This window comes from Lampetra planeri, chromosome 24 (assembly GCF_965212315.1).
Source record: "Lampetra planeri chromosome 24, kcLamPlan1.2.h2, whole genome shotgun sequence".
Taxonomy (NCBI): domain Eukaryota; kingdom Metazoa; phylum Chordata; class Hyperoartia; order Petromyzontiformes; family Petromyzontidae; genus Lampetra; species Lampetra planeri.
The window spans coordinates 3,839,999-3,984,177 of record NC_136130.1 but is presented as its reverse complement, the minus strand read 5'-3'; the positions used below and the strand labels follow the sequence as shown (position 1 = coordinate 3,984,177).

At 49.2% G+C, this 144,179-nt stretch overlaps 2 protein-coding genes across 3 annotated transcripts; both read right to left on the bottom strand.

The window, feature by feature from the left end:
• Window positions 1-20,386: 20,386 nt before the first annotated feature.
• LOC144726662 (metalloprotease TIKI1-like) lies at window positions 20,387-61,748 on the bottom strand. 2 transcript variants are annotated; one of them, XM_078605420.1, is made up of 8 exons: window positions 61,302-61,748; window positions 51,052-51,318; window positions 48,658-48,993; window positions 40,278-40,418; window positions 38,321-38,507; window positions 35,653-35,743; window positions 25,254-25,451; window positions 20,387-24,844 (listed from the first exon to the last, which is right to left on the bottom strand). In XM_078605420.1, exons 1-8 carry the CDS (start codon window positions 61,392-61,394, stop codon window positions 24,616-24,618), a joined length of 1,542 nt encoding a protein of 513 aa, XP_078461546.1. In that variant the 5' UTR covers window positions 61,395-61,748; the 3' UTR covers window positions 20,387-24,615. The 2 variants fall into 2 exon arrangements, with proteins under 2 accessions (XP_078461546.1, XP_078461547.1); XM_078605421.1 differs by having other exon boundaries at window positions 51,052-51,315.
• Window positions 61,749-79,375: 17,627 nt separating this feature from the next.
• Window positions 79,376-126,613, bottom strand: LOC144726661 (excitatory amino acid transporter 3-like). The gene is made up of 12 exons (XM_078605419.1): window positions 126,096-126,613; window positions 118,051-118,191; window positions 110,435-110,527; window positions 108,927-109,041; window positions 107,578-107,620; window positions 106,396-106,512; window positions 103,410-103,600; window positions 101,106-101,213; window positions 100,010-100,132; window positions 94,404-94,598; window positions 92,805-92,939; window positions 79,376-90,905 (listed from the first exon to the last, which is right to left on the bottom strand). The coding sequence occupies exons 1-12, from the start codon at window positions 126,172-126,174 to the stop codon at window positions 90,536-90,538; spliced, it is 1,710 nt and encodes a 569-aa protein (XP_078461545.1). The 5' UTR covers window positions 126,175-126,613; the 3' UTR covers window positions 79,376-90,535.
• Between the last annotated feature and the right edge of the window lie 17,566 nt (window positions 126,614-144,179).

Genomic DNA, 144,179 nt, shown 5'->3' with positions numbered 1-144,179 from the left:
CCAACCGGCGAAGATGCTCCACTAGGGGGGTCCACGTTTCGCAAGCGTAGAGAAGGGAGGGAATGACCGTGGCCGAGAAGACCTGAAGCTTCGTGCGGAGCGACAGACCAGGTAGCTTCCACACAGCGTTACGCAACCGATGAAAAGATATTGCCGCTCGACTGATTCGGAGTGAGACCTCTGCTGATAAACTGGAGCCGGTCATAAGCACACTGCCCAGGTATGGGAAACTCTCCACTCTCTCCACAACTGCCCCATCACCAATTGGGAGTTGTGGGGGTGGAGTGTCCGATGGTACAAAATACCCAGGCAGGTGCTTAGTTTTGGTGGGGCTGATGGTAAGGCCCCACCTCTTAGTGGCACGCTCCAGTCTCAGCAGCAGCGTCTCCAACTCCTCTTCTGAATGAGCAGCTATTACCAAATCATCGGCATACATAACGTGGTTGACCAATAGGGAGCCATCCCTTGATCGCACCCGGGCGTCGATCAGCCTCCCATTATATACACACACACACGCACATACACACACGCACACATACACACACGCACACACACACACGTGTGCACACAATGAGTGTAATGAATGTGCACGGTGATTAGCCTCAGCGCGAAGGAAACCAATTAGGGGTTTGGACGACAATCCACCCGCCGCTCCACGATTCCCAATTCTCACGAATCAAGGTCACGATTCGAATGACCGGATCCGCGGATCTATCGGGCGACGGCTCAATCCGCACTCAATTGCAGGCCGCCTGTCGCGGCTGTGACGTGAAGAAGAGCCAATGCCCGAAACGTCGCCTTTTTAAAACAGTGCCATTAATACATGTGAACTTGCAAGAGGAATTTATTCTAGTCCGTAATATTTTTTACTTTTTTTGGGTTAGATCGCGTGAATATAAATGTGTCGTTAAACCACACCACCCGACATAGCCAATTAGTAAGGTTTGTCACGGTAACAAAACGTGGCAATTAGTTACTACTTCAGCACACACATTTACACTATGCGATTTAACTCCCCAGAAACTCCGTTTATTACGGATAATATTGGTCGCGAAAGCCGACGTGTTAAACTAATGTATCCTTGGTTTGTGTAATATGTAACTGTTGCTGCTATTTTGTAGCTATATTATTATTATTTGTGTGATTGAGTTTGCGTGTGACCGTTTCATGTATCTGCCGTTGTGACCGCCAATTTAATTTTCCACCGTTACCGAACTCAGCTTGGGACCGCAATGCGTGGCGAGAGAGCGTCACAGCTGATCGGGTTCTACCAGCTGACATTATACCACTGGTTCCACTGGTTCCCATGGTGCCACTGGCTCCGCTGGTTCCGCTGATCCACTAGTTCCACTGGTTTCACAGTGTCTCCAACAGCCTAAGCCGCTTTTGGAAGAATGTTTTTTTATCGTAGCATAAAAGCGTCCAAATCAATAGCTGGATGAGGGCGCGACACACACACCACGCACAACAAACCACACACACCACACACACACAACACGCATACACACACAACACGCACACACACACCCAATACACACAACACACACATGACACGCACACCACACACACGACACACACCATACACACACACACACAACACGCACACCACACACACCACACACACACCAATACACACACACACGACACACACCACACAACGCACTTAGCACGCATACCACACAACACACACCACACACACACAGACCACACACACAGATCACACTCACACACAGACCACACACACACATACCACACACACACACCGCACACACACACCCAATACACACAACACACACGACACACACACCACACAATGCACTTAGCACGCATACCACACAACACACACCACACACACACACCCAATACACACAACACACACGACACACACACACACCACACACACACACCACACACACACACCACATACCACACAACACACACACAACACACGCGCGCGCGCGTGGAACAGGCACGGGCGTGCGGACGGCGGCGCAGGCCGCGGGTAAATATTTGTCTCGACGATCCAATCGCCGGTAAATATGTCGAAGGAAGGCAGGGGTCGATCCGTTTAATTCGCCCGGCAATTTACGTGTAATTGCCGAGGACGAGGCCCGCCACGGGGTGGGTGGGGACCGACAGACGGGGAGTGATGGGACTGCGACGCCGGTGCTCGAGCAAAGCCGGGGAGATTTAGTCAGCGGACGGACACGTAAGGGCAGGGCAATGGTAAGTGGGGACAGAAGGGGTGATGGTGGTGATGGTGATGGGTTTGGTGGTGGTGCCGGTGGCAGTGATGGGTGACGGAGGTCAAAGATCGATGGGGAACGGCGGCGCGTCGCTGGCACCAGCGACGATTATCTGAACCGGTTATGGGCCTCCCCTAGGTCGACTCAGCCTCAAATAAGTACCTGGTGCTGTGTGTGCTCCTAGGTAACCTCCCCCCCACCCCCTTGTGTGCCGTACCGGCCTTCAGAGGTGCTCGCTAACAGCACTTGCCCCAACAGTCTGTTCAGGCTGTATGGGGATCTTTGTCTTTTTGGAGGTTAAAGCATGGGGAGGCGGCCGGGCGTGGTGCTGGCCACCCACCCCCTCGTGTACCGTGTTCGCCAACAGCACTTGCCCCAACAGTCTCTGAATGCTATACGGGTGACCTTTGCCTTTTGGAGGTTAAAGCCATCGAAGTTTGGCGGATGGAATATTTGGCCGTGCGAACTCACGTCGTATTTTACAACGTGACAATGATCGCAAGTAGAATTTGTCCACAACGACGCAATTGCATTTCACATTTCCATTGTTGTTGTGCTTTGCTGTAAATCCAGTACGAATAAATATCACTCAAAAGTGTTCCAGCTGCAAGTTCACTCAACATAAACCTGCCACGAGACGTTCGAATCTTTACCACTGATAACGCTCATCATCGCCTACGCGACGTTACTTGTAATGCAAAGTATTCAATGAGATACGGAGATGATGATGATGATGACGTCGTCGTATATGAAACAAACAAACCAAACCGTACATCATTTCACAAACAACAAATACATTACCCAGTCAGCATAATTTTAAAAGCACATCGAATTAATTATTAGCCGTGCTTCATGATAATAATAATAATACAAAGATACAAATCACTCAACAACACGGTGGCGAGACGTAATCTCCCTCGGCCGGTATGCAGGAAGTCGTGGGTTCGATCCCAACACTGACGCCGGCTGCATATTCGTAGTTTGCGGTGTCTCTCTACCCGACGTCGCGTGGATTTTTCTCCGGGTCCTCTCGGTTTCCCCCTCCACATTTACAATCAATATGCGTTGTGTTTGGCTGCTACACATTTCTACGTGATAAGCCACTTCGCTGAGCTGTCATTTGTGGCCAGGTCGCTTCCGAAAAATAGCTGCAGAGCTCGGTGGGCCTTACCTGGTAAAATAAAAAATAAAGTTTATTTTATATGCCACAGCTTTCCCTCGGGATGAGCACGACTGGCTACGTACGGTGCGAAAGAAGTTCAAAATTCGACATACCTCTGCCACCGTTTCAACACCAAATCGACACCGTCGTTCCCCGAACGTGACTTTGTGGAGCGTGCTTTGGCAAGGGCCCGGTGTAGTGTCAATGTCACGTCACCCCGTCCAGAGGACGAGGACTCCACTCACTGCTGGCTATAACCCGGTGTTCTTCACCAATTTTCAGAGGGCGGGGGTCGGAGTGGGGTGGCACTGTCGCCGATAAGACATCATCATTGTGTGAGGGCCGCCACACGTTTGAAACCATTGAGGGTTTGACATCAGCACGACGACGATGATGGTGATGATGGTGATGTGGGTGGTGTTGTCACTCTTCGTGTATTGTCGGGGGCCGCACTAAATTGGCCACCAGGGCCGCCCAGTGGCCGCGGGCCTTGCAATGAAGGACGCTGGTCTAGACGATCTGGTGATGCTGCTGCTGCTGCCTTGACAACGAACAACAACAAACCCACCCACACATTCGTGAATAGCAACACAGTGACCTTAACAGACAGGGGGGGAATATGAGACGTTTCGAGCAACGATCCTTCTTCATAGCACATTACAGGAATACGAGGTGCACAAGTCACACGCATTTGAATAGCACCTACGAAAGCCGGCACCGTAAACAAGTGGGTGGGTGGCCAGCACCACGCCCGACCGCCTTCGTCTCCCTAGTAGCGATGTTTACACATCGCACCAGGTACCCATTTGAGGCTGACTCGACCTAGGGGAGGCCCAGGACCTGTTCAGATGATCGTCACCGGTGGTGGCCATGAGCGGGAATGGAACTCGGATGGCCGGGTTCGCAGCGCGCTGATTGCTACATATTGCAGCTGTGCATTATTACATCTAGATTGAAAACTGATTTGTTTAAAACTTGTTTTGTGTTTGGTTTGTTGTCCTTCAACCGCATCTCCGATTAGCACGGTTTGCCCACGTACGGTGCGAAAGAAGTTCAACATACATACACCAAACATACACACACCGCCACACATACAAACAGCAGGGAAAAGCCGCACACACGGACGCACAACACACCACACCTCGCAAGGAATCAATCGTATAAAGACGTACAACTACCACTCGCAACAGTTGCCTTAAACTCAGATCGTTACCGACGGCCTCAATCGCCCCCGAAATAAAACCCAACGTCTCAAAACCACAACAACACCACCACCATCAACGATGACGCGTCTCCTCGTCCACCTTGCATGTACGTTGAACTTCTTTCACACCGTACGTTGCCGACCACGCTCATCGGAGGTGACGAGCACCACCGTGCAACGGCAGTAAACAGCCAAAATAATCTCTCACACACAAAGAGAGAGAGAACACAGCACACACATAGAACACACAGAGAATACAACACATACATACAGAGAAAACAACACACACACAGAGCACACAACACACATAGAACACACAAAACACACAAAACACAACACATACAGAGAGAAAACACAACACACACACAGAGAACACACAACACACATAGAACACACAGATAACACAACACACAAAGAGAACACAACACACAGAAAACACAACACCCGAGCGCAGTGTTCTTCAATCATTTTTAGAGGGGCGCCACTTTCGCTGATAAGACATCCTCAGTGTGAGGGCCACCACACAGTTGACACCGCTGGGGTTTTGACAGCAGCACGACGACGATGACGCGGGTGTTTTCACTCGTTGCGTATTGTCGGGCGGCACGCTCGTCAGGAGGCCGCACTGAAGGCCACGTCAGGGGCCGCCAGTGGCCCACGGGGCCTTGCAATGAAGAACACTGCCCTCCTGAGTTGGGCGCCATTACCAAACTATAAAACTCACGAGTTTGGTGCCATTCCTCTTACCTGTGACAGGTGACTCGCTTCCCCGGAATCCCGAGAGCCGTGATCGTTTGAAGCTGAGCTGTGTTGCCCTTCAAAAAGACCTCCTTACCTCCGTGGGCTTCACTCGGGAAACATGCTTCTTCTCGTCGAACGCGTGCCCCCTCCGCCATTTTATTCAGCGCGAGCGCCATGTTTTGCTGACGTCATCTCACACCGCTGCCCTTTGCGTTTGCAGGCCTTGAGACGATCATATTGGAAATTTGTCACCACATTGCAGTATAAATCCATTGGTTTAATAGACGGGTGCCCCGGTGATTGCTCAGGCGATAGATTATGGCTGTCAAAGAGACATTGAGGCGGCAACTTAAAACATGATGGGGATTATTGGGCAACGCTGCTGCTGCTACTGCTGCTGCTGGCACTGCACAACAATGGGGCTCAACACATTCGTCAATATCACGTGTGGCCGTTAAAAAAGTAAAACAAATATACGTAAATAGTCGACGTTTGAGACGATGACTCTTTTTGATGCGATATGAAGACAAGACAGGCCATTGCCCGAAAAAGGCAATGTTATTGACGAAAGTGGTGAATTTGTTTCATAAATATAAGATTGAAGGTTCTAATGCGGGTTTCAGTCGAATGTGATTAAAATTGGATTTTCAGGTACAGAGAGTTGATGGAGTCAGGCCTGGTGACCAATCATTGCACCAACTCAAATTATTCAGAAGCAGTTCTCCCCCCCCCCCCCCCACGACTAACTTTAGTCCAGCTGATCCACAGCTGATCCACGGCAAAACATGCAACGCTGCTGGGCCAATGCCGCCTCAACGTTCGGATGTGGCTGGAAACGTTAACCCAACGTTGATCCAACGTTCGATGTTTACTGGTGGGACGTGGGGGTAGGAGGGCTTTAAAAGATGCATTTCGTGAACGTCATCAGACGTCTAAGTACAACCGTCACGTGACAATCTGGTAAGTCCGCATCGAACTCGCGGGCAGTGCGTTGATGGAATTTGCAGCCACGGCGCCCCCGATGCATCTCGAGATGTCTCTCCCGACATCCTTGAAGCATTGTCCAGGTGATTTGCCTCGAGTCGATGTATTTGTTTGTTCTGCTGCTGCATCGGTTGAGCCTACGACAACATTACCCGGATTGCACTCGATCTGTACGATTCGCGAGAATTGGGAATCGTGGAGCGGCGGGTGGATTGTCGTCCAAACCCCTAGTTGGTTCTTCATCGCGCTGAGGCTAATCACCGTGCGCATGAATTACACTCATTGTGCGCGTGTGTGTGTGTGTGTGTGTTTACAGCACTTGCCCCAAACAAGGTCTGTCAAGGCTATACGGGGCGGGATCTTTATCTTTGATAATTGGTTTTTTTACCCTGTTATCTGGCAAAGAAACTGACACCTTTTTTACAAGGAGTCATGTTTGCATAGACCACAATACCTGTAGTCGTAATCAAACAAAAAACATAACTCTGATAATGTATGCACTCTCCTTGATGTTGATTGGTCCACACCCGAGACAGCTTTCCCTAGAGCCTAGTCTCACATGGGCGCACAACTCAAAAACAAGAGGTCTCGGGTCCACGTCATGGACCTGTATCGACACAATAGACGAAGTTTAGGAGGTACATGTGTTGAACTGCTTTCGCACCGCACGTAGCCAACTGCGCTATATGGGAGATGCAGGTTTTTCAGGGCACTGTGATTATATCAGAATCGCACTGCGCTCGTCATATCTCAGAAGCTAAGCCTCGATATTGTCAGGATAGTTATTGTCTGGTCATCATCCAACGTTGGCGCGACGTCAGCCCAACGTCGCATGTGTACTGGGTGGTAATCACCATGCACAGACAGGTTGCTATAGGGGGGTTTCAGGGCATATGTGGCGTGCGGTCACGCACTATCCATTGTTCTGCACTGTTACGCTTGCACGCGTGTGCTCCGGATAATGAATCACTCCGCACTGACCGAGCGGCGTGGTGAAGTATGGCCAATCATCTCTCGCGACCCACCTGGCGTGAATCATCCAGCAGTGGACCGTGCATGTACATGTGGCGTCGACTGCTGACGATGAGTAACGCGTGCAGGAGGGTCACGTCATCCTCGTTGAGAGACAAATAGAGAGAGAGACAGCGAGAGAGACACACAGAGACAGATACAAAGAGAGATACAAAGACAGAGAGAGAGAGACACAGAGGCCTGTCCCTAAAACGTTGAACGAGAGAGACAGAGGCACGGTTCCCTGTCGCCGTGTCCTCATATCGTACACACACACATATTTATATATTTTAGGAGTGTCAAATCACTCGTTTCGCACGAGACCCTGCCTTAGACACCCGAGATAACCCTTGGAGGTGAACTCTACCTGCAGTCCTGCAATGCGTCCATTACGGCTATTCCGTGCAATATTATCTTACTGATGAGAGCTGCTTTGATGTTGCCGTCAAATTATCTGGGTATTGTATGCGCAGTAAAAAAAAAATACGCAGCGTACGTGTGTATGTGTGTACGTGTGCGCGAGTGTGAAATCTGTTCCTTTCAATTATATGGCACACGTGGTGGTGTGGTGGTGGTGTCGGATTCTGTCTTAATTGGACCCCTCACCCCCACCACGTGCTGAGAATGCAACTCGTGCATTTTCAGTTCAAAGGCAAACAGCTCCGCACAAACAGATACTCGAACAAGGGATCGGTCCAATCGAGGATCCTTTTGGGGAAACATCTCCCTCCACGTGTTTCGTGTCCATTATAGAGGAGTTGTTCTGGGTGGTTCGATCGCGTAAATGTATAAATGTGTCGTGAAAACCCGCCACCACCCGACACAGCCAACTAGTAAGGGTCGTCACGTAAACAGAACGTGGCCAATCCGTCACTAGTACAGCACTAGTGTATAGTGTAGTGTATAGTAGTGCAGTGTATAGTGTAGTGTATAGTAGTGTAGTGTATAGTGTAGTGTATAGTAGTGTATTGTATAGTAGTGTATAGTGTAGTGTATAGTGTAGTGTATAGTAGTGTATAGTGTATTGTATAGTGTATTGTATAATAGTGTATAGTGTAGTGTATAGTGTAGTGTATAGTGTAGTGTATAGTAGTGTAGTTAATAGTGTATTGTATAGTAGTGTATAGTGTAGTGTATTGTAGTGTATAGTAGTGTAGTGTATAGTGTATTGTATAGTAGTGTAGTGTATAGTGTATTGTATAGTAGTGTAATGTATAATAGTGTATAGTGTAGTGTATAGTGTAATATACTAGTACAGCACTAACCGGTGTGTTGGAGAGCCAAGCCACAACATTTACAAACTGAGTACGACGTTTCGCCAGTAATTACAACCAGCTTCATCAGGCGACAGTCGGATTTGTGTTTCGTATCGCTGGTGGACTGTGGAGTATGCACGTGCCTAGTCGCCCAGAGCCAGAGCAGCGAGGTGCATACTGGATGTGGTGTGCCGACTGCTGGATGTTTTCCGCGCCACCAACCCCGGACATTGAGCTATGTCGGTGGTTATGAAATCATATCAATTTACATTGAAGAACGTCTTTGATTAATCCAGGAATTATTCACCGATGTTAACTGCATCGCCTGGTATGAAGGAGGTTCGTGGGTTCTATCGCGACCCTGATGTCTGCTGCTGCTGTATATTTGAAGTCTCTATCTCCGTGGTCGCGTGGATTTTCCTCCAGGTCCTCCGGTTTTTCCCTCCACAGTGTTTGGCTGCTCTAAACTTGCACATGGTGAGCCACTTCGTTGAGCTGTCATTTGTGATGGGCCAGGCCGCTTCTGAGAAATAGCTGCGTATCTCAGTGGGCCTTTACCGAGTCAAATACAAAAGTGGTTGTTGAGTTTAAATGCACTCATTTCAGGAGGCACCTGCTACCTTGCAATGTTTGACCACTTCCTTCGTCAGAAGGGTTTTAACTGATAGGTATAGGGTGAAACATATTTCCATTTAAACTAAATATAATTTTTCGTTTTATTTGTTGTTTATAATTGACATTTTTATATATAGTGTCTTTAAAATAGATATCATTTACAGTAAGATAACACAATTCTCAAAAAAAAATTCGGTAAAATTACAGAAACTTTACTGGCAAATTTCTGCCAGAAAAGTCACTGTTCATTTACAAATCTATTTTTTTTTACAGTCAAGTGATATATTTCTTTTTTACTGAATACAGCTGTGTTTTAACGGATAAACTACTGTAAAAAAACACGGATGGTATTATGTGAAAATACATTAATTTCTGTAAATGTATGTTAATATCTCTGTAATAAATGCGATTTCATCTTCCGTATAATTACGGTAAAATTTCCTGGCAACGTTCTGCCAGCAACGTTACTGTAAATTTACGGATTTATTTTTTACAGTGTAGTAAACAAACGTTGGCTCAACGTTGGTCCAACGTTCAATGTTTACTGGGTTTGCTTTGCGTGGACAGAATCCAGAATGCCCGGAGAAAACTCGCCTCGCATTCGAGGAAGTAACGCTCCAAGATCCGCACGGAGGCACTCACAAAGCCCGCTTGCTGCTTCTGCCAGAAAGGGTAAACCCTATTTTTTTATTCTCTTAGGTTTTTTCGGTAAAGTCACGTCGGTAAAAAATAATAATAGAAATAAAATAATAATACATCAATTCGATCACATGCTTCAAGCTTCAAATCTAGAACTATTTTTTTTGTCATACTTTGACACTGGCAAAAGGTCCCATTTTGTAGCTGTTCACCCCGAGCTATAAATATTGGCACTGGCTTTGTACTGTCTGACAGTGGCACGGTATTTGTACTGTCTGACAGTGGCATTGTTGTTGTACTGTCTGACAGTAGCACTATATTTGTACTGTCTGACAGTAGCACTGTACTTGTACTGTTCGCCTTTTGGCGTCTGACACTGGTGAGACAAGGCCCTAAAGAAGGCTGCCCTCTCGTGTAGGACGATCCCTTTCAAAGACAATGCCCAAATATCATCAGAGCGTGTTTGTTCGTATGGTCACCACAATTACTCGCGGTCAATGCGAACTTAATTCCTCGCACGAGGTTTCTATTTTCGTGTTTGAACATCTGAACACCTCCTATTTTATTGCCAGAAACGGTCAAACCCATTTTTGTTGTTCTTGCCGCCACCTACCAACCCGACGACCTTCCGCAAGTCTCGAAGTGATCCACCTACTCCTTGCCCACGCTCCCCAAAAAAGTGCCGCATCACAGGCGTTTGTTTTTTGCGCTCAGATCAGTCATCTCGGTCGTTCCTGGTCGTCGTTCACCATCGCGGTCTCGGGAGACCACGGATGTCTCCATGCCTGAGCTCAGCACCCGCTGTGGCTGTGAAGTTCCAATCCGTGAGCGGCCGCAGTGTTTGGCACAGGTGCAGGCCGGCCAGGACCTTGTCGGTGTTGTTGTGGTGGTGTCCTGACGCTACTGCGCTGTTGGAGGCAGTCGCCCGCCAGCAACAACGGGAGGGCACAGGAGCGAAGCTCACAACAACGAGGGGAGCACCGGGCGGATAAAACGCAGTAAGTTGGCACAGCAGGGGGGGGGGTACAGCTGGTGCATCTACCAGGCATCTTAGTCAGCCAACTCATAGCACCTGCTGGATCTGTTCCGTGACCTCCTCCTGCCAGCGAGCCTTCGACGCTTCACGTGGCCTCAAAGTGCACCTGGCCTGGCACAGGCGCTGTGGCGACGTCACCGCCCCTTCGTGGCGAATGGCGGGGGTATTGGTTTATCGGTGTCCATGTGTTCCTGCCTCTTCGCTCTGTTTGCTTCTCGTTGGTGAGCTGCCAGTGAAGGGCGGTCCTGGGGAGCTTCTTCCCAGGTGTCGCTGGCGATGGCGAAGGACTTGCGGTCTTGCTTGGAGACATCTTCTAGATTTCGTGACTGCAAGGATTTATACTCTTAGGTTTCTTCGGTGAAGCCACGTAGGTAAAAAATAAATAATAAATAACAAAATTCATATGAATAAAATAATAAATCACGACGTCTCGGAGGCAACACAAGTCTCCGTCATCAGGTGGGACTGTCACAGCTAGATTTAGTGTATCAAGTGAGGCAAAATTCCAAGAGGCAGGCTCTTAAATACAAGTAGGGGGGGAGGGGCTTATCTGAATGTGGTAGCCAGGGGATGGAACGGGGGGGGGGGCTAAAAGAGAACAATGGTGCACATCGACTCGGGGTTGTGGCCGGTGTTAGCTGATAATTAACATAAAAGTAAGCAGCGCTGGTAAACGCTGGGGATGTCAACACTCGGTAAAGTAGACTAGTGCCTGTCCAATAAGATGGTACAAGTATGTGTAGTTAAATCTTTTTCACATGGTTAATGACATATTTACAATGATTACTCAGTTTGTACCCATCATCACGGTTGAAGTGATGTCTGTGTTTGTATATCTGGATGGCTTCGTGTTCAAACCTTTGATGGTAGCCAGAAGGTTTGCAGAGCACCTTGGTCTCGGAAAAGCTTGGAGACATCTTCGCAGCGTAGCTGTGTGCGGCCAATTGGTCTCTTTCCAGAAGGATAATTATTTTACGTAATGTCGATCATCATCATCATCCCTCCAAGGTACATTTTGTGGGAAGTCAAGTTGCAATTTTTTTGTCGGGACTGGCCCCCTTTTATCGTCCCCCAGCATAGCAATGTGGAATTTCCACCAACGGCTCAGGGCAGCCAACAACGTAATGCACACACCAGCATGTTCAATGTGGACTGCGTGTGCTTTTATATTGCCTGTACATGTGTGCGTGGGTGCTCATGGTATTATTGCTATTTACGTGCAAGGGCTTGCCATTGCTTCCTTCCTTCTGCCAGATCCCTGTTGTGAACTGTGTGGCTGTCTCCCCCCACCCAGCCACCCACTATTGGGTGCGGGATGGCAGCAGCGACGGGGGACCTTCATGCAGCAGTAGATTGACCATGGCCGACAGCGATGACGATCCGGACAAAACGAACCCAAGCGCTTTGTTTCGAATCAGCTTCTGCGTGGCCACCCCCAACTCTGCATCCCTCCGCTCTCGTCCGTAGACCTCCATCGCTCGATCTCAACCAGCTCAAGCTGTAAGCCACGTGACTTACGTGTGGCCGCAGCAACTCTGACACCGCCCCCCCCCCCTGCTCTCAGCGCCGCCCCCTCTGAAAAGAGACGCCGCTCCGCGCGGCTCACTGCTGCTCGCTGCTTCCTTCTGTCGTCTCCGTATCTTCCCCCTCCCCCCCTCTCATGTTTGTATGTTGAACTTCTTTCGCACCGTATGTAGCCAACCGTGCTAATCTGAGGTGCGGGAGAAAGACGACAAATTAAACACAAAAAAACAGTTCTGAAGTAATGAATTCTCAATCTAGACGATGTAAAAGTGCATAGCCCCAATACGCTTCATGGTATTTGGAGGAAGAGCGTTCCACACTGCGGCAGAAGCGCATCTTGAAAGAGCGCGGTGCGGTGACCGCCGTGTTTGTCCGATGGCCAGCCACAAGCCGCTGCTGTGAGGACGGCTGCAGTTCACGTGGCGGTGGTTTATGCTCCTTAACGAGAAAACCACCCCCATCATCCCCGGCCATTGCTTCTCCCACCCCCCCAGCCCTCCCTACTTCCTGCACCGGCCCTTCTCCTTCCGTCTTCCCGCTGCTCATCTTGAGCCGTGCCCTGCTCTCTCTTTTTTTTTTACGATCAGAGGAAACAAGAAGATGCTCGGTGTAGTCGGCACTTTGCTTCGTTTATCATTTTGTTTTTTTCAATGCTTTGCTTTATGTGCCCCCCCACCCCCTTTTTTTAAATGAAATATTGCACAAAAGACTTCACGCTCTGCTCTCCTCCTTCTTACCCCTTCCCTCTCTCTCTTTACCCCCTCTCTCTACCCCCCCCCCTTTCTCTCTACCCCCTCTCTCCCTACTTTATGTCTATGTCCCCCTGTTTTCTATGTAATATTTGAAAAAAAAAATACTACGACTAGTGTTGCATCTGCACCCAGCCCTTCTCGCAGTCCAACGGCCTCCGACGGGTAGCTCATATCAGCATGCAGAGCTCCCCGTCTTCTGCCACCGAGCACACGGCCTCCTCCAGCGCGCACTGCTCCTTGAAGGCCGGCACGGCGTGGGTCAGCCGCGCATGGCGGAACTCCAGCCCACACACCCTGGCTCCGACCAGAGTGCGGGCTTTCTCTCTCCGTCTTGACTGCCCTCACCGTTGTGTGTGCCGCGGGTTAAAATGTGTTGTCTGTGCAACTTGAACCCAAGTCACATTCACGCTAACGCTGTAACAATTCACGATAGTTACACATCGGATTCCACTATAATTTCTTCTTGCAACGGACCGATACAATCAATTGCGATTAGTTTAATGACGACACAACTGTTCGGCATGAGCAATCGTTACGGATCGATTACATTTGTTGTGACGCTTTGACGACGTCTTCTTGCCAATTGGATGTACTGGTACCGACACGTGAATATGGAATTTCATGAACTGGCTGGGGGCCGGCAACGGAGATGCGTCTGCCTGCCGAGTCTCCGAGATGTTTTCGGGTTGTACCGCGTGTCGTTCATTGTCCGACGTTTCGCTCCACGTGCCGGGAGATTCTGTATTCCGTTCCCGAAGAAGCTCCAGAAAAACATAAAATCACCATTTAGCTTCGTCAAAATCAATCAATAATGACACATCCCGTCGGCCAAGACGGCCTTCTGGGAGTGGTTTTCTTCTGCACAGCAACTGTGGTTTAGCAAAAGCCAACATCCTGAACCGGTTTCGACATTCCGTGTATCATCAGCGGTCAGGTTTGCCTCCACCAAATGCTGGTGAGCTGCAAGATGTCTGTGGGCATTGACCTCCCTCTCTCTTCACTGAGACATAGACCCAGACAACGCGTGTATGGCTGGCACAGATGGGGCACCACGGCGGCGAGACGTCAACTACCTCGCCCGGTATACAAGGAGGTCGTGGGTTCGATTCCGACCCTGACGCCTCTTGTACATTTGGAGTTTGCGTCTCTCTCTTTCTCTGTCTACCCGTGGTCGTGTGGATTTTTCTCCGGGTCCTGCAGTTTAATCCCTTCACATTTAGAATCAACATCACGTGTTTAGAGTGTTCGGCTGCTATACATGTCCACGTGATAAGCCACTTCGTTGAAATATAATTTGTGGCCGGGTTGCTTCTGAAAAAATAAGCTATACAGCTTGGTGGGCTTCACCTGGTTTAATGACCCAAAAAAAAAGATTGCAATGTGCTGCTGCATTCGTGCTTAGAGTGCCACCTGGCGACACAGACCGCAACTTGCTCCAAACTTTCCTCTGGAAGTCCACACGTATCTCCTCGCCCCTCTCCCCTGTTTGCCTATCGTGGAAATTCCACATTCCTATGTCGGCATCCAGTCTATCCCTAGAACAATAACAAAGCAAGCGTTGTGTATTCCCAGTCCGCGTGGTGTTCAGTTTACTGATGGTGATTCAATTGCTGATGATGGTGACGATGATACTATTGATGATGCAACTGATGTAGCTTACTGCTTTGATACCGCTTCTGGTTATTAAGTTGATTAAACTGCTGCTGATGATGATATCGATGAAACTGCTGCTCCTGATGATGACGATGATGAAGTTGCTGTTGCTAACGATACTATCTCTGCCGATCGTCATGAAAAGTTGATGATGATACTGCAGCTGCTGCTGTTGTTGATGATGATGTTACTGCTGTTGTTGCTAATGCTGCCGCTAAATCGTTGATGCAACCACTGCTGATGCGCTGCTGTTTGCCGCTGCTGCTGATGATGATGCATCATCTTAAACAACCCACTGTAGACGGAAAGACACATTCACAAACACTCGGTCGCAAAGAAAGCCCCATTTCGATGTGTGACACTGACGTTTAACTTTCCTTTTATGGAGCTAACAAGTAACCTGCCCCTCAATTGGAGTCTAACTTTATCTTACAAGGGCAATAATACAAGAACGTAACCAACCCACACACACACACACGCGCGCGCAGATGGAAAGCATTAAAACAAACGTTACTGGCACGTTGACTTTGCCTTCAAACAGAGGGGTTATTGGCAAGGCACGGCTCAAAGATCACGCCGTATTTTAGAGAATGCCAGCAGCAATAACGGGTCTAAGACAACTTCAAACAAACGAATCTTACGACAGGGAAGTATCCTAAACATTTGCCTGACAGTTCGCTAATTTCCGCAGATTTTATTGGATTGTTTGTGTGGGTTTTTTTTTGGAGGAGAGGTGGTGGTGGCGGGTGGTGGGTGGGAGTTTAAAAACCACCCAGAACGTGGTCTACGTGCAGTCACCACAGACGTGTGAGAAGCTCACCTCTCACATGTTCAAGGCGCTCTTTTAGTGGTTCTGCCTTTGCGATCAACTATTTTTATTTCTTTCTGAACGTGCGCGTGTGTGCGTCCGTGCGTCTGCGTCGTTAAAAAATATATACAGCGCCTCCAATGTAAAACATCAGATACATGTCTTCTTGGTTCTTTTAGTAGTCACGTAGAAGGGAAATAATAAAATAATAAAATACAATTCTTACGACGTTTCGGCCACAACGCAAGCAGCCGTCCTCAGGTGAAGAACAGGTCTGAGGACGGCTGCTTGCGTTGTGGCCAAAACGTCGTGAGAATTGTATTTTATTATGTTTTATTTCTATTATTATTTTATTTCCCTTCCACGTGACTTTACCGAAAGAACCAAGAAGATGAATCCCTGCAGTCACGAAAGCTTTAAATCGAAATAAAACATCAGATACATGCATAAAGTAAGACAAAGATCCCCCGTATAGACATCAACGGACCGTTCGGGCAAGTGTTGTTTGCGAGCACCTATGAAGGAGGGCACGGCACACGAGGGGGTGGCGTGGGTGACCGGAACCACGCTCGGCCGCCTTTGTCTCACCGATGTTTAACTACACTTCGCACCAAGTACTAATTTCAGGCTGAGTCGACCTAAAGGAGGCCCAGGACCGGTTCAAAATATCTGCCACTGGTATTGGTCGTGAGCGGGCGTAGAGCTCGGGGTGGGTTTGTAACGCAGGGCAGCGCCACCGCTCGCCACACGAGAGTTGCACAAAGACAAAGACTCCCCGTATAGCCTAAGCAGACTGTTGGGGCAAGTGCTGTTAGCGAGCACCTATGAAGGCCGGAACGGCACACGAGGGGGTGGGTGGCCAACACCACGCTCGTCCGCCTTTGTCTCCCCGGTGGCGATGTTTACACACCGTTTTACTCGTTTAAGTCTGAGTCGACCTAGAGGAGGCCCAGGTCTGGTTCAGATAATCGTCCCTGGTGTTGGACCGTGATCAGGAATCGAGCTCGAGTCTCCATGTTCTTACCGCAGCGCGCTAACCGCTACGCTACCGCTCCACAAACATCCACACACCACACTCACACAACGATGCATCTGTTACAAATGCGATGCACTCCCATAGTCAAGACATTCAAGGGGTGTGTTGATGGATCACACAGAGATGCGGCGTGCCTGAGGCGTCCGCCTGCAGGGCTAACGTGGCAGTTTGTAGGAGGCAGTACAGCAAGTAGGATATTTTGAATTCGATTCAAATGAAGTTTCTGCACTGACAACATTGGCCAATTCTTTATTTCGATTTGTTTTTGTCCTTGAAAAAAACACGCAAGCACTTCATCATCCGCCATGCTCAATCCGCTGCTGGACGAAAGTCTCCCCACGACGGGAACATCCCTCGCGGTCCCAAAAAAAACCGATCCGTATTGCTCCGGCACAACATCCACATTTCTAACGCTCCATCTCCGCGATGGACGTCTCTCTCTCTCTCTCTCTGTCTCTCTCGGGCGCGTCCCTCGTTGCTCCCAATAGGTAGCGGCTTGCGTATAATGAAACAAAACCAAAACATATTCACAGGGGTTCATATTCTTAGGTTTTTTTCGGTAAAGTCACGTAGGTAAAAAATTAAAATTAATAAAAGTAAAATTAAATAAAAATTAAATACAAATCACGACGTTTCGGAGGCAACACAAGCTTCCGTCTTCAGGTGGATCCGTCACAGCCCAACAGCTGTATCAAGTAAATGAGAGATTACATTATATATACGGAGTGGTATCTCTTGTAATATCTCATTTACTTGATACAGCTGTCGGACTGTGACGGTTCCACCTGAAGACGGAAGCTTGTGTTGCCTCCGAAACGTCGTGATTGTTATTTAATTTTAATTCTATTTTACTTTTATTAATTTTAATTTTTTACCTACGTGACTTTACCGAAAAAACCTAAGAATATGAATCCTTGCAGTCACGAAAGCTTCAAATCTAGAATATTCACAGGGGATCGCAGAACTTGGTGGTGGTGGTGGGGGGGTAGATTTGACGCATGTTCACTGCCAGGCCGCTTTGTCTGCTGTGCCTCTTCGCGCCTCGCGAGCCGTTCTCTCTGCTCGAGAGGGTCGTTGTTGTTATTATAATGCCTCTATAACATCCTTGTTACCGGACTTGGCCATCGTCAACGTCAAGTAAAAACATCCTCACTCACGGGTTCGGGAGGGCTGGAAATGGGACCGTACCAATTGAGTCTCATTGCCAGGGGGTGTTGTTGGGAGGGCTGACACGAGCATTGACCAATCAACAGGACTTTTGCCTGTTTCAGCAGCGCGGCGCTCATCTTTAATTAACAAGGCAACGCCATCTATTCATTCGCGTACGAATATTCGCGGAACTTTGACACAAATGCGTGCGTGGTTTTGTTTCCTTCATCACGTGTGTGAGTTCCAGAGCGCGACGGACATACGCGTGCATACTATGTGGACGTACGGACACAAACCCCCCCCCCGCCGCTCTAACACTTGTCCATGGTTCCTTCCAGCACCTACCGATGAGCACGTTGGGCTTCGCACGGCGGCGAAATAAGTAAATCATACATACAGGGGGCGCCACGGTGGCGAGATGTTAACTCCCTCGCCTGGTGTGCAGGAGGTCGTGGGTTCAATCCCGAACCTGACACCTGCTGCTGTATATTTGGAGTTTGCGTATCTCTCTCCCAGTGGTCCTTTGGATTGTTCCCCTGCTCCTCCATTTTCACCTCCTCATATCGAATCAACATCACGCGTTTATAGTGTTTGGCTGCTACAAACTTCCACGTGGCATTTCGTCGTGATTTCTCACTTCACAACAGAGTGGGCGTGAGGGCTGCTGCCAGCTTCCCACTCGTCACGACTCATGAAGCCCTTCGGCGGCATATCCTCACTGCAGTGGACTCACGACCGATGTTCAATATTTTTTTATTTTCTTCTTGGTTCTTTTGGTAAAGTCACGTAGAAGGGAAATAATAAAATAATAAAAATAAAACATAATAACATACAATTCTCACGACGTTTCGGCCACAACGCAAGCAGCCGTCCTCAGGTGAAGAACATGTCTGTCGGAAAGACAGCGTCTGAATGACGCGTCTGAATGACGCTGTCTTTCCGACAGACCTGTTCTTCACCTGAGGACGGCTGCTTGCGTTGTGGCCGAAACGTCGTGAGAATTGTATTTTATTATGTTTTGTTTTCATTATTTTATTATTTTCCTTCTACGTGACTTTACAGAAAGAACCAAGAAGATGACTTCCTGCAGTCACGAAAGCTTTAAATCGAAAAATATTTTTGTATTTTTGTTCGTTCAGCATCTCTGTAATTGTCGTTATTGACTACAGATCTAAACTAGCTTAAGACTCACGGAAATCACGTGACTTCTATGTGTGGCCAACCCCACTCTAAATCCATCCTCCCTCCCATCTGCCCCTTGTGAAAACACACGCTGCTCCGTGTAGCAAGTAGCAGTGTCGAGGGCCTCTGCCACCCGATTCTCGGTGGCGAGATGTTTACTACTTTGTCTGGTATTCAGGAGGTCGTGGGTACGATCCCGACCCTGATGCCTGTACATGTGGAGTCTGCGTGCCACTCTCCTCGTAGTCACGTTGATTTTTCTCCGGGTCCTCCGTTTTTTTCCCTCCGCATTGAGAATCGACATCAAATTATGGTACCACTTTGTGCGGAAGGTTACGGTGGTTGTTGACATTTCGAAATATTGGCCACCGCCGTTAAAGTGTTGAAAGGGCGCCGCGGTGGCGAGATGTTAACTACCTCGCCTGGTATGCAGGAGGTTGTTCATGTGATCCCGACCCTGATGCCTGTATATTTTGAGATTGCGTGTTCTCCCCGTGGTCGCGTGGATCTTTCTCCGGGTACTCCGGTTTATCCATCCACATTTAGAAAACACGCGTTTAGAGTATTTGGCTGCTATACATTTCCACGTGATAAGCCACTTCGTTGAGATATAATTTGTGGCCAGGTCGCTTCTGAAAAAAAGCGATACAGCTCAGTGGGCCTTACCTGTTGGAAAAAAAGTTAATTTTTATCGTTCAGTTTACTCAACTTTTCTGGCCCCTGTCCTCCCGTTCCTCCATCCCATTTCCATCTTCTACCTCCTATTTATTATTTCTCTTCTCTCTTCCCTCTCCACAAATTCCTTTTTTTTTGTTTCCATCCATTACATCATTGACTCCCATTCCCGCGGTGTGCTGCAGTTGAAAAGTCGCTGATTCTGAAATAGTTCAGAACCTACTTGTTCTACTGCCACATACCGACCGCCTATCAGTCGGACAAGCTGTGAGTCTCGCTATGCGGCTCTTTGCCGCTCGCAATCCACCAACTCTAACCCCAAAAGCAGCTGGATCGAACATTTATCTTTTATTTTACCCGGTAAGGAAGGCCCACTGAGCTATGTAGCTCCTTTTCAGAAGCGACCTGGCCACGAATGATAACTCAGCGAAGTGGCTTATCACGTGGAAATTTACAGCAGCCAAATACTATAAACGCGTGTCGATTATAAATGTGGAGGGAAAACCCGGAGGACCCGGAGTGAAATTCACGCTACCACGGGGAGAGGGACACACAAACTACAAATGTACAGCAGCAGGCGTCAGGGTCGGGATCGAACCCACGACCTCCTGTATACCGGGCGAAGTAGTTAACATCTCCTAGCCACCGTGGATCACAGGCGAGAGCCAGCCACCACGCCCGCCAGAAATGAAGTGAGAAACATTTGCAGAATATTGTTTTAAAATATATATTATTATAATGTACATGTACAGAGGGATGCTTCCACGGAGGTGAAGTGGTTAGCGCCACTGGACTCGCAATCTGGAGGTCGCCGGTTCGATCTCCCCGCGTGACAGTTGGAACAATGGGGCTAGTTTCTTACATCACAATAGGCCAAGTTTCTTAACAATGGGAAAAGTTTCTTCCATCACAATAGGCCAAGTTTCGTAACAATGGGTTCTTAACAATGGGTTCTTAACAATGGGTCAAGTTTCTTACATCACAATAGGCCAAGTTTCGTAACAATGGAGCAAGTTTCTTAACAATGAGAAAAGTTTCTTACATCACAAAGGCCACGTTTCTTAACAATGGGTTCTTAACAATGGGTCAAGTTTCTTACATCACAATAGGCCAAGTTTCTTAACAATGGGGCTAGTTTCTTAAATCCCCCTGCCTCCCAGCTCTGTCCACCCAGCAGTATCGATGGCTTCACCACAGTGCGCTGATCGCGGTGGGCTAAAGTGTGGGTACTCTCACCTCTCTCCAACACATGTGGAGCAGCGTGGAGGAGTAGGCCACAAACCCTTTCTACGAGCTCCCTCTAGTGGAGGCCAGAGGTCGCAACCGGGTACCCGATACCCGTACCCTACCCGATACCCAGCTACCCGTACCCGTTTTGCGACCCTGGTGCGGCCGGGTACGAGTACGGGTGGGCCGTGAGTCACTGGTGAGTAACCGTTGGTCACTCATTTCCCAACGTCTTGTCTCTTCTCACAATTCAAGTTCCTAGAATCAACCCACCCGCGCCTGCAACATGGCTTCATCCCAGAGGTCGCAATCGGGTACCCGATACCCGTACCTTACCCGTACCCGGCCGGGTACGGGTAGGGTACGGGTACGGCCGGGTACGGGTACCCGTTTGCGACCCTGGTGCGGCCGGGTACGGGTAAGGAATCAAAACCCGTTTGCGACCTCTGGTGGAGGCCCTAACGCCAGCAATCGCGTGAGTAACCAATTGCAGGGCTACAATTCTACCCTTTTTTTCATTCCCCCTTCATATGTCCAACCAGTTTTGTGAATCCACTGGTAGATGAGTGACTCGCCACTCTGTGATTGGCACGGGGTCTCTGCTGCAACTGCCCTCTGCTGTTCACAACGTGACACTTGCCGTAAGCCCTTCGATCAAACTCCAGGCACGTGCCCAGTGGTCACCCATCCAAGCGTTGTCCAGGCTCAACCCGCAACATCCGATAGGATCGGGCCCATTCGTCTGGACGATTCGGGTCATCGGCATCACCACCGTCATTTCCCCCCGATGTGTTTCCGGGCTTGTTTGGTACGATGTCCGACGTTTCGTTCCCACGTGGCTGGAGCTTCTTCAGAAACGGTGTATCGCAATCGCTTCGTACAAACACCAACGCAGTCGTAGCCTGACGAGAAGGTGGAAAGTTCTTGAGGCTGTTTTTGAACCCCAGCAGCTGGGTTCCATAATATAGGTTTTTGGGTCAGATCGCGTTATTTATAAATGTGTCGTAGTCCTCGGCCAAACAGTAAAACATGTGTCACGTGACACATGTTTTACTGTTTGGCCGTGTCGGGTGGTGGAGGGTTACGACACATCTATAAATAACGCGATCTGACGCAAAAACCTATATTATGAATAATATTGTTCGCGAAAGCCTACGTGTTAAATTGAGCTGGGTTCCAGTCGACGGAGAAGTCCCGTCCCCCCCACCGTGGACGGAGCGAAACGTCGAACACCTCCGCCCGAACAACACAAACCAGAGCCGCGCGGTAATAGCACCGTTGACAACAACAGCGAGCGGCGAGCAGCAAACGTACGACTCTGTGAAACTCCCACAACCGCTCCTCTTTCCGACTGCCCCCCCCCTGCCTCGAACGCTCACGCGAGTGCGTTCGTCGGTCGGCCAATGGACCGTCCGGTGGTGCCGCCGATGAGCCAGTCACGAGCGACGAGAATCGGAAAATTTGTTTCCACCCGGAGGAATCCGATGAGCTATGAAGCGATACTCTTCGGATTTTTTTTGTAAAGTCACGTAGGAAAAAAAAAAATTAATACAAATTAATAAAAAATATAAATAATGATACTGTATCACTTGATACAGTAAATTTAGCTGTGACGGCCCCACCTGATGACGGAGACTTGTGTTGCCTCCGAAACGTCGTGACTTATCATTTTATTTATATTATTATTTATATTATTTGTATTTTCTTATTTACTTATTTTTACCTACGTGACTTTACCGAAAAAACCTAAGAGTATGAATCCTTGCAGTCACGAAAGCTTCAAATCTAGCTATGAAGCTATTTCGTCTCACAGATGTCGGGTAGGGGCGCGGGGGGATCACGACGTTGCGACAGCAACAAATACAAACAAAACACCGAGAGGAGTGCAAAGTAGAGGAAAGGTAAACACATCACTTACAATGATACAAATACAACTAACCTGTTTTCATATTACCAGGTAAAGCCCACCGAGCTATTAACTTATTGTTCATGAGCGGCCTGGCCACAAACGAAAGCTCCGCAAAGTGTCTGATCATCACGTGGACATTTATAAGAAGAGGTTTTACCATTTCTGGCAATAAAACAGGTGTGGTAAGACGTTCAAACATCAAACAGAATCCCTTTTCAAACAATACTGTCAGCATTAGCCAAACGTACTTGTGGTGAACATGCAAACAAAAACATCCTCTGATTAAATGATGCATCGTCTTTCAAACTGATTGGTCCACACCAGAGACAGCTTTCATTTTGAGCCAAGTCTCAAAGTATTCGACCGGAGAACACTAAAAGACGAACAGCACAAAGACAATGCTCTATCAGGGCATGTATAGCTAGCTCTGTGTGAGCAGCTACAATTTGCGACATGTCTTGCCAGTAGCAAAATATAACAATAGGTTTTACCCTATTGTTATATCACAATAGGTTTTACCCTATTGTTATATTTGCAGACAGGATCCCTTGAAAATTGATTCTGTTTGGTTTTTAAACATCTTAACGCCGGTTGTATTGGCAGAAAGAGTAAAACCTATTGTTGTGTTAAGTTCCCATATTGTAGCTGCTCACCCCAAGATATAAATGTCCTGATATTCAGTGGCGGAGCAATTGGGGGGGGGGGGCACATGATCCCCCAATGATCCGATCGAAATCCCTCATTTTGATCGGATCTTTGGAGTTTATTAGTAATACATCGGCATTTTGCGACCCCCACTCCCACTGTGTAACATATTATTACATGCCAGGAACTCTATGAGATGATAGGACAATAGTCTGAGTCCATACTTGCCAATAAGTAACGGCAAAGCAGTTATAAGTGACTCAGAATTGTGCGCAGTTGCGTATCCAGTACACGACTTCCCTGAAGGCATTCACCTTCAGCGAGCGCGATGCCGATCACACAACGCGGTTCGAATTCGACCCTCGATCGATGGCTGCGCCATCGCCGCACACGCGTCGAATAAAAAGCAAGGGACAAGTCATTACAGACTAACAACTCCTCTATCATTTTTCATTGCTGGAGGGGTTGCCCCCCCTACCTGAAAATCCCGGCCCCACCACTGCTGATATTACATTGTCTTTGTGCTGTTCGCCTTTTAGCGTTCTGGTCAAACATTTTGAGACTAGGCTCAAAAGAAAACTGTTTCTGTTGTGGACCAATCAGTTTCAAAGGCAATGCCAAACACTATCAGAGCATGTTTTTGTTTGCATCTTCACCACAGGTACGTGTGGTTAATCCCGACAGGATTCTTTGAAAAATGATTCTGTTTGGCGTTTTAACATCTCAACACCTATAATCCTTGGTTCTTTCGGTAAAGTCACGTAGATAGAAAATGAATAGACCACGACGTTTCGATCGCAACACAAGCAACCGTCATCAGGTGAGACAAACACAGCAGGAGAACTGCTGACGTAAGAGAAAGAGCTGCTGCTGCTGCTGCCACAAGAGGTTAGAGAGGATTTTGGTGGGCCCAACCCAAGGGTAAGTGGGCGGGGCTAGAGAAGGAATTTGTGAGAGATCAGCATGTCAATGTGAGACGGCTCCAGCAACTGGGGGTTGTGCCAATGAGAAGATCAGCGTGTCACTGTCAGAGAGCCGGGCAAAGGGACAAAAAACCAGCAAGAGATACACCCGTGGTATTGCCAGAAGGGCGTTACACCTATTGTACTTTCATACGTGGGCATTTACAGTGGGGGGGGGGGCAATGTAATCTAAATCATCTCAATGGAGCAACCACAGCAGCAGCGCCGGCCACAGCAGCCGCGGAGGCCCTCGGCTCAGACCCGACGATGTTGTCGGCATCGTCGTCGTCATCGTCGCGGTAGAGGGCAAGGAGATCTTCCTCCTCGTCGGCGGTGGCGGCTGCGTTGATTGATCCTCCTCCTTCACCTCCTCCGCCGTGGCGTTCGCCGCCCGTCGCTGGGCAGCCGATGGCGTCGTGGCGCCGTCGCTAAACGGGACGAGTCGTGGGTGTGGAGTGGCAGGGGGGGGGGGGGTGTGACGACGACATCACGCAGCGCTTCCCGGCACCGTGCCGGGCGGTTGTCCTGACGGCTTTGGGCTGCTCGCGGTCGAACAAAGACGGTCACCGCGTCGCGCGCAAGTGCAGACGGGTTTCTGCGGCCGTCTGGAACGCTCTTCCGATAATAGGAAGCCGCTGCAGCTGTGCACTTTTAAATAATCTAGTTTTAAAACGAAGTTCTTTAGAAGATTCAAAACGAAGTTCTTTAGAACTCGATTCACCTTTTCTTTAGAGCTTAGTTTTGTTGTTAAGTTTGCTGTGCTTCCCCGGCACCTCCGATTAGCACGGTTGGCTATGTGTGGCTAGAAAAAAGCTCAACGTACATCTAAATACGTACCTGCCCTGGAGTTTCACCCACAGGTCGCTGAACTGCCTGTGCTTGCTGGAGGCCCGTTCTCCGGCTCTGACGTCAGCCCAGTTAGCGAGCGCCTCTCCCATGTGGCGCTGGCTGGACATTGGGTCCGTGGTCCTGGGCTGCGTTTTCCTGGGATCTCCGGCTCCGTCGGGGACTGGAGTCACCAGAGTGAAGTTGAGACTGCGTGACGGACGGACGCACGGAGGGAGCGAGATTTATAGAGGCAGACAAACACACGCAGAGAGTTGAGCGGGCAGGTAGAGAAGAACACAGACAGAGAGGCAGACTGGCAGTGTAATTAACATCAGATTCAGAATATTTATTGAGACTGTAGAGAAATCCGATGAGCTATGAAGCTGTTTTGCACAGATGTCCAGTAGGGGGAGCGGCCCGGCGAGTTGCATCAACATACAATACAAAAAAAACGATGCAAGATGAAGAAAGGGGAAAGGTGAATCAAGTCGCTATAAATTAAATACATATAAATAAAGTCTGGAAGTACAAATTCCACAAGTACATAGATTCCTGATGATTTGTCAACACCAAGTGCAAGCTTGGGCAAGGCTGCAAAACAACAACAACAGCAACAATCCCAGACCGCCCTACACAGGGAGACAGGCATACAGGGAGATCAGGGGGCCACGGTGGCGAGATGTTAACTACCTCGCCTGGCATACAGGAGGTCGTGAGTTTGATCCCGGCCCTGACGCCTGCTGCTGTATATTTGGGGTTTGCGTGTTTATCTCCCCTTGGTCGCGTGGATTTTTCTCCGGATCCTCCAGTTTTTTCCTCCATATTTAGAAGCAGCACGCGTTTAGAGCATGTGCTGCTATACATTTCCAAGTGATGATAAGCCACTTAGTTTAGCTATCATTTGTGGCCAGGTCGCTTCTGTAAAAGAGCTACGTAGCTCAATGGGCCTTACCTGATCAAAGACATATATATAGAAATTAAAATTAAAAAAAGTTAATAACACATTGATTAGACACAGGCGCGAAGACATACACGTGATTGCTTCACAAGTGACGACATCACATTTATCCCGCTATTTAAGACTGAAACAGGAGAAGTTCTCCACAACTCTGGCTGTCCGCCTGATGAAGCTGGTTGCATTACTGGCAAAACGTCGTATTCAAATTGTAAATGTCGTGGGTTTACTCTCCAACACACCGGTGTGCTGTACTAGTGACGAATTGGCCACGTTCTGTTTACGTGACAAACCTTACTAATTGGCTGTGTCGGGTGGCGGCGGGTTTAACGACACATTTCTATTTACGCGATCTTACCCAAAAACACCTCCTTCATGGATAATATTGGTCGCGAAAGGCTTACGTGTTAAATATACTGACAGCTAGGCAATGACCCAGGAAGGAAATCAAGTGGACATAACCATAGCCAGATAGACAAGCAGACACACAAATACAAGGTGCCAGATACGCATGGGCACACAGAGGTATCCAAAATCAAGGCCCTCTTGAAAATTCGCCTCGAGACTACAGTGTGCGTCTAATACACTAAACGTCACGGTTTATTTTCAATCAAATAAAAAAAACACACAACCATATACCATGACCGGAAAATAAAACAGTACATTTGGAGAGCGAGGCATCAACTGAGATATCCGACAGAGGTGTTGAGAGTTGATATCGCACCCCGGCACACTGCATGTCAGCCGTCTATAGATATAAACAATTCATCGTCTTTAGATATAAACAATTCATCGTCTTTAGATATAAACAATTCATCGCTTTCCCACCAGAGGGCATCACACCGCAGCTATTTCACGATTCAGAAGCGATTCCGTGCTTTCCCCATGACGATACATTCGGGAGCACGATGCCAGATGTGGAGGTCTGCTGCTGCTGCTGTTGTTGGCCACGATGAGAGGGCTTCACCAGAGAGCGAGAGAGAAGAGTTCGTGTCCGCTGTTCCTCCTCCTTCGTTGAAGGAGCAAAGACCAACAGTGGGTTTGACTCCACGGCTCCATAGTTTTGGCTGCATGACCACAATCGCACTGCCTGTGACTTGAACGAAGAAAATGAAACACATCGAAAGGACGCCACCCGCTTTTAATCATCACATCAAATGTGATTAAATCTGGCGGTCAACATAATTTATTTTCCGCTTTAGAGTGCAAATAAAAGTGTGCGCGTTGAAAATATTGTTTTTCACCAATGTTTTGTTTTAAGCCCACGGGGTTCGTGACGACCGCGTTGAGTTTGTTTCGTGACCCGTGCTCGTGCACCACTACCAACGTAACGAAACTAAACTGTGGAAAATAAAATCGGGTTTTTACCCTTTCAGCCAATAAAGCAGGTGTTGAGATGTTCAAACGCCAAATAGACAGTGCACGTATCGACACGTGCTCTGTCTTTGTCTGCATTGTCTTTGTACTGTCCGCGTTTTGGCGTTCTCTGGTCTGATACGTTGAGACTAGGCGCTATAAAGAAGGCTGTACCTGGTGTAGGCCAATCAGTTTCAAAGACAATGCATTTATTACCAGAGCATGTTTGTTTGCATGTTCACCACAAGTATGGGTGGTGAATGCGGACTTTATTCCTTGCAAAAGGCATCAATTTGGTGTGTGAACATTTCAACACCTGTTTAATTGCGCTGAAAGGGTAAAATGTATTCTTATTTTTCATACTTTGATACTGGCAAAAAAACAACGGTCCCATGATGAAACGAAACTATTTTGTTATGTTACCAGGTAAGGCTCACTGAGCTGTTTCGCTCTTTTTCAGAAGCCACCTGGTCACACATGACAGCTCTACAAAGTGGCTTATCACGTGGGAATTGATAGCAGTCAAATACGCGTGATGTTCATTCTAAATGTGGAGGGAGAAACCCGAGGACCCGGACAAAAATCCACGAGACCACGGGGGAGAGAGCGAGAACACGCTAACTCCAAATATACACCGGGCGTCAGGGTCGGGATCGAACCCATGACCTCACGTATAGCGGGCGAGGTAGTCAACATCTCGCCGCCGTAACAGCAGCAAATGGTGTGTTCGGAGTACACAAAAAAGGTCGCGTCTACAGCCGCGGGCGCCGTTGTACAAAAGCCGTTTGAGAGCCACTTTGCTAGGCAACGGCAGCTCAGCACTCGACCGGCCTGCGTTCAGCAATGGGACCCATCATTCCAATTTGGGACAAGTCTATTTGCAGAGGATCTCACTGGGGTAGGGTGGTGGAGTGGGCGTTGAGTTTCTGAGAGAAGAGTGTGTCCGTGTGTGTTGCGGGGAGCGGTGGTGCAGCGGTTAGCGCTCTGCGCGAAGAAACCCGGCGACCGGAGTTCGATTCCCGCTCACGGCCAACGCCAGTTACGATTATTTGAAACGGTCCTGGGCCTCCCCTAGGTCGACTCAGCCTCAAATGAGTACCTGGTGCGATGTGTAAACATCGCCACTGGGGAGACAAAAGGCGGCCGGGCGTGGTGTTGGCCACCCACCCCCTTCGTGTGCCGTGCCGGCCTGCATAGGTGCTCGCTAACAGCACTTGTCCCAACAGTCTGTTAAGGCTACACGGGGGATCTTTGTATTTTGTCTTTGTGTGTGTGCGTGCATTTGACAGCGGTTGCACGGTGGGAGCGGGCGAGTTACGAACTCGGCCACCCGAGTTTCATTCCCAGCTGTGGCTCACATCATTTTTCGCGGTGGTTAACGCCCGGGGCTATGATTATCCAGTGGATGTACGTACGTGTGTTGAGCTTCTTTTGCACCGTACGTAGCCAGCCGTGCTGATCGGAGGTGCGTGAGAAAGACAACAAACTAAACACTAAAAAAGCAGTTCTAACGAAATGACTTTCAATGTAGACTTAGAAGCGCATAGCTGAGTCTGAGTAGGAACTCAGTGTGAGTAGGAACTCAATCAGGAACTCAGTCAGAGTAGGAATTTGCGAGCGGGGGGATAGGAAGGTGGCTGCTGTGGGGGGGGGGGGGCAGAAGTGGGGGTGCAGAAAGCACACATCCACGGATGGATTGGGTGGGGGATGGGGTTGGGTGAAAGGTCGTGAAGATACTGCCTTTGTTGTTTCAGGGTTTAATAACGGCAGAGTGGTGACCACATTCATCAGCTGTCAAACGCTCCAGCCCAATGCCTTCGCGCCAGTTCGAGTGGTGGTGGTGGTAGTGGTGATGGTGGGAGTGGTGGTGGTGGTGGTGGGATTGGTGGTGGTGGGAGTGGTGGTGCTGGTGGTGGTGGGATTGGTGATGGTGGGAGTGGTGGTGGTGGTGGGATTGGTGATGGTGGGAGTGGTGGTGGTGGTGGTGGTGGTGGGATTGGTGGTGGTGGGAGTGGTGGTGCTGGTGGTGGTGGTGGTAGTGGTGGTGGGATTGGTAGTGGTGGTGGTGGTAGTGGTGGTGGTAGTGGTGGTGGTAGTGGTGGTGGTGGTTAGTGGTTGTGGTAGTGGGTGTAGTAGTGGTGGTGGTGGTAGTAGTGGTGATGGTAGTGGTAGTAGTGGTGGTAGTGGTGGTGGTAGTGGTAGTAGTGGTGCTGGTGCTGGTGGTGACGTGGAGAGCCGTGGCGCAGCGGTTAACGCGCTACACTGCGATCCCTGCCACCCGAGTTCGATTCCCGCTCGCTGCCAACACCTGCAATGAATTAATTACATTATTTGAACCGGTCCTGGGCCTCCCCTAAATGGACTCAGCCTCAAACGAGTAGCTGGTGTGGTGTGTAAACATCGCCACTCGGGAGACAAAGGCGGTCGGGCGTGGTAGCTGGCCACCCACCCACCCACCCGCTTGCCGTGCCGACCCTCATAGGCGCTGCTCGCTAACAGCACTGGCCCCCCGCGAGTTTGGCAGAAGCGACGGGGACGCAGCGCGACGTGGCGAGGAGGAGGTCCTCCCGCCCAGCAGCGGGGCGAGCGAGCACTCCCAGAGCTGCGCCACGCAGCTCGCCCCCATCACGGATTCAACAACTACAATTTACAAACCCAACTCGACTCAACGCCGAGATAGATCACCAACGACCTCCGCACCCCCCCCCCCCCCCCCAGTAACGTCGTGACTTTACCCCCCCCCTCCTACCAACCTTTCAAAAGGGGACACCCCCCCCCAGCCCCGCAGTGTAAAGTAAATTAAAACATCCCGCGCACGTTTTTTTTTTTCATTTCTCGCCGCGAAGCGCTCATTGTGCCGCTGCTCTGCAGCCCCCCCCCCTCCTCCAGAGCCCCCCCCCACAACCCCCCCTCCCCCACAGCTCCCCCCCACCGCCCCCCTCCCCCACAGCCCCCCCTCCCCCACAGCCCCCCCACCGCCCCCCTCCCCCACAGCGCCCCCTCCCCCACAGCCCTCCCCCACCGCCCCCCTCCCCCACAGCCCCCCCTCCCCCACAGCCCCCTCCACCACCTCCCTCCCCAACAAAGGGGGTAGAGAGAAAGGGACGCTGTTTTTGATTGCCGCCTGTGAAATCAAAACAAATCGCGGTTCCGACACCCCCCCCCCACCACCACCACGACCACCGAAAAAAAGAAGAAAACGGGAAGCGAAAGATCACCCAGCGAGCTCGTTTACAGGAGGCGGCACGTGCCGCGAGTTCGCGTCCCGGCATCGCGGAGGCAGCAGCGATGGGTTGGTGGACCACGCACGCGCACACGCACACGCAACACAGATGTTGTCAAAACTCCCAACCCGTGGCGCGTGGAAGAGGTGCCGCCACATACCCCCCCCCCCCCCCGCCTGGCTTGCCACAGGATAAAGGCAGCACGGCGAGTGTGGACTAATCTCCCGCCCCTGTTTTCATCCGTACGGGGATATAGCGTTGCTCCCTCGCCTGCGTGGGTTTTCTTAGGACGCTCCGGGTTCCTCCCACTCATAGGATAAATATGAGCACTCATTGGCGCCAAATCATCTTAAAATTAAAACTCAGTACGGCAGGACGCTCCTGGAAACGATTCTCAGGCCTCAGTGTGGCATTTCTGGAAAATAACACTATGTAACACAATTGTTGCTCCTGGAAAGTAAGTGTTATTTTGTAATTGATTATGCCTAAAAAGTATAGAAAATGGCTATTGTTCCACACAAATTTTGTTTTTGTGACCAGGACAGTGATAGTTTGAAATTGACATATTTTCAATGAGAAAACGGGTGAATTTGTGTCTTTTCGTTTACATAAAGTCAGAACAAAACAACATATGAATCAAGATTAAACTGAACTTCCATGGTAAACTGGATTTGCACGGTGAACTGGACTTCCATGGTGAACTGGACTTCCATAGTCAGAGGTCGGAAACCAAAATAATAAAAAGGGCCAATTATCTATTTTTTCAACGGTTTGACTTAACTTGATTCCTCTGTTTGTCGTGGTCAAATATTGTAATAAAAATTTCGTCCACTTCCCGATGCCCAATCAATTCCACATTTTGCACACGTACTCAGATCTGGTAACAATGCATGCCTGTATTAAAATCCGTATCAATTAATTGCCTCCTTTCAAGCAATTACATTGTTTTCATAGACGGCATATTAATTATATATTTTTGTGTAGCTGAAAAACGCCGGGGTCCCTCAACTGTGGAATCGACTCGCACAAAAAGCAGGCACCGCGTGTGTCTCTTTTAATCAAGATGTCGTCCTCTTCCCGTTGTCCAATCGAGTTATTTACTTTTTAGTGCACTTTAAAATAAAACCGTTGTTTGAAAAAAAAACTTTTTTAAAGGAGTTTTTAAACCGCAGTCCCTGCAGAGCCGCACGTGGCTCCAGAGCCGCAGGTCGCCGACCCCCGCTCTGGCAACTGTGATGCAGCGGCACGCGGAGGGGGCACGGGCGTCACCTTCTCCTCGCCACTGCGGTCAACTTTCGCTATGAAGGGAAGCCCGTGTCACTAGCCCGGTGTTCAGCCTCGGTGCCTAATGCTTGCCCAGAGCTGCCAAGGGCTACCAATGCCTCCCGAGTCAAGCCCCCCCCCCCCCCCCCAGCTAACAACGCCCACATCACCTGCACACTCCCGAGTTTCTCCGCTCTAAATGAAGTACGTGCGTTGAACTTCTTTCGCACCGTACGTAGCCCAACCGTGCTAACCGCCGGTGCGGGGGGTTGTGGGGGGAATGGTGATGCGCGGTTGTCCCGCAACCGTCTCCACCGCTGTCCGTGGTGCTAGCGAGTCGCGTGAGTGAAGAACAACAACGGACACGAGGTCGGTGACAGAATTCACGCCACGCTGCCAGACCCGCGTTCTCAGCCCAACAACTCACGCTGAGATTTCTCCTTCCAGCCACACGCACAAGCCTCCAAGCGCAGTCCGCTTGCCCCAGTCCGCAAAGCAAATGCATTGCACGGAGTTTCCCTAATTGTCAGCCTGCCGGTAGTATTTTAACACGCGGTGGGCTTTGGCGACCGATATTATTAATAACGAAGGTGTTCTTTGGGTTCGATCGCGTGCATATGAATGCGTCGTGAAACCCGCCACTACCATACACAGGCAGTTGGTAAGGTTTGTCGCATAAACAAAACGCGCCAATTCGTTACCAGTTCAGCCCACCGGTGTGTTGGAGAGTGAACCCACAACATTTACAATTTGAATACGACGTTTCACTCGTAATTACATCCAGCTTCATCGGGCGATAATCCCATATCGCGTAATTGCCAGCGAAACGTGACAGTACTCACATTGCAAATGTGTGTGACCGGGGTGTGTTGGAGCAGTCACCAATTGGCACGTTCAGTTTGCGTCACAAATCTAACTAATTGGCTGTGTCGGCTGGTGGCGGATTTCACGACACATTTATAGTTACGCGATCTAACCCTCCCAATAAAGCATTTATGATCAGTAAGAGTTTGATCGCTACGGCACTTTCCTGCTCTCGATATATATATTTTTTTAATTAATCTTATTCGGGGAAACCTTTTTTGCAAACACCTTCAACCGGCATGCTCAGTTCACGTATTCCTCTCCATGACTCCAGACTCTTCCCTAGCAGTCCCCCCACCAACCCCTCTTCACGCAACGCGTAAGATGATGGCCTCTTCCCCGCCCTGCTGCAACCGCTCCCCGTTCCCGCTGCAGCTGCGTTGATCTTACGCAACCGCGCCAGCATCTGTCCGCCACCTTCTCTACCCCCTCCCCCCCCCCCCCCGGCATTTTGGCAGCGACGTCGCCCCACGCCTGCACGCGCCTTGTACCCAGTCGCAGCTGTTTCACGGCTGCGTCGATCTCTGCCCATGAACGTTACGTCTCTCTCCACCCCCGCGGTGTGTTCACCACCTGTTGCGCATTGCCTGCCCCCCGCTGTGTGTGCAAGGCACGTCTATTCACGGTCGCCCTCCGATGAAATCTAAAATATGAAAAGACAGCGTTGCTTTACTTGTTATTTATGTATATACTACTTCCCCTTTTCTTGTGATATTCGTTGCGCGCGGATGCACTTTATTTCGCGCGCGGTTGCAATTTACTTTGCCCTGGAAGAGAATCGGAATGATTATTTATACTGCAGGAGGAATCCGATGAGCTATAAAACCTCTTGTTCACAGATGTCCAACAGGCGCACGGGGTCAGAACGGTACAACAACAAACAATACAGAAACAAAGTACAGGAAAGATAAACAAATCACTTAAAAATATACATACAAATAGAAGTAAACTATTTTTTGTATCTTACCAGGCAAAGCCTACCGGGCTATTAGCTTATTTTCAGAAGTCACCTGGCCTCAAATGATAGCTCGATCAAGTGGCTTGTCGCATGGATATTGATAGCAGCCAAGTAAAATATGATCGGCGTTAGCCCCTGCGGTCGTGACGCGTTTCTTTTCACATCCCCCGTGTTCTACGCTGCTCCGTTCCCGTCCGACTGTAACGCTCACCGATGTCCACCGTAATCGAGAGGCGACATTGCCACGTCAAATAGAAGGCCCATCCTCTTTGGTTCTTTCGGTAAAGTCACGTCGGTAGGGGGTAGTGATAGGGGTAGTGATAGGGGTATTGATAGGGGTTGGGGTAGTGATAGGAGTAGTGATAGGGGTAGAGTAGTCAAAGGGGTAGTGATAGGGGTAGTGATAGGGGTAGTGATAGGGGTAGAGTAGTGATAGAGATTGGGCTAGGCCTGGTCCTAGTTGGAGGTGGGGGCAGGGAGTAGCAGTAGAAGCATGATGGGCTACGGGAAGAGACTTGGGTTGTTTTAAGGGAGGAGCACGATTCATTACATTTTTCTACCCACGTGACTTTACCGAAAGAACCAAAGAGTATGGATGCCTGCAGTCACGAAAGCTTAAAATCAAGATTGAAGGTCCATCGATCGATTTGATTGCGCGGCCCCGGTGCCTCTGTACCGCAGTCCCAGTCGCAGTCATGTTTACATCTTTCCCCCGCAGCGGAAAGCCGCCGTGCTTGATGACTCAGGAGCTGCTGCCCCCTCGCCTCCCAGAATCTGCTGTTGCTGCTGCTGCACCGTTGGTGGCCGCACGCTTTGTCCACGACTGGTGAGTTTGTTAAACTGATTTTTGCGTCGTTTGTTGGCTGCATATGGTGCGAAAGAAGTTCAACATACATGACATACACTACGCCCCATCACCACCTCCTGGAACCTCCCCCCCAACAGGCAAATCCATCCCACCCTTCGCTCTTTCACTCAGCTTCAAGCCTCTCCTACACACGTTTTAATTCCGTGGCGTCGATCCTCCTTCATCGCTTCTTTTCGCTCCTTCATTCTCATTTCCTCCTTCGTTTCCCGGCGGTCCGAAACATCTTCGACAGCATACGCATTGTCAAACATACGTATGTTGTTGTTTTGCATGTTTAACTTCTTTCACACTGTACGTAGCCAACCGTGTGGGCGGAAGAACACCAAACTGGACACAACCTTTGTGCATCCGATTCGTCTTTCCGCTGCAAGGTTCATCAGAGCCTCTTCCCTCCCCCAGTGTCTCTTTTTCTTCCGAGCGCCGATAATCGATTCCCCTCCCTCCATCCAATAGCCGCGTCAACTCTTAGAGTTTACAACTTCGATAAGTGCTGCTTGTTTGTCGCCGGCCACTTAACCCCTTTCCCGTTTCGAGACAACTGCAAGTTGCAGGGTGGAGGGGGGGGGTCCCGTTCACCGCTGAATCTCGGGACGCGCGCGAGCGAGTTCAGCGTTAATTTTATTTAGCGAGGCATAGCACCGCTGTTGTTGCTAAAGATATTGTCACTCGCCACAGAGAACCGTAGCGACACGACCGCACTCTGCAATAGCTGGAGCCAAACTGTGCCACGCGCCCTCCCGCATGGCCTTGTGGGAGCCTCGGTACAGATAAGGTCATTTTATTTCTTCTTCCGAAGAAAACTGATGACATATACGCTCGGGAAAGGGTTAACCTTTTGGGCCTTTAGGCCTGCGCTGGGCAACTGTGTTTTGGACCTTCACTGGGCCAACGGGGCCACTGCGTGCAAAACGCGCGCTCACCTGTCGATGTTTCCATCGGGGGGCACGTGATGGATGCGGAGCCCCTGGTGCCGTAGACCGTCGATCACCGAGCCGTTGCCCAGAAAGTGTCCTGCGTGCCAACACGCCGTCGCCATCGCATCAGCACGTGGGCATCGCGTCGTCGACAGCGGACGCGTCCCTTCTTTCGGTGGAAATATTCGGCCCGGATAATCCCTCGATATGGAACAGCTCGTTGGCTAGAGTGCCCAGGGATCGGCAATGGAATGACTTACAAATGTATCATCATTATCATCGTTACCATCGTTATCATCCAACAGCATCAGCAGCAGTATCATCAGCATCGCTGAAATGTACGACGATCATCATCATCGTTTTGGGGCGGCAGTGCGGCCCGGCGGTAGCGCGTTCGCTGCTTGTCGCGTCAAGAGGTTCGCGGTTTGAATCCAGCGTCTCTCCCTGATTAATACTGCGGGCGAATATTAACCGTGAACGATCCCGTGACGCCATCCGCAAGAGCAGGCCGCTGATACCTGATGCACTGATGTCGTGCAAGCCCCGGGAATGACACCCCGGTTGCCTTTCCCGTGGTTACGCACCACGTGATAGGGTGTCGACGTCGGGGGGGGGGGGGGGGGGGTCAAAATGGGAGGGAGGGGTAAGGGAGGCCGGGACGGAAGTCCCCGAGACGGACAACGAAAGGGGCACGGCTCTCAAGATGAGCAGCGGTGAGCAAGGAGGAGGAGGAGTGCGAGGTGGGAGGAGGAGGAGGAGAAGGGGTAGAATGAATTACCGGGCCAAGATGTCGTGGATCTTGAATCAGTGCCTCACTTGATGCAGCTAATCCGGCTGTGACGGTCCCACCTGATGACGGAGACTTGTGTTGCCTCCGAAACGTCGTGATTTTTTGTTTTATTTTATTTTCATTAATTTTGATGTTTTACGTACGTGACTTTACCGAAAAAACCTAAGAATATGTCGTGGATGATGAGAGGGTGGTGATGATGATGATGAGAGGGTGGTGATGATGATGATGAGAGGGTGGTGATGATGATGATGAGAGGGTGGTGATGATGATGATGAGAGGGTGGTGATGATGATGATGATGAGAGGGAAGAGGGGAGGAAGGAGCAAACAGAAGAAGTGAGCTGCACGGAGCGGCGTCCGTTTTCAAAGGGGGAGGGGAGAGGGGAGGGATTCAGAGTTGGGGTGGCCACACAGAAGTCACGTGGTTTACGGCAGGCTCGAGCTGATTTACACGTGTATATGTACAGCCCTTGTGTTAATCCACTGCTGGATGACGGCTTCTCCAAGCAGAGCTGCTAGTGGGGGTTGTTTGACCATACTTCAGTGCGTGGTGGGGTGAAGGTGGGAAGCAGAGATCTGGACGCAAAGAACTTCGGAGCAACAATGGATTTTGCTGCACTGACTTCCTCTGCCCACCACGTTGCCCAGCGGTCCTATAGCCCAATGGTCCAATAGCCCAGCGGTCCTATAGCCCCGCAATCCTATTGCCCCGTGGTCCTATAACCCAGTTGTCCTGTAGTCTTGCGGCCCGATAGCTTTGCGGTCCTGTAGTCCTGCAGACAGAGTACGTGCGTGTATGGGCTTCGGTGCATGCGTGTGACTTAATGTGGGTGCGTGTTTTGATGTGGAGATGCGTGTGCGTATTTTTAGGTTTTTTCGGTAAAGTCACGTAGGTAAAAAATTAAAATTAATAAAAGTTAAATAAAAAATAAAATAAAAATCACGACGTTTCGGAGGCAACACAAGCTTTTTTTTTATTTTACTTTTATTAATTTTGTGTTGCCTAAGAATATGAATCCTTGCAGTCACGAAAGCTTCAAATCTAGAATGCGTGTGCGTGTGTCTGTGACCTGAGTGTGCGTGTATATATTTGGGTGTCTGTACGTATGAGGGTGTATTTGGGTGTGTGGGGAGCGGTGGTGTAGCGGTGAGCTCACCACACCACGAACCCGGCCACCCGAGTTCCATTCCCGGTCACGGCCAACACCAGTGACGATTATCTGAACCGGTCATGGGCCTCCCCTAGGTCGACTCAGCCACAAATGAGTAGCTCGTGTGGTGTGTAAACTTCGCCACTAGGGAGACAAAGGCGGTCGGGCGTGGTGCTGGCCCTCGTGTGCCGTCCCAACCCTCATAGGTGCTCGCTAACAGCACTTGCCCCAACAGTGTGTTAAGGCTACACGTGGGATCTTTGTCATTGTATGTGGGCTGTATGCTGGATGTGTGAATGGGAGTGAGAGTGTGTAGGTGTGTGTGTGTGTATCTGGTGTCTGTATGTGTGCTGTATGCTGGGTGTGAGAGTGTGTAGGTGTGTGTGTATCTGGTGTCTGTATGTGGGCTGTATGCTGGGTGTGAGAGTGTGTAGGTGTGTGTGTATCTGGTGTCTATTTGTGGGCTGTTTGCTTCATACTCAGATTGTAAATCTTGTGGATTTGCTCTCCAACACACCGGTGTTGCTGTACTAGTGACGAATTGGCCACGTTCTGTTTACGTGACAACCCATACTAGTTGGCTGTGTCGGGTGGTGGCGGGTTGAACGACACATTTATATATTCACGCGATCTATATTGCTTTGTCTTTGTGTGTATCTGGCGTCTGTGTGTGGCGCTGTATGCTGGGTGTGTGTGTGTGCGCGTGACACACACACGCGCGTATCCAGCACCTGCTCCGAACGCGAAAAAGAAGCTCCTGTCGGGATGGCGGACGAGCAGCGAGTGGACGCGCCGGGCCATGCGCGCGTTCCGCTTGTCGACGAGCTCCCTGCGGAAATACTTCTCCAGCTCCCACATGAGGGCCTGCCCGGCCATGCCCTCCGTGCCGACGGCCTTCTGCCAGCCTTGCCCGGGCCCCTGGGAATGTTTAAAGCGCGCCGGTCGACGTTGCACGTGGTGTGTGTGTGCGCGTCACGCACGCGCGCGTGTGTATGCGCGTATGTGTGTGTGCGCGTGCGGTGAACCTGCCGACCCGAGTCCGATTCGCGCTCGTGGCCTGGGCCCTGGGCCTCCCCTAGGTCGACTTAGCCTTAACATAGTACGTGGTGTGGTGTGAAAAAAACGTCGCCACTGGAGAGACAAAGGCGGCCGGGCGTGGTGCTGGCCACTCACCCCCTCGTGTGCCGTGCCGGCTTTCATAGGTGCTCGCTAATAGCACTTTCCCTAACGGTCTGATAAGGCTATACGGGGGATCTTTGTCTTTGCGGTCTGTGCAAGGAGCCGAGGATACATGTGCGTCTCCTTAAGCCAACACCTGCGTCAGCTTGAGAAACTAATGCTGGCGGATCCGTCCTGTGTTTAACCAGGCCCAGACTCTGTTGTGAAGCCCAAACGTAATCCACACAACAGAGTCCCACCAGTGAGCTCCGTCGGCAGGCGAGGGAGGATGCGTCGGCTGGATCGTGTAGCCCGCGTTTCCCCGCGACCGCATTCCCGAAACAGCTTCCTTCTTGGCCTCACGGCGAGGGCTAAACAGGTGTCAGCGCTGGCTGCGAGAATCGATGGGTCACCGTGGTGTAGGAGGCCTGAGAGCCGAGTGGACACGGAGATGAATGGTACCTGCGGCGTATAAGGATCAGCTTCTTTTGAGGTAGTTGGGGGTGCATGCTTTTAAGATCGCAGCTTTGTTTTTAAGAGCTTAAAATGCTCAAATCCTTATCCTATCATTACCTCGCCGACACATCCTTGCCTGCCAGAGGAACCCGCTGACGCAGCTATGTTCGAATGTTTTCTTCAAGGAACTATGAGCTCCTCGCACAGTACAGTCCGGTTAAGCCCAGGATGGACCGTACCGGAGGTGGGGCATGGCCTGAATAATTGGAGCCAACGGAGATGTTTGCATCGGGGGCCCGTGGCTTTGCAAGCGTCGGCAAGAGGGAGGTAACCGTGGTGGTTCTTTAAGATGCCAGGGGGCTTCGTGTGGAGCGGCAAGCAAGGCACCTTGAGCACGGCGCTTCCGCAGACGATGATATAGCCGGCCAAGCGGTTAAACCAGAGCTGATCATGAGCCCTTACCGCCCCGGTCGAGAAAATCCTACATCCGCTGCACATTATTAATTGACAGCTACGAGGGTGGATGTTTTTGGTGACATTACACACCCAGTGGCATGTATAATGCAGCCGTGGGGACCGGTGGTAAGGTCTCAGCCTCTCTGCGACGAAGGAGTTAGAGCAAGGACCTCTAACTCCTTTGTAAGATCAGCAGCAGTCGACAGAGTATGAACGCACGTGGTGACGTTGAGCAGCACAGAGCCATGTCTGGTTTCCGCCTAGAAAACCAAATTTAGCGTCCTGTTGTATCTACACGAGCACGCGTGAAAGCCGGCATGGCACACGAGGTCGGGGCAGAGTGGCTATCAACCCAGTGCTGCTGTTTACACACCAGGTACACGTTTGAGACCGTGTCAACCCAGGGAAGGCCCACGACCAGTTCGAATATTCATCGCCGACGTTGGCCGTGAGCGGGAATCGAACTCGGCTGGCCGGGTTCCTTCGCGCAGCTCAGCTGACCGCTGCACCGCCGCTGCCCCGCGAAGACTCGACAAAAGGCAACGACCTCCCGTGCAGCCTTCATCAGAGTGTCGGGACGAGTGCGGTTCAGCGAGGCGCGCGCGCGCTGCAGCTCACCTCCGGCCTCAGGATGAGCGACGCGAGATCCCCGCAGTTGTACTGCAGGATGAGCTCCTCGGTGGGCGTCGAGCGCTCGGGGGCAGTGCCGGCGCGGAGGCGCTCGAGGCGCGTCAGCGTCTCCTCCAGCGCCGCCACCACCTGCGGTGACAGCGCGAAGGGACGGCAGCTTTCGGGTGCAGGTGGTGCAACTGTACCCTGGGCCCCATGGGGCCCCATGGGGCACGTGGGGTTTGCAAGAGGCAGACTGCAGACGTGGGGCGGGCGGGGCTGGTGGACGGGGGGTGGGACCCATTTAATTAGTGCGCCAAGGTGGCGAGATGTTAATTAGCTCGCCTGATATACAGCAGGTCGTGGGCTCGAACCCGACCCTGACGCCTGCTGCTGTATATTTGGAGTTTGTATGTCTCTCTCCCCGTGTGACGCGTGGATTTTTCTCCGGATCCTTTAGTTTTCCCCTCCACATTCAGTATTTGGCTGCTGCTATACATTTCCACGTGACGATAAGCCACTTGGTTGAGCTATGATTTGTGTGAGCCAGGTCGCTTCTGAAAAAGAGCCATATAGCTCAGAAGGCCTTACCTGGTGAAATGAAAAAAAAAGTTTTCACATTTGTTTTTATTCCTAGCACCAGGGCCCTTCACTCTACGCCACTGGTATGCAACCAACTGCACCGTGGTCTGGGTGCTCAGGTGTCAGACTGTGCAGAGAGGAGGTGGGGGGGGGGGTAGGTTGGGGCACCTATATAATTCCTTGCACGGGGGGGGGGGGGGTGCAATGCCATGGGGACACGGAGGCTCGCGCGCACGCAGGGCAGTGGCAGCCCACCGGGCCTCGTTTCACGGCGACTCCGAAGCTGATAGCGCCGGGCAACAGCGGGTGACTTCGTTTCGCTCAGAATGAGTCGACTGCTGTGTAAGGGAAGAATGGCGAGACGTCTCCCAGAGAGCAGATGGCTACAACTTGCAACGGGAGATCCAGTGACCTCCTCCGCCCCCTCCCCCCCCCCACCCGTATTTTTTCGCTGAATCTAGGGGCCCCATTGAGCTTCCTGGAAGCCAAAGATGTTTGCTTTATTCTGCTCACGCCCAGTGCCGTCCCTGACTTGGGGACAAGGAAACGGATTTGGCGTTGTAAATTAAAGCAGTGGATGGTGACCAAAACATGATGATGATGACTAAACTATACATTTTTATTTTATTTTATCAGGTAAGGCCCACTGACATGTATAGCTCTTTTTCAGAAGCCACCTGGTCACACATGGCAGCTCTACGAAGTGGCTTATCACGTGGAAATTGATAGCAGTCAAATACGCGTGATGTTCATTCTCAATGTGGAGGGAGAAACCGGAGGACCCGGAGAAAATCCACGCGACCACGGGGAGAGAGACACGCAAACTTCAAATATACAGCAGGCGTCAGGGTCGGAATCGAACCCACGGCCTGAATACCAGGCGAGGTAGTTAACATCTTGCCACGGTGGCGAGATGTTAACTAATAACGATGACAATAGGTACATGGGCCACATACTACTACACACATGGGGATTTTAGGATACGTGGACACGGGAAGACGGAAATCCCGGGGACATGAGGATAGAGAGATCTGACAATACGGGCACGTGGAGATGATACGGGGACATGAGTACACCAGGCACACAGTGGCTTGTGAAGGAGGCGCAGATGTCCCCACTGGACATCTGTGAAAAAGAGCTTCATAGCTCATCGAATTCCTCCAGTATATGAATCAAACTATTCTGATTGCGGGGTATGGGTGATGGTTAAGAGTAGGACACGTACCCTCCAGAGCGTCCAGTGGCGTGAGCAGTTGCAGGTCTGCGCCTTTACCTAATTTATTAAAGGTAACAATTGCAACCCCCCCCCCCCCCACACGCCCCGCCACTGGAAGTTAAAGCTGGGTGCAACTACATAGGGACAGCGGACGTTACACACAAAGTTGCTCGCCACAAATGAACCTCAATCCCTCACTGATCTCGTCAAGGAACATGAACCACCATCACGCGAACTCCGTGCATCCTCGCAGCGACAGCGGTGGCTTCTGGCTTCTGGCCGTCGAACAAAGACGGTGGTCACCGCATCGCGTGGCGCTTTCAGAAGCGATTCTGCGGCCGTCTGGAGCGCTCTTGTTAGGAAGCCACCGATGTTAGGAAGCCACTGGAGCTATGCACTTCTAAATCATCTCGATTGAAAACTAATTTCTTTAGAACATCTTTTTGCGTTTAGTTTGTTGTCTTCCCCCCGCACCTCTGATTCGCGCGGTCGCCTACGTACGGTGCGAAATAAGTTCAACACGCACACATACAGGGGCATAGGCAAAGAGACGTCATGAGACTCGACCTTATAAAACCACACGTTTGCTATTATTGACAATAACAAATTGCAGGCCTTTGCCAATCCACTGCTGGATAAAGACCTCATCAAGATGTGTCGGTCACGGGGGTTGTTAGACCATACTTCACCACGTTTGTCAATAGCAGGGGAGCGCCCAGGACCGGATCCGGATATCACTCTTCGCTGGTGTGAACCGAGACCGGGAATCAAACTCAGATGGCCGTGTTCACAAGGCACTGGGGTAACCACGATGCCACCCGTTGCGCACCCAAATTCCTTACCAATATTTGCAACTCATAACAAAGACAAATGTCCCCCGAATAGCCTCAACGTACTGTTGGGGCAAGTGCTGTTAGCGAGTAGCAGCACCTTTGAAGGCCGACACGGCACACGAGGGCGTGGGTGGTCAGAATCAAACCCCGGCCGCCTCTGTCTCCCCGATGTTTACACACCGCACCCGAGTGCCAGGAGATCACCAACGCAACACGAGGGGCCACCACTCAGTCATCTGCTATACAGGTAGCTAGGCAACCTACTTGCTGTGCAGCCATCTACAATGTAGCCACCTCGAAGGCCTAAAAGTTGAGAGTTTCACTCGCTCAATAATCTCTGCAGTGATCCACGAGCCCCGGATCACTGTTATGGCAAGATGCTCGATGAGAATGTGACATGCATCCTGTGAAAGCTTGTGTGTGCAAGCTTTCAACGCAGCTTTAAATGACCACCAGGTACTGCTCATTTAAGGCTGAGTCGACCTCGGGGAGGCCCTGGGCCGTTTCAGATAACCTTCACTGGTGTTGGGCCCCTGAGCGGGAACTAAACTCGAGTGTCCGGGTTCGTAGCGCAGCGCGCTAACCGCTGCGCCACCGCTCCCCACACAACAACTCAGACACCGACCCCGTTACAAGCACGTCTGGGTTCAATTCCTCGTATGCGGAAACTCAAAACATGTTATCGCCGTTGTTAGTTTAAGCACCCGCGTCCACTCGACGGAACAAATTGTCCAGCACATGTCACGCGCGCACGAAAAAAAAGGTGCCTTTAATCATCCGGCACGGCGCGCGGAGGGGAAGGGCCCCTCTCGCGTCCGCCGTGATCGGCGCCACGTGGCGCGCGCACGGCGCGGCGCACGCGCGCGCACGAGTAACACGTGGGGGGGGGGGGCAGGGGGGGCCCACGCAGGAATGCGATGGGTCTCTGTGATCCTCGCGCGCGCGCGCACCGCCCCGCGCGTCTGGCTCGCGTTACCCAAGCCACTGCCGCTTTACCATCATGTCCACAATTTCAGTTGGGGGGGTGGGGGGGGTGTTCGATCGCGTAAATATAAATGCGTCGTCGGTAAAGCCGCCACCAACACCACCCGACACAGCCAACTTGCAAGGCTTGTCACGCAAACAGAAGATGCCGATTCGATAGTAGTACAGCAACACCGGTGTGTTGGAGAGCAAATCCACAACATTTACAATCCGAGTACGAGGTTTCGCCACTAATCACAACCAGCTTCATCAGGCGACAGCCAGAATTGCGGAGAAATCCTCCCGCTCCGTTCCTTACATAGAGGGATAAACGTGATGTCGCTCACCTGTGAGATCCTCACGTGCGAAGGCCATAGCGGGCGGGGGGGGGGGGGGTAATGATGCATTTCAATTACAATGGGTATCTATTTCGATTTAAAGCTTTCGTGACTGCAGGGATTCATCTTCTTGGTTCTTTCGGTAAAGTCACGTAGAAGGGAAATAATAAAATAATAAAAATAAAACATCATAAAATAATTCTCACGACGTTTCGGCCACAACGCAAGCAGCCGTCCTCAGGTGAAGAACAGGTCTGTCGGAAAGACAGAGTCTGAATCTCTGACTCTGTCTTTCCGACAGACCTGTTCTTCACCTGAGGACGGCTGCTTGCGTTGTGGCCGAAACGTCGTGAGAATTATTTTATTATGTTTTATTTTTATTATTTTATTATTTCCCTTCTACGTGACTTTACCGAAAGAACCAAGAAAATGGGTATCCAGTTTAACACGTAGTAGGCTTTCACGACACATTTATATATTTACGCGATCCAACCTAAAACACCTCTATTATGGATGATATTGGTCGCGAAAGCCTACGTGTTAAACATTATACATATTACCGGAATGTAAACACATGTTTTTAAACTCAGCTATTTAACGGTTTTTTTTTAGGTTGGGGACGACATTTAGATCTTACGGTTAGTAGGGTAGTTTCATCAGAGTAGGTTTACGTTAACTTGGTTTAAAAATAAAATCTCACGAAACATGAATTAATGTCCGAAACAAAAGGTATCATAAAACATTGTTATTATTGTCCCGACAAAAGTGCGTTCGCATCGCAGCCACCGCGGACGATCTCCCGGAGGACCGACGTGGACCACTGCTGGACCAGGGACCGCGACAGCTGCCACTTTCCATTGCGGTGGTGGAGCCAGATCATCGCAGTAGTGGAATGGCTGCATCACTGCATGCTGCTGCTGTGGTGATTTTGTCCGTACGTTGAACTTATTTCGCACCGTACGCAGCCAACAGCGCTAATTCAGAGGTGTAGGGGAAGGACAACAAACCACATACACAAATTAATTCTAAAGAAATTAGTTTTAAATCTAGATTTTAAATTGCAAAGCTCCGGTAGCTTTTTAATATCGAAAGAACGTTCCAGACGGCCGCAGAAGGCGCATCTAAAAGCGCGCGATGCAGTGACCGCCTCTGTCCGATGGCAAGTCAGAAGCCGCCGTGAGGAAGACCGGACTTCGCGTGGTGGTTGATGCTCGCTGCCAAGATCAGCGAGGTATCGTGGTTCATGCCGCCTTCGTGCTTGTGAATCGCGCATTGGGTCGTCACGTGGTTCCACGGGGCTGTCCCGCGTGACCGCAATTGCCCGCTGACCGGTGGAGGTTCCCGTCTCCCATCTGTGCATCGTCAGCTGTCGGCATCTGCTGCTACTTGCCACGGTTCGTGTGCGGATGCGGTTTGAGGGTTGTGGCCCACAATCAATTGCGAGATGAAGGTTCGCATTTGAAAAGTAAAATACTTATTTGGGAAGCAATCGTCGCTCATTCCTCTGAACACTGAGCAGGACCCTCCTGAAAACAGTTGATACTCGGCAAGGCTTTCGTGGGTAAACAAGCATCATAATGCTCATACGATCGACTGCTCAATCCATTACTGGATAAAGACCTCCCCGAGCCACCGCTCACGATCATGCAGTGTAATAATCCGTGTAGCGCCTGCACGCAAATTGATGTCATTGTTGCACCTCATAGTGGCTAAACATCCTACGCAGGATCATCCTAAAGATGCGTCTTGAGACTCATCTACGAGCTAAGTACATGTATATTGTAATTAAGATTACAATTTCTGCACGCACAAAAATATGTCTGTTTAGCCGTACAGACTGTCGGGGCAAATGCTGTTCGCGAGCACCTATTAGGGCGGCATGGCACACCTGGGGGTGGTGGGGCCAGCGCTACTCCCAGCCGTCTTTGTCTTCCGAGTGCTAATTTTCACATTCCCACAGTTTGAGACAACCTCGGCGAGTCATGGAAAGGTACAAACGCGACTTGGCGTTAAAGTGTAACCATGGCCCAGAATCAAACTCAGACAAATGGCATTGTAGCACAGGGTGCAAACAACAGCGCCCACCATTCCCTCCGTACACACGCACGGGAAACATTCAGTGGGCACCACTTCCTGTGATCCTATTGAACATTTGAATCCTCACCGAACCTCGAGATTGTTATTTGACAGATGGGTCCCGCGCACGAAGCTGCCGATATTTCGACCGAACACATTTTTTTTTAACGGGCGCTTTGCTTGCCGGGGCAAATATAGAATACCCGGAAAGAACCCTTAACTCAAGTACAAAGTGAGACACCGCGTACAAGGCACAGGGGGAGGGAATGAGGTGAGCGGGGCACGGGAGATGAGAGAGAGAGAGGAGGAGAGAGCGGCGAGGAGGAAGACACGTGTGCGCCGCCACCCCCCACCCCCAAAAATTCAAAGCACATGCCAAGCCACAAATGCCCTCTGCCTCCCAATTGGCATGGCTTCCGAGCGGGCTGCGACCACTTAGGGCGAGGCTGCTTGTGATTTGTGTTTGTGTTTGGTCAACGTGCGTCGCTGCGCGCCCGTGTCGCGACAAGCGGACAACAATCTCACAGCTCGATTGGAAACGCGCCCTCAATCCCACCCCCACTACTCCCCCTGACCGGGCCCACGGGGGCCAGACACGGTCCGGCACTTGGCTTCACCCTCAACGCGGTCACACGAGGCCAACCGCCACTTTGAAACGGCTCGCAAACGACGTGTCACAACACCCTTAGTAGAGGTCGCGCATGAATACATAAATGTGTCGTTAAACCCGCCAACACCCGACACAGCCAATTAGTAAGGTTTGTCACGTTAACAGAACGTAGCCAATTCGTTACGAGTACAGCACTAGTGTATAGTGTAGTGTATAGTTGTGTAGTGTATAGTAGCGTAGTGTATAGTGTAGTATACTAGTACAGCACACCGGTGTGTTGGAGAGCAAATCCACAACATTTACAATCTGAGCACGACGTTTCGCCCGTAATTACAACTAGCTTCATCAGGTTTAATGACGCATTTATATTTACACCATCTAACCCCCCCCCAAAAATCCTATATTATGGATTATATCGGTGGCGAAAGGCCACGTGTTACAATGTTACAACACTGTAAGTTCGCTGATCGCGGTTGAGATGAGCATCAACCATCACGCAAACGCCGGCCATCCTCACAGCAGAGGCCCTTTCTACACGCTTTCATTTAACTCACTCTGTCTGATGTTGTTGTTTGTTGTTGTTGTTGTTGTGTTTGTTGTATCCTCAAATCTTGTAACTCAATTTTAACCCACTTCCCAATGTGGCATCGACTGCAAACTTAGTATATTTATGTCATACTGATGACAATACTATATTCTATCATAAAAATATATTTTTAGACATTATTTTTTATATGTTATGTTTCGGCTTGGGTCTAATTGTCCACGGTCAACTGACGTTGGCTGTAATTGGCCACGGTCCCTTACGTCATGGCAAGCTTCGGAGCCACTTCCTGGAGTCGTGGAGTTCTTCCATTACTAGTACATTTCATAAAAGCGTGTTTAAAAAAAGTTTTTCAAACATTACTCATTTTCTAACCACCGAGCAAAGATGGCGGTCACCGCATCGCGCGTCGCTTTCAGACGCGCTTCTGCGGCCGTCTGGAACGCTCTCTTCCTTTCGGGATTAGGAAGCTACTGGTAGCTGCGCACTTTTAAATCGTCATCTAGATTGACAAAACCCATTCCTTTAGAACTTCTTTTTGTCGTTTAGTTTGTTGTCCTTCGCCCCACAGCAACGATTAGCGTGGTTTGCTACGTACGGCGCCAAGAAAAGTTAAACGTACGTAGGTTGACGATAAAGAGTTTTTTTTTTAAGCTTTCGTGACTGCAGGGATCCATACTCTTTGGTTCTTTCGGTAAAGTCACGTAGGTAGAAAATAAAATAAAACAACCCAAGTCTTTTCCCATAGTCCATCATGCTTCTACTGCTATTCCCTGCCCCCACCTCCAGCTACGACCAGGCCTAGCCCAATCCCTATCACTACTTTACTCCTATCACTACCACTATCACTACCCCTATCACAACTCCAACCCTTATCATTATCCCAACACCAATCACCACCCCTATCCAAACCCCTTCCTCCTAACCTCTCCTGCCAGTCCTCCAAAGTGTCACCCTAACTACACCGCCACCACCACTTTTCACAACAACAACCCCACTCTCGATTTCAACCGCTGCCGTCTCACGTGCAATTCATTTTTATTGATTTTGCCCACGTGACATTACGATTGTTGTTTGTCCCCTCCCGCCCGCGATCGGGGCTAGCGTCGATTTATTAAAACGATTATCATAATTTTCATTCACACGTGTTTATATATATATTTTAAAAAAAACAACCTCCCCCATTAAAGCTGGGGGCTTTCCCCCAAGCCCCGGCCGCGTCTTCACCTGCGTGCCGTTGATGGCGTTGAGCGGAGCGCACTGCTCGTGGACGCGCTCCACGGCGCCGCTCCTCTTGCGCTGCCGCCGCGCGAGTCGCGCCAGGTGCGCGTCCAGGGAGGGCACCCGGCGGCCGCGCACGTCGCCCTCCGTGAGCGACGCCGCCAGCAGCAGCAGCCACACGGGACGCTTGCGCTCCCAGTCGCCCGCCAGAGCACGGAACAGCAGCTCGGCCGACGCGGCGCCGCTCGGGATGCCGCCGCCTGAGTCGTCGAACCGAGACGCCGGTGCCGGCTTGGAGCCCAGCCACACGGGCATCATGCCGCGCACGTACTCCAGGTGATGCTGCGCGCGTCGGGAGGGACGAGAGAGCGATCCACGGTGGTGGTGGTGGCGATGAGGAGGGTGGGGAAGAGGTGTAACAGGAGGAGGGAGGGTTTAGGGTATCCGTTGAGCAATTCGCGCGCAGCGCTTCATTCCCACGAATGAACGTCAAGATTGAAAGCCGATTTCTTTAGAACTGCTTTGTGTGTTTAATGTGGTGTCCTTCCCCCACACCGCCGATGATATCGGTTGGCTACGTACGGTACGGAAGAAGTTCAGCATACATACAAGATGCAGCTCACCATCTTCACGATCCTTCACAGACTCATCACTGCCTATCTCTCCCCTCTCATCTCACTCCACTTCTCTCCACACACTCTCCTGCCTCTCCCCTCTCAGCTCACTCTACTCCCCTCCACGAACTCTCCAACCTCTCTCCTCTCATCTCACTCTATTCCCCTCCACGCACTCTCTAAATCTTCTCACTCATCTCACTCTACTCCCCTCCACGCACTCTCCTACATCTTCCCACTCATCTCACTCTACTCCCCTCCACGCACTCTCCTACATCTCCCCACTCATCTCACTCTACTGCCCTCCACGCACTCTCCTGCCTCTCCTCTCTCATCTCACTCTACTCCCCTCCACGCTCTCTCCTACCTCTCCCCTATCATCTCACTCTACTCCCCTCCATGCACTCTCCTACCTCTCCCCTATCATCCCACTCTACTCTCCTCCACGCACTCTCCTGCCTCTCCCTTCTCATCTCACTCTTCTGCCTTCAACGCCTCTCCCCTCTCATCTATATAATTGTATTATGCTGGATCAACAATTAATAACAAAAAATATAGACACACAACTTTGGAAGATCCCGAAACGAGTTAATGTTTCCGTTGACACAAAACCTGACATCACAGAAGGCGATGTCAATCCCACGCCATCACTACTGTCATTCTGACTGCACGTGGCGTTTGTGTGACATCGCTATCGTTAGCTCGAATGCATTTGAAGCCAGTACAGCGTGCCAAACGATCTGCAAAATCTAAAATAAAAAAACATATCCAAAACTGTCCATAAAAACCCAAATCTACAAAATCGATTATTTAGTTTTAAAACGAAGCAATTTTTTTTCCTTCAGAAGCGACCTGGTCACAGATGATAGCTAAAAGAAGTGGCTTATCGCGTGGAAAATTATTGCAGCCAAATACTCTAAACGCGTGATGTTAATTCGAAATGTGGAAGGAAAAACCGGGAGGAGCCGGAGAAAATTTGACGCGACCACGGGGAGAGAGAACACAAATTATCCAAATATACATGCGTCAGGGTCAAACCCACGACCTCCAGTATGCCAGGCGAGGTAGTTAACATCTCGCCACCGTGGCACCCATATATATAGCTTATAGAGGAAACGTGAGGCTCGTTATTTTTCAGAAGCGACCTGGTCACATCGGATAGCTCAGCGAAAGGGCTTATCACGTGGGAATGTATAGCAGCCAAATACTTTGAACACGTGATGTTAATTCTAAATATAGAGGGAAAAGCCGGAGGACCCGGAGAAAAATCCACGCGACCAGGGGGAGAGAGAGAATATACAAACTCTTAGGTTTTTTCGGTAAAGTCACGTAGGTAAAAAATAAAATTTAAATTAATAAAAGTAAAAGAAAAATCACGACGTTTCGGAGGCAACACAAGCTTCCGTCTTCAAGACTTACTTTACTTGATACAGCAATCGTGCTGTGACGGTTCCACCTGAAGACGGAAGCTTGTGTTGCCTCCGAAACGTCGTCATTTTAATTCTACTTTTATTAATTTTTATTTTATTTTTTACCTACGTGACTTTACCGAAAAAACCTAAGAGTACGAATCCTTGCAGTCACGAAAGCTTCAAATCTAGAATCCAAATGTACAGTCGCAAAGAAGCTCGGGATCGAATCCACGACCTCCTGTATACTGGGCGATGTTGTTAACATCTCAAATCCACAACTCAAAACAACGGAAACAACTTGCGGCTGGGGTGGGTGGGTGGTGGTGGTGGGTGGGGGAGGAGGGACCGCCGTGCCCCCCCCCCTCCCCCCGTACCTTGAGCCGCGAGTAGAGTGCCACGGGCAGCGCCTCGCCCGGCAGCGTCTCGCCGTGCGGCAGCCTCTGGCAGGCCGAGAGCGCCTCCATGGTCCGCGGCTCCGACACGTCGAGCTCGAAGTAGACGCTGTGCGACAGCGCGAACGCGCGCTTCGCGTTGCCCGGCACGAAGGGCCACACGCGCTCGTAGGGGACGTGCACGGTGCCGAAGAGGAAGGCCGGCGGGGAGCGCTCCACGCGCCACAGGAACGAGTTGAGGTCGCCCTGCTGCGCGGTGCGGTGGGGGGACGATGGGACGGACGCGGCGCGGCTATTAACAGTTGTGTTGTTGGTTAGACATCGACTGACATGAACTTATTTTTTGGTTCTTTCGGTAAAGTCACGTAGAAGGGAAATAAAAAAATTATATTGATAGAAAACAATACAAATTCTCGCGACGTTTCGACTGCAACACGAGCAATCATCATCAGGTGTGAAATCCACAGGTGTGAAGTAATAAAATAATATAAATATAAAACAATAAAAATTCTCACGTTTCGACTGCAAATCCAAGCAATCATCAGCAGGTGCTTGTTTTGCTTGTGATGCAGTCGAAACGTCGTGATAATTTTTATTGTTTTATATTTATATTATTTTATTATTTCCCTTCTACGTGACTTTACCGAAAAAACCTAAGAATATGAATCATTGCAGTCACGAAAGCTTCAACACAAAATGACATTAACTTATTATTTGGTTCTTTCGGTAAAGTCACGTAGGTAAAAAATTAAATTAAATATTTTTATTTTTATATTTTTATTTTATTTTTCACCTACGTGACTTTACCGAATGAACCAAATAATATGGATCCTTGCAGTCACGAAAGCTTCAAATCTAGAATGACATTTACTTGCTAATTTTTTCATTAACTTTTACATGCTACTCTCATCAAAATACATATGCTAATCCTACACGCCAATCTGATCTCTTATGCGCTACGGAAGCTCATTCACTTTGCACTATAATCCAACATGCTAATCTAAGTTCAGTTCCCTTTAACGTTCCAGGCTATTCATTACCTTTACACTATAATACCCCATTGACACTACTTCGGCTACCTTTGTTCTCAAAAACGTCTATAAACTCTTGCTGGTGACAGCTTCTCTTCACAAGGCAGCAGACATCGTGCTGCTCGCAGCAGACATCGCGGCCATCGCGATTTTCACCCGAAGACGATGGCTTGTGTTGCGCCCGAAACGTCGTGATTTATTTTATTTAATTTTGTACCTACGTGACTTTACCGAAAGAACCAAAGAGTATGGATTCCTGCTGTCACGAAAGCTTCAAATCAAGGTTGTTGTTGTTGTTGTTGTGGTTTTTGTTGTTATTGTTGATATTGTTGTTATTTGTCTTGCTGCTGTTATTGTTGTTGACATTGTTGTTATTGCTATCGCTGTTGTTGACATTGATAGAAACTTTTCGGATCCCCTTGGGGGGTTCGGCGAGGAGACATTTGGGGAGGCCACAGGGAGAGAGGGGTGTTATACAGGTAGGAGCACGGATAAGGGTCTCAGCAGCAGCAGCTTCTTATCATCAGCATGAACACAATCGGCCACGGTCTATATCCACTGCTGGATGAACGTCTCCCTACACCGTCACCGTTCCTTGCATCTTACGATGCCAAGACCCGTTACATTTTGCTGCGCCATCTCACCACAGCACATGGAGATGATCTCATCACACCGCCCTTGCCGTGATCATCATCTAGGGTGCAATTCCCCCTCCAACCCCCCCCCCCCCCTGGCTGCCATTCTGTCACCAGGCTTGTCCATCTGACGTCATTCCCTCCTCGCCGTCACACGCTTAGCCCGAGCCCATTTTACTTAACGAATCCTTAATGCTCGATACGTGGGCTCCGCTGCTTAACGTCAGACAACGTGTACACCATTTTCGCCCTGACATCAACAACAAGTTGCCTTACCGCCCTCGAGGTAGACTTTGGGGAGAACGCAGCGGGGAGCGGGGTCGTAGGGGTGTGATCGGGATGTGACGAAGGCATGGATTTGGGTCTCGGCAGCGGCTTATCGTCATCATGGACGTAGTCCACCACGGTCTATCCACTGCTGGATGAAGGCCTCCTCACGCCTCATCGTGCTTTTGTTACTCAGGTGTCCAGTGATCGAGATGTTAAATTTCGTCTCAACGGGTTCTCACCCCACTGTCAAGATGTCTGTTCATTGTCAACGCGGTGACAATGAACACCCATTGTCACCCATTGTCACCGCCACCCATTGTCACCACGACCCATTGTCACCCATTGCCACCGTGACCCATTGTCGCCCATTGTCACCACGACCCATTGTCACCACGACCCATTGTCACCCATTGTCACCACGACCCATTGTCACCACGACCCATTGTCACCCATTGTCACCACGACCCATTGTCACCACGACCCATTGTCACCGCGACCCATTGTCACCGCGATCCATTGTCACCGCAATCCATTGTCACCGTGACCCGTATCATTAGCAATATTCATGGCCGACATCACGGCCATCGGAACTAAATGATGATCATGATGGGAATTGCAACAAGAAAAACTCATGACAATTGTCAATAACGCTGTGGCCCTTAAAAGTTGACATGTGTATAACAGGCAATGTTTTGCACAGTGGCCCTTCTTGCTATGAAGAAGGACCATTGCTCAATATTGAAAAAGATATAATGTAAAGATAACAATTGTACAGAATTTTCTTATTTGCCCAGGAGAGCCACACGGATGATCGGGACTTAATTCCAGGAGGGATCTTGCATTTGTTTTTTACTTGTAAGATGTTTACAAGCATTCGACGAGTTGTATGTGTTATTATTATCTACGTCGGGAGAAAACCAGAGCACCCAGAGAAAACCCACGCAGTGCGAGGGGGCAACGCTCGATTCCCGTACAGATGGAAACGTCCGTCAATGAGTCCACTCACTGCACCGCCTTCTCTGGGATACGGCACCTCCACGACGCCCACTTGTGGAAGGGAGTTTCATAACCACATCTGTGCGTGATCCACCAACCCTGGCTGCTGCTGCTGCTGTCGCCACAGTACTGGGTTACAGGCAGCCTACGTGCTGCAGCGTCCGTCACCACCGCTGAGCGGCTGTGGTGTTTCAGGCATTGGGCCTTCTGCTGTGAGTAAGGGCCATTCGCCAATACATCACCGATTATATATATATGTGTGTATTTTTAAGGCCACACAGTGCTATTGACGAATGTTACGAGTTGTTGTTGTTGTTTAGTTCTGCTCGTGCACCGCTGCCAACGCAGCAGCATCAACTAATACCGTGCAATCACCTAGTTGACACTGTCTGCAGCCACGCCGTTGCCATCGTCACCATCGCCATCGTCACCATCGTCATCGTCATTGCCACCATCGTCATTGCCACCATCGTCATTGCCACCATCGTCATCGTCATTGCCACCATCGTCATTGCCACCATCGTCATTGCCACCATCGTCATTGCCATCATCGTCATTGCCACCATCGTCATTGCCACCATCGTCATTGCCACCATCGTCATTGCCACCATCGTCATCGTCATTGCCACCATCGTCATTGCCACCATCGTCATTGCCACCATCGTCATTGCCACAATCGTCATTGCCACCATCGTCATTGCCACCATCGTCATTGCCACCATCGTCATTGCCACCATCGTCATCGTCGTCGTCGCCGTCACCGCTATCGTTTTTCCATTTTCTTTTGCCATCGACGCGGTCCATTAAATCGCCATCGCTCCCGCCGAGCGCACCGCAACCATCGTCACCACGATCGGGTCTCTTTGATTCAGAACAAATCGACGCCACCGCTGCGGACTCGTGCGAGGCTCGCGCACGCCGGCGCGTTGGTAAGTAGTGCGTCTCTCGGCGAAGCGGCGTGGAATGTTTCGTTCACAGTCGACTGTGGGGCCCTCCAAGAGAGTGCATCGCCGTCACCGCGCCGGTTCGAGCAGCGAAACGTCTACACTTTCCTAAAGGAAACGCTCGGAGTAACCGACATCCGCTCCCGCCACCGCTGCCTCCTACGTACAGACGCCTGCAGTAGAAGCATCCACACAACACCTGTTGAGTCGGTGCCCCCTGCCACGAACACCATCTGCGCGCGTCTGCGTTACGCGGTTCTACAGTTATAGCCCATCCACATGCCGCCGCGAATGGAGAGTGAGACGGGAGATGCGACGCGAGGCACAGGCGGAGCGAGCGAGGGTGGTGTGAGCTTGTGGAGAGAAGTTTGTCCCGTGCACAGATAATCACAATCACGCTGTGTGTTGCCTGTGCGGGGGGGGGGGGGTGTAGTTAGGGCCATCCCCTCCCCCCGAGATCGATCGCCGCTCGCGACAGACAAGGGTGCTAGGTCGACGCAGCCTCAAATGGGTACCAGGTGCAAAACGTCGGCACCGGGGAGACAAAGGCGGTCGGGCGTGACAATTTGGCCACTCATTCCTCCTCGAGTGCCGTGCCGGCCTTCATAGGCGCTCGCTAACAGCACTTGCCCCAACAGTCTGTTCAGGCTATACGGGGGATCTTTGTGTGTGCATGTGGAAAGCGGTTAGCACGATGAACTCTGAACCCGGCCGATCTGGTTTCAGTAAAAAACAAACATCGCTCTGAGTTTATCCGCGGAGTTTAAACGATTCAAACTGACCTGGTCTTGTCTGGGCTGGCTCTGAGAGGATTCTTCTTCACAATCGTCCCACGACTCTCGTTTGATTCGTTCCATCGCTTTCTTCTCCCGAGAAGCCCCCCCCCCCCGCTACGTGCAAGTTCTCTCGCGATCACAGCTACGGTGGCGCTCCTCCATCAACTGGGGCGCCCCAGATGTTATCTCTCTCGCCCGTTATCAGAGGTCGCAACCGGGTACCCGATACCCGTACCCTACCCGATACCCGGCTACCCGTACCCGGCCTGGTACGGGTACCCGTTTGCGACCCTGGTGCGGCCGGGTACGGGTACGGGTAGGCCGTGAGTCACTGGTGAGTCACCGTTTGTCACTCATTTCCCAACGTCTTGTCTCTTCTCACAATTCAAGTTCCTAGAATCAACCCACCCGCGCCTGCAACATGGCTTCATCCCAGAGGTCGCAATCTGGTACCCGATACCCGTACCCTACCCGATACCCGGCCGGGTACGGGTAGCCGGGTATCGGGTAGGGTACGGGTACCCGTTTGCGACCCTGGTGCGGCCGGGTACGGGTAAGGAATCAAAACCCGTTTGCGACCTCTGCCCATTATGCAGGAGGTCGTGGGTTCGATCTCACGAACTCTGACGCCTGCTGTGTGTGTCTCTCTCTCTGTCTCTCCCAGTGGTCGCGTGGATTTTTCTCCGGGTCCTCCGGTTTTGTTTTTAACTTCTCCTTTCCGCCTCCACATTTAGAATCAACAGCACGCGTTTGGATTGTGCGGCTGCTAGAAATGTCCACTTCGTCGGGCTATCGTTTGTGACCAGGTCGCCTCTGCTAAAAAAGATCTACACAGCCAAGTGGGCCTCAGCTGGTAAAATAAAAATAAATGGTTTAGAGCTTCGTTTAGCTGCTCGAAGGATCGTGAACCACCCCATCACCCCCCTTGACGCCAACAGAACCGCCAGCGTCCGGCAATCTGCCCCCCCCCCCCCCCCCGCGTCTCGTTCTGCGCAACAAGTCGGGCGCTCTCCCGGATTCATCGCAACGGCACAGCCCTGGCGCACGACGGGACCCGGTGGGCGACCCCGCGCGCACCACGACCCCGCGACGACCACAACCTCCTCTTTACAACCTCCTCTTTACAACCTCCTCTTTACAACCTCCTTTTGCTCGCGAGCGTCTCTCCCTCGTCGTCGTCGCCGCCACCGCTCCCAAACCTCTCCGGGCCAAGTGACGCGCTCGCTCAGGCCCCCATGAGATGAGCGTAGAGCGACCGTAGTGGTGAGTGTAGTGGTGAGTGTAGTGGTGGTGAGTGTAGTGGTGAGTAGTGGTGAGTGTAGTGGTGAGTGTAGTGGTGAGTGTAGAGCGATCTTAGTGGTGAGTGTAGTGGTGAGTGTAGTGGTGGTGAGTGTAGTGGTGAGTAGTGGTGAGCGTAGTGGTGAGTGTAGTGGTGAGTGTAGAGCCACCGTATAGTGGTGAGTGTGGTGGTGAGCGTAGTGGTGAGCGTAGTGGTGAATGTAGAACAACCGTAAAGGTGAGAAGAGAGAAAACATTGTTGTTGTTGTCTTTGTTGTTGTTGTCTTTGTTGTTGTCGTCGTTGTTGTCGCCTTGCTGGGCGCGATGCCGGACGCTTCACTCCACGTCCCGGGAACTTCTTCAGGGATTCAATTGAAGGAAGCTCTGGTTGATCCAGCGTGTCGCAACAACCCTCCTCCACCCGACGCAGAACAACTGGCAACGTTGGTCACGTGATGGAACGAACGTGCCCGGATCACTCTCGGGCAGGGGTCTTCAAAGACCTCTTCGCCAAGTTATTGATTGAGGACCACCGTTTCGCATTGCGCCTCTTGAATATTTGAGGGATTTCCCCCCCCCCCATAACAGACTTTTTTGGGGGTTAGATCGCGTAAATATAAATGTGCCGTTAAACCCGCCACCACCCGACACGGCCAATTACTAAGGTTTGTCACGTGAACATAACGTAGCCAATTCGTTACTAGTACAGCACACCGGTGTGTCGGAGAGCAAAGCCACAACATTTACACTGCGAGCAGGACGTTTCGCCAGTAATGACAACCAGCTTCATCAGGCGGAGTGCCAGAGTTGTGGAGAACTCCTCCTGCTTGGGTCTTAAATAGCGGCATGAATGTGATGCCGTCACCGGCGAGCCAGATCAGGTGTATGTCTACGCGCCTGTCTCTAATCCATCGTTCTGCCGACCAATCTTTATATTTGCTATATATATTTAGATATTGCGCTACGATAGATCGTATAGTTGGCTATCTCAGTCAGCGCCGTCAGTGTTAGACGGCTGGTGCTGTGTCCAGGCTGCGCTGAGCTGCTGTGGAGAGAGTGCGGACGAGACCGTGAAAGTTGTTCATGAAGAAGGTGCCTCCTAGAAGCTCTGTCTCTCTCTGAATCGATGACACTGCACGTGCACTGTTGTGTTCAACTGGGCGATCCTCCGCGAAATGTTAATGAGGCAGCTTCGTGCTGGGAGTGAGTGTGTGTGAGTGAGTGTTTGTGTGTGTGAGTGTTTGTGTGAGTCAGTGAGTGTCTGTGTGAGTCAGTGAGTGTGTGTGTATGTGTGAGTGTTTGTGTGAGTCAGTGAGTGTTTGTGTGTGTCAGTGAGTGTTTGTGTGAGTCAGTGAGTGTTTGTGTGTATGTGTGAGTGTTTGTGTGAGTCAGTGAGTGTTTGTGTGAGTCAGTGAGTGTTTGTGTGTGTCAGTGAGTGTTTGTATGTGAGTGTTTTGTGTGTGAGTGTTTGTGTGAGTCAGTGAGTGTGTGTGAGTGTTTGTGTGAGTCAGTGAGTGTTTGTGTGTGTGAGTGTTTGTGTGTGTGTGTGTTTGTGTGAGTCAGTGAGTGTGTGTGTGTTTGTGTGAGTCAGTGAGTGTGTGTGTGTGAGTGTTTGTGTGTGTGTGTGAGAGTGTTTGTGTGTGTGTGAGAGTGTTTGTGTGTGAGTGTTTGTGTATGTGCGTGAGTGTTTATGTGTGTGCGTGAGTGTTTGTGTGAGTTAGTGTCTATGTGAGTGTTTGTGTGAGTGAGTGTCTGTGTGAGTGTTTGTGTGTGTGCGTGAGTGTTTGTGTGTGTGCGTGAGTGAGTGTTTGTATGAGTGAGTGTTAATGTGTGTGTGTGTGAGTGTGTGTGTGTTTGTGTGAGTCAGTGAGTGTGTGTGTGTGTGTTTGTGTGAGTCAGTGAGTGTGTGTGTGTGTTTGTGTGTGTGTGTGAGAGTGTTTGTGTGTGTGTGAGAGTGTTTGTGTGTGAGTGTTTGTGTATGTGCGTGAGTGTTTATGTGTGTGCGTGAGTGTTTGTGTGAGTTAGTGTCTATGTGAGTGTTTGTGTGAGTGAGTGTCTGTGTGAGTGTTTGTGTGTGTGCGTGAGTGTTTGTGTGTGTGCGTGAGTGAGTGTTTGTATGAGTGAGTGTTAATGTGTGTTTGTGTGTGTGTGTGAGTGTGTGTGTGTGTGTTTATGTGAGTCAGTGAGTGTGTGTGTGTTTGTGTGAGTCAGTGAGTGTGTGTGTGTGTGAGTGTTTGTGTGTGTGTGAGAGTGTTTGTGTGTGTGTGAGAGTGTTTGTGTGTGAGTGTTTGTGTATGTGCGTGAGTGTGTATGTGTGTGCGTGAGTGTTTGTGTGAGTTAGTGTCTATGTGAGTGTTTGTGTGAGTGAGTGTCTGTGTGAGTGTTTGTGTGTGTGCGTGAGTGTTTGTGTGAGTGTTTGTATGAGTGAGTGTTAATGTGTGTTTGTGTGAGTGTTTGTGTGAGTGAGTGTCTGTGTGAGTGTTTGTGTGAGTGAGTGTCTGTGTGAGTGTTTGTGTGTGTTCGTGAGTGTTTGTGTGAGTGAGTGTTAATGTGTGTGAGTGTTTGTGTGTGTGAGTGAGTGAGTGTTTGTGTGAGTGAGTGTTAATGTGTGTGAGTGTTTGTGTGTGTGAGTGAGTGAGTGTTTGTGTGAGTGAGTGTTAATGTGTGTTTGTGTGTGTTTGTGTGAGTGAGTGAGTGTCTGTGTGAGTGTTTGTGTGTGTGCGTGATTGTTTGTGTGAGTGAGTGTTAATGTGTGTGAGTGTTTGTGTGTGTGAGTGAGTGAGTGTTTGTGTGAGTGAGTGTTAATGTGTGTTTGTGTGTGTTTGTGTGAGTGAGTGTCTGTGTGAGTGTTTGTGTGTGTGCGTGAGTGTTTGTGTGTGTGCGTGAGTGTTTGTGTGAGTGAGTGTTAATGTGTGTGAGTGTTTGTGTGAGTGAGTGTTAATGAGTGTTTGTGTGTCTGTGCAATTGTGGTTACTCGTTGCGCCCCTTTCAAATAGCAAACCAGCATCAGGACTCAAGGTAAGTGAAAATAAAGTGTGTTTTTCTATTTGTGTTACTTTATTTTATGTTGTATTTACTATATACAGTATTTAAGTACGGTGTTACATGCAAATGTACAATCAATCTTATTCATGAGTTGAACAATGCTTCCCTTTTTGTTGAACATTCATAACAATGACCGCATGGGAATTTAAATACAATTCATTGTTCTGTTCCGACTTGCTAACCCTTCGACTTACGAACGCGGCTCGGTGTTCGTAAGTCGGGGACTCCCCGCAAACGTCCCGAGAACGAGTTGAAGGGAATTCGCAATAACGGGACGGGCCGTTTAAGAAAACAAGTGTTCCACTGCGAGTTGCCTGAATGACAGCAGACCGTGGCATTTGTTCTCTCTCCCATTTTTTTAATTCTTCTTCTTTGGACATTCGGTTGTAAATGCCAGAGGCTCCACACAGCCAAACAAAAGCAGCTGTTCAATACTCGCCAGTGGCGATGGTGGCAACAGCAGCAGCAGCAGCAGCAAACATGTTCAGCGGCTAAATGCGCAAAGTCAAGATCTGCTGCCGCCACTGGCCACGTCGAGAGGGCTTCAGCGGGGAGAGAGAGAAGAGAGAGTTCGTGTTGCTGTTCCTCCTCCTTTGAAGGAGCGCAGACTACAGGGGGGTTTACTAATATGGTCCTTAGTTTAGAGTTGCATGATTTAAATCGCACTGCTGTGGCTTGTCTTTGATGTATCTGCGTGTCTTCGTGGGTCTCTACGTATCTCTATGTATGTCTATGTATCTCTATCTGTCCCTATATATCTACATGAGTCTCTATGTACAATGTCTCTATGGGTTTATTGTGTGGTCCATAGCTCGGGTTGCAAGGATACAATCGCACTACTGTTGCTTGTCTTTGATGTATCTGCGTGTCTTCGCGGGTCTCTACGTATTTCTATGTATGTCTATGTATCTCTGAGTCTCTGTGCATCTCTATGAGTCGCTATGTACGGTATCTCTACGTGTCTATGTATCCGTGCGTGTCTCGATGTATCTCCACGAGTCTCTGTGAATCTTCCTGCATCTCTGTCTTCCAAACCGTCCAGCGCAGAGCTCAAAACTTTCAGCACGTATCATTCACTTATTTATATTTTAACCAGCGGCACACAACACACACAAAAACACCGCACACACACAAAACCACGAACGGCACACTCATGCGGTGACCAGGCAGCTGGCCCGACACGAATAACAAACAAGATAAACACGAGGAAATTAAATCGAGGAGGAGGGGGGGGTCTGGAGAACGTTGGGCGCTTACTTTCTTTGGCAGTGGGCAGCGAACATCGTCGTGCCCGTTTCCTCCGGCGAGGACAGACAGCGCCGCGACCACGGTGACAAACCCGTGGCGCATCTTCGCCCACGAGCTCGCCGCCTTTGTGACGACGGTGATGGTGACGACGTTGTCGTCGTTGTTGTTGTTGACCGGCGACGAAGACGACCACGACGATGCTATGAAGTCACCGCGAAGCCTCCTGCTGTCGCTCGCCGCGCCTCAATTCTGCTGCTCGCACCAGTTGGATTCCCCGCTGTGGCATTTTTGAGAAAATGTAGGAATCGGGGGAGTCGGTGGTGGTGGTGGTGGGGGCCCGCACTGGGGAGGTTTATCGTGGGGTGGGGGGACCGTGCGTGTGATGCGAGTGAGCGCTGTGTGAAGTTGCTGCCGGTCTGGTTAAACAGCCGTGTGTGTGTGTTGGGTCACATACTCCACAGACACGCCCCCAACCCATGCACACACGTGCACGCACGGACACACGTGCACGCGCACACGTGCACGCACGGGCACGCGCGCGCGCAAGGCAACATACAGACACCCACATTGACACCAGACACGCATGTACGCATGCACACACACGCGCGCACCCAGATACATACCCTTGCATACGCACGTATGCTGAACTTCTTTCGCACCGTACGTATCCAACCGCGCTCTTCGGATGTGCGGGGGGGGGGGAGGACAACAGACTAAGCATACAAATCTGTTCTAAAGAAATGAGTTTTCAATCGAAAATTACTTGAAAGTGCATCGCTCCAGTGGCGTTCTAATATCGGAAGGAAGAGCGTTCCAGACGGCCGCAGAAGCGCATATGAAAGCGCGCGGTGCAGTGACCGCCTTTCTATTACTGCCAACATACAAACCCAGATACATATACACAACAGATGCACACCCATACGCACACACATAGACCTAAACACATCTGCAAACACAAAAGCAAATATCCCCCGCATAGCCCTAACAGCCTTTTTGAGGCAAGTGCTGTTAGCGAGCAGCACCTACGAAGGCCGGCACGGCACACGAGGGGCTGGGTGGCCAGCACCACGCCCGGCCGCCTTTGTCCGAAAATACCTGCACATGGGCAGACACACACACACACAGACACACTCAAACGCGCACACACACGAACAGACTCATCCAAACACCCTTTGGTACACAATACTGTTGCAGTGCTCACAAACACATGCACCATACAAAGATCTCCCATAATGCCATAGGAACTGTGGGCGCGCCAATTGCTGTTAGCGAGCACCTATTAAGGCTCGATTTTACGGACAGTTGCAGGGGTGGTGGGGCTCCCATCATCAGTGCTGATGTCCACACCATCGTTCCAGGTACCAGTTTACAGCTGAGTAAATATAGGGGAGACAATTGTAAATGTTACTCACCACCGATATTAGCCCTGGCTGGGAATTCAAGTCGGGCCGCTGGGTTCTAACACGCGGGCACAAAGACCAGACTGACAAAGGTTCCCCACGTATAGCGTACAAACAGACTGCTAGGTCATGTGCTGGTAGCGATGACGGACACAAAACAAAGACGAAGATCACCCGGATGGCCTTTAACATGCTTTTGGGAAAAGTGCTGTTTGCGAGCACCTATGAAGGCCGGCACAGCACACGAGGGCGTGGGTGGCAACTGTCCACGCCCGGCCGCCTTTGTCTCCCTAGTGGTGATGTTTACACACCACACCAGGTACTCATTGGAGGCTGAGTCGACTTAGGGGAGACCCAGGACCGGTTCAATGATCGTCACTGGTGTTGGCCGTGAGCGGGAATCGGTCCCGGGTCGCCAGTTGCGTAGCACAAGCGCGCTAGCCACTACACTAGCGCTCCCCACAAGACAAAAGACAAAGATCCCCCGTATAGCCTTGACAGATTGTTGGGGCAAGTGTTAGCGAGCACCTAAAGGCCGGAACGGTACACGAGGGGGTGGGTGGCCAGCACCACGCCCGTTCGGCTTTGTCGCCCCAGTGGCGATGTTTACACACCGCACCAGTTACTCAGTTGAGGGTGAGTTGACACTACCGCTCCCTACCTACACACACACACACACGTGCACGCACATACACGCGTAACCCACGCTATCCACATATTCCGCACACAAATTTCCACGCTGCCTCATCACCGAGACGTCAACACCCCAACTAAATGCATGTGCCACATCAGAGGGCTTTTATTTGTCTATTACCTCCAGACAGACCCAGCGTACGCAACTTTAATAGTCAAGGGGGTGGGTGGGGGGGTATCCGATTGATACGCTTCGTGTTGTATAATATATCATGCGAGGTTTTTTTTGTTTTCAATCTTTCTTTACCGTTGGAGTAATCGCTGCGTTGAGCTCACAACATCGATTCCGTGATGCAATAGTGCCAACGCCACGTTCGAATTTAACGCTTCATAGAAATAAAAGTTGCTCTTGACTTAAAGATTTCGTGACTGCAGGAATGCATACTCTTTGGGTCTATCTTAATTTTGGAGCTTTCGTGACTGCAGGAATTATTCTTTGGTTCTTTCGGTAAAGTCACGTATAAAGATAAAATAATAAATTAAATAATTATTAAAATTATTAAAATTATTTAATTTATTATTTTATCTTTATACGTGACTTTACCGAAAGAACCAAAGAAAAACTCTTTGGGTCTTTCAGAAAAGTCACGTAGATAGAAAAACAATAAAACAAATCACGACGTATCGACCCGCAACACCAACATTCGTCTTCAGGTAAAAAAAAATACAGTGAGAGAGCTGCTGAAACAGGAAAGACCCCAAGAGGAATAAAAGTAACACTTGTTATTATTGCAGGGGTTGTCGAGTCCTATGCTAATGAATGGTGTCATCAGAAAACGATTGTGTACATATAATTCTCATCAGCTCCTCAGTGCAGTCTCCAGCTCTTATCATTCACCCTGTCTTTGTGGTGGCTTCTCTGTTTATGTGCTATGGAGAAGGGTAATTACCCGAAATGTCGCCGATTACAAATTTGACTTTTTGAAGGCTAAACAGTGCTCTTGATGAATGCACGTTTAACTTATTTCGCACCGTGCGTAGCTAACCGCGCTAATCGCAGGTGCGGGGAAAGACAACAAACTAAACACAATAAGATGTTCTAAAGAAATTATCTTTTAATCTATACGAGTTAAAAGTGCAGTAGCTCCAGTGGCTTCCTAATATCGGAAGGAAGAGCGTTCCGGACGACCGTAAGAAGTGCATCTGAAAGCGCGCGAAGCCAAAATAAAATGTTTAGTGTTCTTGTTATTTGAGGTCATGCACCACTGCCAACACACCATCACCACTCTACCTATTGCTGGGTTTCCAAATGCCTTTTCCTGAAAACAAAAAGACGCAATGTTATTGTTGGTATATTAATAATGACGTGTTGTAATTAATACTGTATCAATATGTATGCTTTATTTAAAATGCACGTGTATATTTGAAGCACACTGTGCATTAAAACTTATAACATGGCCAAACTTTGCACGGTGGAAAAACAAATCACTTTAAGCAAAGTCAGTGGAGAGAAAGAGAAAAAAAATCCTCAAATATTTTCATTTGCGGTACATTACAAGAACGCCAGTGTGGCTTAAATAATTTTAAGAGGAAATGCTATCCGGTATTTTAAGATAAACTTCTGCCCCGTATTAAGTGAAAATTCTGCCCCGTATTTTAAGAGGAAATGCTGCCCCATAAATGCTGCCCCTTATTTTAAGATGAAATGCGGCCCCCGTATTTTGAGAGGAAATGCTGCCTTGTATTGTAAGAGGAAATGCTGCTGCGTATTTTAAGACGAAATGCTGCCCCGTATTTTAAGAGGAAAAGCTGCCCCTTAAGACGAAATGCTGCCCCGTAGTTTAAGAGGAAAAGCTGCCCCTTAAGACAAAATGATGCCCCGTAGTATAAGAAGAAATGCTGCCCCGTATTTCATGAGGAAATGCTGCAACGAATTTTCTCATGACGTGGTCACTCCCGGCTGCCCCTCACCCAAACTTCCCTACGCGGATTCATATTCTTAGGTTTTTTCGGTAAAGTCACGAATGTAAAAATTAAAATTAATAAAAGTAAAATAAATAAAATAAAAATAAAAATCACGTGACTTTACCGAAAAAACCTAAGAATATGAATCCTTGCAGTCACGAAAGCTTCAAATCTAGAATTCCCTACGCGGAACCTAATTCCTCCGCTGCGACGTAAAACCCACAGCCACCTCCACGTTCCCTTTCGTTCTCGCCACTTTTCCCAGCGGTCAGCCCCTAGAGTCGGCGGCGTTAAGACGCACGCGTCAAACAAGTGCGGCACATGGAGATGATCCCATCACGCCACCTTCACCGTATTCATCCTCTGGATCGAACCCACGACCTCCTCGAATACACGAGGTCGGGGTTTCGATACCGACCCTGACGCCTGCTGCTGTATATTTGAAGTGTGTGTGCCTCTCTCGCCGTGGTCGCGTGGATTTTTCTCCGGGTCCTCTGCTTTTTACCCCTCCACATTTAGAATCAACGTCGCGCGTTTGGGGTATTCTGGCTGTTATAGATTTCCACGTGGCGAGCCACTTTGTAGAGCGATCATTTGTGGCCAGGTCGCCTCTGAAAAAGAGCGACTTACTGTAGCTCAATGAGCCTTACCTGGTAAAATAAGAAAAAAATAGTTTGTTTATTTTGTTACAGAGGTCGCACGTTTGGTGCAACGGTCCTTTGCTGACGACGCGTGATGAATGATGATGAATGAATGAACAAAATGTGTCAAGTTGACAAACTTCTCGCCTGCATCCATAAACGCGACCAACATCACTCCAATTAATTCGATCCCTCCACAGTCGTTTGCTTCCGACCCATCCTGAGTACATTGCAATGTACAAATCACCATCCTCCATCCTTTATAGACTTGCCACGTGCCCAACTCTCAACTCACTACACTCCCTAACATCCACCCTCCGCTCCAGCACCTGACGTTTTCTGTTTAAGGCCCCAGTATCAAGATAAAAAAACAATAAAAGGTTTTACCCTTACTGGCATGATGTGTAAAGATGTTCAAACACAAAATAGACACCTGGTACAAGGCATGAATTTTGTATTAACCACACATCCTTATGTAAAAAAATCAGATAAATATGTTTTGACTTAAAACTTCAGTGACTGCAAGAATTCATTTTCTTTGTTTTTTTTCGGTAAAGTCACGTAGATAAAAAAAAAAGTGAGCGTACTGGCTGTCTATAATGTAGACTGTAGCCTGGTAGACTGTAGCCTGGTTTTTAAGCTGGTAAGCGTATTGGCAGTCTATAATGTAGCCTGTAGCAATGGTTATTAAATTGAACCTGAGTGAGCGTACTGGCAGTCTATATTTATACACAGTCGTGGTTTTTGTGTTCATTCTTATTTTATTTTTATTACAGAAAGAACCAGAATAAGTCTACATTATCGACTGCCAGTACGCTCACTCAGGTTCAGTTTAATATCCATTGCTACAGTCTACTTTATAGACTGCCAGTAAGCTAACTTTTTATTTTCAATATTATTTTTTCTCTCTACGTGACTTTACCGATAGAACCAAGGAATACAGATAAATATGCTTTGATAATGTAAGCACTGTCCTTGAAACTGCATTGTCTCCATACTGTTTAGCTTTCGGCAGCCATTGCGGTCCATAGCAGTAGAGAGACAAAGCCATAACAGAAGCTGTCTCTGATTTAGGCCATCATCATCAGCAGCAGCAGCAGAATAATAGTGCAGGCTGGAAAAACATACGTGTCAACCAACACACGTGAGCGATGTGTGTTAATAGCACACAGCCTGTTTGCATTATATGCAAACAGATATTAGCAGCTCCTGAAGAACTGCATTGTGGTCCCGTTGTCTTCGGTCACCGTCACGACGGATTTTAAATCAATGTGACCGACTGACTGACAACAGCAGTGATGGACAAACAGTGGACCGGCTTCGTGCTCATTCAGACTCATCAGCAAGGCGTGGCCACCAAAACTCACCGCTGAAAAGTCTGCCTCTTGTAACCAACAATAAACTGAATATCAACTCCACACCACCACCACACGATACGGTGGGGCCCATTTAGTTTCTCCGATGGCAACAATCGTCGCAACTTTATTGACCCCCCGTCCCCGTCCCGCATGGCAGCAGGATAACAGTGCGAGCTGGGACAAACTTACGAGCTTTAAACAAAGCCTGCACACTTGTGTAACATAGCACGCTTTTAGGTCTGGCGTGTTCTCAGGATCTGCGTTACTGTGCTCATGAGGCTGTGTGTGCGTGTGTCTGTGTTTTTACGCGTTTGTGTGTTTTGTTTGAAGCACATTCTGGGGGCCCCCAAAATGAAAACTCGTGAGGATTTCTTGTTGTTGTTGTTATTGTTGCTGGAATAGAGGCGAATATATAATCACTCGAGCGTTAGCGTTTTCAGTCCTTCTCGAGCAGTGGTTCGTCACCAGGGGTGCACACACCCCCATTCGGAGTGCGAAATGCCCTTTCTGGGGGTGCGAGAAGTGGCCAGATTTTTTTAGATATAAATCATCGACAACGCAAATGAATCACCGGCACGTCAGTAACAACTTACGTTGTTTAATCAAACCCTATGGATTTATTAACATCATACATCTGTAAGTAACGATTGAGAATCCTATGGGATTGCAAGGCTGCAGTCACGGTTACGAACCCCTGGTCTCGATTCTAGTCTAGATTCTAGTCTAGACTAGATTCTAGTGGAGATTCTAGTCTAGATTCTAGTCGAGATTCTAGACTAGATTCTAGTCTAGACTAGATTCTAGTGGAGATTCTAGTCTAGATTCTAGTCGAGATTCTAGACTAGATTCTAGTCTAGACTAGATTCTAGTGGAGATTCTAGTCTAGATTCTAGTCGAGATTCTAGACTAGATTCTAGTCTAGACTAGATTCTAGTGGAGATTCTAGTCTAGATTCTAGTCGAGATTCTAGACTAGATTCTAGTCTAGACTAGATTCTAGTGGAGATTCTAGTCTAGATTCTAGTCGAGATTCTAGACTAGATTTTAGTCTAGACTAGATTCTAGTGGAGATTCTAGTCTAGATTCTAGTCGAGATTCTAGACTAGATTATAGTCTAGACCAGATTCTAGTGGAGATTCTAGTCTAGATTCTAGTCGAGATTCTAGACTAGATTCTAGTCTAGACCAGATTCTAGTGGAGATTCTAGTCTAGATTCTAGTCGAGATTCTAGACTAGATTCTAGTCTAGACTAGATTCTAGTGGAGATTCTAGTCTAGATTCTAGTCGAGATTCTAGACTAGAATCTAGTGTAGATTCTAGTCTAGATTCTAGACCAGGGGTCGGCAAACCTGCGAATCCGGAGTCGAATGCGTGCGGCTCTTTAAGGGACTGCTTCGTGACAGTTATTTATTTATTAAGGACACAGCATCGTTTCGTATTCACCACCACAGTTGCATTGTGCGGCCTCCTGAAATATTAAGGGGAATGGGTTTTCCTTATCGAATTCGAAAAAACTAATTTCTATTCTTATTATTATTTTATTTTTTGCCGATTACCCCGTTCTCGAAAATTGAACACAATGTGCACAAGTCACGAGGCCTCCCGCTGTTGACAATATCGGCTCAGGAAGGGCGACACTGACGACTTGCTGTAGCGGTGTGCTGGGCCATGGGTGGCGCTGCGAGCACGCGCAGCGCCATCGCGAGAGATCAACGGCTGATGTCGATGGCAGAGCAGCAGCTACAATAGTAGTGATAGGTTTTTACCCTTTCAACTGGTACAAAACTGACACCTTTATACAAGCGATCATGTTTGCAATAACCACAACACAAGCAGTCAAAATGCAAACAAAAATAAACAACTCTGATGATGATAATGATATGCACTGTCCTTGAAGTTGATTGGTCCACACCCGAGACAGCTTTTCTTAGAGCCTAGTCTCCATTGGTGTTGGACCAGATGACGCCAAAAGGCTACGATCTCACATTCAGGTGCTCACGCCTAGATAACCGCGTCAGGAGCAGCGGTGAGTATCGCTGCTGTGATGACTCCTAGCGGGGCAATGCGCCGTTATGCGACGAACTACGGTCTCTTTCTGGATGACCACAGTCGCACGCTACGACTGGAGAGAGTTTATTTTATTGATTTTACACTCGTGCATCAGCTATCCCCAACATCGTGAACATTTTACCCAAAGCCGCGTGTACGTCGTTTCGTGCGGCAAGTTGCATTGCGTTTTTTGCGAGCGTCACCACGGCATCTTTCTCCCACTTCAGCAACGAATAAAATTCTTGCTGTGGTTTTCCCACCTGATGATGATTGCTTGTGTTGCAATCGAAACGTCGTGATTTAATTTTTTTTTCACCTACGTGACTTTACCGAAAGAACCAAAGAGTATGGATCCCTGCAGTCACGAAAACTTCAAATCTAGATTCTAAAACTTCAAATCTAGATTTCGATTTAAAGCTTTCGTGACTGCAGGGATTCATCTTCTTGGTTCTTTCGGTAAAGTCACGTAGAAGGGAAATAATAAAATAATAAAAATAAAATAAAACATAATAAAATATTGTATTATGTTTTATTTTTTATCATTTTATTATTTCCCTTCTACGTGACTTTACCGAAAGAACCAAGAAGATGGGTTCAAATCTCGATTCAAATCGAGATCGTCACCAATGGGTTGGGCGACTGCGCCACCTGTGGGTGATCGTCCGTCCTCTCCGCCGGGTGGAAAACGATCGCCGAGGAAAGGCCAACAACACGGAGGGGGGGCGGGGGGGGGCACCATCGTCACGACTCACGCTCGACGTGCTGATACCAACCGGTGGCGTAGTGACCACGACGTTAACAGCTCAGGGGGTGCGGCAATCGGTCACGTGGGTGGCCCCCCGACATTGCGATTTGTCTCGCACGGTGGCACCCAGAGGCCATCACGTACCGCGACTCCTCTCTTGCCCGAGTCGCATCGTCGTCACCCTCACGGTGTCGAACATTTAGCGCTGCAGGGGCGCTCCGTCTACCGGCTCCGTAGTGGTGCCTCTTTGCAATACAATTAACGCCGATCTAATGAGGTAAATATCACAGAAGCGGAGTTCTGTGTCCAATGCTCTTTTACTCAAGTCCCCGTCGTTCAAAGCAAATCACGTGGCATTAAGTTTCCTCACGATTAACAACGGTGTCGCTTCCAATGCTAAACTGTTGAGAACATATCTTGTGTTAGTTGTCAAAGAAGCCCCAACTCGTAGCTTTTGCCACCAGGTAAGGGCCAAGGCACCCACTGACTGCCCTACGCCCGTGACGCTACCGGTGCCAACACAAACCCCCATCGCTTCCTTCTGCCATATTTCAACCCAACTGTTACACCCAACCTCCACTGCACCCTCTTACAGCAGTCTCACCACCACCACCACCTTGTTGCTTGAGATCTTCCGTTTGAACACCAACCATTTTTAGTTATTTTATTTTAAGAGACAAAGCTATACAGCTCTTTTTTCAGAAGCGACCTGGCCGCAAATGATAGCGCAATGAAGTGGCTTACCATGTAGAAAATGTATACATAGCAGCCAAATACTGTAAACACATGTTTCTAAATGTGGAGGGGAAAAACCGGAGGACCCAGAGAAAAATCCACGCGACCACGTGGAGAGAGACACGCAAACTCCAAATGTACAGGCGTCAGGATCAGGATCGAATCCACGACCTCCTGCATACCATGGCGAGGTGGTTAACATCTCACCCTGCACACGTGTAGCCACCCAAACCATCACAACTTCCCCTTCCCGGTGACATCTCTCGCGACCTTCTATTCCATACGTTCGCGTTGCTTACCCCGTGTTACTGCTAGATATATGTGCAAAAGAGCTTCCTCCTCCAGTCTAAATAAAGATTCTGACTCCTGACCAAGCACTGTGATCAAACTGCGGCAATGGCGCGGCTCAGCGGTAGAGATGTGATCGAGATTCTTGGGCGAGATCGCGTAAATATAAATGTGTCGTTAACCCCTCCACCACCTAAACCAGAGGTGGGGAACGTTCGGCCCGCGGGCCGTATAAGGCCCGCGAAATCATTTGGTCTGGCACTGCCAAGGTAACCGCAGGCGGGACTCGAAATTCAATAAATCTAGGAGCAAACCTGGAAAAGCAGTTGCGAGTAGCAGCAACATCATCAATACCAGCGAACATCACACGCCTCACCAAAGAGAAGCAGTTCCAGCCATCACATTAGGGGCGAGTTAATGAAATGTTTGAGCAAATATAACAGGCAAATTTTTAAGTTGATAAATTTGTATGGCCCGCGAATGATGTTATAAACATCCAAATGGCTCTTGGCAGAAAAAAGGTTCCCCACCCCTGAGCGTCGGTGTGTTGGAGAGTAAACCCACAGTTGTAAATGTTGTGGGTTTCCTCTGCAACCCACACACAAACCTTACTAATTCACTGTGTCGGTTGGTGGCGGGTTTAACGACAAATTTATATTCACACGACCAAACCCCAAACCTTTATTATGGATAATATTGGTCGCGAAAGCCTACGTGTTAAACCGGCGGTAGAGCGTTCACCGGTCGATGTTGCAGAGGTTCGCGGTTCGATCCGGCTGGCAGCCCTGGTTAATACTGCGGGGATATTAACCGTAAAATAAACAGTCCGCTTCATAGCGGACGTTAAAAGAACCCCTCTGACGTCATTTTAAAGAAGGCTAGGCGACCACCTGCCGGCGTCGTGGTCCAAAGTTCTCACGTGTGAAACATCACAGCGCTCGCAAATCCATTAATTGATAAACACGTACAGGCGTACGATCGCTGAGCTGCCACTGCCAATGTTTAGCATGAGAATCCAGGCAGCTGCCTGCGATTAGACTGGGTTCTCAAGGTCAGAGAGTTGATCGTCTTCATGTGGTCACCAATGACTGTACACAAACAAAACCTAGCAAGTTTAACACGTAGGCTTTCGCGACCAATATTATTCATAATAAAGGTTTTTTTTGGGGTTAGATCGCGTTATATATAAATGTGTCGTAACCCTCCATCACCCGACACGGCCAAACAGTAAAAAGATGTGTCACGTTTAAAATTGTTTATTCACTAAATGCCAGCTTTGAGAATTAAATATATGTTGGTTTTCATATTACAAATACACCTCCCTATGGCAGGGTAAGTGGGGAAGTATTGCTTCTGTGCTGTGTAGACCAGAGGTCAATTGAAGGAATATAAGAAGTAGTTACTGTATGTGATATCCTCCTCCACGGTCCAGTCTCTTAGCACGAAGGGTCGTGAATTTCTGCGCGATATCCAAATTGGGTCTTCGACTGACATTATTCCAATAGCACAAGCAGCCTTAACAAGACAACAGGAAAAAAACCCGTAATTTTAGGTAAACCATAATCATTTTATTTCATAACTGTATACATTCGTTGAAATACGCTGCAACATACCTGTAATCTCAAATAAAAGTAGCAATCATCATAACATGAATCAATTGGAACAAATAACTTAATAAGCAAACACTATAATGAAGCATTTTGGGAACAACTGCATATCTTACACATAATTTAACTACTGTATCGTTATAATCCATCTCGAGCCGGGTAAATAACACACACATACACACAAGTACACATTGCGAGATAGTCTTTAAATCGTTTTTTTTTTATAAAGGTATTTCAGAGGATAACGTTTCACGAAACGAACTTTTACCACTGTCACGAAATAGACCAGCAAAGTCTTTTAAGATCGGGGCTCTGACCACAGTCCAAAGCAACCGATCACCTTCTGGACTTTCAATGCAAGTTCATACAGCGGACGCTCAGCACGTCACGGCGGAGGATAGGGCGAGGGGGGGGAGGTTAAGCAGCTTGCACATTCGAATTATCGACGCGGCAAAACAACGCTGCACGACTGCTGCGACGAGGAACGAGAAACTCCCGACGTGTCACCTGCTACGCGATGATAGCGGCGAGGCGTGGCAGCTGAGTCGTGGTCCCATATCGCAACAGCAGTGGAATCTAGCGGTAGGAAATTGTCATCCACTCTCTGTCTCTCTGTCTCTCTGACGGAATGGAAGTGCTCTGAAGAAGGGGCATTGCCCGAAACGTCGCATATATTACAGACATTTATTTCCCCTGCTAAGGCCGCAGTGTTTATTGACACATGTATTGAACCGTGTTATAAATGAATACGTGAAAGCACATGCAAGGTTATCCCAAAACTGTCTGTTATTGTCCTGTCAAACGCGCTGTGGTCTATTCTGACTGTTGAATAATTCCATGACGTCCCCGCAATATTTGCTTAATTCGGAAAAAAAATGCAAATCGGCTAGCGGTGGTCAATACGTGGGCGGCGATGTATGTGACCTTGAACTTTTTTCGCACCGTACGCAGCCAACCGTGCTAATCGGAGGTGCGATTAATCATTGTAGATGTCAGGACAAACCAGAACACAACCCCGGGCATAAGCAGACAGCAATTCTTGTTGCGGCTGATGGCAAGCAAAACAATCTCCCGACTAAGGATTCAAACATTAAAAACGTTACAACTTCCACCCGTAGATCGTGCGGGTACCTAGGCATGTCTTCTAGAGCAGCGCTTCATAACCTGTGGTCCGCAAAGACTGCAGGGGAGTCAGCGGAAAAGAAGAACAAAAAAAACAAATCACGACGTTTCGATCGCAACACAAGCGGTCGAAACGTCGTGATTTGTTTAATTTTATTTTATTTCTAACTACGTGACTTTACACAAAGAACCAAAGAGTTTAAATGGGGTCACTATGGCGGTTAGCGCCAGCGACCGTCACAAGAGTAGAGCTGTGTGTCATGGGCCTCTCTCGGGCACCAGAGTGGGTATGCCATGCAAGCGGGCCTTAGAGGACTTAGTCCTGGTGACAGTGAGAGAGAGGTCGAGTGAGGACATGACGGTTTGGGTGACCCCGAGAGGCCACGTGACCGGACGAGGTGGCAAGGGGGGCCCAAAATGGGGAGAGAGGGACACGTGATGTCGGGGCTGGAGTCTTCGGGAAGGATCGCGAAGGGGGCGTGTCTAAGGGCGGAGCCCGGTCACGCCGCGGCCGATAAAGGCCTAGTCCAGTGCAGAGCCCGCGCCCTCGCCTAGATTACCCAGCCGGCAGAGGTGGCACCTTGCCGGGCTGCCCGGCCACTCCGCGGCCGATAAAGGCCGAGTCCTGAGCACCGATCGCAGCTGTTCTCTGGAATCAACCCTCGGTGCTACGCCTCTCCGGTCTTCGGTCTCCGCTCGGCATCGTGGGTCAGTCAGAATGTTACTGACTGACCCGCTGTGGTCTAGTTAACCAGTGTTACGTTTATGTAGTTATCCTCTTGGGGTGTGAGAATGTGTGGTTAATGCCGTATTTGATTCCTTGCAAAGGGGTATCTATTTGGTGTTTGAACATCTTAACAACTTCGATTTAAAGCTTTCGTGACTGCAGGGATTCATCTTCTTGGTTCTTTCGGTAAAGTCACGTAGAAGGGAAATAATAAAATAATAAAAAATATAACAATAAAATAATTCTCACGACGTTTCGGCCACAACGCAAGCAGCCGTCCTCAGGTGAAGACGCTGTCTTTCCGACAGACCTGTCAGACGCTGTCTTTCCGACAGACCTGTTCTTCACCTGAGGACGGCTGCTTGCGTTGTGGCCGAAACGTTGTGAGAATTATTTTATTGTTATATTTTTATTATTTTATTATTTCCCTTCTACGTGACTTTACCGAAAGAACCAAGAAGATCTTAACAACTGTTTATTTGCTCTTATTTTTCTTCCAATTCCGTCCTTGATCAAAGTAAAAAAAAAACACGTGAATTGGTCGTTACATTTTTACATCATTACATCTTTGAGCTGGAAGGAATTCGATCGCAATTACTGTATCTGCTTCCTCTAAAGCAATGTCTTTATCTAGCATTTCGCAATTACTGAACCGACTCGCCGCTGTCACCCGCACAGCATTTATCAACATACCCACCAAGGGCGTTGCAGTGCGTTTTAGAGGCCACGCTTTTTGTCTCTTACCCAGGGCTTAATGTCATGCCGAGCCTGCCCGCGGCGGCAAAAAGACCCGCACGACGCATCGCCACCCGGCACACCGCATCCAGTATGTACCTGGCGCCGTGAGACCGCTTTCCACAGGTCACATGTCTACCAGCGATCCAGGAAAATATTCGGCTGAGAAACTGCACTCTGCCGCCCCTACCATAAAAACTGTAGGACGTTTCCAAAAAAGCGAAAGACGCTAAATTTAGCAGAACTAATTTTGTACACACACGGCAATTAATTTGGAGTCATCTCGGGACGCTCTACAAATCGCGCATTAAAAGCGACGAGCAGCATTATTTCCATAGCGGGACTTGCATTGCGGATGTTTATGTTTTTTTTACCAAGTGAGAACTCGGTCGGGACACCTGGTTAATGTGGTCACATAGGAGAGGCACGCATATACGGCAGTAGAATCAAGGTCTTGAGCCTGTAGGACATGATCAGGGTGATGTTCCAATTGTGAATGGTCCATCTATATCAGTGTTCTTCACTAATGTTAAGAGGGGGGGCCACTTTCGCCTAAAGGGCATCAGTGTGTGAGGGCCGCCACACATGTGGAAACACTGGGGGCTTGACAGCAGCACGATGATGATGATGGTGGGGTGGTGTTGTCACTCCTTGTGTATTGTCAGGGGCTGCATGTCAGGGGCCGCGCTAAAGGCCACCAGGGGATGGCAGTGGCCCACGGGCCTCGCAATGAAGAACACCACTCTGTACAAGACGCTACGGCTGGCCAACAGCTCATTAAAGTCGGTTGTCACCATCACCGCATCGTGAAAGTGAGAAGCGACTATTCCACAATTGGGGAAATTAAGCTCCGATTAGCAGGTTGGCTGCGTATGGTGCGAAAGAAGTTCAACGTACACATACATATATGGTCTAATGGAGCCGAACCCCACTGGACTAACGAAATCTGGGCCATTACAATTAACCGAATTGCCGTGGAGTTTGGAGGAAGTAGGGTAAAAGCCCCACGCTTATCGGTGGTAGTCTGGGCATGTCCATCACCCGTCTGCAATCTGCGCGGTCAGCACAGAAGACTACGGCAGGGCCCGGTAACAGTGTGGTCAGCACTGCGTGCACTAGGACACGTCTTTACCAATTTTCTATACGGGATAGGTCACCGTAGACATCCACGAAGGGGGCCCATAAATCAGTGATATACGACCCTTTGCGCCGTTAGCTCGAAGGCGTAACCTTCACACTCGCACAGCCGCGCCCTGCACAACACAGCTCACACCTAATTTCATTCCTCCACCACCACCACCACCCACACGCTCCCCTCCAGTGTCATTACGATGGATGACATCACGGCCCGGAGAAAACGAATCCACTGCGGCTAGCACACTGGATTCATGGTCAAAAGGTTGAGAGGTAAGCCAGCAAGCAGTGCTGGTCCTAGAGAGAGACTCATGGTACCTGCCATAGGAATGTGGAATTTCCACCACTGGCTCAGGGCCACTGACTGAGATGGGGACCTGGTCCAGATGTGTTGAAACGGATGGACCTTGTCTTGAAATTTTAAAGGTTGTTCAAATTAATGCCATTCAATACAAAATGCCATTAAAAAAATTTATGTCATTCAATAAATACAACTGTTTGGAGAGTCGATGGGACGAGTGAGACACATTGTACACGATTTCCAAAAACGTAACCCTCAAAGGGCGAATCTCACTCTCATGCAGTGGTTCTTCACGTTTACGGCAGCCTTGCACCACATTGGTTCCCAATCGTAAAAAATGTTTTATGTTATTAAATATATACGTTTGATGAAACAAAATAGTTGTACTTACGTGCCCTCGCTTAATTTGTATTTCGATTATTTACCTTCTAGTATAAATCTGGCCATGTTTCGCACCCCCAGAAAGGGCATCTCGCACACCCAGGGGATTAAAACAAACATAGGCCCTTTATACTCCGTAGAATAGCATTTAGAGATGGAATTTAAGGAGAAATAAAACTACATTTGTGACGGATCGCATCCAATCGCCGTGCAGTTATAATTAGGACGCTGCTGTGAAAACGCATTCACCACACCGCACACCACTGGTCGAGGATGAAAGATGCAAACAATTGACTTTGTTATTCAGCAATGGCTAAGTTCAACTCGGGCACATTAATTTGAAATTGAATTGGCCGAGATTAATGCCAACGGCCCTGTTACTTTGAATGTGCCCAGGCTCGTCAAATCTCGAAATCTAAGTAGGGGGGTGAGCCTGGATAATGCTTCAATCGGTGACCACCATGCATCACAGGTGTTACAGGTTGCCACGGGGGCTACGTTGCCAGCCGACAGGAGTAAAGCAGAAACTCGACATTGTACCGTGATATTAATTATACGTGTATGCTCCCCGCCTCCGCCAACCTGCATTGCAAGTAACGGTGACGTATGGTCATGTCGCGCGATGTTGTGGTGAAGCCATCATCCGACATCGGATTGACAAACAGGGATGTCTGTACATGCACAAGCTGCGTTTCCTCTCCTACTCTGTACAGCAATGGCAAGCCAGTGCGTACGTACGTGTGTTGAACTTTATTTCGCACCGTTGAAGGAAAACATAAAAAGGCAGTTCTAAAGAAATTCGTTATCGATCTGGATTCAAAAGTGCCAGAGCATGTTAACGCTCAGCCGCAAGGATCCTGATTTAGAGACCTCGTCCACTGCTGCACTGCGGTGGCGATGTGGCCTGGCGGCAAACGTCGCCGCAGCCGTCCGTTATTGTAGAGGTTTGCGGTTCGAATCCAGCGGCCGCCCTGATTAATTCGGGTGCCGTGGTGGCGAGATGGTAACTATCTCGCCTGGTATACAGCAGGTCGTGGGTTCAATCCCCACCCCGACGCCTGTTGTATATTTGGAGTTTGCGTGTTCTCTCTCCCCGTGATCACATGGATTTTTCTCCCCAGGTCCTCTGGTATTTTCCAGAGGACCCGGTGAGACGGAGCCACTTCGCTGAGCTATCATTTGTGATAGCCAGTTCGCTTCTAATAAAGTGCTACACAGCTCAGTGGGGCTTACCTGGTAAAATAAACTCTGCGGGTGCAATAAACAACACTCCGACCACTGCGCACCGTCTGCTTCACAGCAGCCGTTACGGATCGCCCGACGTCATTCTCCTTCCAAGAGCAGTTGGCCATCGTGTTGCTGCCGTCATGGTCCAGCGTTTGGCAAATTGCAACAGCAAATAACTCGATTGGGAGTGTAAATAGCGCCCAATAAGCACGCAATGTTTGGGCCTACGTTGGAATGTGGTTGGAGCCATTGGGCCCAACGTACCACGTCTGCTGGGTATTCCTGGCAGAGTAAATCACCGCAGGGCACTCTTTGCAATTGGAGGCTCATCGTGGTCTCTTGAGCGTCTTACTTGGTTCAATAAAATCAACTTGAAGCGTTGTGAAAAAAAACACATCAACGAGGTGCAAGACTTGAGCTACACAAGCTGGAGGGACCTGTATGACCCGATATGGCACCTTTGGGACAACTCCCACTCCGTGTGCGGTTTAACACGTAGGCTTTCGCGACTAATGTTATCCATAATAAAGGTTTTTTGGGGGGGGGGGAGGTTTGATCGCGTGAATGTAAATAATGTGTCGTTAAACCCGCCACCACCCAACACAGCCAACTAGTAAGGTTTGTCATGTAAACAAAACACAATTTCTTCCCTTGGCTTCAGGACACATAGAGTAGCTTCGTTTTAGAGTCATGCGCGAAAAAGTGTCCAAGCAAAAGCTGCCGATTGGAAATTATGAAACCTTTTGCCACTTCCCCGTTCTTGCCCAAAGCGGACTCCGTGGCAGGTGCGAGAATTTTAAAATGGCCGCCAGCAGTGACGTGCGCGCTTAGAGCCCAGGGGCACTATAATGCATTCGTTACAACTTCGAGCATTCCCGTCGTTCCGATACCCAACTCTCTTAATTGACTTAACCCTGGTGTCACATCGACGCTTGATTCACTCGTCGTTAACCAGACCATGCCTTTGAACGTGCAACCTTGGGACAACGTCCCGAGTTGACCGGGATACCACGTAACCCACACTGACATCGCTCGATTAGATCAACTTCCTTTATTCATAATCTGGGCCAAGCCTATTGGGAGACAGTTTTATTTGTGTATTTAATAGGCATCCGTGAATGGAAATAACCATCACTTGAACAGATCTCTTTTGTAAGCGAGTGATGGCCACTCTATGTCATAGAGCTCTGTGACAGTGAATTGGCCGTTTAACTTCATGGCGACGATCTGAATGTGAATGACAGCAGCCAGTTTAATAGACCTCTGTGGAACTCAATGGCCAGCCCAAGAAAAGCACTGTGGAAGTGAATAGCAGTCGCTCTTTAAACATGAATGGTCAGTCACTCTATTTAACAGATCTCTCTGAAAGTGAAAAAGTAATTTCAATAGATTGCCGTGGAAGTATAATTTTAAAAATCCCAAATTATTTTTGCATTGAACTCCGAGCGTCCCATATCGGAGAGGCTCGTTGGGTTATGAACATCAGGCAGTTCACCAGCAGCACTGAGTTCAGCAAAACTGACAGCTGATGACACACCGAGTGTTGTAACAGCCGCCAGAGATTGCTTCTTTTAAAGCAATGTTACCGCCAACAAAAAATAACTCCCAGAAGGCCATGTGGCCGATGGTAAGTGTGTAAAAAAAAGATAAACATTTTTTTTATTTTGAGAAATGCACGTCTGCTTATTTAGTCTACTTCATAGACCTGTGTGAAAATGAGTGACAGCAACTTCAATATATCTCTTCTGAAAGTGAGTGGCTTTATATAAATCTCCATGACAGTGAAGACATGTCCATGAAAGTGATTGCCACTCATGGTAATCGATATCACAAAGACCGCCAGTCACTTTCAGGAAATAAATATTCGTGATAGTGATAGACACATATCTGTGACCATCGCTAATAGATCTCTATCAAAGTGAATAACGTGTATGTGACATTCCAATAGACCTCTATAAATGCAAATGGACATCACTCGGTTATAACCCAGCACGCTGCAGCCACGTTCAGTGTTTCACATTACGTTTGTTAGACCTCAAAGGAGGGGGGGGGGGACATTTGAAATTATGCACAGAAATGGGCAACATAACACATAATGCAGCATAATTACAAACGACACTTTCAAGCAGTTTATAACACGCAATATTATATTCATCATAATCAGCACTAAATACACTATCTCATTTAATGTCTGTTGCTAATGTTTTTTAAAATCTATATATACCGAATAAATCGCATGTCCTTAACCCAGCTGACACCCTATGATCTCTATTGGATTGGCGACCTGGGAACCACAGTTCAACAATGAGACTCGCTGCATTGTTCATATTTACAAATGTAGTGTATAGGTTTGGGTATTCTTTTTCAGATGATGTGATTTGAGCCGACACCAGTATGCCACAGGAAACGTGAAATGACCGCAAACTCTGGTCATCCTCCCAGCAGCAGCGGCTTTTGGCTGGCCATCGCGCGGCGCTTTCAGATGCGCTTCTTCGGCTGTCTGGAACATTCTTCCTTTCGATATCAGGAAGTCATTGTAGCTATGCACTTTTAAATCATCTCGATTGAAAACAAATTTCTTTCAAACTGCTCTTTGTGTTTAGTTTGTTGTCCTTCCCACGCACCTCCGACGAGCACGGTTGGCTACGTACGGTGCGAACGAAGTTCAACAGACACACGTACATCATCTATGTAGTATCAATCGTATCTCCCGTGCACACTGCTAAGTGGTGCTGGGGAGGGAGGGGAGCGATCGAAAAGCACGTGGACTGAGACGGCAGGAGCGGTGCTGCTACAGCTGGTGATTTGTTCGTTTGAGAGTGCGTGACACTTTTTTGTTCACGCCAAAATAAAGGATTACCCAATTCGTTTTATTTTTACACACCAGGCGTCCTGAAATGTTTTTGCCACAAAAATCTGGAGAAAAGCCACACACTTGCCCAGATGTGGCTCCCAGCGCCTTCCACGCATCTCCACAGCTCAAACAACAAAACGCTTGTGGACAAAGCAACGTTGCTGTAACAATGAAGACATTCTATTTTCGTGCGCGATGATGACAGCAGCAGCACTGTGGTTCAGAAGCTAGGTGCCAATGTCCGAGGTCTGATGCTGGTCACGACGAGAGGGCTTCAGGAGAGAGAGAGAGAGAGTTTGTGTAGTTTTGCTATTCTTCCTCCTCCGTTGAAAGAACGCAAACTACAGTGGGTTTACTGAACATTCCACAGTTTGGGTCGCATGGCTGAGTCGCACCACTGTGGCTTGTAATGAAGAGGACGCTTGTGAGTGGGGTGGTTTGAGAAACGAGACGGTGAGTTCTTTCCGGGCAGAATTCAAAGCCTTGGGGAACACTGATGGCGATGCTGCTGATGACAATGAGATGATGATGACGATGATGCTGATGACAATGAGATGATGATCATGATGATGCTGATTGACCAAGTGCGCACGACATTACAAAGGGACCGCAGAGCGAAATTACTGAAATTCGTCAGGGCCACCCGGTGATCTCTACGTCGAGAAAAAAAGAGCTTTAAATCAACCATCGTACGTAAGCTTCGATTATTGCTGTGATCGTTACGACTACAACAGGCACGTCAACGGACTAACAAGACCCATATAAACATTAGCCGCATGTAATACGCAAATAACAGTACACTTCCATAAGAGTTTTTTTTGGGGTTACATCGCGTAAATATAAATGCATCGTTAAACCCGCCACCACCCGACACAGCCAATTAGTAAGGTTTGTCACGTTAACAAAGCATGGCAATTCGTTACTAGTTCAGCACACCGGTGTGTTGGAGAGTAAAACCCACGACATTTACAATTCGAGTACGACGTTTCGCCAGCAATTACAACCGGCATCGTCAGGCGGTCAGCCAGAGTTGTGGAGAAATCCTCCTGCTTGGGTCCGAAATAAGTGGCATGAATGTGATGCCCTACGTTTTAAACTAACAGCACACTTACGTACATTTTGAAGTCAGTTACAGTCACTTCAACGCCGGAGTGTGATTGCTTCACAATCCGAAGGTTTGCGACTCGGCGCAGGCTCATCATCCCTCTGCGGGGTGATAAAATTGTGGATCACTCATGGAAGTCTACGACGGGTGTACAGTGGCACGGACTGGTCTCCGCCATGGAAATGTGGAATTTCCACTACTGGCTCAAGGCTTCAACGGAGATGAACGTGGCCCCATTGGTATTGTGAGGAGGGAGATGCTGTGCTTTATTTGTTTACTTTGAGCACGCCACACACGCCACGTGTGTTGCTCGTGAATTTTGTTAAATAGCTGGCTCGTGATCGGCAAGAGTACGAGTTCAATTCTAGTGTCCCTGCACCATCATCATCACCGCCGCCATCGTGATCATCATCATCATCACCATCGTGATCTTTACGACTATCGTGATCATCATCACCATCGTGACCATCATCACCATGGTGACCATCATCACCATGGTGACCATCATCACCATGGTGACCATCATCACCATCGTGACCATCATCACCATGGTGACCATCATCACCATCGTGACCATCATCACCATCATGAACATCACCACCATCATGATCGTCATCACCATCGTGACCATCATCACCATCGTGATCATCATCACCATCGTGATCATCATCACAATCGTGATCATCACCATAGTGACCATCACCACCATCATGATCGTCATCACCATGGTGACCATCACTACTATCATGACCGTCATCACCATGGTGACCGTCATCCAATCCGGGCCCAGTAAAATAGCCACCACCTGCGTCAGGCTCCTCCACGCAGTGCGGTGACGTCAGCAGCTGACTCGTGGGGTGGCACAATCAGTGCCGCGACGGAGCCCGCCATAGGAATGTGGAATTTCCGCTCGCCTCTGGACCAGCATGACACGCAGATAAGCACCGCGCCGAAACGCTACCACGAGTATGACGAGACGCAGAGCAGCGCAACACAAGCTGCCTCGTGGTCCAGATGTCACGTGACCCCCCCCGCCCACCCCAATTAATTGACCTTAAATATTTGTCCCTCCTTTTCGCATTCATTTCTGTTTCAAATAAACCTTACTTAAAACATATATGAAGTTTTTAGATCATTAAACGGGGGTCACAATACATCTGGAGCACCTTATACGATAGCCTGCCCACCTGCATTACAGCGACACACACGGCTGTACCTACTCATCATCGTATATGACAACGTCCGTCGATACGTGCCCGCGTGCGTTTGCGTGCAGGAGCTTCAACCGATCCTCCTCCTCCTCCTACCGCTGCTAATACGCGAAGGAAGCGAACTTTGACAGAACGTCTCCACGTCACAATGGAGCCAGAACGAAAGGTCGCCACGAGAAAGACACCGGTGGCGGGTCGGGTCAACGTTGACCTGCGAGGGGGCGAAGTGGAACGCGACGGAGCTCACCAAAACTTTACGCAGCGCGACAAAGGGGCAACTTTGATCGCAGCTGCCCCGTTACCGGTGCCGTTCAAATCGATCCTCCGACGAGCGCAGTTTCTCTCCCCCTCTCCCCGTCAACTACTCCGCTTGGGTCGTGCTCAGCGCGACGTCGACCGAACCGTGAATCGCGGTGATAGCCGCCGACGGGGGGTGGAATTTGCGAGAACCCGCAATTCTGATCAACGCTACGCAACAAGGTGAGACGTTCGCATACTGCGTGAGTTCGTTGGCAATGTGAAAAGCTGCATCGGAATACATAACGCGTGTTATCGGCAATTGTATTTGTTTATTTAAATGTCCCTCTATTCAATACAGTTTACGTAATAGCATACTTCATAATGAGTTACTCACATACCGTATCAGACATAGCAATTTACTGTACTTATCTATAAACAAGTCATTATATGAGATTATATTATTTAGCTTTTTTTATATCTACATATATAATACGGTCGTGCGCGCGCGTGTGTTGTGTGTGCTGGCCATCCACCCCTGCCGTGCCGGCCTTCATAGGTGCTCGCTAACAGCGCTTGCCACGCACGTGTTCTCAAAGGCCTATACGGGGGGAGGGTCCTAGTCTCGTATGTTTACAAAGGCGACTGGCTATGATTCCGGACCCACGACATTGTCCCACGTGCCATCCGGCCTTACCAAATAGGTGCTCCCTAACAGCACTTCCCCCTATAGTCTACGTAGGGCTACACTGGAGGTACTGTTTCATTCAACAAACACATTGGCCAGAGACGACCGTTTTGTTGTTGCTGTTGTTGTTGTTACTGTTGTTGTTGTTGTTTTACAGCTGACCCTGGCTAGGCCTCTCAACTAGGTCGACCCGGGCCTAAGACGAGCGCATGCTACAGCGGTGGCATCAGCTGACCACCGGGAAGACAAAGGCCGACAGGTGTGTTGTGTGCGATGGCCAAACCTCACCCTATCACATATGCGCTGAGCCAGCCTTTTATAGGTGCTCGCTAACAACAATTGCCTTTACAGTCTATAAGGCTCATCGAAGCGTATCATTGCAATTGTTTTTTTCTTTCATATATATAGTATAAACATTGGCACTATGTTTTTTTTCTTTCAGATATGACACTTCGAATTCAGACCCTTAATACTATTTTCTATACAGTTATATTAACAGGGCGATTCATATCACGATAATAAAAAAAATAACCGTACTACTTGCTTGTTAAAGAACCAGCCTTGAAAATGAAATACAAACGTTTTTGCGCGTGCGTTAAGGGCCCACAAATACACCGCAAATTAAATCAGCACTCCTACAATAGTAAATTTGTCCAGTACGTTATCTCTTACAGACGCGTGTTGGAAATCATCTTTGCTCGTTCGTTAAGATATGAAGTGAATTTGAGAAAACGTCATCTGGCTCCCAGTGCCCCTTCTATATCGGGGGGTCAAACTCAATCGGACAGCGGGGCCGGAATTGCACCTCCCGCGGGTCACACAGTTGGGCCTATGAAAACGAAAAGCATAATGATATGGTATTCATTGACCGATTCAATTTCCAATTTTATTTTTTTTGCGGCAGGTCGTGCCAAATTCCCCCATCGCCCCGTTTCAACGTCCGGTTTAAATTCAGGTCGCATTTCTGTAGAAGCAGTGAATACATACATTTTATTTTAAAAGTCGAAAAAAATAAAAACACGTGGCCGGGTCCGGCCCACGGTCCGTGTGTTTGACACCCCGGTTCTCCCATGGTTCCACAGCCCAACAAAAATAAAATTACTCGGTGATTTTCGAGTGTCAGTGGAGCGGCGTGAGCTGAGAGAGCGGTCTTGAGGAGTGAGTGAGACAGCGTTCTTCTAATTGGGGACAAAGAGCCTTACAGGCATCGATGATGATAACGATGATGATACTGTTGTTGATGATGATTACGATGACGATGGTCCATTTGCATCGCACGTCAAGGCGGCCATGTGGAGAAGTAACACGGAACTCATCAGGGCCGCTCAATGCTCTCCGTCTCAGGCCAAGGGATTTCTTATCACGCCCTGAATAAGATTATCAACGACGGTCATAATAAAGTTCTGAAAACAAGGCATTGACCACCTGGGTACTGACGGTTACACAAGGGCCGTGGTTTCTAATTATTCACTCGAAATAATCACCTGCGGCCAATTTGCGGCACAACTTGGGGCGTGGGTCACGATGTTCAAGCCACGGGCGCACAATGTTCCATTCCGACGGACGATCACGTGGGGCGCGCGTGGCCTCTGATGTCCGCTCCATCGAATAAGAAGAAGAAACAACGAGCATTCGTGTTGATTCGTCGCGGGAATGGCTGGCGGGCCGTGGTGGGATCGCAACGCGTGCACACGGGGGAGGTCAGCGGAGAGGTCAGCGGGGAGGTCGGGGAGGTCAGGGGGGGGTCAGCGGGGAGGTCAGGGGGAGGTCAGGGGGGGGTCAGGGGGGAGGTCAGCGGGGGGTGTCAGCGCGCCCCAGTTCACGTCAAGGGGGCGCGACGAGCCGAACGGCGCCGCGAGCTCGGCACACGCAACGATCAACTCCCCCTCCAACGATCCTCCACATCGATATCGGTTTGGGGCGGGGGGGTGATCGTAGTTTGAACGACCGTGGTACGTACGAAACCCGGCCACCCCCCCCCTCCCCCCCTTAGTGGCTTTCGCGTTTCCGCAAACAATTCCACGTACAAAACACTCGTCGGATTTGGGGAGAGGGCTTTACCGGTGAGCCGCGCGACCGGACTTGCAAATGGAGGGGTCGCCGGTTCGATCCCATCATCTCCCCGGCACGGAAGTTACGACAACGGGGGGGGGGGGGGGAGTTGTTTAAATCCCCCTCCCCCACCGGCTCTGTCCACCCAGCGGTGTCGTCGGGTTGAACGGCAGCGAGCCCATCGGCAAGGACGCGTGCTGGGGCGGGGGGGGGCGTAAAGTGTGGGTTTCGACCGCCCCTTCCGAGACACATCCGATCGTCGTGGAAGAGCAGGACAGCATAGGCTCTAGGAGCGTGCACCGGAGTGGTTCCCAACCTCTCTGCACCCGTGCATCTCTGTCGACCCTCAAACGAACAACAACAAAAAACAACAACGAATCCCGGACCGACCTGCAGTAAAATAAACGGTGCTTTGTGAAAAAGAAATCTTCTCTGCACCGGTTCCACAGACCACTATTCCATGGGCCTTGCAGCCCACAGGTGGGGGAACCACCGCCCTGCAGGGTCCTTCCTTGGGCCCTTCCGCCAGCAGTCATGCGAGCGAGCAGTTGCAAGGCTGCGCCTTTACCTTTTTAAAAAATACAAATCGAAACTAATCGATTCGTCCGTGCACGATTCGACGAGCGTCTCGCACACGCGACCGTCGATGCCGATCGATGGATTGTCGCATGCCCGTTATAAACTCCAAACGGCTTCCGGCCCCTAAGCCAAATCGTTCACCGTTGTTTTTTTTTGTTCCAATCGGATACCATCGTTAACATGCACGCAAAACAGCCCAAGGCTTGCTTGTTTTTTTTAGTTTTCAGTGAAACCGATTTAATTACACTCATAGTGAATCTTTCACATCGAACGTACATCAGAAGCCTCCTACACCGCACATGCACAGCTGTCAGCTTACTCCGGGCAGCGAAGCAAGAATACTCGGGACCTCGCCAGTTGGGCTGCGCCATTGTCCGAGCGCCACGCTCGCCGTCGGAAAAAGTTGCAAGTTTCACATCCCTTGCTCGGGGTGCGGATGGCGTCTCGGCCAATCACCGCCCGTCCAACGTCGATGAACAATGGGCAACCGCTTTTTCAAATCTACGGTGGTCGTCCGACCGAAAACTGGCCCCGCCATGGGAATATGGAATTTCCAACGCCGGCTCGGGGCCACGACCGGATGTTCGCGCGCCGCCCCACGCGCCGCCCCACGCTTGGTTTGGGCAGCGGGGCCCTATAGACCAGGGGTGGGGAGCCTATTTTCTGCCAAGGGTCATTGGGATATTTATAACATCATTCGCGGGCCATACAAAATTATCAACTTGAAAATTAGCCCGTTATATTTGGTCAAACATTTCATTAACTCGCCCCTAATGCGATGGCTGGAACTGCTTCTCTTTGGCGAGGCGTGTGATGTTAGCTGGTATTGATGATGTTGCTGCTACTCGCAACTGCTTTTCCAGGTTTGCTCCGAGATTTATTGAATTTCGAGTCCCGCCTGCGGTTGCCTTGGCAGGGCCACACCAACTTATTTCGCGGGTCTTATACGGCCCGCGGGCCGGATGTTCCCCATCCCTGCTCTAGACTGTTGACACCGGCGCTCGCTGCGACGACACAGCTCGCTGTTCTCCCCGACGATTGCATAGGGAAAGAAAACGTTCCTGATCCCACCCCCCCTGCAAAGAAAGTAAACTCCACGTCCCAAACGGGCAATGGGCCCTTGGGAAATATCACAAAACTTTCGCCCCCGGTATCCTTGGTCCACCTTCTATACGCTCCCACTCTGGGGTGCCACGGTGGCGAGATGTTAACTGCCTCGCCTGGTATACAGGAGGTTGCGGGTTTCGATTCCCCCGTGGATTTTTCGATTCCCCCGTGGATTTTTCGATTCCCCCGTGGATTTTTCTCCGGGTCCTCCGGTTTTTCCCTCCGCATTTAGAGTCAACATGCGTTTAACGAGTATTTTGACTGCTTGCTATATATTTCCACATGATAAGCCACTTCGTTTAGCTATCATTTGTGGCCAGATTTCTTCAAAAAAAAATGAGCCGTATAGCTCAGTGGGCCTTACCTGGTAAAATAAAAATAGGTTTTAGTTTCTATAGACATGCAAATGAGCCATTGTACCACGCACTATGCGCGTAGCCACGAACAAAGCCCGACTAACATACGCTACGTACAAAAACAACACTTTACAGTAATTATGTATATATTTTTCACGTTGTCATTGGTAATGTGGGCTGGGCTCCAGCAACCCGGGTCCACTGATAACTTTTTTTTACTTTTATTTTAAGCAAGGGAGCATCGGGACGTCAGCGGCGCTGGCGTCGGGGCTCCGATTAACGAGAGCATCGCTAACCCCAGCGGGGTTGGTGGATCGCGCGAGGATGGGAGACGCGATCGCACATGCGCCAGTAGCACAAGACCGCCGCCAAGGGCATCGCACGGTTCACGACACGCTGCCTTGCGCATCGGGCTTCATCTCATCTCCCGTGCGCATTTTTGTTTTTGTTTCCGGCCGCGAAGAACGGAGGCTAAACACAAAGACAACTCAAGTAGCAATGGAGCGAAACATCCCGAGCGGGGGAAAGGAGTCGTTAGGAAACAACCCACGGTGAACCTCGAGTTGTCATGAGCCAGTCAGCCTCTGCCGGCCAACAGGCGTCCGTTGCTTTGCCCAACCCCCACTGACCAGCGTGGGGAAGTATGGTCAAACAACCCCTATGACCCGCACAGGCGTGGCGAGGGCCGTCATCCAGCAGCGGATTGAGAGAAGGTTGATTTGAGGGTGGGGAGGAAGGGGTGGCGGGGCGGGTGGCGAAGCGGTTTGCCGAGCTGATGGTAGCTGAGCTCCGAAGCCAGTGACTCGCGTTCCCATTGGTGACCGCGGCGAACAGCGGCGGTACAGCGAGGTCCGAACTGCCCCTGGGGATCCCACTCCGCCCCCTTCACCAACCTGCACTGGCCGGCGTGGTGAAGTATGATCAAAATAAGCCGCCACCCCCCCCCCACCACAAGAATATATTTTTTTTATCCAGCAGTTGAATTGACAAATGGCCGTATCTTATTATTATACGAATTGAAGGAATAAAAAAAGTTTCATTTTGGCACTGATTTTGGCACTGATGACACACTGTATTTGAGCAATACGCACGACCACTACCAAGTGGTCTTGCAACAAGGGGAGGATGCAACTTCCCTTTTGCATTTCAAGTCACGTTTTGATTATTTTTTCGTTAAAAATATGCAGGTAGTAATGCAGTGACGGGCGCTTTTGACTGACAATCGGAGGCTTTCCGTTCACTGTGCACTCCCGCGGTATGGATCTCGTCAGACCTGGGTTAGTGCTGCACAGGAGGCTGCTTGGGAACAGCAGGTGTTACGGGCTTGGGCCGTGCGTTGGCCAGGAGATGCGAGCACAGTGATGGATTATTTAATCCAGCTGTAAGGAGTTTTCAGTGTTTCCCCCCTCCCCCCCTTCATTACAACGGGGTCCTCTGGCTTCCTCCCACTAGCCAAACAAAGGCCCATTTTTGGGAATTGGCAAAAAAACCTGAAACAAAAGGTTTATTATTTAATTTAAATTTGTATTGCTATCACCAAATTTTGATTGTGAGAATTCAACTCATCCTATCATTTCTCCAGGGTCACAGAGTTGAGAAAAACACTTTGTGGCAAGTCAACAGCAGTCATGCTATCAAGAGAGATCGATCCCTGTCGTGGGGAATGTGGAATTCCCACTGTTGGCTCAGGCACGCCCAACACCGGGGTTTGAAGAGGGGGACACCCCCTCGGAACTGTTGACTTGACACAAGGCCTTCCGGATTGTTGTTATTGTTGTTGTTTGCTGCGGCTGCTGTCGGCTTTGTTTTAATTCTCCCTGCCAGTCGCGACTTGGGGCAGCCGACAAAGAGACGGCCAAAGACAGCCGCCCCAACGCTCGCCCGGGCAGGGAGACGCGCGTGCGTGCGCGCGTGCGTGCGCGCGCAGGCGCTCCGAACGAGCATTTCCGAAACTCTTGACTCGTGGGTTTGAAAATCTCAGAACGAAGGGTCAGGGGGCGCCGTCCGCTACAAGCGCGACATCTGCTCGGGCAGCGTGGCCCGGTCGTGCGGGTCGCTCACGAAGCCCCCGTTGCTGTACTCGCGCATGTTGGTGAAGTTCTGGCCGCTCACGGCAACCGGACCTCCACCCGCCTGCTTGAGCAGCAGAGCGGCGGCAGTGCCGCCACCGCCACCGCCGCCGCCGCCGCCACCACCGCCGTCCTCGTCGTTGCTGTTGTTGTTGCTGTTGCTGCCGCCGGGCGAGAGCGGCGACGGCGGCGGGAAGACGGAGGGCGAGGGCGGGTCGAGCACGCTGAGCTCGCGCCGCGCCGCGTGCGCCACCACGCCCGCACCGATCGCGTCGCCCAGCACGTTCACCGCCGTGCGGAAACGGTCGCTGCACGCGCGGACAGGTGGATGGGAGGGTAGGGATAGGAGGGCACGTGCGGGAGGGTAGGGATGGGAGGGATGGGAGGGATGGGAGAGGACAAACTTAAGGCCGTGACTGACTGGCGATTGTCACCAGCAATAGTTGCGACACGAATTTCAACGACTGAACACGCACTCCGATTTTCCACTGGCACAATCGAGCCAAGCCAGCGTGGGGCTCTTCTGATACAGATGATTTTCCACCGTCTAGTTTTACACCTAGGCTTTGACTACCAATGTTATGATTCATAACTGGTTTACTTTGGTTTAAATTGTGAAGGTATGATATCAATGATTATATTATCTGTAATCCTCAGTCTTGGTCATGCAGGGTGTAATCTCAAAGATGTTACTTGCTTTTCAACATTTTTCCTTCTCTGGTTTTGCCGATAAGCTAAATCAATCGGCGTATTTGACCATGACGTGGAGGGTTACGTATGTATCTGTGTTGAACTTTTCCGTACCATACATAGCCAATCGTGCTAATTGGAGGTGCGGTTAAAGTAAAAAAAAATGCTTTCCACTGGCTATTTCCCGAGCCAAGCCAAAACCAAAACATGAAACTATTTTTTTATTTTGGCCCACTGAGCTATGTAGCTCTTTTTCAGAAGAGACTTGGCGATCACAGATGATGGCGCAACGAAGTGGCTTACCACGTGGAAATTTCTAGCAGCCAAATACTCGAAATGCATTGTTTCTAAATGTGGAGGGAAAAACCGGAGGTTCTGGAGAAAAATTCCACGCACGCAAACTCCAAATATACAGCAGGCATCAGAGTCGGGATCAGACGTTTGACCTCCAGCATACCAGACGAGGCAGTTAGCATCTCGCCACCGTGGCGCCTTACAGGGCATCTGACTCATTGGGCCACGCAGGGTTAGGAGCGGGGGTTAATCACTTGGATCGAGCTTGCATCGGTATTAAGTTAAAACCAGACGCCACCTCATGTGCCGCGTTGGTGTCGGCACGACTCGGTTGTGAACTGTGGTCGAATAACCCCGTGACCTGCACGGGTTATCTCACATTGGATTAATGAGAGAGCCATACATGTAGATACATATAGGAGGCATGTGATGAATAACTGATTCATCCACTTAAACCAATTCCTACGCTCGCAATGCTTGCATTACATCGCGAGCATAAAAACTGGTGATGTAACCATGTGGCGATTGGAAGAAATGAGCCGGGACAAACAACCTGAATCAAACGGTGTGGAACAAACGGGACGGATAATCCAAACGAGATGGTAAACGTTGAGACTGATAACGCAAAGAAAGACAGGACAAACGAGTCAGCTGGTAGAAAACTTGACGGGCAGTACAAACCGGACAGATGATCCAAACTAAACAGAGAAACTAACCAATTTTTTGTTATTTTACCAGGTAAGGCCCATTGAGCTATATCGCTCTATTTCAGAAGAGACTTGGCCACAATTGATAGCTCAACAAAGCGGCTTATCGCGTGGAAATTTGTAACAGCCAAATATTCTAAACGCATGCAGATTTTAAATGTGGAGGGAAAATCGGAGGACCCAGAGAAAAATCCACGCGACTACGGGGAGAGAGACACGCAAACTCCAAATATACAGCAGCAGGCGTCAGGGTTGGAATCAAACCCACGACCTCCTGCATTCCAGGCGAGACAGTTAACATCTCGCCACCGCGACAGGACGAAACTGATGCTACAAACACAATTGGTACGTGACATCTGAATGTGAATTGTCGAGGTGTGAGATGGGGGGGGTGGGCGAGGTGGGGGTCAGTAAATCAACACACGGCCGACGCACGCACACATGGAGCGAGAGAGCGAGCGGACCACGAGGAGAGATAACGGCAGTGGGGTGGGTTGGTGGGGGGGCGGCACTCACAGGAGCCAGTCGACGGCGATGATGAGGGTCACGTCCTCAGAAGGGAGCCCCACGGCCGTGAGCACCATCACCATGGTGACGAGGCCGGCCTGGGGCACTCCGGCCGCACCGATACTCGCAGCGGTGGCCGTCACGCTAAGGGGCACGCCGACGACAACATCGTCATCATCACCGACATCACCGACGACATCACCGACATCATCACCGACATCATCACCGACATCACTCTGATATCACCAACATCATCAACATCCCTCTGATATCACTGTCATCACTCTGATATCACTGACATCACTCTGATATCACTGATATTATGAACATCACTGTCATCACTCTGATATCACTGATATTATGAACATCACCGACATCACTCTGATATCACCAACATCACCAATATCACCGACATCACCGGCATCAATGACATCACCAACGTCACATTCCTATTTAAAATGCCAAAAGTGAGTTCCTCTCACGTGTATCATGCAAAACGTTATTGTGGATGTCTCACTACATGTCCATTCACACATTTCTGCGTGCTTATGATTGCACAATCATTATTATGTATTAGTGATGATTATGTAGTCTCCCTGCTTTTGATCTCTAGAGCTCCTGTCAACCCTCCCTTCTCGTGTAACGTGCTCGCTCCCGCCGTATCATCATGATATAAAGGGCCACTAACGGCATGCGTGTGTGTCTGTGTGTGTCTGTGTGTGTGTGTGTCTGTGTGTGTCTGCATGTGTCTGTGTGCCTGTGTGGGAAGCGGCAGTGTAGTGGTTAGCGCTACGCTGCGCTACGAACCCGGCAGCCCGAGTTCGATTCCCGCTCACGGCCAACACCAGTGACGATTATCTGAACCGGTCCTGGGCCTCCCCTAGGTTGACTCAGCCTCAAATGAGTACCCGGTGCAGTGTGTAAACATCGCCATTAAGAGAGACAAATGTGGCCGGGCATGGTGCTGGCCACCCACCCCCTCGCGTGCCGTGCCGGCCTTTATAGGTGATCGCGAACAGCACTTGCCCCAACAGTCTGTGCAGGCTATATACGGGGGATCTTTGTCTTTGTGTGTGTGTGTATGTGAGAGCCGCTAATAAGATCGCAAGCTGGCGCAGCAGGGAGTACACGTGGTCCTCTCACTCAGTGAACCCCATGGCACCTGGGGCTGTCCCATGACCTGCCAGCGAGACACTTCACGTGGCCTCAAGAGTGCACCTGGCCTGACAACAAGTGCCGTTATCATTTGTAGCCAGGTCCCTTCTGGAAAAGACGCTAATAGCTCAGTGGGGTTTTCCTGGTTTAATAAAATAGTATTTTTTCAAGTGATTTGCCTAACTTTCCTATACTTTGCACTCCTATTTTGTTTTTGTATTGTTGTTCTAACTTTCCTATACTTTGCACTCCTATTTTGTTTTTGTATTGTTGTTCTAACTTTCTGACCCATCCTGTGAAAACAGACCCTCATAGCTCATCGGATTTCCTCCAGTATAAATATTCGGATTCTAATAGCGGCGAACGGCGGTTGTCGTCGTCGTTAATGTCGCTGTAGTTGTTGTTGTCGTTGTTGTTGTCGTTGTTGTTGTTGTTGCCGTGCGAGGGCCGTGCCTGATGGTGACGATCTGCCCGAAGTTGAGCTCCATGTCATTCAGCTGCGCGATGAAGATGGCCGCCACGGCCTCGTACAGCGCCGTGCCGTCCATGTTGATGGTGGCCCCGACGGGCAGCACGAAGCGAGTCACCCTCTTGTCCACCCCGTTGTTCTCCTCCAGGCACTTGAAGGTGACGGGCAGAGTCGCCGAGCTGTGAGGGTCGGTGCGGGGGAGGGGGAGGAGAGCCGGCCGGGTTTTCCGCGCGGGGGCCGTCAGTTCGGCGAACGAAGAAGCGAAGAACGCGTCGAGCGAAAACGATTTCCCCCAGTGACAGTGTAATAACGATAACGTTTGGCGAGATCGGATGTACTTACTACTATGCACACCGCGCAATGAGATGGCCGGAGGAATGATTGAGGGTACACCGCCGCGTCACTGCATCATTCCACGTTACCATATCGCTGCACCGCACAGCCACGCAGCTCAAGAAAGTAGTTCGTCATCGGCCGCTCAGAAACCGCGTTATAACGGGGGGCGCGTTATGTGTTATAACGGGACACGTTCCGCGTTATAACGAGCAGCGCGTTCTGCGTTATAACAGGGGGGGGTTGTTTTGCATTATAGTGGCGGGGGGGGGGCGTTCTGCGTTTTAGGCTATACGGGGGACCTTGTAAGGATCACACACGCACAAAGAAACAACAGTCTCTTTTGCTAAAGAAACAAGACTTGGGGCGTGAACAAATAATGTACGATGCCAAATATGTTCGCGCATTAAAAATTTACACAATAATAAAACATAACCAGATATGAGAAAATGAGTAACGCACTTGCATATACACGAACGCATGCACGCACATACATCAACACACATGATAAAGCAACAGCAAATTTATATATGCAATCGTATATATTTCCCCGTAGAGCCTGTAACAGACTGTTGGGGCAAGTGCTGTTAGCGAGCACCTATTAAGGGCGGCACAGCACACGAGGGGGTGGATGACCATCACCATGCCCGGGCGCCTTTGTCTCCCCAGTGCTGATAATTACTACACACTCATTCAAGGCTGAGACGACCGAGGGGAGGCCCAGGACCGGTCCAGACAATCATCACTGGTGTTAGTTTAACACGTGTAGGCGTGTGGCCGTGAGCGGGAATCGAACTCGGTGTCGCCGGGTTTGTGACGCAGTTCGCTAAACACACTACACTACCGTTCCCCTCTATATCATGCAGTATATGCAATCAAATATAAGCAAGTATATATACATATGCACATGTATGATTTCACATACACACGTACATGCATATACAGACATGTGTACACTGCAAAGACGAAGACGAAGATCCCCCCGTGTAGCCTTAAGAGACTGTAGGGGCAAGTGCTGTTAGTGAGCAGCACCGATGAAGGCCGGCACGGCACACGAGGGGGTGGGTGGCCAGCACCACGCTCGGCCGCCTTTGTCTCCCCAGCGGCGATGTTTTTTACGCACTGCACCAAGTACTCATTTGAGGCTGAGTCGACCTAGGGGAGGCCCCGGACCGGTTCAAATAATCGTCACGGATGTTGGCAGTAAGCGGGAATCGAACTCAAGTACACACGCACGCACACGTATTGAGTTATTATAACCAAAACTGAATCGTTGCTCACGGAGACACGATGAATTTGACTATATGCTTGTATTTAATTGAAATTGATTTAACAACTAATTACTTTAGCGTGTCAGTTTATTTACAGTTTTACCCCTGATATGAGAATGTTTCGTCGACATTTTTATAACAAAGTCGCGAACAAGAAACTAAAAAATATTGATTAATATTAATGTAAATTTCCAGCCGAATTAAATCGTTTTCAGATGTTATCATTACCGGTAAGGTATTTTCAAATAAATGACTTCGTAAATATTTTTTTTATCGTACATTTCTCTACTGCGCTATTAATTACTCGGTAATTAAATGAAGCGTTATTTTTACTATCGCCCATTTGTTCACTTAACGAGGTTACATCACCCTTACCACAATAATCGCGTTGATTTATTTACGCGCACGCAAATTTAAAACAAACACCCGTCCGCCCGCGAGCGTTATTGCCGTCGGCAAACGTTATCGCCAAAATAACAAAAAACGCGTAGCCACGCCGCCCCGTTATCATCTTGCGACGAGAAGAACTCGAGAGATGAAAGGGTCGCGGACGAGAGCGTATTAATCGAGACGTTACTTATGGCGGGGGTGCACGGCCGTGGTGCGCTGAGCTTCCCTCCCCCCCGCCTTCTCAACACACTCGCTCCGCTGCCTTCCCATCCCCTCGTTGCCGCCGCCACCACGAACCACCGCCCCCTTTCGCCTGTGGCCGAGTATCCCGGCAAGGCATCATCTCGTGGGGCGCGCTAACGCTGAGCCCAGCGAAAGCAATGATAAAATAAATCTAAATCTGCGCGACGCCCGCATAAAACACGCGGCTGTGCGCACGTGCGTGCGTGAGCACAGCCGCGTGTTTCGAGGTCACTTAAGTCAAGGGTAGCGATCTCTTCCTTCTCTCGTCTGCTCATTCGCTTTCTCGCACGTTCCATGTCCCCCCCCCCCTCCACGCCGCTCTGGCTCAGGCTCCCTCCCATCTCCTATTTTTGTAATTTATCCTGGAAGAAGACGCTCCTGGATTTGGTCAGAGGTGTTTGTGCACGCGTGCGTAGTGGGGAGCGACAATGCAGCGGTCAGCGCTATGCTGCGTTACGAACTCGGCGTCCCGTGTTCGATTCTCACTCACAGCCAACACCAGTGACGATTATCTGAACCGGTCATGCACCTTACCTGGGTCGACTCAGCGTTAAATGAGAACCGAGTGCGATGTGTACACATCCTCCCTAGTGGCGATGTGTAAACACTGGGGAGACAAAGGCGGCCGGGCGTGGCGCTGGCCACCCACTCCCTCGTATACCATTCCGGCCTTCATAGGTGCTCGCGAACAGCACTTGCCCCAACAGTCTGTTAAGGCCATACGGGGGATCTTTGTATGTTATTTCTCTGTGCCTCGGTAGACTATCTAATCAGAATGCCTATACCACTATGATCTTGGTCTCAAATAAAACAAGATCTGAGTCATTATCCCAAGACCGAGCAAAGTTGCTCATCTCTAACTTCTCCATTCACTAAAAGGATGTCAAAATTTAACCATTTTCCAATGTAAAGGATCGATCACGGTGCGGACCATCTGGTGACGATGCCGTCGCTGCCTGCTTCGCCGGCAGCAGTGCATGAGCACAGCTGACGGAAGACACAAACAAAGAGCTCAACACACGTTTGCTTCGACAGCGGCGCGTACGCCTTAAAAGAGGGGCAAAGGAAAAAACACGACGTGTACATTCCGCGTCGTGCCGCGACGAACACGAGGGACGGGTTAGTCTGCGGGGCGAACAAACAGCGGCCCCCGTTAACACGCTCGGGTCACACCGTTGGCTCGTGCCCTGCCGCTCTCACCGCTCCTCCCCGCACGTGGCTGTTGGTGAGTGGCGGCGCGAGATGATGTCGATACTCTGCGGGTGGGGTGCGTGGGGCCAATATCGCAGATCCACTTGCCCAAATTGCTCCCAATCAGTCGCCTCTTATTAGTCGCACTCCCTAACGCGTGTGTCCATAACGCAGAGTGCTACCTTAAAATAAACAAAAAATCGCATCTCATAGGCGACGTTTCGGGCAATGGCCCTTCTTCGTGGAACATTCGATCCTAAATTCGCGACAGAGATGTTGGTCGCAATGACGAGACATGAAAGTTTATATTTCACAGGCAATAAATATTCCAAACGATACAAAAAAAAGCTACATTTACATCAACGTGTTTAGTGTGTGCAGTCATTGGTGACTAGGCTGGGACGAGCTCTTGTAACAGACAGAAACGCGAACATTGATATTTATTCATAATAAAGAGTTTTTTTTGGGTTACATCGTGCAAATATAAATGCGTCCTTAAACCCGCCACCGCTCGACGCAGCCAATTAGTAATGTTTGTCAGTAAACTAAACGTGCCAATTAGTTACTGCTTCAGCACACTGTTGGTGTGTTGGAGAGTAAACCCACAACATTTATAATTTGATATTTACCAAGCTTAGCGACAAGTACCCTTAAACAGCTGCGTTAAAAATAATCTCCGTCTCTCTCGCTCATCCTCTCGCCGTCTCTCCCCTCTCTCACCTTCTCCCAACACTCTTTCCCCTTTTGCTGGCTCTCTCTCTCGCCCTCTCGCCCTCTCGCTCTCTTTCTCTCTCGCTCTCGTCTGCATTTCAACAGCCGCCCACATAAATAACCATAATACGTGAATATAGTGCGGATTCAAGCGAGTGGCCACAGTTTCATTTAATTCTTCACGTGCTGACACGGCAAATGATCACACCCCGGGGAAGAAATATAGTAAGCTTATTCAGATAACGCTGAATAGAAAATGTTAAAAGAAGAGCGGAAATATATCATACGTTTAGCCAACGCCTTGGTAAAAAAATATATATTTTAAAGCTAGATAAAATTTGAGCGGCCCTGACCCTGTGATTTAAGGTTAGACATCTTTTAATGAGATGTCCTGTCTCATTCGGCTCTTCCCGGCCAATATTAATGGATGCCACAATGTAGTCACCCTCTCTCTTTAGCTCCTCTGCCTAAATACAGATGTTTGTTTGTCTCAAAGATTCCTCCGGATCTTGCTTTGATATTTCACTCCTCCACCTGCCCCACTCACTCCACGCCATCAAGCAGAGTTTGTATATCCCCTCCTCTTTCCCAACATCCGTCCTTCCAGAACATCCTTCATCAAGCGTCCACCTCTGTGTGATCAATCCACATCCTGTTTACTTTTCTGGATTGTTCTGCAGACTCCTCTACCCTACCCACCCATCTCAACCTCCCGTTCCTGACGTAGAGCTGGAATACGTAATGATCTAAGTAATCAGTTACACCATTCTTGAGCGGCTGGATTACTCGACTGATCGGGTGACGCAAAAATAAAAAAAAGTATCCCCTCTCTACCCCACGTTTGCCTTAGGATGGGAAGTGATGGGCAGGACTTTGCGATGTCATCGGCATCATCGGCCTCATCACGCTGGTTGTGGCTGATCGGGATTTCCTTCCTGCCTTCGGGAGGGAGGATGTCGAGATGGCCACCATTTTTAAAACTAAACTATTTTTATTTTGCCAGGTAAGGCCCACTGAGTTAGATATATTTTTTTCAGAAGCGACCTGGCCACAAATGATAGCTCAACGAAGCGGCTTATCACATGGAAATGTATAGCAGCCAAATCCTCTAAATGCATATTGAGTCTAAATGTGGAGGGGGAAAACTGGAGGACCCAGAGAGGCTTCAGGGTCGCGATCGAAACCACGACTTCCTGTATACCAGGCGAGGTAAGTGACATCTCGCCACCGTGTGGCCCAAGTAATCTACCACAACAATTGTAGTCACAACTCTCAGTCCATTCATTCTCTTAATTTATATCATCGTCGTGGGCAATATCCTGATGCCGTCCCACCTCATTCTTCCACAGCTACTTCCCAGATGGGTACCCCCGTGAACTGATCTCGCACCGGATTCCCGTACCGGGCCGCCCCAATGTCCCGCGCCGATCGTTGCTGAGGGTGTACCTCACCTGGAGGAAATCATGAGCGCGGTGGTGATGGCGTGCGTCAGCCCGGCGATGTAGGAGAACGGGTTGCGGCGGACGACGATGAAATAGATGAGAGGCAGAACGACGAGGCTGTGAATCGCCAGGCTGCGCGCACAAAGACAAAGATCCCCCAAATAGCCGCAATAGACGGTTGGGGAAAGTGCTTTTAACGGACGTACATCAAGGCCAGAACGAACGGTGCACGATGGGGTGGGTGGCCAATACCGCACCCGGCGACTCTTGTCTTTCCAGCGGTGATTTGTACACACCACAACAAGGTGTTTATTTAAGGTTGAGTCGACCTAAGAGAGGCCCACGACCTGCTGAGATAGTCGCCACCAATATTGGCTTCGAGCGGGAATCGAACGCTGGTCACAGGGTTTGTAGAGCAGCGCGCTAACCACTACACTTCCGCCCCCCACTGCGTGCGGGCACACAAACACAGACACGGATGTGCATGAAATCGGGGATGTCCAGGATTGGTTCAGATAGTCGTTGATGGTGTTGGCCTTGAACGGGAATCGAATTCAGATCGCCAGGTTCATAGCGCAAGACATTATCCTTGGCACTACCACTCCATTCCTACAATGGACAAAGATCGCCTATACAGCCCTAACAGACTTTTGGGTCAAGTGCTGTTAGCGAGCACCTATGAAGGCCGGCACAGTACACGAAGGGGGTGGGTGGCCAGAACCATGCCTGGCTGCCTTTGTCTCCCTAGTGGCGATGTTTACACACCATACCAGGTACTCATTTGAGGATGAGTCGACCTAGGGGAGGCCCAGGATCAGTTCAGATATTTGTTATCGGTGTTGGCCTTGAGCGGGAATTGAACTCGGGTCGCCGGGTTCGCATCTGCGTGTTAACCGCTACACTACTGTTCTCCCACCCACAACAAACTAAAGACAAAGATTCCCCATATAGCCTTAACAAACTGTTGGGGCAAGTGTTGCCAGCTAGCACCTATGAAGGCCAGCACGGCACACGAGGAGGTGGGTAGCCAGCACCACAATAAACGCACGCGCACACACACACATCACGGCCAGGGATCGAACTCGGGGCCTTTCTTGTATCGTACCCGGACAGCACCGTCGCCATGTAGAGGCCAAGCTTCCGGAAGATTTCCCAGTCGTCCACTTCCATAATTTTTCCGGCAACCAGGAAGAAGATCCCGATGGGCATGTACCTGAGCAGCACAGCCAATCAACGCGAGAGGCACACGTGGGAATGATTCGATTAATGAGCGCGATTACGGTCGTGACGCGTCGGATCAAATCTGTGTGTGTGGGGCAGGTTCCATGAGTGTGGCAGTATGCTTCAGGAACTTGAGGAGATGTGGGTCGCTACGTATCTCTTTATTTCGACATGGCAGCTCCCTATCGAAGGCTTAAATAAGCCACATTTTCTTAAACTAGAAATAACAGCCAGAAATATGTTTATTACTAGCTACTATTACTCAAACTAAACAATATTTGTTTTATTTAACGAGGTAAGACGCACTAAGCTAAGCAGCTCTTTTTCAGAAGTGACCTGGCCACAAACGATAGCTCAACGACGTGGCTTATCGTGTGGAAATTTAAAACAGGCAAATACTCTCAACACATGACGTTGATTCTAAATGTGGAGGGAAAAAAGCGGAGAACCCGGAGAAAAATCCACATGACCACGGGGAGTGAGAGCGTGCAAACGTGCGTTGGGATGCGTTAGGAATTTGAACGGAGGTTGCCCGTATGTGCGCATCTGCCCTGCATGGTTTGACGCTGGAAACGCCGGGCGTGTCGTGAACGGACACGATGGAATAAGACCAACGGGACAGAATGAGCCTGGCGGAACATATGAGACGGATCGTGACGATCGTCTCCAAGGAAATTGAGATTGGCATGTACCTGAGCATAGGAACATAAATACAGTGAAGGCAGCAGGCAAGTGAAAATTAAATTAACGATTCAATTGAAATCCATGTTGACGCTCACGCGTGCATAAAATGGACACCACTTTATGGGCAAGACAAAAGACAGCGGTTATCCTACAGACGCACTCATCCCCCACCATAGGAATGTGGAATTTCCGCCACTGGCTCAGGGCAATGAGCCATCTAAGCAGGACGGCACTCTGACTTTTTGATGTTGATAAACCACCAGGTGGAGGGGATGGGGTAGGGGTGGAAGGGGAGGGAGTGATCGGGTGAATGACTTTATGCCCACGAACCGGACAAAAACGTCAAAACGTGCGATCGCTTTAATATGTGCGGACAACGCGGTGACCACATAGCTCGATAGGTCACAGGTTCAAATGCCGGATAGAGATAACCTCGGCCCATCATCCCTCTTGGGTGAATAGAAAATTCTGTGTGGGTTAATAGTGATTATATTTAGAGGAGACTGGTATCTGTCAGTGGACTGTTAGAATTGAAACTTTCCTCTTACATATTCATCATCGTTTCAATGTAATGTCCACCTGTAATGAGGACGCATGCCACCCTTTGCATGTCCGCTCGCTCACCAATCCACCCGCCCACAAACCCGCCCATCCCGCCACTCGCTCGGTCCCAACCCACCCACCAACCTGCCCACCCACTCACCCCACCACCAACCTGCCCACCCACTCACCCATCCACCAACCTGCCCACCCACCCACCCACCAACCTTCCCACACACTCACCCACCCACCAACCTGCCCACCCACTCACCCACCCACCCACCAATCTGCCCACCCACTCACTCACCCACCCACCAACCTGCCCACCCACTCACCCACCAACCTGCCCACCCACTCACCCACCAACCAACCTGCCCACCCACTCACCCACCCATCCACCAACCTGCCCACCCACTCACCCACCCACCAACATGCCCATCCACTCACCCACCCAACAACCTGCCCACCCATTCACCCACCCACCAACTTGCCCACCCACTCACCCATCCACCAACCTGCCCACCCACTCACCCCTCCACCAACCTTCCCACCCACTCATCCACCCACCAACCTGCCCACCCACTCACCCACCCACCAACCTGCCCACCCACTCACCCATCCACCAACCTGCCCACCCACTCACCCATCCACCAACCTGCCCACCCACTCACCCACCCACCAACCTGCCCACCCACGCACCCATCCACCAATGCGCCCGCCCATTCACCCATCCACCAATGCGCCCACCCACTCACCCACCCACCAACCTGCCCACCCACTCACCCATCCACCAACCTGCCCACCCACTCACCCATCCACCAACCTGCCCATCCACTCACCCACCCACCAACCTGCCCACCCACTCACCCATCCACCAATGTGCCCGCCCACTCATCCATCCACCAACCTGCCCACCCACTCACCCATTCACCAATGCGCCCGCTCGCCCGCTGTGTGCGCTCACCACATGATGATGGCGACGATTCGCATCGTCGCTTCATTGAGCGCGTCGAAGAAGGCGGCCAGGATCTCCCCGCTGGGGCCCATGCGGCGAATCACGGAGCCGAACGCCACGCAGAACACGATGAGGCCCAGCACGTTGATGCCCGAGGAATATTCGCCATTCAGACGGTACTCCTTGACCACCGTCAGATTCTGAGCGAGGCGTGGGGGGGCAGGGAGACGAGCCGATCAAACTCTGAATCTTTATTTATCCTGGAGAAATCCGATGAGCTATGAAGCTATTTTGTTTTGTTTGGACAGATGTCCAGGTCATGTGTGGTGGTGGTGGTGGGGGGCGGGTAGATGGAAGTCAGATCATTGTTGTTGTTGCAATGGTACTCAACGCGCTGTCCACCACAAAATAAATGAATTAGTAGATCGTTGGCCAGGTGGAGGAAAGAGCAAGACGTATAGCCGCCGACTGAGAGAATTAAAAGCGAGACTAAAGGCGTGTTCAGGCGAGGTTCAAACACCACTCGGCCGGCTTACATCGACCCACAGACTTACGTAGCGACCTAAAGACTTGTACAGTCATTTCTCGATTATCTGGGTTAATGGAGGGGGGTGGGGCGGTGTCGGGGAAGGGGGCAGGATGACCCAGATAGAGCCAATCCACGCATGGTATAAAACACAACACGCATACATTTAGGCGATGCTATTATTTTTTTGTTCATGTACGCCGAACGGGGGTGGCGGGTGTAGGAAGGCCGCCGTCGGTTTATAAATTAGCTGAACCGGTGCTGGGCCTCCCCTAGGTCGACTCTGCCTCAAATGAGTGGCTTGTGCGGTGTGTAAACATCGCCACTGGTGAGACAAAGGCGGCCGGGCGTGGTGCTGAACACCCACCGCCCCGTGTGCTGTGCCGGCCTTCATGGGTGCTACTCGCTAACAGGACATGCACATTTCACTGGCACGTGACCCCACTCCCCAGTTAACTCTCTATTACGCCTTCTACGGCCATTGCGGTAAGTCAGACGCTGACGGCTGCTCCTTCTCGCCTGATTGTTATGAGGTTTTATCGTGGCACGGATAAAATCCGTTGGGCATTCAATGGCCATTTGTCGATGAGGGAGACCTGGTTTACACCGTGGACAGCTGGGTACAGCACACAAAAAAGCCCTGCACAAAACAATCCATAAACAAGCGTGTTACACGGTCAGACTCCGAATGGCGAGGTCGTTGCATCAACATGGTGCCACGAGCACAATAAATACAAAGCTAATAGAACGCAGCGCATGCACAGTGATCAAATGCACGCACGCTTGAAAAAAAACATCTGGGGTCCAAAATTGACAGTGGGGCGATGCTCCTCTGGATTTGCAGCCGCGAGAAATTTTGGTTTGAAATTCCACATTACTGTGGAAGGGACCAATCTGTCCACGTAAAAAAAAAACATCAGTTGTCCATTGCAATTGTGATATTTGGAATCATTGAACTCATGAAAGTGGCCTAAAATTTTATAGTAATAATTATTATTTAAACCCCTTTGTCAATCCACTGCTGGATGAAGGCCTGACCGCAATGGGAGTTGGTTAAAATGTGACCAGGACTGGTTAAGACATCACTCACTGCTGATGTTGGCCGTGGCCCAAATTCAAACTCATGTTGCTGGCCTTTATAGTGCAGTGCAGTAATAGCCGCTGTGCCACAACTCCATTCCCATGATTCATAAAATATCCTCAAATTGATCTTCACTACTGTCATCCAATTATTCATCATCACCACCAATCAATGAGCACAAATGTCATCATCATGTCATAATTGTCATCACGGTGATCAATACATCATCACCATCGTCATCATCATCATCACACATCATGTTGACTATGTCAGAGAGGCACCCGGGCCCAGGGCTTAAACCTCGGCTCTATGAGATGTTCAATCAATGGTCCGAGAAAACCAATAGCCGCCGTTTGAGACACCCAGCCTGCCCGGGCTATGTCAAAATCCATAAGCTCATTCCTCACATCACTGGGCCGCGTAAAGGAAAAAAAACCCTCCGATAATATAAAATAAACATCAGACACAGATCATTCACGCACTCATTGATTTTGTCGCCGTAAAGCGAACGAGGCGAGGCGAGCGATTTTGAGCTCACCAGTGGCCATGTGGACGCAAACGGATGCCAAGTCACGTCACCGCAGATAAGGCGTTTCGTCAAAAATCATTTAAACATCCTTCATAAATTCTGCGGCACGTGGTGCGGCGCTCCATTTAATTGATTAACATCGATATTATGCCCACGATACATTCATCAAACGGCGAGCGTATAAAAAGTAAATCATTTACGAATCGCGAAAATTCAACGCAAATCTCTACGTACGGATAACCACTGTTGAATTCCCATGAATCCGGAAACTCGATCTTACTAACTTGGTACCGCGTGCGCAGGATTAGCAAGGCCGGCTACGTACGGTGCGAGAGAAGTTCAACATGCATGCACACGTTGTAGCGGCACATTAGCTCGGCAATCGAAGGAGGAAGACCTTCATCTGAATGGCGATGATGAGATGACTGTAAGAGTAGCCCTTGAAGCGCGTGCCACCTGAGTAACCAGGGGAAGACCTAAAGCCAGATGGTGGTGGTGGTGAGACTGTAGGAGTGGACCTTGGAGGGCAGCTGTAGCAACAGCTGCAGTATCGCAGTAGAAGTAAGGAGCTGATGCAGTGTCAGCAACGGCATTGGCCATGGTGACACATTGACCTTGACCGTGACCTTTGGCACCAGACTGCCATTAGCGCCGAGCTGCGGCGAGCGTGGACCCGCCCCTACTGGACATCTGATTCCTCCTGCAGTATAAATATTCTGATTCTGGACCTGGTCTCGGTGACACAATGACCTTGACGGTGACCTTTGGCACCGGATTGTCATTAGCGCCGAACTGCAGTGCGCGGTTCACGAGGGGTGGGGAAAGAGAGAAGAGAGGTGGGTGGGGGGGGGGTCCCCACCTGGCCAAGTTGCTCGGCGAGCGTGGAGAGCGCCATGGAGAGGGTGGTGGTCACGGGCGACGCCGTCGAGTTGACGATCACGACCTGGGGGTCGATCTCCGAGCGCCGCGTCCTGTACTGAAAGGCCACGGCACAAAGACAGAGACAAAGATCCTCGTACAGCCTGTGACGGACTGTTGCGTCAAGTGCTGTTAGCGAGCGGCACCTATGAAGGCCGGAACGGCACACGAGGGGGTGGGTGGGTGGCCAGCACCACGCCCGACCACCTTTGTCTCCCCGGTGGCGATGTTTACACACCGCACCAGGTACTCATTTGAGACTGAGCCGACCTAGGGGAGGCCCAGGACCGATTCAGATAATCGTCGCCGGTGTTGACCGTGAGCGGGAATCGAACCCGGATCGCAAGGTTCGTAGCGCAGCGCGCTAACCGCTGCAACCACCGTTCCCCCAGGGCACGCAGGCAAGATGAAGGTGACGCGCTTGCCCGGTCCTACACGAGGGTGGACCGCTGGAGTGACATGGGGATGGGGTCGCCAAGATCAACACCCCCCCCCCCACCATCCTCCGCCCCGCAGGAACGCGTGGAGTTGACCAACTTTCAATCTCTAAACACGCTGGCACTGTCCACACACTCGCGCGGGACCCACGGCCATACGCACTGCGTACGCGTGGAGAGGTCACGTCAAAGAAGAGGGGGGTAATGATGGGGCTCAGGGGTCGTCTGCACCCTCCAATTGGCACAGTTGGCTACGTACGGCGCGAAAGAAGTTCAACATACATACAGGTGTACAGGCAAGTTGGTGGGTGGATCTGGTTGTGGCTGTGTGTATTACTGTGGTTGACATAAATAATATAGAGGTTACATGGTGGTCCAGATGTCTTGTGACCCCCATTTAATTCTCTAAAACCTCATTAAAAAATATATTTTTCAATGTAAGGTTTATTTAAACAGAAATTAATATGCAAAGGAAAACAAATATTGGGGGTGAATTAAATGGGGGTCACACGACATCTGGACCACCCTGTACAATTTCGACTTGGCGAGGTCCTTTCATGCGCGTGAATATTTGCCACCGCCTACAAATGACCTCTCACGACTGGATACCTTGTCGAGCAACCGCGCGTGTGGCGAGATGTGATGATAGGGGGGCGGCGGGGGGCGGGAGGGGGGAGGGGCCTTACCTGCTGAAAGCAGGCCTGCACCAAGTTCTCTGGAAACATATTCCTGCAAAATAACGGTGACATTTAGCGACTCCACCTCCTTTATTTAACCCATTTAAGAATCACCGGCGGGGGGTGGGGAGGGAGGGGGTGGTGGCGCATCCGCGCTTTCCCGGTTCGAACCTCATGTCCGCCCTTGGATAATGCTGGCAAACGAACAAACTTTTTGTGCGGTGCCGTAAGAATGAACTTTCTTTTTGCGTAGCTTCCCAAATATCCCTCCAAAACAGCCCCGCAAACGACCAGTCGTCAAAACGGCGTAAAAATTAGCGACGCGAGTCACGAAAAAAAACTAAAGAGAGCCGCCAATGAGCTCCTGAGCGGTGGGCAACATTCACGCAACAGCGTCTCCGGAGACGACACACTTGTGGACGAAAGAGAAGCCCTGTCGCTCGCCACCGGGGTAAAGAAACCAGCAGAGGATTCAAAAGGAGGATGAGCAGACGGCCGATTTTCCAGATGGGCGCCCTGCCGTCGTCGCGGACGCCGCCGCTGTGAACCACCTCGCCGTGGCGACGCGAATCCTAGGGACCGCTAATTCCGCGGGGTAGAGGTTTTAACTTTTCTCCAAACAATTCTGGCCGAAAACAAAAAAAAAGTGGAAAATTACTTTTCGATTTAAAGCTTTCGTGACTGCAAACGTCGTGCGAATTATTTTATTATGTTTTATTTTTCTTATTTTATTATTTCCATTCTACGTGACTTTACCGAAAGAACCAAGAAGAGCAAGAGAGTGGATAAGTGGAGCATAATGAGGATAAAAGAGCATCACCCTGCCGCTGTGCCGAGCAATGCTGCAGCTGCAGCGACCACCCACTGGTGGTGGTAGCTGTGATGATGTTGACGATGCTAATAATGGTCATGCTGATGAAGGTGACGATAGTTTTGTGGTGATGGACAGATGATGACAACAACAATAGATGCGGTGGTGAGATGTTAACTACCTTGCCTGGTATACAGGAGGTCGTGGGTTTGATCCCGACCTGACGCCTGTTGTTTATTCGGAGTGTGCGTGGTCATGTGGATTTTTCTCCAGGTCCTGCGGTTTTTCACTCCATATTTATAATCAATATTCGTTTAGAATTTTTGTCTGCTTTAATAACAATAATAGTTTACAGTTCACAGACTCGTGTTAATTTGGATGTATGGACATATTAATGATGACGATGATGATAAACGCATCATGGTGATCACAAGACGTGTTAATGATGACAGTGACGATGGCGATGACAACAATGCTGCTGCCGAGTATGACGCTATCAGCGACAACGATGACGACGACGATGACGACGACGACTCGGTTTGCCGACCTGACGAGGTCGAGCAGGGTGTCCACCGTGGTGGCGTTGGGGGTCGAGCCGGTGCGGTCGATCTCGTCGGTGCTCTGCGACACGCCGGGCTTGATGAGCAGCACCAGCGCGATCCCTGTCGGGCAGCCGAGCGCGAGACAAAAGGGCGGTGCACCTCGTCGCCGGGGACGGTACGATGCCGCTGCGACTCCCGGTACCGGCGCCACCATCCCCCCAAGCCGTATCGGTCAGCGCAGACACACAGCGCTGTACGATAACCACTGCGCCACCGCTCCACCATGGTGATAAACTCTCGCTGTTGAACATTAAATTACCTCTTTGCCCTTCTTCCATCTCCATCCCAATCATCGTCATCATCATCAGCCACGATTCACTGCCAAATGAAGGCATCGTCATCGGCCGCTGGGTTAATAGCGCGGTGCGCTAACCGCAGTGCAACCGCTCAACCCGCCGGATCAATGCCCCGAGACAAACAATAGCCCCTGTGAGAGACACGCAGCCTGCCCCATCATTTACTTGACAGATTGTGCAGTATTTATGTAAATTAGTCATCGCTCCCTCCTCCCAACCCGTGAAAAAAGCACATACTTGACTCACATTATGTCATGCATAACATTGCATCTAGCGCAGTGGAGGGGCAGTGCTTAGTGCACTGCGCTACGAACCCGGCAAATCTCGAGTTCGATTTCCGCTCACAGCTAACATCAGTAGCTGGTGACATCTGAACTGGTCGGGAGCCTCTCGTAGGTCGACTCAGCCTTAAATGAGTACCCGGTGCAATGTGTATCAGCACCGCAGAGACAAAGGCGGCCAGGGGTGATTCTGGCCGCCCCCCACCTCCTCGAGCGCCGTGTCGGCCTTCATAAGTGAGCAGCACTTAACCCGACAGTCTGTAGTGCTATTTGGGGGATCTTTGCGAGCATGTGTGAGTGGAGTGGCTACAAACCCAGCGACCCGAGTTCAATTCCCGGTCACGGCCAACACCTATGACGATTGTCTGGGCCTTCCCTAGGTAGACTCAGCCTCAAATGAGTACCTGGTCCGGTGTTTAAAGATTGCCATTGGGAAGACAAAGGTGGCTGGGCGTGGTGCAAGCCACCCACCCCCTTGGTGCTTGCTAACAGCACCTGCTGTTTTGTGTATAGACACTGGGGAGACAAAGGCGGCCGGGCGTGGTGCAGTCACACCATCTCCTTGTGTGACATGTGCCACGTACCAGCCTTAATAGGTGCTCGCTAACAGCACTCAAGCCAACAATCTGTTGAAGACTACACGATGTTTCTTTGTCTATGTCTGTGTATTTGAGTATACCTGTGTATGTCTCTGTTTCTATCAGTGTATGTCCGTACGTGTGAATTTCTATACGCATGTGTGTGCATCAGTATGCCTGTGTGTGTGTGTGTGTATCTGCATACACTTCACGTGGCCTCAAGGTGCATATGGCCTGGCACAAGCGTCGTGGTGACGTCACCGCCACTTAGTGGCGAATGGCGGTTGTTGTTGCATACCCAATAGGACAGCCAGGACGGTGGTGCTCAGGTAGTAAGCCACCGCGAGACCACCAATCTTCCCTGAAACATTGGAATCCAGAGACGCCAATCCTGCGACAGATAGAGGGAGAGAGAGGACACAAGAGTTACTATGAACCCTTCCCCGTTCCGATGACGTACGTCATAAAAAAAAACCGGCATAAAAACTAAAATAAAAATAACTTTATTGGTACCGAGGCTCCCACAATGCCATGCGGGAGGGCGTGTGGCACAGTTTGGGGCCAGCTATCTTAGAGTGTGGTCGTGTAGCTATGGTTATCTGCGGTGAGTACAATGTCTTTAAAAACAATGGCGCTACGCCTCTCTAAATGAAATAAACGCTGAGCCGCTTGCATGTTCCGAGATTTAGCGGTGAACGGGACACCCAACCTGCAACTTACAGACGTCTCTTAAAGCAAGATGTCTGTAAGGATTAATTTAGTATTGTTAATGTTGTTATTCTTCTTGGTTCTTTCGGTAAAGTCACGTGACTTTACCGAAAGAACCAAGAAGATGAATCCCTGCAGTCACGAAAGCTTCAAATCGAAATTTAATGATGTCAATCACCACCGCTTGAAGGCACGCAATCCCTTTTGGACCCATTCGCTTAAACCTTCAACAATACAAGCTCAACCCCGATGAAGCTTGGAGAGCTGGACTCGAACAGAACTCACGAAGCAAACACCGTGTGAAAGACCCAATGCAGAAGATCTTCCACGAAGCTCATTGTCCACCCTAAACCGCATCCAAACAAACCACGGCAGTAGATGCGGATACCTGATGTGGTCATCCAGAACAGACCATAAAAAATATAACGACGCAATGCCCCGATCCACAAATACGAAGGAGACATCACGGCGATACACTCCGCTTACTGCTCACGCGGATATATGTGCCTTGACCACCTGAATGTGAAATTGTAGTTGTTGTTGCTCTGCATCTACATCAGCAGCCGGAGGAACGAGGAAGACCACTGCTTGAAGTCGCGCAAAGCCCTTTTGAACCCGGGCGCGTAACCTTTGACAACGCGACTTCAACCCTGATGATGACGAGGCTTGGAAGGCCGAATGGAGTTCACAAGAGGTCGCAGACAAAACGCCGGGACCCGACGCGGAAGACCCGCGGCTCGACTCTCCGCGAAGCTTCTGGGGCCACAACCCCTGGCACCGCATCCGCACACGCACCATGGCAGCAGCGGTTGCGGCTACTTGAAGCGCAATCGCGAAATTAAAAACTGTCAGGCGGCGTGCGACAGCTGCGGTCGCCACCCAGAACAGAACCGTGGAACGTAGAGCGGCTCAACGCCTCGATTGACAAACACGAGGGAGGAGGAGGCATCATCACCACAACAGCGACGGCGATGCACTCCGCTGCTCCTGACGCAATTATCTGTCTCAACCCACTCGAAGTGTCAAATTATAGTCGTCACGCGACACGAACATGAGCCGTACGGAGAAGGATATTTAACGATATTAATGTTCAAAAGGAGGGAGGGTGGGCGGTGCAGTGGTTTACGCAGCGTGCTGTGAACCCGGTGAGCTGAAGCTGCTTCCCAACCACGGTGGGGAGGGACGTCACGTGGCGAGTGACGCATTTGAGCCGGTCCTGGCAGCAACAGTGCTGACCGGCGTGCTGAAGTACGGTCAAGCGACGACCTAAAGACCGACATGGGCATGGGGAGGGGGCTTCATCCGGCAGTAGACCGATTAAAGACTGCAATTAATTGTTAATACAAAAATGTAAAACCACAATTTGGCTGTGAGACGGAGAAACTCGTTCACCTGCCTGCATTGCTGGAGAGATTGTTGTCCATCTGTTTCGAATTCTAGGCCCTCAAAGGACGCAGTACGGACAGAGGCCTATACCACCACAGTGGCCAGATTCTAAACATTACGCTCAAATGCAATGGTTTCTCTCTACGAAACATGATATCGTTGTTGTTGTTAATGGGATATTGGAAAGGTCCAATTGCTATGCCGCGGTAGTAGTTAGGACGCTGGACTGACAGTCAAGAGGTCGCCAGTTAAATCAGAATATTGATTCATAATTGAGGAATCTGATGAGCTATGAAGCTCTTTCTCACAGACGTCCAATGTCCCGTCCCCACCCTGCCTCTGTCCACCCAGCGATGTTTATTGGCTCGCCACTCTGAACTATAAACTATTTTTAGTTTACCAGGTAAAGCCCACTGAGCTATGTAGCTCTTTTTCAGAAGCAACTTTGCCCAAATGATAGCCCAATAAGGTGCCTTATCACGTGGAAATGTATAGCCACCAAATACCCTAAACGCTTGTTTTTAAATGTGGATGAAAAAAATACGGAGGAGCTGGAAAAAAAATCCACGCGACCACGGGGAGAACATGCAAACTCCAAATATACAGCAGGCGTCAGAGTCGGGATGGAACCCACGACCTCCTGCATACCAGGCGAGGTAGTTAACATCTCGCCACCGCAGCGTGCGATGGGCTCGGTCAGTGTGTTGGGTTTAAAGCGCGTGGTGGGGTAAATTGTGGGTACTTCCATCTCTTCAAAGGCGTCAGGCGAGCATGGATTAGTAGGCCAGCCAAACACCCTTCAGAGGGGCTATTCTCTAGCTGCCTCCAGGTGGAGGCCCATTCTGCCAGCAGGGGCGTGAGCAGGACATTGCAGGGCTGCACCTTTATATTTCCCATTAACGCTAACAAGCGTTAATTTGCACGAGTGGAAATTCTAGTTAAAGTAAAAAAAATTACATACTTGTATTTAGCGCAAGCATTTCCCCAACGCAAAATTTTAATGACATCACTCTCTCCGGATCAACCTTTGAACTTCCCTCGAGGCAATGAACGTGAGTGCACGGGTGTGGGTGTGACGCTTATCGGTGACTTATTGCACCGCCTGCAGTTTGTGCCGAACACCCAAACAATTACCTCTCACCATCACTCCCTGCCCTGCCTGTATATCACGTGGAAATTGAGGCCCTGATCGAATCTGGGGTTAAACTCTTGTGCACCGCACATGCACACGCGCGAAGACAAAGGTTCCCCGTATAGCCTTCACCAGACTGATGGGGCAAGTGCTGTTAGCGAGCACCTATGAAAGCCGTCACAGTGCGCGAGGGGGTGGGTGACCAACACACACGTCTGGCCACGTTTGTTCTCCCCCAGTACTGAAATTTTCACACCGCACCAGGTACTCATGTAAGGCTGGGTCGACCTAAGGTAGGTGCAGTATTGGTTCAGATGTTTGTCATTGGTGTTGGCTGTGAGCAGGCTACAACCTGGGTCAGGGACTTCGTAGCACAGTGCGCTAACCACTGCACTGCCGCTCCCGTGAATATGCACACACACATGCATGTGCATGTGCAGAGACACAGGCACGCAGAGACAACACACACACACGAAGAAAAGCACACTTCATGCTGTACATAGAGCCACACGCACACACAGATACTGACATTACGCAAATACAAAGATCCCAAAGATAGCCTTGAACAGACTGTTGGGGCAAGCGCTGTCAGCAAGCACTCACAAAACACACGTAAACACGGACAGACACCGACATAGAAAGAACAATCCCCATTCACCACCAACACCACAGTGCTTGTGCCAGGCTAGGGACACTTTGAGGCCACGTGAAATGTGGAAGTCTCGTTGATGCTAGGCAGCTCAAGGGAGAGACCCAGGTGTTATGGGTTAACTGAGCGAGATGACACGGCAAATGCACCACCTGTCCTACCAACTGCGCCAATGAGCACATACCCCTGCCAACTGGCACAACTGCCACAGTTGGCACACGCAGAGACACAGGCACACAAAGACAATGGTACACACACACACTAAAAAACACACAAACCGTGACTTCAATCCTGTAAAGCATCCAGGGTGGTGCGTTTAGCGAGCACCGAGTTGCGGGCACATCATCAAACTTATATACTTGTCCCTGCCATATGAATGGAGAATTTCCACCAAATGGTCCTGGGGGCAAACAACCGGAATTAGCGCCACCCAATATGCTGACTTTGTCGATTTAATCGGCAGAATGTCTGATCGTGCAAAAATCATCACACTAAATGTATTGTCACGACATTAATAGTCGTTCGGTAATACAATGCAGAAAGAAAAACACGCAATATTTATTTAACTGCTCTTTTTACAGACAATTTTGGTAATAATGATAATATTAATGCATTTTCACTGAAAATAGAACCGTGGTTCATGAACGGGTTAGGGTTAATAATACTAATGAGTCTATTCACGAAGCGTCCATCATCAAGGATCTCAGAGCGCTGCACAAGACAGGCCCAGTACAAGATCGCCGTATGGATGGCACAAATCTTCTTCTCGACCTCAGTCCCAGTTTGCAGACGTGGGAGCAGTACGTCTTGGCATGAGTTTCCGTGTCAATAAATTGTTGCTGTTTCTTCTAGTAAGGGGCCCTTACCGAGACCTGTTCAACAAACACTACTAAAGCGTTCTTACTTACCAGAAAAAACTCAACGATGGAACAAAAATTATTCGTCATAAATGTAGATAATACATTACTCGATGAAAAATGCAATAGTAAAATACCGTGCTTCTCTAAATATAATGGGGTTAATGTCTCACCGTTATGATAGATTTAACAAAGGGATATTATTTTCCCAGACCTGCTTACGTTCTCACGAATCCATTACCCAGAATCTTCACGTACCTGGGCAATCTCACGAATTTGGAAGAACCATTTAGAGACTTCAAACGTATGGCTAATCAATGGCATAATCACGAAGTGGCTTTTTTACTGCGGCATAGTATGTCAACCAATTAGGGCTGCAGTTCAGACGGATAACAAAAATTGTCCACCTCTCTTGATTCTGGAGAAATGCTCAGAAATGTTCCCCGGTGTCAGCCGTACAGGTTTCTCTCGCCGTACGCCTGTTTCTTTTGTGTATATGCGGCGGCAGACCAATTTCTGCCCAAAATTCGCTTACATGCGGTTCGAATTCATTCGTGCGTGGCTACGCGGTCGGACGCGGGACCATATTGTCTGTGCACGGTGCACGCTACTCGGCAGGCAGATTTCTCACGCGGTGCATTGTGGGTTGGGTGACGCGCGGTCCACGCCACGTGATTTTGCTTTGCGCGCCCCCCTATTTTTTGGGATGCATCTACCGCACTAAGCGAGGTAAATCTGTACTCAAGCTCAATATTTGTTACCCACGCTGAGATGATGATTATGTATTCAGGTTCTTGTACGTGTCAAACCGCCGCATTTATTCCATCAACTACAGGTGTGCGCCTGTGCGGCCCTTGTGCCAATCCACTGCTGGATGAGGGCCTCCTCCACACCGTGCGGGACATGGCAATACTTCACCATAATAGTTAATAACTTAGTACATTTGTATCCTCTTGTTAAATGACTCACACCGACATGTTGTAACAAGTCACCTGCTGACACTTTATTGCACCTGTTTTCACGCCGGTCGTAGGCACTCCTGTAACGTTCTGTACGGTCACATACACTTGACTTCTCCCCGCTCACATCTATTCTGCAACTGCACTTATCCTGCACACAGCAGCTCTGAATTCAACGATTCTGCACCGCTGCCCGAGATGTCTATACTCTTCGTTCCCGGGCAACTCACCCTCCGCTTTCGCACACTCCCCTTATATACCCCTCCTCATTCCGAGTCCTCACCTGCTCCCCCTCAAGCTGCCGCCAGCCCGGCGCCTGTTGCCCCATTAATCCCTCACCATCACCCCCCATCTCCCGTCTCTCCGATGCCAACCTCCGGTCACAGCGTACCCACCTGTTCGACCTCGGTTACACCCGCTTCTCCCCTTAATTACTGGTGGTTTGTCGGTGCAAACCTCACGTTACAACGCACACATCTGTTTGACCTCAGTTGCACCCACTTAACAGCGCGCACCGCGTATATCTCTCCTCTACGCATTTAACATTCGTGCCGCAAGGCTATCACACGGCTCGCAAACTTAAACGTGAATGTACGATGTACGATGTACACGTACGCAATAAGAAGAAGTATCAAGAAGACATAGTCTGTGATAGTTTCAAAGCAGCCTGGGGGGGGGGGGGGGGCAATGTTGCGACGTGAATTTACAACTGAGTCATTTGCAGGGGGGAAATGTTCTCCGATTTGGCAAATTTGCACCGTGACGCGGAAATACAACGGGCCGACTCGCTTCGAACGACATCACGGGATCTTTAGCGTCCACGGCCAGTGAACCTGCAGCAATAATCAGGGCGGCCTGCCGAATTCGAACCACGAACCTCGATCTGCAACAAGCGGCAAACCCACTACCGCTGGGCCAAGTTTATTTTTATTTAACCAGACAAGGCCCACTGAGCTACGTAGCTCTTTTCAGAAGAGACCTGGCCACAAATGATAGCTCAACAAAGTGGCTTCTGTGAAAATTTACAGCAGCCAAATACTCTAAACGCGTGATGTTGATCCTAAATGGTGAGGGAAAAACCGGAGGACCCGGAGAAAACTCCACACGACCACGGGGAGAACATGCAAAGTCCAATCATGCAGGCGTCAGGGTCGGGATCGAATCCACGACTTCCTGTATACCAGGAGAAGTAGTTCACATCTCGCCACTGTGGCACCCACCCTGCGCTGGTCAGTGCGGGGTTGGTGATGGTGGGGAGCATAGGAGTAGAGTACAGCAGCGTACCGCACTGCTCTTTGCTGCCCTCCACGAAGCATACACTATGACAACTGTTTGTGCATCGTGGTGGTGGTGGTCTCTCATCCAAGAACCTTCCAGGCTCTAAAGACCCTGCTTAGCTTCGGGGATCTGATAAGAGTGGGCACATTCCCAAGGCCTTGGTCCCAGCAAATCTATGGAGCCATTACCTCCGATGTGCATTACGTTATTACTGATACGGCGTGGGTCGCAGAGGTCAAGTTTAATTTTTTTACCAGGTATTTCTTTTTTTACGTTACCAGGTAAGACAAGTGCTGCAAAACACGACTGCGTACCGTACCTTAACACGTCCACATCCACGCTCTCCGCATTCACCTAAAACGCACTGACCGGCGTGGTGAAGTATGGCCAAACAACCTCCAGGACCCCAAGCCCGACCACACGGCGTCGGGGAGACCCCTCAACCTGCAGTGCAACTCACTGGCTAAGAGGGATGTGCGTGTTGGTGCAACAACAACCGCCATTCGCCACTAAGTGGCGGTGACGTCACCACGACGCTTGTGCCAGGCCAAGTGCACCTTGAGGCCACGTGAAGTGTCGAACGCCCGCTGGCAGGTCACAGGGCAGACCCAAGTGCCACGGGTCGACTGACCGAGATGACCAAGATGACCGGAAAAACAACCTCCTACCTCCTCGTGGTGCCGGACGGGCAACACTGTCGTGGGCAGTGCTGTGGGGGGAGGGCCAATGCCTCATTGGCCTCTCCCCTCATGGCGTCTGTGACCACCACAGTGGCTGAACGGGGGCTCTGGACGGGTGCGAGGGGCTGGTAACCCCTCCACCTTCAATTGATGACCACGAAACTACGAGTGTTGGTGCACACACACACACGCACACAGCGCAATTATTCGGATGATTTGAAGTGAGCAACCGTGACGTTGCGCTGTTCGGTGCAGCTGCCGGCACCTGTGATCATGCTGGACACGATGAGCGGCAGGATGATGAGCTTGAGCATCCGCATGAGCACATCACCCGGGAAAGAGAAGTACACGATATCCAAGCTGTTGAAGTTGGCGAATTCCCGCAGCAGCAGTCCCGTGCCGATGCCTGCGTCAACGCACAACACCTCCCTCGTGTCGTCAAGGAACATCAACCATCACGCAAACTGCGGGCATCCTCACCGCGGACTTTTGGAAAGCTATCGAACAAAGACAGTCACTGCATCGCGTGCTTTTGGATGCGCTTCAGCGGTTTCCCGGAACGCTCTTGCTTCCGATGTTTGGAAGCCACTGGGAGCCACGGCGCTTGTTAAATCTCCCGTCAGCACGATTGGCTGCATGCGGTGCGTACAACGCGGCGTTTCATTCAGCGCGACGAACGTTTCAGAGGTGTGGCAGGGCGGCGCGGCGGTCTTAGCGCAGGACAATGAATCACGTGACCTAAGTTCGATTCCGGGGTGACCGGCGGGCGATATCCGAACCCGTCCCGGGACCCCACTCCCCTGGCCGCCACGGAGACGGGAACCGCACGCAACAACGGTCATTTCAGCGCGAAGGCAACCTTGGCTTGAGAACAAGGTGATGATAAACGTAGCGATTCAACTCATTATTTGCAGAGCCTTTGTCAAATGAATGAACCAGGTGAGAACTGACGAGGCCAGGATGAGTCTCATTAGCTGGAGTGACCTGGGGCATTGGTCTGCTAGTAGGGGGACCACGATTGCTGTGTAATCCCATTTGAGTAAATTTCGAATTGGGGAAAGTTCGGCTGGTATCAAGAGCAACTGGCGAGGCATGACAGTCATTCGTTGTTCTTGTATCCAAAGTGTAACCAGGAGATGAAATAAACTCAGTGAGACTCATGAAAAAAAAACCCACTGCCTCTTTCGCAGGGTGCACCTGCGTAACAGCGCAAAGAATAAATAATCTCAAAACCCTTTGTCAATACACTCCTGGACAAAGACCTCCCCAAGCCAACGTTGCCCATGGACGTCCGTTTGACCATACCACGGCATGGCGGTGGTCAGTGCAGGCCTAGGACTGGCAGGCCGAGGATTGGGTCATGATATCCCTCTACACCGATGTTAGTCATGGGCTAGAATCATACTCGGGCTGCAGCTCACCCGCGGGAAGTGCCGTGCCACTGTTAAAATTTAAACTGCAGTTGCCATCATGCATCCGAAGGTCAAGAATTCAACTCGTGGTTGAGGGGTCAACTCGACATCATCATCCATCTCTAGCGTGGCATTAAATACTCATTTGTATGCCGTCGATGGGTGGCTGTCCCCGTGAGACACTGGTACTTGCCATAGTAATATGGAATTTTCACCAGTAGCTCAGGGTTGCCACCATGTTGAGTATGTATTCTTAGCCTTCTTGTGGTTTTTAAAAATAAAAATCCAAAATGTCTCCCGGGTGGTGCTAACCGAGTGGCAGGAAATTCAACATTCTTGTGGCCGAGGTGAGTCTATGTGTATGATGACCATGGCTGACTCTGCTCAAAGTGGTACCTATTTTACTGACCCTGCTGAAGGAGTGATGATGAATATTCTGATTACAAGCCGAGCATTGTGACCACATCACCTGCATCGCAATTTTGTATTTATTTTACTTTACAAATACAGGCATTGTATAACTACGTGAGAAAATACACGTTCCAAAATTAACTGAGACCTGCAATTTTTCACCGTATTACTTTTTGTATTTACGCCTAAAATGATATTTTATCTCAGGACTTGCGTGTAAATTCACCTTTGCGTATGAAATATAAAGCTGTGGCGATGCTATCTGAATGTACTCTGGCGGTTAAGTAAGGGAAATAGAGAGTGATTGACACGGTAAAGCAGGTTGCTTGTGCATGGTGTGATAGGCGTTATGTATGCATGAGTAAATAGAATGCATCGGTCTATAAAACACACTGGAAACCCATTACCCGTTTGTTGAGATGGGGTCATTAAAGGCCTGTGTTGGCCTACCAATGCCAATAGAAATCTGCGGAAGCGCCTACAAGTTAGATTTTTTTTTGTTTCAGAACGTTAAGTCACACTTCACGTTCTACGTAAATCTTAGCATATAACGATTTTTTTTTTATGATTCTATGTTCTGTACAATTGAGTCGCTTTAAAAGCTTGAGATTCACACGTTAGTGGAAGTGCCTGTATTTTTAATAGCGCTACCCCAAGTACACGGTCGTGTTTGACTGAACACCGATGAAGGCAATGTGAGAATTTGACTTGTTAGCCAAACAGTAATTTTATTTTTCGATATTTTTTTTATTCGTATCCCTCTGTCACTCTGCCTCCATCTACTGGACATCTATGAAAAAGAGCTTTATAGCTCATCAGATTCCTCCATTCTGATTATGATGTTTGTCTCCCTGTCACGTCAGAACCTATTTAGATCACAGCACCAGTTTAGATACCAAACAACCGTGTGAGGAAATCAGATAAAGGCTTTTTTTATCCATTTAACCGCAATAATATTATCAATCACATGCCAGAAAATACACGTTAATATCAATGGAATTTGCCTTGCTTTTATAGACTAATGCAAAGGGAATTTAATTCAGTGGCAACTGATGCTGTCATCCAAGCTCTCACAAAGCAAGGCCTTCATATAAATGTAGCATAGAAAAAAAACACACATCAGGGGATGGAACCTACACTGAGAATACACAAAAAACGAAATGCCAAGCGAATGAGGAGGCAGGCAAGGAGATTGGCTCCCACGCACCGTGGTTATTCAAGGCAATGCCCACATTTTTCCATAAAATGTGCCTGAAAATTACTCAATTGGGATTATAAGATTGAAGCCATCAGCCTCCGACTTATGAATACTTGGCAGGGACTTCCTGAGAGAGGGCTTATGAGACTCGGTGGAGGGTTTCTGAGGTAGACACGTTTAATAATACTACAATAATAATACTACAATAATACTACAATAATGATACTACAATAATGATACTACAATAATAATACAATAATAATACTACAATAATACTACAATAATGATACTACAATAATGATACTACAATAATAATACAATACTGTAATAATACTACAATAAGAATATGACAATACTGTAATACTACAATGATACAATAATAAATATACGATACAATAATACTACAATAATAAAACTACAACACGATCAATCATTTAGGGGGTATTGGATTGCAGAAATTAAGCCGTAGATATAATTTGAGGAGCATTGAAACGGATCCCACGTGTTCTCATGAGACTGTCATTACGACCCAAAGTGAAATCAAACTAAAGAGGATGAACTTGCCAAAGGAAGCTGCAAAATTGCAGTATCGATCAACATGAGCAAAGCAAATATCACTTCAAACAAGTTGGCAGAATGCATTTTTTGAAAAATATTCATTAGACACATTTTCTTTTGATGCTGCTACTGCTGCAGGGTTGGCAATGTTACACAAGCACAATTAACAACAACAACTCAACACATTAGTCAATAGCAGTTATTGTGAGCTAGGATTATCGATGAAGACGTTGAGCTTTGTCGCTGTTAATTATCGGTGGGACACAAATGGAAAAGACAAAAGACTTTGTATATCGAGGGGAAGTCTTGAAGGTGAACCAGAATCAATTAATTAAAACGTTAGAGTAGGTTGGGGTGTTTTTGGACGACGTGCATTTAGAGTATTTGGCTGCTACAATTTTCCACGCGATAAGCCACTTCGTTTAGCTATCATCTGTGGCCAGGTCGCCTCTGAAAAAAAAGATATAGCTCAGTGAACCGTGCCTGGTAAAAATGAAAACACGAATATTTGAACATGAAAAGTAACATTACCAATGTGCCAAAAGGGAAACGTAGCCATAACAAGAATTGAAAAACGTGGACCCTGACTAAGAAAATCCAACAAAAAAATGACCGCACAGAATCATGGTGCGATGCATGGAGGGAAACGAGAAATGCTGCACTGATGGACAGAACAACGCATGGATTTGCGACCGTACGCAAAGAAAGCTGACATCGGTACGTAGGATTGGGCAGGGCAATAAGCTGCGAGAAGGGATAACGGAAGATGGATGAGACTGATAATGGATTAGTAGCCACAGGGTGAAAACACACCGGGAGAGGGATGGCAAACCGGTGATGGAGGTGATGAGAACAGCTCATGTCCAGGGAGGGGTGAGATGGTTTAAAAGGACACCAGCAACATCCGAGGCGGCAACAGCACATTTGCCAGGCTAGGTGCAGTTTCACAAGCACACACCCTCACAAACACTAGCACAGTAATACACAACATACATTCACAAAGATCCCCCATATAGCCTTGACAGACCGTTTGGGCAAGTGCTGTTAGCGAGCACCTATGAAGGCCGGCATGGCACACGAGCGGGTGGGTGGCTAACACCACGCTCGACCGCCTTTGTCTCCCAAGTGGCGATATTTACATGCCGCACCAGGTACTAAGTTAAGGCTAAGTCGACCTAGGGGAGGCCCATGACCGGTTCACTGTTATTGGTCGTGAGCGGGACCAAACTCGGGTCACCGGGTTAGTAGCGCAGTGTGCCAGCTACTGCGCCACCACTCTCTAAACACACATGCTCCTTTAGACACGTTCATGTGAATTTTATTGAGCCTCGCACACAGTAGTTTCGGGGGTTACTTTTTTAAAAAATAAGCAGTTTCATAACAATGACGTCTGTAATCAAGGTTTCTTAGTGCATCAATTGACTCTTGATATTTTAAAAGTTGTGTAATCTGATCGCTTATTTTTGTTGCACGACATTTTTCTGTAAAGTACCATCAACACAAATTGCGTTGAGCACGATACGTTGACATCGAGGCTTTTGTGTCCTGATTTATGGTACAACAGTACGCGGACGTTTGTCTACTGCTACCCTGACATCAACCCAGGCTGCCGATGCAATCATGCCAACATTATAACGGACCTTTGAAATAATATTAATATTTAATTACGTATTATGCGCGTAATCACAATACACGTGCATTTAACTGGTACATGATTCAAAATAGATTTTTGGGTCAGGCCGCGTGTAACAAAAAAGGTGTGTCGTAAATCCTCCTCCACCCGGCACAGCCAGTTCATAAAGACGTCACCGTGAACAAAAGGGGCATCATCTGGCAGTTTTTCCACAACTCTGGCGATTGCCTGACGATGCCGCTTCTAGCCACCAGCGAAACGCCGGACCACCCAAATTGCTCTCCATCCACCACCAGTGGAGTGCTGAAACAATACAACGTAGAGACACGTTTTGTTCACGCGACAACTTTATCAAATAAGCCGTGTCGGGTGGATGAGGGTATACGACACACACTTGTAGTTGCCCAATCTGACCCCCCCCAAAAAAATCTCGTCTATGTTGAATCGTATCATTGGTACCGCGAAAGTCTTCGTGTTACATTTGTCCACTGCATGTTCATCTTGAAACACACTAAGAGCTGGGTAATGCTAGTTACTGGTGTAATACGCCTTTGGTAATCTGATTATAGTCAAGGCGTTCCTTTCTGACATTTCTCACCAAGGCTGTCATCCTGCATCACTAAATCATACACGCGCATACATAAGGAACAAATGACATGAACACACGACCACACGGAAAATTGATACACATACTTACTTCTCATCATCCCCTATGGGACATTAGGCTACAATTGATATGCACGCATAACTCCCAAATACCATACGTACACATCAAACACATTATATATAGTCTATGCATGCATACCTGTCAACCCCTTGTCAGTGTCTACCTTATTACAGACCAATTCAGACCTTATTGGTGACCCCGTGCCCTTATAAATCTCAACGTTCATCATACAAAGTCCCATCACAAGGGAGAAACACAAACCAATAAACGCATTGTTTCGGCTCGTATTGAAACGGCTGTACGCCGTATGGACCTGAAAACTCAATTTCCTCGTACAAGAATACGGGCTAAACCGTGTGGCTTGTCAGCTATGAATTGTTTATATTGATTACGTATGGGTTGACACGGTATGTGCATGATAGACTTAAATACGTCTCGAATGGAGGCGTGGGTTATGCCCTCTCTGGGTTATCCGAGTTGGATACCCTGGCACGGTTAACATCGGTGGCGAGTTAGATCATCCCGAACCTTGAACAATCTGAAGTCTGCTCAAACAACCCTCGTGAGATGGTGTGGGGGAGGCCTTCATCCAGCAGTGGATTAACATCGTGTAACATGTGTATGAAAGTGTGTGTGTGTGATGGAGTTATGCACCACACGCAACAGCCAATCTCAGACGTGACATTTTATTGCAGGCAGACATCGGTATCAGACAGCAGTGCATGAGACACTGATACACACACACACACACGAGTCCATTCTAAACACATGCACAGCAGTATACAAGAGACAGAGTCTCTCAGGCAACAACAATGTCGCACATTCAAACAGTCTTATCACAAACACGCAGCATTCTATGCACACAACAGTGTGCCACTATCTCACACACATGGAGTGGCAACAGCAGCTAGTAATTACACACACACGCATCACCATCACGCAGCAGTATCACACACACACCACTGACACATGCACAACAGTCTCTCTCTCTCACACACACACAGCAGTAATATAACAGTCAATTACAGGCACACCGCATCCTGTCACACAACACACACACAGTCACACACACACACACAGTCACACACAGACAGTCACAAACACAGTCACACACACAGTCACTCACACACAGTCACACACACAGTCACACACATAGTCACACACACAGTCTCACACACACATAGTCACACACACAGTCACACACACACACAGTCACACACACAGTCACACACACAGTCACACACATAGTCACACACATAGTCACACACACACACAGACAGTCACACACACAGACAGTCACACACACACACACAGGCCTCTACACAACAGACTGGACTGCGGCAGAACAGTTCACACTACAGCCCTCTCTGTACCATAGTATCCTAGCAAGGCCCACAATACCACAACACACACACACTACACCACAATGTGTACACACTGCGTAAGCTGTTCTGTGTGTCTCCGCTACTTGTGTGTGTCACTGTGCACTGCCGTGCGTGCGAATCGTGCAATTGTCAGCATTAGACGGAATTCCATTGGCAAACTCGCTTGCAACAGTGAATGACGGTCAAGTTGATAAGCGACAGTCCGAACATGCTTACGAACAACAACTCTCACTCCCAACCCCAAGCCGTCGCAGTGTCATTGCGAGTGAGAACAATTGCGTTCTTATCAGAGTAAGGCCACGGGTAAGCTGTGTGCGTCTTTTAAGAGAGATGTTGATGGTGGCGATGCGGCCGTTTTGGGTTATTTGGTGGCTTTAAAGAAGGTTTAGTGGTGGTTGTGATTGGTGGAGTGGATATGTATGGCCATAGATAGCATTGCTCGTTCAGAGATGTGGTTGCGGTGGTGGTAGTGGTGGTTGTAGGTTTGGTGGTGGTTGTGATTGGTACAATGTTATTGTATGTCTGAAACATTTCTCGTTAAGAGATGTGGTTGCGGTGGTGGTGGTGGTGGTGGTAGTGGTGGTTGTATGTTTGGTGGTGGTTGTGATTGGTACAATGAAATTGCATGACTAAAACATTTCTCGTTAAGAGATGTGTGGTTGGTGATGCTGTGTTCGTGGTGGTGACGAAGGTTTCGTGTTGGGGTGGTGGTTGTGATTGGTGCAGTGTTTACAAATGTACGGTCATAGAGAGCATTGCTAGTTAACATATGTTGTTGGTTGTGTTAGTGGTGGCACAAGGTTTAGTGGTAAAGACTGTGCGTATTATTCCTGTAGTGTGCTGCTGATACTGTCGCGATGTTGCCAGAGATCATTTGAGATCCCATTAAAATGCGTTGTTTCACACGAGCGCACGCACATAGGCGTACGTTAAAAAAACACACAACAACAACATCAACAACACGATAATTTAATGAAATGCGGCAACATCTAATGAGATTACAAACAAACAACGTAGAATAATACGTCCATGCAAGAGATACTCACCCAACACAACGGCGGCCACGGTGCTGAACAGAAGCCAATTGCGCTTCCAAAAGCCTTTCATGCAATTATCGGAGCCCATGGTTTATTTTGAGAAAAAAAATCAATGTTTCACGTGGCGTGCGTGCGCGGATATTTAAAGGTATCGCTATGCTACTACGCTCTCTCGTCTACCGACCGAAGAAAAAAAATCACAACCTAACAGCTCGCAATGCAACGCCCGTCGATTGCCGCCCTCACAAGCGAGACAACCCGAACGAGTGCCTCGTTAATTCAGCACCACCGCCACGGACGGGCCAAGATCATCCGCGCAGCAGTGGAAGCTGGATGAGCGAGGCGCAGGAGAGGAGTGAGTAGGGGGTGGGGGTAGTGTAGAGATCTTAACGCCACCAGCACCACCACCACCGCAGCCGCTGCTTCCACAGACCCAGGCTATCTCTCCCGTCTCGTCTTCGCCGCTCTGTGTGAACCCAGCCCGGAGAGAGTCGACGGGGCTCTCTAGTAGCGACCACTCTCCGGTGACGTCACTGGCGCTTGATCATGCTGCGCGGTGGTGCGGGGGGGAGGTCCCAAGCTACACGCACTGCCTCTGGTGGCCTTTGGTGGTCACGGCACCGCTGGACTTGTCTTCCCTTTCGTATGGGGAAGACGTTCCAGGCAGCGGCGAGCGGCGACGACTCCAATTTTCACTGTCATGCCAGGCAGCCGCGTTCAGGAGGGAACAGCCGTGGCGAGATGTTCACTACCTCGCCCGGTGTGCAGGAGGTCGTGGGGCTCGATCGTGACCCTGACGCCTGCTGCTGCTGTATATTTGGAGTTTGCGTGTCTCTCTCTCTTTCTCTCTCCCCGTGGTCGCGTGGTTTCTTCTCCGGGTCCTCCGGTTTTTCCTTTCACATTTGAATCAACATCACGCGTTTAGAGTGTTTGGCTGCTACACATTTCCACGTGACGAGCCACTTCGTTGAGCTGTCATTTGTGGTCAGGTCCCTTCCGAAGAAGAGCTACGTAGCTCAGTTGACCTTACCTGGTCAAATAAAATGAAAATTATCGCCCTTCAAAGGAGCGCATACTACATTGGTTTACGATATTGCCCATAGTTTGTGTTGCGTGGCCACAATCGTACTGCCGTGGCTTGTACACGACAGTCGATTGGCAGGTTGCTTTGTGGTGGGGTAAAGCGTGGGTACGACTCCCACCGCTCTTAATACATCAGGCCAGTGTTGAAGGGCAGGGATTCATATTCTTGGATCTTTCGGTAAAGTCACGTAGAAGGGAAATAATAAAATAATAAAAATAAAACATAATACAATTATCACGACGTTTCGACCACAACAGCTCCGTTCTTCGCCTGAGGACGGCTGAGAGGACGCAGCAGCGACAGACACTCAGCATGAAAATAAGTACATTGTAAATACATTTTTAAAATCGATTTACTAAATTAACTAAAAGTTTAACAAGCGGAATCGGGACTGCCTTTGACGCCCTTCCGCCAGCAGTTGGCGTGAGCAATAAACTGCAGGGCTGCGCCTTTATCGTTTACATGCGTGTGCTCGACTCGGTGTCTATATGTATGTTCGTGTACAGCCCCTTTGTCTATCCACTGCTGGATGAAAGTCTCCCTACGCCGTGCGTGGGCCATACTTCAGTAGTCGCCGGGGTTTACCAACCGGGAATCACTAAAGTGCTCTTTAGTTGGGTAAACAAATGGGTAAATGGGTTTAGAAAATACGAGATTGGGCAGTTAAATATTTAACCACTAAAAACGCATACCTCTTAAGATAAGGGCAATTACCAAAAAAATAACTCAACTCATTCGTCAGTAACGCCGAGTCCTTAAAATGAAAAATATATAATAGGCGACGTTTCGAGCGACGGCCCTTCTTCAGAGCACACGAGATAAGGTCCTACACGGAGATTTCCAAGAACTCTTTAAGGGGGAAAAAAAACACACAGGCATGCTAATTATTGCTCTCATTCACTGAGTACTGTACACATTTACAGAATTAAAAAAATAAAGACTACAAGTAAATCGTTGTGGTAGCTCGAAGCGGGATGGGTTTTAAAGGGAGATGGTGGAATTTGTTTTGTCCGTGACCAAATCATATGGAATGTGCCCTATCCCGTCAGCTCAACGGGCTGAGCCTGGCTAAGTGTTTGGATGAGTGGCCCCAGTGCAAATGTAGAGGAGTAAAATGGGGACGTGACGTCAGGTGTGCCGTTGAGTGCGATGACGTCACGTCTCCTAGGGTACTTAAGGGAGACCCCGTGACGTAAGCGGGGTCACTGTGGGAACGGGTAGAGTAAGCAGGGTGAAGAGGGAACCAGGGGTAGAGAGAGGGATCGAATAGTGAGTCTGGGGAGAAGCCGGTGGTAGCCGTAGAGGTGCTTCTTTCTCCGGTCGGTGGAGTCGGCAGAATCCACGATCCGACACGAGAGAGAGAGAGACCGGACTTAGCCGGCAGGGACCCGGACTCAGAGTAGGACCCCTAGCCCCTGGGAGTTGTGTACCCTTGGGTGTTATTGATAAGCTTTAATAAACCCTGGCAAAAGCCCTTAACTTACCTCCGTCTCCGAGTACGTCCGTGGGAACTTCTCTACACATACAAAAGGCCGTAAGGGACTCCCAGATGCATCTCGACGGGCCCTCCTTTTCACATAAACCAGTTTACAGGTAGACGATTATTGTACTGCGGGATTACACATTGGACATCAAAGTCAGTTGCCCTGGACTCTACCCCACCCACTATGTTTCCCACCTTCACCAACCCGTGCTGCCCCACGTGGTCAAGTACTCGGCAACTATTCAAATGCGCCACTTTACAAAACTGTTTATCGGGAAACATTTTATTAATATTATTGTGTAGTTTCCATCAGGTCCCATGGTGTAAAGTGCAGGCTCAATCTCGTATCTATTTATTTTACCACGTAATGTTCACTGAGCTACGTAGATATTTTTCAGAAGCGAACTGGCCACAAATGATCGCGCAACAAAGTTACCTATCATCGTGTTGAAATTTATAGCAGCCAAATACTCTAAACGCATGTTGATTGTAAATGTGGAGGGGAACAATCGGTAGGACCTTGAGAAAATTTACAAACAACCACGGGGGGAGAGATACGCAGACTCCAAATATACAGCAGGCGTCAGGGTCTGGATCGAAACCATGATCTCCTGTATACCTGGAGAGGTAGCCTATACCTCGCCACCGTGGCGCCCCTCAACGTATCAACTCTCTCTGGCTTCTGTGTGCTTTGAATAAGGACCATTACCGATAAAAGTAGAATTTTATGGCAGTATTATTGACGATCGTGTAATTTATTTTGTTAGTTTGCTTGTGCACAGCTACAAATGCTGTATCACCATATCATTCGTTTCGTGGTGAAGTATGGTCAATTATTCCCCATGACCTGCACGGCGTGGGAATGTGTTCATCCAGTAGTGAGCATTGGATGGACAAAGTGGACAACTATCACTGCAATCACGATCAGAAGCCATACGTTCAAAACTTCGGCTCGGGATCAATTCAACACATCACCAACACCACAGGGCCTATACAACGGGTGCCCCTTTGCTTGCATTAACCAGTGCTTGTTCTATGGGTGGACTATGCCCCCCATCTGTACCGCACCTCCGATTTGCACGGTCGGCTACGAACGAACGGCGTGAAAGAAGTTCGCACCGTTGTGGAATTTCCACCACTGGCTCATGATCATTAAGAGAGCGAATGGGCACCGCCCCAGCACTCGTTTGAGCCGGGGAGGCTCTTTCAATTTGACCTTGGTCCCCCGCCTCATTACAGGGTTTCGCTGCTGGGCTGAGAGAGACAGCTTTGGCTGCCGAGACCCCTTTGGAAGCCCTGGCCGTCCTTGAAGGGTCTGCCCCCTGGTCACACTCCCTGGAGCCTCTCTGGTCCGTCTGTCCACATATTGGCACACACAAACCCAGCACATGCTCCCCAAGGCTTGTCGCTCAAGTCAAGATGTACGCATGACCAAATCAGCCTGAATGCACCCGATCTGGGCAGACCTCGTAAGCTCAGCAAGTTCGTGTCTGGTTAGTACTGGGATAGGAGATTGCTTGTGAATCCCAGGTGTTGCAGGCTTGAACCTATAACACCCACCTGGTACAGCCGAACAGAGATGTATTTATGAATGTTGAACTTATTTCGCACGGTACATAGCCAACCGTGCTCATCGGAGGTGCGGTCAGGGATGGTCAGGATCTGGCAATACTGCACAGTTGATTCTGGAATGTAACCACATTCTTTAATCTATGTGTGCTGAGGTTTAAGTGTTCCAAGCTGAAATGCGTGGTGGATTGTCTCCGGGTACACCACTTTCCTCCCACATGAAGACAAACGATCACTGATGGAATAGGCCAAACATTCCAAATGCATGGCCCTCATAGGAAAGTGTCTTTATATTACTGCCATTCGTCAGTGAACTCCCTCCGCAAACTAGCAAACAATTCTCATTTAGAAACATTGAAATGGTACAGCACTGTAGTTATGGGAATTCCATATTTACGTGACAGAAACCAGTCTTCTGCCGACTTCGGACTCCGCGGAACTTTTGAGTCACCCTGATGGGAGTCACGTGTTGATAGGTCAACCCTCTGATTAGGACGAAAACTCAACAGCTATTTAATGAGCATGATCAATTCTAAAAGTAGGATAGGTGACACTGTCCCCAGAACAAATCCTACCACTCGCAAATTAGCGAGAATGAGAATAATAAAAAAAAATCAATAAAAAAAAATCAACCCTTTGTCAATCTACGCCGTATCGTTTGTGGGGGTTTATTTGAGAAGACTTCAGCACGCGAGTTCGTTCAGTCTGGGCATTAGCAGAGGTCGGCAGCACGCGGCTGGGCAGCCGCTGCCACTCTTCAAGGACTGCTCCGGGTCAGTTATTGTTTAAGGAGCCACCGTCTCGTGTTCACCGCATTGCATTGCGGCTCTTGAAATATTGGGTTGTTTTTTTACCGAATGAACGTCAAAGAAAGGATCTTCTTGTTATTTTGGTTGCTGAACTCTGGTCGTGATTAGTCGGAGGGGGGTCGGTTCCTGACATCACCCTCCACTGATGCTAGACCCTCGCTGGGAGTCAAACTCAGGTGGCAGAGTTTAAAGGTGCCATGCCCTAGTCAACCGCTGTACCCCCCCCCCCCCTAAATACGTGTCGTTCTGAACAGACATATACAATATATAAACATTAGGAGATAGTACTGACACGATGTGTTTGAACGTGCAGTGAATGTTTTGTTAAAGTGTTGTTAGTGGGAGTACTGAATGTGTAGGGTATGTGTTGAACTATCTACTACGCGCGTGTGTGTTTACGTGGTGTGACATAATGGGGAGTGGTGGTATAGTCGTTAGAGCACTGTGTACCTGGTGCGGTGTGTAAACATCGCCACTGGGGAGACAAAGGTGATCGGGCGTGGTGCTGGCCACCCACGCCCTCGTGTGCCGTGCCGGCCTTCATAGGTGCTCGCTAACAGCACTTGCCCCACAAGTCGATTACGACTATAAGGGATATCTTTGTCTTCAAAATTACATAATGGGGAGTGGTCGTGTAGTGGTTAGCGCACTGTGCTCCAAACCCGGCGATCAAATTCCTTCTCACGGACAACAGCGGTGACGATTATCTTAACCGGTCCTGGGCCTTCCCTAGGTCGACTCAGCCTCAAATGAGTACTCCGTGAAATGTGTGTAAACATCGTCACTGGGGAGACAAAGGCAGTCGGGCGTGGTGCTGGCCACCCACCCCCTCGTGTGCCATGCCGGCCTTCATAGGTACTCGCTAACAGCACTTGCCCCAACAGTCTGTTGAGGCTATACAGGGGATCTTTGTCTTGCGAGTAACAATGACTGCGAGTGGTTCCTCTAAGGCCCACAATTAGAATTGATTTTAAAGCTCATAAACGTACCGGACCCCTCACACTATATCAGACACTAACCCTGGGATTAACGTTTAACAATGTCACCATAATAACACTGATACGAAGCCAAGCTACAATATAACCAGCTTTATAACATGTATCGAACACATTTCAAGTTCAACACCTCTCCTCTACCCCACCACAAACGCATACGCAGTCACGATTTAATGTTCTTATATATATAAAAGCGTACGAAGGTAGGGGTTCTTTGTGCGGTTTAGAAGCAATGCTTTCGTCAGCAGTGGTCAACGCATGTCATGGCTATCAAACATCTGACGCACAGACAAATATCCCGACTGTGCACCACGGTGGGGAGATGTTAACTCCCTCGCCTGGTATGCAGGCGTTTGTGGGTTCGATCCCAACCCCTGAAACCTGCTGTATATGTGGAGTTTGCGTGTCTCTCTCTCTCTCCGTGGTCATGTGGATTTTTCTCCGGGTCCTCCGGTGTTTCCCCTCCACATTTAGAATCAACATCACCGCGTTTAGAGTCTTTGGCTGCGATCCATTCCCACGTGATAAGCCACTTCGTTGAGCTCTCATTCTTGGCAATGTCGCTTCTGAAAAACGGCGATGTAGCTCAGTGGGCTTTACCTGGTGAATTACAAAAAAAGTTTATTTTTTAATAGAGTGAAGGGACTAAACCAAACACAGGAGTTTACACTATGAGACCTCCTTTACCAGTGGCAAAATATAGTAATAGGTTTTTACCCTTTCAACTGGTACAAAAAACTGACACCTTTATACAAGGCATCATGTTTGCAATAACCACAACATAAGCAGTCAAAATGCAAACAGAAGGAAACAAGGACAGTGCATATCATTATCATCATCAGAGTTGTTTCTTTTTGTTTGCATTTTGACTGCTTCTGTTGTGGTTATTGCAAACATGAAGCCTTGTATAAAGGTGTCAGTGTTTTGTACCAGTTGAAAGGGTAAAAACCTACTACTAAAAACACAGGAGTTCTCATCAGGGCCAGATTAATGCAGCCTGGGCTTTAGGGGCCGCGGCCTCGAACCTCGGAGACTTTAAAACGTTTGACACGCAATTCAGTGGCACTACGGTACATCCATATGGGTAATGTGGTCATTCAAACCACAGCGTCGGTACGCGTGTTACTCCCAGTTATGTGCCTAAATTAAAGTGGTTTTAATTCTAGATTTGAAGCTTTCGTGACTGCAAGGAATCATCTTCTTAGGTTTTTTCGGTAAAGTCACGTAGAAAGTAAAATAAAATAAAAACAAAAATCACGACGTTTCGGAGGCAACACAAGTCTCCGTCATCAGGTGGGACCGTCACAGCCAGATTAGCTGTATCAAGTGAGGCAATGATTCAAGATGTAATCCCTTAAAAGCGCTCTTGCTACATCCGCATGGATGTGTCCTATGCCTCTGAGGGCTACATCAATCTGGGATCTGTTTGGAGTTCGGTGAGGACACAGCAGCGGAACTTTGAAGAGCGGTAAAAAGCCTAGTTGTGCCTTACGGTATTGTTGTGTCTTGAAGCTCTTTCGCACCGTACGCGGTGAGGTTACGAAGCGGTTTCGGCTGTGAGTCCGATGGGGACGTCGTCTGGAGAGTGGAAAGACAAGAGGTGCAGGAGGTAGGACGCAAGCGTGCACGATCGCCGCGCGTGTGGGTGGTAGGCAGAGGTATGCAGTTGCGGAATCGTGGTAGTGGGGGTATTGACGGTGCCGAACGGGCTTAGATCGTTGCCAATGTTGAGTCATCACCCATATCAACTAAACTATAAACTACTTTTTTTTCTACCAGCTAAGGCACACTGAGCTAGATAGCTATCTTTTTTCAGAAGCGGCCTGGCCATAAATGATAGCTCAACAAAGTGGCTTATCATCACGTCGAAAATGTATAGCAGCCGAATACTCTTGAACGCACGTTGATTCTCAACGTGGAGAGCAGAACCGCAGGACCCGTAGAAAAGTCCACGGGACCACTGGGAGAGAAAGAGAGACACGCAAAATCCAATAGCAGCGACGCATTTGCGTGTACATGCCTTTGCCGCTCCACTACTAGATGAGGGCCTCCCTGCATTATATCGTCCTTGGGGGTTATTTGACCATACTCCATCATGCTGGTCGGTTGCCGGCTTCAAGGTGGAGAGCACACAAAGTAACGACGGCTTTTTCCTGCACTGCCCTCTCCCGTCCAGCACATGGCCCATCAGCAGCCTATAGCTGTGCGTGGCGGCCGCGCATGCAAGCACAATGTCGGTACAGATCTGCTCAGCTTCCACGACCTGACGTGGCCCATTCCGGGGTAATTTGATTGGCAAGAAAAATTCGGTAATTGCGGTCGTCACCATCATGTGCCAACAGTCATTGCCAGAAGGTCTTGGTTGCTGGAACAACCGTGTGCGTGTGTACGTTCATCGAACATTTGATATGGACTATGCACCGCTAAGTAACAGGGAGGGGCAAGCACGCACACGTGAGTGGACGAGATACAGCAACACCAGTTTTAAGAGTGAACTTGTTAGCACGTTGATGTTTGTTGACGGTGGGTAGAGGCAATGGTTAACGCGCTTGTGCCAACATCAAATGACAGGTGCGTTGCTTTTTGTTTTTTTACAACGCACTGGGTGGTTACACCATTTGAGAGGAGGGCGGATTTACTGAAATAGGCCTTGGGGTGGAAGTTGAAGGTCAACAGCTCAGCGGAAGACCCCCTCCAGATAGTGGGGAGAGGGTGTGATAAGATTGTCAGCCCTTTGGAGATTGTGTACCCAACCTTGTGCCGTGACGTCAACGGAATTTGCATGATTAGCTTTGCATTTCGAAAATGAGTTCCAGCCCGCGTCTTGAACTCCTTCACGTCGCCTGCACAGCACGTGGACACGTCAGGGAATCGCTCCATTCAAGACGCCTCGAACCCCCTTCTATCCACTCATTGCATTCCCTTCCCCATCCTTCCTGGAATTTTCCAGGAGTCTCCGCCAATCCAAATTAATAATACCTCGTAACAGTCTCCCAACCGACCCCTCATTTCTATTTAGTTTTCCCTGATGACCAATCCGATATTGAATGGCGCTCCACCATCCGATTGTGTTCCATAAACTAAACTATATATTTTTTTCTTGGTTCTTTCGGTAAAGTCACGTAGAAGGAAATAATAAAATAATAAAAATATAACATAATTAAATAATTCTCACGACGTTTCGGCCACAACGCAAGCAGCCGTCTTCAGGTGGAGAACAGGTCTGTCGAGAAGTCTGAATGACAGACATGTTCTCCACCTGAAGACGGCTGCTTGCGTTGTGGCTGAAACGTCGTGAGAATTATTTTATTATGTTTTATTTTTATTATTTATTTTCTTCTACGTGACTTTATCGAAAGAACCAAGAAGATGAATCCCTGCAGTCACGAAAGCTTTAAATCGAATTTTTATTTTTTATTTCACCAGGTGAGGCCCACCGAGCTAAATAGCTCTTTTTCAGAAGCAAGCTGGTCACAAACGAACGATAGCTAAACGAAGTGGACATTTACAGCAGCGACCTACGATAGCTCCTCACCCATGAGAGTCGAGCACACTCATTCAACTCGCGAAGATCCGTTAGACCCGGTGAGTGGACACGTATTTATTTCCTAATAATGCTTGCGCGTCTCTGCATCCCTTAAACATTTAAAAGCGCACCCCGGTGTCAAGAATCGAGCACAAATGAAATCGGTAGTTTTTTTTTATCAATGTTCCTCAAAAGTCTTGAACGTTAAGGTGTCTCCCTGCTCATTGGCATTCCTGAGCCAGTGGTGAAAATTACAAACTGTTTAATTACTGGTAGAAACCTCTTGGTTCCACCAGCCCACAGGGGATTATTGTGTCCGTCCGTCGTGCATCCAAAAATGGGAGGGCTGGGTGGAGAGGGGAGGGTGGGGAGGGGCTGGGTGGGGAGGGGAGGGTGGGGAGGGGCTGGGTGGGGAGGGTGGGGCAGGGTGGGGGGCTGGGTGGGGTGGGGCTGGGTGGGGTGGGGCAGGGTGGGGGGAGGGGTGGGGCAGGGTGGGGGGGGCTGGGTGGGGTGGGGCTGGGTGGGGAGGGGCTGGTCACCCCGAAGTGCCCTTAAACGTTTAACTTACTCACACCGGCTTGTGCCCACCCTCACAGTCGGCCATATTTGCGGAAGACACCACGCCGCCATTGACCCTGGCCATTGACCGAGCAACCCAACATTCCTACCAGCTCCCTCCGCAGGAATGTGGTTTACCAGGTAAAGGCCCACTGAGCTATAAAGCTCTTTTCAGAAGCGACCTGGCCACAAACGATAGCTCAACGAAGTGGCTTATCACGTGGAAATGTATAGCAGCCAAATACTCTAAATGTGTGTTTTCTAAATGTGGATGGATAAACCGGAGTACCCGGAGAAAGATCCACGCGACCACGGGGAGAACACGCAATCTCCAAATATACAGGTATCAGGGTCGGGATCACATGAACAACCTCCTGCATACCAGGCGAGGTAGTTAACATCTCGCCACCGCGGCGCCCTTTCAACACTTTGACGGCGGTGGCCAATATTTCGAAATGTCAACAACCACCGTAGCCTTCCCCACAAAGTGGTACCCTCATTTAAAACCCCCCGAGAAATGTATTGTTCGCCTAATCAAACTCCAAACCAGAATGCGAGCAACTCTCCAATTGTGAGCTAACTGCTCTAATCTCAGTACCACCTGGTAGAACAAAACAAAAAAAACATCTATTCAGTCAGAAAAACCTGAGTCTCAAAAATCTCTATCAAAGGTCTGGGGAAAGGCCTATTGGGCCCCCAGTCCAGATAGCTGGCGACTCCCATAGTCACCTGGGCTCGGGTGAAGATTCGCATTGCTGGGATGGTGCCGAAGCATCATCTGCTCAACAGTCCCACTCTGTGTTAACCTCTGGTGGGCTGTCCGAGCGGCCACCTGGAATGTTGTCTCTCGCCAGCGAGGGCCATCTGCCTTTGCTCTCGGCTGGGCTATACAAGCCGAGGGTTGAGATGGCTGCTCTCGCTCTCTGAGAGGTGCATGTTGGTCATGGCTGCAATTTTAGCATCAGGACATAACGGAATGTGCTCAAGGTTCCTGTGCTTTCTGTCTCGTATGTATGCTGAACTTCTTTCGCACCGTACGTAGCCAACCGTGCTAATCAGAGGTGCTCGGTGGAGCTGAGACATGGCCACTGAGGAGATCATTGGGACATGACTCGTTTCCGATGTGACTCGGTTTTTCATTGCAGAATCCTGGGGTGCCGATGGCATGGCTCTGTGCCTGACCATGGGCGACGACAGGAGAATAAGATGGCGCTTGCTACCTGCAGGATGCGGGGACGCACAACTGCTGCACTTTGGGCACGCGGTTGATCGCTTCACATTTAGACTCAGCGTCACGTGTTTAGATTATTTGGCTGCTGCTTTAAATTTCTACATGATAAGCCACTTGCTCTCATTTGTGGCCAGGTCGCTTCTGAAAATGAACTAATAGCACAGGTTTCCTTACCTGGTAAAATTAAAAAAAGAGTTTAGTTTTAATGTATTTACAGTGATTTCCTTACCTTTTCAATACTTTGCACTCCTATCGTTTTTTGTTATTGTTGTCTGTCGGTGTACCTTTCTGACCCGCCCCCTACTGGCCATACGTAAGAAGAAGAGCTTCATAGCTCATCGTATTTCTCCAGGATAAAGATTGTGATTCTGATTCTGCATCCCCCTTCGTTGTTGACCCGGCTCACTGGACACTCTGTCTCAGAGCGCCTCGTCGGTGGAGGCGGACACCGGGGGCGGGGCGGAGCCGGTCAGAGGCCTCATGGCTAAACATAATACTTTAATTTTATATAGCGTCGTATCATGCCAACAGCAACCCATACGCGGTTGGGTACGCACGGTGGGCGTACGAAGCCCAACACACACATGCGTACACACCAAGCGAATGAAGACCACTAACTACTATTACCAAGCAAAATCAAAAATGAATAAACGAATTCAGAGATGGCACCAAAACTAGAAAAGTGCAAACAATAACATGAAAAGTTATCACAACAAGGAAATTGGTCCATGAAGTCGACGACTAGACATCTGAGAGCACCATCACCAACTCCCCAACCAAGCCGGGAATCCTTCAACGGGTCGGGCGGGTGGAGTGGCCAAAAAGCTACAAAGTTCACAGTGACATCGGTTAACGGTTTTTTGTGGTTAACGTTTCGCCTCCCATTAGGACCCCGTGGTTTCGACTAACGTTAACATTTTGGTGAACGGTGGTTTGTACGTTATGCACGCGGTGGTGTCAATCTCGGCCAATCGCAGCGCTCGTAAGTGGGACTCGGCCATGCCCTCGGCCAGTCATCGACGCCCATGTATGATGAGCGTTTCGACCGCGACTGGCTTTGTTAACGTTATTTGTTTCTGTTTTGGCAGTGGAAACAGCTCTCTGGCAGACTCGTGCAATTCCTACATTCGATTAACAGTTATTTCGCTTCACAATAGTTTTCTGAGAACGGATGAACAACGTTAACCGAGGGACTCCTGCAATGAATGTATATCAATCGGTCCAAAAAGCGATGACCTATTTCGAGTCGACCAATACGGTTGAGACGTGGGCATTGGGAAGGCAGTGGATCAGGTTTTGTGCAGCTTCTTCGTACGTTAACAAACATGACTTGTGCTTTCCTTTACTTTGAATTGTTTGGGAGGTTTTTGTTTGTTGTTGGGTATTGGTGATGAACGTCAATTGCAGAACAATAAAAGTGTATTTTTTGTAATATGTTGTGATTATAAGGTTTTGTAGGCACCGTAGTATTTCCAGCTGTCTTCGAATCTATCTTTGGGGCCGTACATAAATGACGTCACACACCTAGGGGGGGGGGGGGAGGAGGTCAGATATTTGTGACGAGGGGGGGAGGGGGATTTGAGAAATGTGACGTCACATCAAAATGTGCAACTTTAAATAAATATAAACAATTGAATTGTTATAACAACACTAATTTTGATTAATTTTCATTATTAATTATTTGATTGTTTACATTTACTAAGGTCACCTTTTATTTATTCCATGCATGAGCATTTTGCTTCTCCATGGGAGAATGGAGAAGCATGAATTTAGTAATTTTCTTGAATGATTGTTATTAAACATTTTGATGCTAATAATTCAAACAGGGCTTTTCAATCTGTGGAATGAATATGTATATATACAAATTGAGCAATCATTGGCATTGTTGCTACATTGGCATTGCTGCTGCATTGGCACTCGTGCACCGCCCGTGCTTCTGGTGTTGTTGAGACACTTGGGCTACGCCCATCCCCAAGCCTTTATAAACAGTTTGCCTTTAGAGGCTGACTCCTTTGCCTGATGACGACCGCTTGTGTTGCGATCGAAACGTCGTGATTTGTTTTATTTTATTTTATTTCTAACGACGTGACTTTACCGAAAGAACCAAAGAGTATGGATTCCTGCAGTCACGAAAGCTTCAAATCAAGATTGTTGTAATTGTACTCTCCATTTTGCTTCGTTCTATTACAAAGTTACAAATATTTTTTTATAGTTATAATTATTTTTTTTATTTTGTAATTATAAGAGAATTTCAATAGAATATTCTGAACATCTGCAATTTTAGTTAGACTATGAATATTTTCAAGTGATTGTTATGCTAAATATCAGCTTTCCAACACTTTTTAAAACGTGTTTTTTCCTACAAGAGTGCAGCGCCACATTAAAATACGCACTCCAATGACAAAAGTTTAAAGTTATTTGAAGCATGTTTTTTTTTCAAAATGGAAATATGGTTTGGAGGGGGGGGGGGGTCAGAGCTTTGTCATATTTGAGGGGGGTCTTACTTTTTGTGACGCCGTGTGACGAGGGGGGGAGGGGGGGGTCAAAATCTGCCAAAATCGCGTGACGTCATTTATGGACGGCCCCTTTACAGCTTCGTAGACTTTGTCCTCATGGAGCCAAATCTTATCACTTTATTGCATGTGAACATTGTATACATCGTTTACTGAGACCGCAGAGAATAAAAAGATGGAACATTCAGAAGCCACGGCAATAAGTAGTGCCTAGGAAGGTTTCTCTACCATCAGCCACATGGATACTATCATCAGACTGCATATAAAACACTTTACCATTACTTGTAGGCTATGGAAAGGCATTTCATCGTTAAAACTGAGGCAGACATCACTAAGGGCTTCATCAAAATATATAGAAATATCCGAATATATTGCAATTGTGCCAATAAAACAATTGCAAATGGGAGAAAAAAAACTCGAATATATTTTACAATAACACAATTTTCTTACATTTTAACGTTGAAATGAGTCTTAGCTAATGTAAATCTCAACTCTACACCCCGAGATAATTCAGTGGTAAAGATTCCACATTTCTATGGCGGAGGCCAGTCAATTGCTCGAACAACCACTATCGTTCGATCGTTAACATCACGTCACCGTGGGCTAAATGGTAGCGAGATGTTAACTACCTCGTCTGGTACACAGGAGGTCGTGGGTTCGATTGCAACCCTGACACCTGTACATTTGGAGTGTGCATGTTGTTCCCGTGGTCACGTGGATTTTTCTCCAGGTCCTCCGGGTTTTCCCTCCACATTTAGACACATGCGTTTAGAGTTTAGTTGCTGCTATAAATATGTCTACATGATAAGCCACTTCGTTGAGCTATCATTTGTGATAGCCAGGTGGCTTCTGAAAAAGGGCTGTATAGCTCAGTGGAACTTACCTGGTACAATAACAACTGTTTAGTTTTCGACCTTCCCATGAAGATATACTCATTTTGTTGAGCCAACCGGGATTTGAACTCATGCCTTTCCAATTGCAGGTTCAGTCGCTCTAACCCAAAGCCATCGCAACATTAGTGTTCAATACGACACATTACCGTACAAGTTATGATTTGTGTAGCATATAAATACAACCTCGTGTCTGGACACTTGTTCAGCTTTTTGTTGGAGTTCTCCGGGGCCAAACGTGATAACGTAGAAGACGCGTCCTGCCGCGGCGAGAGTGTGACCTTAATGCTCCCGTGGCAACATTAATCCACATTTGCATTTGCTGACTTCTGACTATGGGACAAATCTGCTGACTGGCCAGCCATATATACGACACAGCGGCGAATGGCTAAATACTGTAGATACGTTTTAATATAGGGAACGGCTCTGCCCGCCTGCATGCACTTCATTGCCCTTTCATTCTTCATAGTAGAGCAATTATTGCCTTGAGACGGTTCGGCCTATCCGAGGGTTCTAAGCTGCGCGTTTTTTACTGACGACGGTTCGAATCCAGTAAAATAATCATCAGTCCTTCGTAAAATTCTTCGCTGAATGAAGGCTTATGCCATGCCGTGCTGGTTTTAGGGGCTGTTAGACCGTACTTCACCGTGATAGTCCATGCGGGTTGGTGAAGGGGGGGGGGGGGGTGGCGGTTGATCCAGGACCGATTCAGGTATCGTACTGATGGATGGCCATGGCCAAGAAATTCTAAGGTGCTGGATTTATAGCGCAGTGTGCTAAGCCATTTGCGCCACCACTGCTCCAACAGCCATGGGGGGGGGGGGGGGGGGGGGTGGGATGATATTTATAATATAATGCATTATAATGGAATGTGTTTATATTATAATGGAATGTATTTAATTTATACTTATGATGGAACAAATGTGGAATTCAAGTTATGAAACGGGGACGGGATGGTCTCGTCTTGTGACCAGAAAACCTCACGGGGTCTAAACTATTGGGGTAGTTGAAGTTGGATTTCAACATTGAAATGGATTCTGGCCTTGCTGGCTAAATAGTGAATATGCCAAACACCAGGTGGTTCACGTTGTACATATAGATCGTGTGTAGTCACTGGAATATTGCTATAGGGTTTTGGCAAAGGTTAGTAGGGTTAGAACGTTAGCAGTGCGTAATGGTGAATGCTGGAGTCAGTGTTGCGAGTTGCGTTAATATTATGAGTAAGGTTAGGGCGGGCGATGGCTGGAATTAGTATTATAAGTAGGGTTATGATTAGGCAAGAATTAGTTTGATAAGTATGGTTAGTGTTAGTAGGATTAGAGTTAAAGATAGGGTTAATGTTATGAGTTAGGGTCAAGGATAGAGTTATGTTAGGATTACGGTTAGGTTTAAGGATAGGGATAATGTTACAATTAGGGTTGATGTTCACAGTAAGCTTAGAGTTCAGGCTCATGTTTAATTCGGCAAACATCCTTCAGTTCAGGATAGGGCTAGCGGGAGAGATACAATTAGTCTAAGAGGTAGGGTTACATACAATGATTAGTATTAGGGGTAGGAATAGTGTCAAGGTTAGGGTTAGTGTTCACATCAAGCGAGGAGCATCATCATGATCAGAAACACGGAGACAGCCAAGGCCCATTGCGCTAACCAGAGTGCTCACGTTTTAGATTAGATTTTAAATGAAATAGACTTCATTTATTTCGGCAGTAAGAGCTCAATGGGCTACTAGGCTCTGTTTCATTGGCGTCCTGGGACGATGGCACCAGAAGTTGTTAATCGGTACGTTTGATAACACATTTGAGAACAGGCGCAAAGCGAGTTTGAATTTTTTTTTTAGTAATTAAAAAAATATTTCACCGGGAGATCCATTTGGATGGAACATTTCGCTCGACTGCACGTGGTGTGTCCAGGGTGATGGTTTGAGTGCGTGTTCGGCGTGTGCAGTGTTCAGTGTCATGGATATTGTTTGCAGTGGGCAGCGGCAGTGGTTCAGCCACTGCGCCTTGAACCTGACGACCTGTGTTCGATTCCCAGCCACGCAGAACATTAGCGGTACGTATATAAACTGAGCATGGGCAACCCCCTGACCAATGTGGTGGAGTACAGTCCAACAACCCCTATGCCTGACAGGGGTCGGGAATCGAACCTAGGCAGCCGGATTCTCATTGCAGTTCGCTAAGCTGTTGTGCCACTACTCCCTCCCCCAACGCTACACGTGAATCGTGTATTTTTGTTTGGTTCGGTTTCCACCTGGGCGAGTCTCATCAGCAGCGTCAGGCCAGCTCAACACTGCTGTTGTGTAAACCCAGACGCTAATGGTGGTGTAAATCCAGACGCTATTGGCAAGGGCACCCCCTTAAAGGTGTGGGTTCCGTTCAGCGCCGAACATCAAAATTGAGTTGTATTTATTTTAACACAACACAGTTTTGGATCATACATTCTTACGAAGTATTCGTGTGAACTCATCACGCATCGCTGCCTTCTTCCTGCCCGACCTTATTACTATTAAACTAAACAAAAACTAATTTTTTTTTAGTTCACCAGGTAAGGGCCACTGAGCTATATAGATCTTTCTCCAAAGCGACATAGCCACACATAATAGCTCAACGAAGTGGCTTATCATGGGGAAAATTATAGCAGCCAAATACTCTTAACGCACATTTCTAAATGTGGAGAGAAAAACTGGAGGACCCGGAGAAAAATCCATGCGACCACGGGAGAGACGTGCAGACTCCAAATACACAGCAGCAGGCGTCAGGATCAGGATCGAACCCACGACCTCCTGTGAACCAGGCGAGCTCGTTAACACCGCGCCATCGTGGCATTGTGTACTTATACAGATATGTGTTAGGATTGGTCCAACCAACTATAACTACTGGATATCTCTAACATAACATATTTCCACGTTAGAAACTAAACTGGTTAACACTCAACTGTCCTATATTCTTAATTCAATATCACATTCAATAATAATGTATGCTGTTGTGTGTGTTTTTAAAACAGGAAGGATAGATGAAAGTAGATACAAAGATAACACCTACACACGCACACGCACACCAAACACACAAAGATCCCCCATATAGCCTTAACATACTTTTGGAGCAAGTGCTGTTAGCGAGCTACTATCAAGGCCAGAACAGCACACGACGGGGTAAGGTGGCCAGCACCACGCCCGGCCGCCTTTGTCTCCCCAGTGGTGATGTTTACACACCACACAAGGTACGTATTTGAGGCTGAGTCGACCTAGGGGAGACCCAGGACAGGCTCAGACAAAGGTCATTGGTGCTGGCCGTGAGCGGGAATCGAATTCGCGTCGTCAGGTTCAGAAGCGCAGTGTGCTCACCGCTACACCACCACTCCTCAGCACACACCCACACATGTACAAACGCACACACTCACGTACACACTCCAAGCCCATATATGCACGACCTTGAA

Excerpts from the sequence above, each read along its gene's own strand:
- LOC144726662 (XM_078605420.1), bottom strand. The coding sequence starts at position 61,394 with ATGCGCCACGGGTTTGTCACCGTGGTCGCGGCGCTGTCTGTCCTCGCC. Across the intron at positions 51,319-61,301 it reads GCTGCCCACTGCCAAAGAAA|CAGGGCGACCTCAACTCGTT; the intron begins GTAAGCGCCCAA and ends CGCACCGCGCAG. Across the intron at positions 48,994-51,051 it reads CACTCTACTCGCGGCTCAAG|CATCACCTGGAGTACGTGCG; the intron begins GTACGGGGGGAG and ends CGACGCGCGCAG.
- LOC144726661 (XM_078605419.1), bottom strand. The coding sequence starts at position 126,174 with ATGGGCTCCGATAATTGCATGAAAGGCTTTTGGAAGCGCAATTGGCTT. Across the intron at positions 94,599-100,009 it reads GCGCTCATGATTTCCTCCAG|CTCGGCGACTCTGCCCGTCA; the intron begins GTGAGGTACACC and ends CGACCCTCACAG. Across the intron at positions 92,940-94,403 it reads GGGCAGATCGTCACCATCAG|CGTGACGGCCACCGCTGCGA; the intron begins GCACGGCCCTCG and ends CGTGCCCCTTAG.